This window comes from Vicugna pacos, chromosome 23 (genome assembly GCF_048564905.1).
Source record: "Vicugna pacos chromosome 23, VicPac4, whole genome shotgun sequence".
Taxonomy (NCBI): domain Eukaryota; kingdom Metazoa; phylum Chordata; class Mammalia; order Artiodactyla; family Camelidae; genus Vicugna; species Vicugna pacos.
Genome location: NC_133009.1, coordinates 9,487,460 through 9,630,914, shown reverse-complemented (window position 1 = coordinate 9,630,914; position 143,455 = coordinate 9,487,460). Strand labels below are relative to the sequence as shown.

Here is a 143,455-nt window from a genome sequence, read left to right as displayed (position 1 = left end):
TGTCTGTCTTGCCCAGAGGAGAAGAAATAGATGAAAAGATCCTGCCTACTTGAGCATTCGGCTTGCCAGGAGCCAAGGTGCCTGCGGTGGATATATGTTGATGGTGGAGCATCCCATACGAGGGGCATCAGACTCCTCTGGAGCAATGGCATTCATCTCCCTGGGCCTCCTCCAGTGGGTCTCCTGGTCCCTCAACCCAGCTTCCCTTTGATTATTTAAGAGCTATTTGCCAAGGGCATAGCATGCAAGGTACCCTCATACGTGCAGCTGGGGAAACTGTTCTTAAAAGAGTTCATAACCTAAAGGAGCGATAAGATAACCAACTGCAAAAATGACGTCAGGTCCACACGTAGAGTGTTAATAGCCACACACGGCAGAAAGAACACGCTCCCGAAAAACCGAAGTCACAGACGACACTTCTGAATGGGAAAATCAGGGAGGAAGCAGTATTCAAGCTGGTCTTAAAGGAGAGGTGGGATTTCTCTAGGCAGAAATGTGAGATTGGAGTAGGAGGAGGTGTTCCGGAAGGAAGAAACAGCATGAGCAAAGATGGCAGCGGGCACAGGTAATCAGCAGCTCCACCTCCTGCTGTCTTAGGGTACTGGCAGAGAGGGAGTTCTAAAGCTGGGGTCCATGGAGCTTTGAGAAAGTCTGAGAATTCCCCGCCATGCCAAATTATGTTTATGTATATGTATGTGCACTTTTCTGGAGCGAGGGCCCACAGCTCTCCTCCCATTCTCAAAAGAGTTCAGATCCTAGAAAAGGTTAAAAAAAACAGTAATCCAGATCTCCCGAACGACAATTTACAGGTGGGTTGAAGTAGCTGCGTGTTTTTTTTTTTAAACAAGCTCCTTCGAGAACTGTCCAGTGCACACCTCGGATCTCTAGACAGGCCCAAGGGGGCTTTGAAATGCTAGCCTCACACAGGCTTCCTTCCATTCGCCCACTCGAATTCCCCACCCCCACCCCAGTCTCTACTGCCCTAAAAGAGTTAGGGGAGGCCGGGTCAGAGGAGTAGAGAGGAAAATCAGGGACTCAAGCAAAGACTCGAATCTCCTTCAGAGATGCGGTGGGTGGGAGCCTTTCCACCCTAAGGCTGGAGAAGGTCAGAACGCCCGGTCGGGGTCCCCCCCCCCCCGCCCCACAGCAAACCTATGGTCAAATTCTGGGAAATTCCAAACCAGTCGGCAGTGCTGCGGCAGACATTCCCGGACGCCGGCGCGCGATGCCCGCCGCGGCCGCTGGGTGGCGCGTCGCCGGGCGCCGAGCGTGGGAAGCGCGGGCGCGCAGGCGGGCTGAGCTCACACACCCGGGAAGCGGCCGCGGCAGAGCTGGCGTCCGCAGCGGCTGCGCATCTCGCTCCTCCCGCTGGGCGCTTGGGGGGCGGCGAGGCGGTTGTGCGGTCCCCCGGGAGGGAGGCGGCTAAGAAAGGTAAGAGCGGGGCCCTGGCCGGGTGGGAGGGGGCGCCGCAGCTGGGCCTGCGGACGGCCTCCGAGGGCCCCGGGGCAGGGGCGGGCCCCCTGGGGGCGATACCCGGGTGCCCGCCGCGCTCGGTTCGCGCCCCACCCCCGCTGCGGCGCGGCCTCCCCGCGCTGCTGCCCGCGCCGCGTGGGTGGGAGCGGATCGGGGCCGGGAGCAGCCCTGGCCGGTCCCCGGGCTCCGGGGTCGGGGCCAGCAGGGCGGGGGAGGTGGATGAGCAGCCCCCTGGGCCCGGCCGGCGAGCCCCAGCCCACTCCTCACCTTCCGTTCCTCCGCTCCGCAGTGGGCGTGGTGCCCCTCTGCTGCAGAGGGGGCGCCTGGAGTTGAGGAAGGCAGTGGGGGAGGGAGAGCGCAGAGACAGGTGGTTGAGGGGGCGAGCGATGGTGCGCGAAGGCTCGTGATATTAATGCGGATTTCTTTCTCCCCCCTTCTTCAGGGGGCGCGGAGGTGCGCGTGGAGGAGGAGGCGGGAAGGCCAGAGGCATAGCTCGGGAGAGGCAGGCGCTGGCGGAGATGCCGCTGGGCAGTGTCTCTGTTCAGTAATTACCCCCTCCTTCCAAAATTAATAAAGGGGGTGTGGTGGTGCGAGTGGAGGAGTTTGATGAAGACCTGGCCCAGAACTGCCCTGAACTGCCCCAGGCCGGCTGCCTGGCTCCCGCGTGCATATCCGGGAGCCACAAGCATGGAGCATCTGCAGAGGCTGGGAGTGGGGGCTGGGGGTGACCATGCCCTGGATCATAGCCGCTCCAGCAACAGAGACAGCTCCAGAGAAGGGGCTGGGAGAAGGACGGTGTGGGGGGGGGGTCCGGAAGCGAAGGAGAATCTCCAGGCCTACAAACCAAGTTCATAGATGGTGGGTTGGCCAGGATGTGGCGGGAGGTGGGGGCTCCAGGGAATTAGGGTAATGTCCTGAGGACCCCCTCCTTCCAGCTTTGTAGCCGTAGACCAAAATTTGGGATTCGGCATTTGCCAAATGTGCCTAATTTTTTTTTTCTTTCCCTTTCGGTTTGTTTTGTTTTTTAGAGGAACGGCAAATGACAGAGCAGAGGAAAGGCTGGCCCAGCCAATCCTGGAGCCGCTGCAGCACTGGTTCCCCAAACAAACACATTCTGGTGCAAGGACAGAGAGGAGGGGGCTGCTGGCACACACCCCTCCCCTGCCCCTGGCCCCGTTGCTTCTCCCCTTTGGGAAGGGCAGCCTGGCCGCCTTAGGCTGCGTGGACAGAGGCTGCCTTGGGCCAGGGTGGTGATGGTGCTGCGGCCCCTCCCTGCTGCCCAGCGTGGGAAGAAGAATGCAGAGCCAGGCAAGTCTCCCTCTGTGTCCTCTGGGGTGGAAGGAGCAGGTATAGACAGGGCTGGGGCAGCCAGGGCCTGGTGTTGCTTTGGCATTGGTGGCTAGAGGGCTGTGCCTCCAGCCCCTCGGGTTTGGTTCCACTCCCGCCTGTCCCTGGCACTCGGCAGCTGCGTCTGTGTGCTTATTGGTGCCACCATGTTATATAACGCTTATATAATCTCCCAGGGCGAGCGCCGTCTCCGCTCTCAGGTCACGCAGACACTGTGTCCGTGTGGGAGTAAGGATCTGGGGAGGCTTGTGGGTGGACTTACGCCCCCATTCTCAACCTGGCTCCTTCTCCTGATCCCGGCTGTAGGAGGGGGAGATGGGAGAGGAGAGGCCCAGTCCACACCAGCTGTCTGGGGCGGAGGAAGATGGGTATCCTTCCTCATCTTCTTGCCCCTCTCGTGTCCCCCTTGCCCAGTGGACCGTCCGGTGGAGTGATGCCATTCTTGTGCCTTGAGGCCAGCTTTTTGTTCTTGGGGGTCCCCTGGCATGGCAGGTGGGTGTGGTGAGATGACTCTCAAAATGTTGTGGTGGAGGAATACCTGGTCTATAGGGTTGGATAAAGAGAGCGAGAAATTAGCTCTGCCTTTGAGGTTTTGAGCATTAGTGACTAGAAGGATGGGGTTGTGGTGGCATTCTAAGAGATTTGGAGCCGGCCCAGGGGCTAGAGGATGGTCAGGGAAGGGTGTACAGGGAAGTGGATCAGACAGCAAAGATAAACATGGTGTTCTTTTACTGTACTCTCCACTGGGCTGTCCCTGGTTACCAGGGCAACGGAAGCAGTGATGAAAATCATGCCTTTCGTTCAGTGGAAAAATCTGGCTCCTCCTCCCTCCTCTTCCTTCTCTAATCGCCTACAGCCTATTGGGAGGGTGATGACTCCAGGGATCACAGGCCCCAACGTGGCCCTTTCAGGCCCCCTGCTTCCCCATTTGTTATCCTCTCCCCTCTTCCTGCATCCCCTGTCTCCCCCAGAGCTCTGTAATTGGCAGTTGCGTAGGAGTTGGACTGGATGGAGGGGGAAGGGCATGGACGTCATTGCAGGGCAGGGTGAGCAGAGCGTGGGCAGAGCTGTGGATGTGGGAATGGCTGGCACACGAGGAGGGTCAGGCATTGATCATCTAGATGGCCCTTGTTTCTGGGATGGTGGGAAGGGTGGGTGTGATGATGGGAGGCCCACAGAGCCTGGCAGTCTGGGCTGGCGGTGGTGGGGAATAGGAAGGCCTTGAGGTTTTCTGGTGTGGTCGTGGCTCCGGGAAAAAGCTAGGATTCATTCATTCAGCACTTTTTGGGTGTCTACCGTGTTAGGTAAGGTTTGGGGAGCTAGGAAGACACAGGTTAAGTAGGGCTTGGCCTGGACCTTGAAGAGATTGTGGTAGACGGGAGGAGGATGGGCATTTGGGGGAAGATCAGCTGGCGTTACTACAAACCTCGAATCTGGGGTCTCAGACAGGAGACTGGCAGTATTCCAGACTGGAGGTGATGGATGAGGGTGGAGCCTGTGGGATGCGGGGGAAGGGGTAGTTCAGAGAGCCCCTCTGGCTTGGGGACAGGACCTGGCGGAGAGAAAGTGGTGACATTTGGAGCCTTCATGATTGACAGAAAAATCAGGGTTCAAACTTCTTTGGGGGAGTCATGTTTGATTTGCCTTTGGACATATTCCTCAAGACTATGGTAGGGTATCTAGATGGAAATGTTTATGATCAGGCCAATAAAGTTTGCAGTAGAAGTCAGTTCTGGGAAGCGATTTGGAGGAAATTGTAGTATGAAGCCTGGAAGGTGTGAGGTTGCTGAGAAGGTGTGGAGAGAGAGATCCAGGGCCTGGGGCATCGGCCTAGAACTGGGTGAGTCTGGATGCCTCGTACTTGTTTATTATCCCAGGGCCCGCCTAGACTGCTGGACCAGTTTCTACTAATGAACACCCACGTCTTCTACCAAACCACACCCCTTTTTGAAGTTCAGGTTTCTGTTTTAAGTTTTCTTCTCCCTAGTAACTATGTCGGGAAGGGTAAGTCCTGGAAAGACAGATACCTATACACTCATCTCTCCAAGCTCTCCCCTTGACCTTTGCTGTACCATTCACTTACAAGTTACTCAGGCTCTGAGGTGTGCTATGAAGATGTACCATAGGTCCTTAGCCTCCACCAGCACTGCTTTTTTTTCTGGTTCCTTTCCAGTCATCACTCGGGAGGAATAAGAGCAGTGGACAGAGCTAGGAGGCCTTTGCCAGCTACGTGATCTTGGACAAATCACTTCTTTTTCTAGGCCTCTGTGCCTAGTCTAAGGGTCTTGTTTCTTTCGGCTCTGAAGCCTTCAGATTTGATGTTGAAAGCTTTTTCCACGTTTGCCCAGGTTTCTGATGCAGGCTTTTGAAATCACCAGCCCATGTTTCTTTGGTGCCTTGTGGGAGGGAGTGGCAGGGCTCTGGGCTGCTGGTCCCTAAAGCAGGCTCCTGTGTCCAGAGGAGCCAGCCCTCCAGGCAGAGGGTGGCCCCTATTCCTCTTGGGAGCTTGGAACTGCTAGAAAAGCAGGTTTTGCCAGTGACCAGGAGTTGACCAACTACGGCCCACGGACCGGATGCCTGCTTTTGTAAATAAAGTTTTATTGGAACATAGACATGCCCGCTGTTTATGTGTTGTCTGTGGCAGCTTTCACGCTGCATTGGTGTAGCTGAGTAGTTGCAACGGAGAACTTGTAACCTACAAGCCTGAAGTCTTTACTGTCTTGCCCTTTAAGAAAAAATTTGCTAACCCCTATGCTAGACTACCAGAAAAGTGTTTGGATCTCCTCTGGGGATGCTTACTGTGGTCATTTTGGATCCCTAGGGTTCTTGAAAATTCTGCCTTGGGCCTTCCTTTGTGATCCTGTGAGAGGCTGATGTGGCAGTTGAGATGGTCAATTCTTAGAGTCAGTCCCAAGATAGTAGTCCTGTATCTGGGAAACCCCGTTCATTTTCATCCCTTTCCCTGAAGTCTGGAGGGTTTCTGTTCCCCTGACCCTCCCCTCCCCCCAACAATACTGCTTTGAGCCTGGAGGCCTGAATTCCTCATCAGGGATAAGCTACCCTCCGTCTCATTTCCCAGGCCCATGTGGAGGAGGATGGACCAGCCCAAGCCCAGTGTCTGGTGAGAAGGAGTGGCTCCCGGGTCCTGCCAAGTCCTGCACACACTTCCCTTGATAGCTTTGCTTTGTCACTTCCGGGCTCAGTGTGCCCTTTAGTTCTGAGGCCCTGGAGATGCATCTGCAGAGAGAGCTTGCACCCCAGCCTGGTTCATCTGCCTGAGCCTGGCACCCGTCCCACTCTGCCGGAACGAGGCCCTGCAGCTTGGGGTTCATGGGGTTTGTTTCTGCGTTGACTTGGGGCCAGGATCGGCACTCAGTATTCTTGTGGCCAACGTCACAGAGTCCCCATGTGTCCTGGTCCCCACCTTTTTTGACATGGTCCTCAGACTAGAGTCTTGGGGAGACCCCTGGCTGGGAACAGGATGGAGTTCATGTTCTTGCTTTTACACACCAGTAGCACAGAGCAGTGGGGTCACTTCTGCTCAGGGCTGAGATAGGAAGTGAGACACTTTGGTGGCAAGAGGAAACCGCGTGCTCGGAGCAGCACTGGGCGGGGGGAGGGCGGGGGGGATGACTGAGGTTTATTCCCATTACAGCTGGAAGGGAGGAGGCTGGCAGTGGGAGGAGGGAGCAGACGACCCAGAATAGCAAAGAAGACAGAAGCTGAGCGCACCAGAGCTGCTTTTAGCCGGTAATGGTAAGCCTGACTCTAGCAGTCTTATTTCTCACCTCCCCTACACACACGTTTTCCCCAGAGGCCGGATCTCTGACTGTTCTCATCAAAAAAGAAAAAAAGGAAGGTCTTAATCAAAAATCCTCTCTAAATACCTTTCTTTGCAGAGTGTAGGGTGACCCCACACTACACAGGTTTACAGGAATGTTCAGCCAAGTGCACTGACGTGGAGAAACATTCATCTACTACAGAATTACTAAGGATCTGTTCCTTGTGGGGCACTGTGTGAAGCTCAGAGGATACAGAGATAAGCAAAGGATTCACAGTGTGGTCTGGAAGGTATATGGGCAGTTGAACCAGTTTTAATACGATCTGCACTAGATAGTGAGCTTCAGGCCAGCACATCAGTGTCAGTCGTGTTCATGGCCATCACCTGCATGTGGGGTATCATGCTTGGCATGGGGGGGCACACACGTGTTCACCTGGCTGGCCCATCCTTATTTGATCTGTCCTGAAAATGTGCAGGAGGGCTCTGAGGAGGTGAGTGGAGAGAGGAGCTCATGGCAGCGTGTGTGACAATCTGGGCAGAGGTGGACTTAGCTGGGTGCCCTGGTAATGCGAGTGCCATTAAGGAGAAAGCAGGTGGAAGGGTTGACTGTGTGGGAATGAGGGATGCCTTTGGCATTAGGACCAGGAGAAAGCAGGAGAATGACCTGGTACAAAGAGGTGAGTTAGCGGCCCCACCTCACTGGATAAAGCTGGGGGCTGGGGAAGAAGGAAGAAGCAGCCAGTGGCAGGGAAGGTGGGATTGGGGTGAAAACCAGCATGAGAGGGAACCTGGAGGCATCTCCAGGCCCAGGGTAGATGCACAGCTGAAGCAGGTGAGTCCCAGGCGAAGATGACAGCAGTGACAGAGAGAAAGCAGGGCTCTCAGCCCTGTCCCGCAGTCTCCTTAGAAATGACCGTGTCCAGGTGTGACCCAGAGAACCACGTTTCCCCGCAGTGGGGCAGATGCAAGGAGATTTATCTGCAGTTTGAAATTATAGTTACTCTTCTTTCTGAAGTTCTTGCCTTGGACATTTTCACGCATCTGTGAAGGTAGAGAGAGTGTAAGAATCCTCAGTGTTCCCATCACCCAGGTCCCACCTGTCATCAGCACATGGCCCCTGTCATGTCATGTGTACTTTCACCCACCTTATTCCTCACTCCCTTCTTGGATTATTTCACAGCAAATCCCAGACGTCATAATTTCATCCACAAATACTCCATTATGAATCTCTAAAAAGCAATATGTTTTAAAACATAACCCCAGTAATAATATCACCCCTTGCAAAGGCACTGTCATTCTTAATAACGCTGATCATCTGTTCAGTTGTGTCCCTGGCTTGTCTTTTTTTTTTTTTTTTAATATTGGTTTTGTTTGAATCAGGCTCCAGACAAGATCCACATGTTTCATACAGTTCATGATTGGTCTCAACGTCTCTGTTCATAAAGATTATGCTCAGTCTTAAAAGAATTACAGGAGGAGGGTAATAGCTTAGTGGTAGAGTGCATGCCTAGCAGGCACGAGGTCCTGGGTTCAATCCTCAGTACCTGCATTTAAAAAAAAAAGAAAGAAAAAAAAAAGAATCATGTATTGCAATTCTGCTGTGTAGAGTTACGTAGCTGCCTCCATCCCGCCAGTCAGCCGCCCTCAGCAGCTTTCCTGAGTTTTGTTGAACCGGTTGTGATTTTTGGAGCATTCTTCGTCATTCCTCTTGTCTTGTGGCTTTCTGTAAGTAGTCATTTTCTCCTTCCTTCAGTAAGTGTTTCTTGAGAGCCTGCTCTGTTGCCAGGCACTGTACCAGGCACTGGGCATACGGCTGTGAAAATGCAGGCTGGGCCCTGGGCTCCTGGAGCTTACAGTCTGGCCACGTGGGAGCTGTTGTGGGTCTGCTTGTTGCCCACCCCCCTCCCCGTGTTCATCACAGCTGAGCTGCGTCACCACGAGTCACTTCCATGCTGACAGATCTGCCACGTCCTAGGGCTTGGTACCCATGTCCTCATGCTGTCCTTTTATGTGGTGATTGGTGGTGTTCCCTGGACTGATGAGGAAGCCAGGTGTGGCTTCTGTGGCAGGTCCCTGTTTCCTAGCCATGCCCTGGGATTCTAGCAGCGTCACCAGCTGAGTTTCCGTGTGTCCATTTGACACTCCGGGCTTGAGCGTATGCAGCTCAGCTGGTTAGCGTGGAGAGCTTGCTCAACTGGCGGATTGTGGAGAGGCTGAGTGAAAACATCTGGAAGATGCTCGAAACCATTAAAGGGCTCAGCACACGCCACGGTGCCGGCATGTTCTTTGAGCAGGTCGGCTGTTTCCATGTCTTTGTGGACTTCTGGTAGGTTTGAGGCTTTTGCTCATAACGATGAGACTGTCTGCCTAATTAGGCCTGTTTTCTCAGCTTGCCGTTCTTTGCCGAGCAGGACGGTATGGGGTGACTGTGCTGCATCAGAGGCAGAATCTGATGGAACAGATCAGGCTGGTTTGCTAATAATGGTCTGTCTGGGATTTGCGTTTGCATTTGTCTGTGAATAAATAATCAGACTTAAGTTTGGACGCTATGACTTTCGATTTTGAGAATGCTCCACGATTCCTGTTGTATTTTTCCATTTGCAGTTCAAATGCAGCTATATTGCAGTTCCTGGATTATAATGTCTGAGCCTTTAAAAAAAAAACTTAGTTAATAAAAATCTATATAGTCTCAGATACAAAGACTAGTTTTCCTTCACCTCTCCAAGATCTTCCTTTGTGGGCTTAAGAGAGTCATACAGACTATATGAATATGCTGTGATTGCCACTAAGGGCCACATCATTTAGAGTCTGATGATATGTTTTATTGTCTTCTAATTAAGTCATCTTCAATTGTTTTGATGATTACTGGTATTGGTTAAAACTTTTGAGCAGATTTCTCTGTGTGTGTGTGTGTGTTTATATATACAGCATCGATGTGCCAGTACGTTACACGCATTATGAAACACAAAATGAAAAGTCAAAAAATTGTATTCTCTGCCTCCTTCCTGCATAAACTACTTGGGTCCTGCCTGAGGGCAGCCCCTCTTCTTCGCGCTCAGTTTCAGCCCCTGAGACGTACTCAGACTTCGCTCCGGCCTTTCCCTGTCCTCGCGTGTCCAGGTGCTACTGTTCTTCTCATCTTAATAAAAGCCTCCTTTGACCCTCCTCTTATAGCTACTGCCTGTTTCTCTGGCCCCAGCCCCAAGAGTGTTCAGGCCTTGCTCCCTTCACGTCCTCTCTCGGGTCCCCTCCAGCCAGGCTTGTCCCCACCACTCCAGACAACGGTGCTCTTGTCCAGGCCAGCGGTGACCTCCGTGTTACTGAATCTTGTGGCCCCTCATCACAGTCACTTCAGCCAGACTCGGCACAGCTGGTCATGCGCTCTTCCTTGAAGCTCTTTCGTCACTTGGCTTCCAGGGCATGGATTTCTGGTTTCCCAGCCTGTCTCATTGGCCGTCCCTTCTCAGCATCTCATCTCCCCAACTCCCCAATGTTAGAAGGCCTGGGGCACCTCCTCTCCATCTTCTCTCTTTCTCTTTGTGAGCTGCTCCCACCTTATGGCTTTAAATACCATCTATGTGGATATTGTCTTAAATTTGCTTCCGAGTAATCCCAGGAGATAAGCAAGACTGACCATGAGCTGATAAAGGTTGAAGCTGGGTAACGGGTACCTGGGGGTTTATGTATACTGTTCTGTCTAGTTTTGTTTGTGTTTGAAGTTTTCCGTAATGAAAAGTTAAAAAAAAACTACACACTGATGACCCCAGTTATTTGTCTCAAGCCCAGTCTTTCTCCTGAAGTGTAGTTCTGCGTAGCTGTCCGCCTGCTTAACGTTTCAGCTTGAATGCTAATAGACGTGCCCCAAACTGAGTTGATTTTCCCACACGAATGTATTCCCCTCCTGCTCCCTGATCTTGGTTGTGAGAGTGCCATCCTTCGTGCTTCTCTTCCAAAATACCTATGGTCATGCCTCACTTTTCTTTCTTATGTCCTTCAGTCAGTCCATCAGCAAATATTGTTGACTCTACCTGCAAAATATATCTAGAGTATGACCCGTCAGAACTGCTCCCATGGCCATCACCCTGGTCCAAGCTGCCTTCATCTCTCACCTGCCCCTCCTTTGCCCCTTATGGGCTGTAGTCCTCACAGCAGCCAGAAGGATCCCGTGAGACGTAGGCCACATCATGCCTGGGCTCCAAGCCCTGCTGTGGCTTCTTTCCGCACTCAGTGGAAGCCGTGGTCCGTGGAGTGGTCCACCAGACCCTGCAGCTTACACTGTCGGGTAGAAATATAACGAGTTACACATGGGCACCATGTATGTAATTTAACATTTTCTAGTAGTTAAATTGAAAAGGAAAAGGAAAGAGGTGACGTTAATAATTTACTTAACCCTGTATGTCCAAGCTGTTTTCATTTCTGATGTGTATTTCGTTGCTGGTTTCGCACTAAGTCACGCCCGTTAGCACATCTCAGTTAGGACTCGCTGCGTTTCGTGTGCTCAGTAGCCTCGTGTGCCTGGTGGCTGCCGTGCTGGAAATGCAGGTCTGTGCATTCTGGCCCCACTTTGCTTCTGTGTCCTCCTCTCCTGTTGCTCTTCTCTTCTTTCGCTTTGCACCAGCCACACTGGCCTCCGTGCTGTTCCTCAAATAAACTAGACGTTTCCTGTCTTAGGGCCTTTATACCCGCTGTTCCCTCCCTTTGGGGTGCTTTTCCCCAGATAGCCACCTAGCTGACTCTCAGTTCCTTTGGGTCTGTGCTCAGGTCCTACCTCCCTATTGCCCCACCCTCCCCTGTGCACACACTTACTACCATTTCCTGCGTCTCTTCCCCGTGATGCTTTTTCTCCATAGCACCACCACCATTTAGCCCACTGTGAATTTCTGTTACTTCATATATTTGCTCTCGCTCTCCACTGGAGTGTGTGTGAGCTCTGTGAGGGCAGGGGTTTGTGTCTGGTTTGTTCCCTGCTGTATTTGCAGAGTGTGGAAAAGTATCTGGCACGTGGGAGAGGTGGATAGATGTTGTTGAGGAATTAAATGAAACGTACTGTTGAGAATGACTCTTTTTCAGTGAGAGCCATTGAATTGAGTATACGTTATTGTTTCAGAGTATCTGAGTGTCATATTTTGCAATATGACAGTTTGAGGGTCTGGTTCAAGTCACAGTATTTTCAGAGTCCTCTCTCTAAAGATGTTAGTATGGGTTCAACTTATAAATGTTTCAAGACCCCTGAAACAGTGTATTTCATGCATTTCATTGAGAGATTTACAAACTAGCTGGGTATTCTGTCTTAAGTGTTTGCATAGATACAAGCTTTTAGAGACAGTGTCCTTCCACCGAATTTGGTTAACATCATCACGTGACAGTGGAAATGATTTCCGAATGCCGGTTTTTGAAATGCTCCTTCTGTGACGTAAGTCTCTTTCAAAAAGTAAAGGCTTTCTTTCCCATTTTTAAAATGTTGCCTTTACCTTAAAGAGACAGGTTAAATATTTAATTTGTTTAAAAAGTATTCATTAATCAGCACTCTCCCAACAGGCACTCATTGTAGAAGAGGTCAACAAATTTTGGAACCTTGTTTCTGGCTTAAAAAGGAGTATATAATTTCTGTTTTAAGTAGAGCCACTCTTCCAGGTAGTCCACCGTGAGGTGTCTGTGACAGTGTGGTCCAGTGCTTGGCAGGTCTCATCCCTTCCCCCAGGAGGCCCCGTGCACGCGTGCTGCTCTGGAGGTGAGCACGGCAGGGATTGCTGCAAGAGATGGCCGAGGTAGCGAGAGGAGCCAGCTGTCTTCCTAAAGGGAGAGGTGCCATGTCTCTGAAGCATCGTGACTGTCTTTCGTCAGCTCACCTGTACGTGGAAGATGCTGGTGCATATGCTTCCCACCCATGTTGTTGATCTCCAGGGTGTATCAGCTGTTTACATGCCGTTGGAGTCGTTGCTCCAATTGCGGTGACCAGAAGTACCATTTAAAAGATGGACGGCTGGATTGAGAACTGTAGCTCTTGCGGGGAACAGAGGCCCTAGGTACTTTCTCCTGCAGTAGAGACCGTCTCCCACGTGTCCTGGACTCGACATCGATGAGTAAGGCTTGTCCCCAGTGGGTCAGTCTTCATTTCTTAGAACACTGGCCAACCCCTCAGCATCCGTTCTTGACACACGTTTGCACAGGGCCTCCTGTGGGAGAGGCTCCGTGTTTCTGGATGGAGTGGGTGGGCACCGGAAAGAGGGAGTGTGCCGCTGTGAATGGGACCTGGCTTCCGTCCTCAGGGAGCTGGCGGTTAGTGAGGGAGACAGACACCCGTGCTAAATACAAGACAAAGCATGAGAAGGATGTGGATGGAGTGTAGGAAAGTGTTACATTAGCTGGAAGGGGTTGGGATTTGGAGGATGTCTCTTGGAACACGAGCAAGGAGTATCTTGTTTGTGGCTGAATCCTCAGAGCCTCACACTGAGCTTCAGCCCTATCAGTAAATACAAATTTGATAATAGTTGAGTGTTGAAGGAGTGGGGCTTCCCCCGGAAGTGCAGTGCGGAAGCCCAGGGATGAAGGAAGAGAGGTCTCGCTGGGAGGTGGTGGTTGGCGTGCCCCGAGGGATGTGTGCCCCAGGAGAGGGGCTGTGTGTCACCAGGTTAGGGCCAGTCTCTTAGGGCCTTGACCAGCCTCCTAGGAATTTGATTTTGGCAATTTTCAACCTCTTTTTGTACCACTTCTCCTTGGGAATTGGGTGGAAACTATAGTCTCTTTCTCTAGGAGAAAATACATCACGACAGCACGTGATTTGACATCTACCATCAGCGAACTCACAGATCCCAAGTTATAAAACCCTGCCAGGGGCCACGGAACCGTCAGTGCTTACTGAGCTCTTTAAACGGGGATAAGACGCTTTTTTCCCCCTGGAGTCTTCAGGAACTGACTCAGATGTGTGTGTAGGCATTCTGGATTTTAAGGGCACTGGTAAGTGGCAGGCACAGTATTGGCCCTGATGAGCTTGGGGAAGCAATGGAGAATTGCCCGGGGAGGGGGGCCCTCTGTCTGCTGACATGCAGAGATCTAGTGTTTGCTCCATTGAGTAGGGGATGAAAAATTTTACCTGAGGAAAGATAGAAAAAATTAACTTTTAAAACTTACTAATTCAAAATATGAAATGCTTATGCTAATTTTTTTTCTGTGACATGGTTTCCTGCTCAGATACCCAGCCAAGCAGTAATTACAGACATAGAGAGGCAGTGTATTGCATTTCTGGAAATAGTGCATATGGAAGGGAGTCATTAGAGTTTCATATCACCAAGGTATTGAATTCAGAGAACTCCTTGGCAATCCTGACCCATCAGGGAGGGCTGCCTGGAGGAGGAGTGCAGCAAGATTTCACAGGCTGCTTAGAAAAGCAGAAAGGCTGAGCTAAGGGCTGGGCTTCTTTTAAAATTGCTTAGTTTTTGTTTGTGTTGTCATAAAAATTCCTATAAAGAGTATCTGTTAAAAAATAAATTAAAAAAGCAAACTTCCTGTCCTATAGGAAGGACTCGCGACATGCGAAAGGAGGCATACAGATAGACTTTTTGGAGATTTAAGAAAACCCGTTGTGGGCAGCACAGTGTTGCCATTTCTGCCTTTGTGTGTGGTCGGTAAGTTCATTCACAGAGGGGTGAGTTTGAGGGGCGGGGAGGCAGTGCTTTGTCCCAGGGAACAGCATTGATTGAAAATTGGCCCTGTGCCAGGCGGTGCTAGCTGCTAGCGAGCACCAGAAGGCACCACTGGAATGGAAGGGGCTGGCTCTTGCCCTCCTGCATGGGGTAGACCCTGGGGTCTTGGGAGCAGCCGTTGTCTGATGTGTATGGCGGGGCAAGGACTTGGTGGTGGCAATGCAGGCTCTGCGTCCCCTTGGCTGACGTCCTCCACTCATGGGATTTTGCTTTGTGGGGAGGTTAGTCTGTGACGGAGTTTTAAATGTTCTTTCAAGAAGAAGAGCCCCCCCCCCATTTTCTCCAGAGTGGTGTTCAGACTGCAAGTCCAGACACCTTAATGGATCGTGAAATCAATTTACTGGGTTGGGACCAACATGAAAAAAAAGAACATAATAGAAAATATTGAATTGCGTGGTGTGTAGTAAAGATGAGTATGATTTCATGAGGCTGTTTCAGTTATAAGTGTAGACGTGTCTATATTTACACAGATACATAGATATATATATGTATGTATCTACACACATGTGCGTATGTACTGGGCCACCTTGTAAACTTTTTTTATTTTTTTATAAGGGGAAAAGGTAACTAGATTTATTCACTTACTTATTTTTTAGGTGGAGGTACTGGGGATTGAACCCAGGACCTTGTGCATGCTAGGCAAGCATTCTACCACTGAGCTACCTCCTTCCCTAAACTTTCTTTCTTCCTGTGGGTTAGGGTCCAAAAAGTTTGAGAAACAGGTGCTGGAAGGATTTCTTTGCTCTTGGTGTAGACAGCGGGTTCCAGCCGCTTCCCCTCCCATGGAGGCTATCTCTGTGGAGACAGATGTGGTGACAGGGCTTTTTTTAAAGAGCAGCAGAGTCAGGCTCTCACAGCGTGATGTGAGGTTTGTCTGCGGCTGCTCGCCTGCCCCGTCCCCACTTCCCTGTGCCCGGTGTTTCCTGCCGCGGAGAGCTGGGGAGAGAGGCCAGGCGGACCTCCCCAGGGATGGGAGCAGAGGTTGCCTCCCTTCGCATGTCTCCGGGTGTGAGTCCCTGGAGGAAGAGGGCCAGCCCTGGGCCTTTCCTCTCCCTTCCACACCTGATTAACTGCTCCCATACCAAGATCAGGGTAGGGGGAGGAAGGCCGTTCTGACTTACTACTCTGCCCCACCGTGGTTCTCTGTTTCTCAGGTTCACGGGGAGGGAGGTTAGAGATCACACCATCTGGGATGGCTTGAGGGGTTCCTGGTAGGTGGGAGTGAGCCAGCTCCCCCCTCAGAATTACCACTCAGCTCCGTGGTTCTCTGGCTCCATCTTTCCCACAAAGGAGAGGAGCCTTTCTGGGATGGTAGTTGCTTCTCCTTCCGCCAGCCGTGCTGACCGGCCTGCAAAGCGCTGACCCACTTGTCATACCTCAAATAGAGGTTTAAATTAGGACCTTTAATCTGTAAGAGGCTTACAGCGTGTTGGGTGGCCAGCTGCTCCGGACTCCCCTGTGAACAGCGCAGCACTTTGCCTGGCTGTTGTTGGGTTGAGGGAATCACGGGGGTCGGTGGCTTCATTGCAGGAGCGACCGGGCATGTGGCCTCCCTCATCGAGGCCTGGGAATAGCAGGGGTCCCAGGGAGGCAGAATTGTTGGCCCGACGACATTCCTTTTGCTGTTGGCACTTAGAAGCATGGGCCCTAGGAGTGGATGGGTGCTTCTGGGGATGGAGTGGGGTGCTGGTCTGTCCTCATGATGGTGGAGTCGGGGGCCCAGAATTCCACGGGTCTTGGATGCTGGCGCTGCTTCTCCTGGGCCCTGAGCTGGCTCCTTGCTGATATGCAGTCAACTCTGCTGGCTCCACATGGGTTTCCCTTCCACTTGTCCATCAAGAGCTATGTGTCCAGCACGGTGCTGGGTGCCCTAGGGGGACACACAGAAGCCTAGGACTTGGGGCTGCCCCCAGATTGCTCATTGTCTTTTCGAAAAGGCCCAGCCAGTGCCTATCAAAGCATCCATTCATCCCACAGACATGTGCTTACTTGGCTGGGAGCTAATCGTCGTAGCCAATTATAAAGTTCCAGAGTCACGGGCATTGGGGGGAGTGCTGTGGGAGAGAGCCCCGGGGTGCTGAGAGCTGGGCCTGAGGGGTGGGATTTGGAGGAATGGGGAGAAGGGAGGATGTGGAAGGTGGGAGGAGTGGCGGGAACAGAGGTGGGGAGAGTGGTCCTCCCCTACGTGCAGGTGGCTGGGACCTCTTCCTCCCCTCCCACTTCTTGAAACAGCCCCAGTTTTAGTCCTAGAGACTCACTCCTCGGACAACATAGACATAGTTCTCAGGTTCCTTCTTATTTTCTTCCCCTGTTTATCATTATAACAACAGTAATGGCTCCTGGCTTTTATTGAGTGCTTACTGCATACCACCATTCTATGTGCTGTATGTGGATGGTCTCATTAGGTCTTCCTCTGAGACTGCTGTTAACATATTATTGCACGCATTTTGTATTTGATACAATGGAGGCACAGAAAGGTTGAATAAACTGCCCACAGTCACAGAACAAGGATGTGGTTGGGTCAGGAGTCCACCTGGGGCAGCCTGAAGGCAGAGGCTCTACTCTTAACCCACTGGTTCCCCAACTCGTCTGAATATTGGAATTACCAGGGGATCTTTTAAAATTTCCAAAGCCTGGGCCAATTACGTTACCTCCCAGACCAGTCACATCGCAGTCTCTTGTGGGTGGGACTCAGGCATGAGTAGTTTTGGAAGTTTCCCAGGTGATTTCAGTGTGCCATCTTTAGAAAACACTATCTTAATGTCTGCATTTTCAGGCTTGTGAGTATTTGATTGAATACCTTTTTATCTATAAGGCAGAGGGGCCTTCCCCCAGGCCCGTGTCACTCTCCATTCCTTGGGTAGTAACTCCAGCTTCTTGTCTGAGGGAGCAGGACCCTCTCGCCCCACATCATCTGGAGCTCCCCAAGAGTGAATCCTGGGTGGGCTGAGTGGGCATCAGTGCCCCCTTTTCCCGCCGACTGCTGCCATGGGGCAGAGACGGCTTTCAGAGGCTGGGAGACCTCCGACGGTGGTTTCTAACGTCTTCTGCTCCCCTGGGCCCCTGACTTCAGCGGGGAAGGGAGAGGGTCACACGAGGGCAGATCGCTTCTCGACAAGTCTCGCTCCTCTCTCCTGTCCCCGGGTGAACCTGAAATGGACACGAAGAGCAGCGTCCTTTGGGTGGCTGGGAACGGCACTAAATTTAGCAAAACTGTCGCTGGTGGGGGGCCACCCTGTAGTGAGCCAAAGCCAGCCCCAAGTGGACTAGATTTATAGTCAGCCACACAGCCAGCGTCCTCTGTGCTTGAGCACGTCTGCGGTTATATAGGATCTTTCCATTTCTAAAGACCGGAAGCTTGTCTGCTGTCCTGCGGGGTCCCCTGGCTCTGCCCTTGTCAGACTTGGGTCTGCCTCCACCGTCCCTCGGGTTGGTTTTCCATCTGTCCTTCCCTCCTGAGTCTGGAGTTCTCACTTCAGTACCTTTGCCTTGGCCTGCAAATTCTTCTATGCCTCTTGGCCAGTGTTGCCAGCCTTCCTTCATTCGCAAGGCTGGCCCTGGAGCGCAGGACCTGAACTTTGGTCAGTTTTTCATAGGGCATCTGGCATCTTTGGACACCTTTTGGTCAAGGTTGCTGAGTGGAGGGAAGGAAAGAGCCAGGTGATTAGTTGAACACGGCTTTAAGGGATGGAGATTTCTGTTCCTTCCTCTCAGAAGCTTAGCCAAATACTTGGTACCCAGCACCCAGAGTGAATGATGATGGGGAGTGGCTGTGGGTGGGCTTTGAGAACCCGACGCTTGGGGATTTCTGTGGTTGGCTCAGTTCTGCCGTGACGTGGACCGTATCTGGGAGGAGGTGAGCTTTGTGGAACTGAAGAGTGGAGATCTGCTGGTGATGGAACATTCACCCCTCCTGGGCCTCCTCCTCCCGCTTCTCAGATCTGAAAGCCGTCACTTGCTTGACACAGCCTCTGTTGCCTTAATGCTCTGGGAAATAATGAGCGGGTAATGTTTACTCAGCCCGTTCCAAAGTGGATGATTACACTTTGGTCAGGGCTGGGGTCTTGTCTATGTGACATGGTTTGTTAGTTCAAGGCATGTTCTCAGGCAAGGAAGTTTTGCCCCCAGGGGACATTTGACAGTGTCCAGAGACATTTTTGGTTGTCACAACTGGGGAAAAGAAGGGGTCTTATTAATTAATGTCTAGTGGGTAGAGTCTGGGGGTGCTGTTAAGTACTGTACAATGTACAGGGCATCCCTTCCCACAAAAAAGAATTATCCAGTCCAGAACGCTGATAGCACAGAGGTTAAGAAGCCCTCGGATAGGCGGACAGTCTTGTAAAAATGGCCTGGAGAGGTTGTTTCATCCAGACCCCTCCTCTGTTGGAAATGTCTTGAGCCCAGGAGCTATCTAGCCATCGCCTTCGCCCTTTTACCCCTGTTTCCCCTGTCCCCCACCGCGGCATGTGCAGTGCCCTATAATAATTGTGCTCAAGAGGATGTTTCTAGGGAGCTGCTTAAACCTCTTATGGTCCAGTTTCCCATAGAATCCCTCCTTGAGCACCTGCGTGCTCGGTGGTCATCTGGGTAGCTTGGTCAGCTGTGTTCCTGGTGAGGTTCCACGAGCTGAGGGATGAACTTTCAGCACAGCAGGGAAGCCATTCCGTGCAAACATCACAGGGGAGTGATAAGAGTCTAGCCGGGAGCTGTTTTCCTTCGCTCTCCCTGTTGTCGAGGTGTTTGCTCTGCCTTGCAGAACCCAGTTCTGCTTGCTAAAGTTCTCGTAAATGCAGGAAACACATACTCATTGCCCCAGAGAACACGATGTTGCTTCCCAGATAAAACATCCAACCTGCTGCCAGATACCTCGGCAGCCCGGTGATCTCTCCCCTGCCAACACCGGTCTCCTGCAGTCGGCAGGGCTGCTGCGAGGCCAGAGCAGGGGAATGAGACGTCTCCCAAAGTGAGGGCTTCAGCTCTCTCTCCTTGGGGTGTGGAGGGTAGCTGCGGGTGTATTCTAGAATACGCTGGCATTTCCCTTTTCAAGACCAGCTTCACGGTTCTTCCCATGTGACTTCACTGCCTGGACGCCTTAGTTGTGATATCAAATAGGGAAGGTGGAGGGGAACTTTGTGTGTGATGTGGGGGAAGAGGAGGCTGTGGGAGTGGTGGCAAAGGAGATGCGAAGGGCAGATGCCAGGGCGAGGCCAGCAGCCTGAGAAATGTACACATTCTCTCCTGAGTGCCTCTGACCGCCTTGCCCCAGGTGACTTCTCAGGGTTGTTCTCCTGCCTCCAACACAGTCACTCAATTTCCATGAGTGGGAGGGAGACCACTGTGTTTTTGGATGGGCCCAAGTCAAACAGGAAGGTAATTCTACTTAGTGGAGTAAATACAAGTGTTGTTGGGGTTATCTATTTTTTGCTCTTTTTATTTTGAGTTTTCTGTTTCCTTTTGTTGACAGAAGTCACTGAGGGATGGGTCACCTGGCAAATACCCGTCTTCTTGGAGTTCAGGGTCACTGCTTTCCTTGTTCCTAAGTAAAGGGCTAGGAAGATGACTGTGGGCTCAGGAATTGGGTTCTGGATTTCTGCTGTCTGAGCTGGCAACCAGGGCCGTCGAAACCAAGAGCCTCCGAAGTCCTGTTCAGCAATGGTGAACATTTGAGTGGACTGAACGGATGAGTGTGTGTTTATTCAAGAGCCACACCACTAGAGCAGGAGCCTCCGGGTAAGTCCGGCTTGCTCATCCCAGCCGCAGGTCTGAGCACACCCAGGGTCACATCCTCTTAGTCCAGGATCGGCTGAAGTCACTTCCTTGTGTACCCAGGGCTGCCCACACCCAACCACTGTTTCCTGCGCTGGGTCAGGGCGTGCCCTTCGTTCTCCTCATGACCTCTTGGTAGCTTATCATCATCTGCCAGCTTTCTGAGTTCTTTGGTCTTGGTCCCTGAGCCTCCTTCCAACTGAGCTACCACCTTACTCTGGGTCCTGAGGCTTCTGCTGGGACTTCCTGGCTTCTGAGTCCAGAGCCACTTCCGTGCTGCAGCTGCCACTGGACACAAAAGCCCTGGGTTGCTGATTTGGAGCTGTGTCGTCTCCTCAGTCATCTTGGTCCTCACTCCCTTCAACCCCGGCCTCCATCATTCTGTCTTATCAAACAATCTTGCTTCTTCTAAAAATTATCCTATATTTCAACATGCATCCATAAAACCCAAATACATTTTCAAACTCAGTCTCATGGAACGTGAAGCTTGACAAATTAATCTGGAGTTTTGAAAACATGTGTTTATTTAATATGGTTTTGAAGTTTTGTAGAGTAATGTTTCTGCCATTTATTAAAAGGCAATTGGAAAGCGATCAGAAATATGTATGTATCTTTTAGATTTCGTGAGCAGAGACCACAGGCACTGAAATCTGTTGGGGCAACAACCATTTGGATAAAGATTCATTTTTCTTATTAGCTATTTTTTAAGTAGTTTTTTAACTGACACATAAAACACACACAGAGCAAATCCTATATGTTGGGCACAAAGTGCACACAGCCTGTAACCAGCACCCACGTCAAGCAGAAGAACAGAATGTTACCAGACCCCATTCCAGAATATGCCTTGTGCGTCTTTCCAGTAACTGACCGCCCTTCCGAGGGTAACCGCTGTTTTGACTGCTAAAATTACAGATTGGTTTTGCCTGCTTGTCGTCTTTATATAAATGGTATCACACAGTATGTTCTCTTTTGTGTTTGGCCTCTTTCACTCGCCATGTTGTCCGTCACATTCATCTCCGCTGTGTGCCGCGGTAGTTTCCCGCTCTTGTGTCTGTGTAGTATTCCTCTTGACTCACAGAGCACAATTGATGGGCCGTTGTATGGTTGATGGACATTTGAGCTGTGTGCAGATTTTGGCCATTAAACAGCACTACTCTGAATATGTTGGGATGTGTCTTTTGACGAATGAATATGTGCACATATACACACACAGGTATGTGTGTGTAAAACATGCATATTTTATGTACGTGCGTGTTTCTGTTGGGTACACACCCAGCGGTGGGGCTGCTGGATCACAGTTGTAGTAGACAGTGCCAAAGCGGTTGGACCAGTCGTTCTTCCACTAGCTAAGCAGGAAAGTTCTGGCTGCTCCATGCCCTTGCCAGTGTTTGGTATTGTCTTCTTTCTTCATTGTACTCATTCTGGTGGCTATGAAGTAATATCGTACTGTGGTCTGAGCTTGCCTTTTCATGATGCTGACCACTTGGGTATCCTCTTCTGTGAAGTGCCTGTTCAGGTCTCTTGCTTATTTTTCTGTTGGATTGCTGGTCTTTCTCATATCGGTTTATAGGAAGCTCTTCATACTCTGTTGAGGCTATGAACTGCACATACCTTCTCCCTTCTAAAGCTTTTGGTGTCTGTATCTTGAGTGATCTCATGGAGGTTAACCCATGTGAAAGCATTAGGATTATATGTAGTACTTTGCACGGGAATCTTTCTCTTTGTTAGTGGTGTTGAAGTTGGAGCTATGTCCTGTCATTGCTCATCTACAAAGGTGCTCTCGCAGTGTTGGTTGTGTAGGGTCGACCAGGGATTCTTGAAGTTCTTGGCATATTTAGGTACTGGCGCCTTTGAGATCATGTAGAAATAAAAATTGTTAGTATCCAAGGGCTTGCTGTGTGCTATAGACTGTTCCAAACTTTCACAATGAACAGTCTCATTTATTCTGTACACGTGCTTATCTGCTAGTCACTATTATTACCCCCATTTTCAAATAAGGAAACTGAGGTTCAGAGACGTTTTGTAATTACTTAAAGGTCACATAACTAGGATTTTTTGACTGCAAAGCTCATGCTCTGTAATCAAGTATACTGCATAAAAAATTGCTGTTCCTAAAATTGATGCTTTATTAGAATGCCTGGAATAGTGCCTGGCACATAAGTACTGAATAAAACACCTGTCGAGTGAAAGGATTTGACAGTGGTGAGTTGGATGACGTCTTTGTTGAGTAGGGAGGTTTGTTCTGGCAGGAGGATGTATTGATGTGAGAAGCAGTTGTGCTCCGTCACGTTGTATCCCTGGCCTAGAGCAGTGCTGTTCACGAGGAGACATCATAGTGGACATTTGTGGAGCGAATGGCTCAGTCACAGGCAGACTGTAAACCCGGCTTAGCAGAAGGGTGCCGCAGAAGCCACTGCAGGGTCAGGGGCTAAGACAGGCACATCAGCAGGGGCCGTGGTGGTGGCCCAGGGAGAACTCAGAGTCCAGCTCGCCTCATCCTGCTTGTACGGCCACAGGGCAGCCCAGTTTGTGGAAGCAGAACAGGGTCCGGTGTCAGTGGGGGAGGCTGTCCCAGTTACGGGCAGTCAGGTCAGAAGAGGTCCCGGCAGCAGTGCAGGGCTGGCAGGCTCCAAGGTCAGGTAATCCAGAGTCACAAGGTTGCAAGCAGTAAAAGTTCAGGCAGGCAGGAGAGGGAGCCAAGGAGCGCTTGCAGGGAGCCATTGCCCCAGCCGGCCGGCTTCCCTCCTGAATGAGGCCTTTCTTCTCTGGCCACTGAGGGCCTGCGAGGAACACACCAGCCCTCGCAGGGCTGGGCTGGGTGGGGTGAACCCCACTTAGCCTGTGCTGGAGCCAGAACTGTCGCAAACGTCTCGTCAACCCCTTCATTTAACGGGCGAGGAAATTAAAGCTTAAGTGCAAGATTTCTCAAAGCCAAGGGGAAAGCCAGCCTTGGAGCCGGGCACCGCAGAGTGTTTCCTCCTTCCTCATGTTTTCCACCCAAAATTAAGAGGTGGTGAGAATTGCGGTCCTGGGAAGGAGGAAGGACCATGGTGACAGCCTTAAAGAAGAAAGATGGAGAATCCCAGGAGATGAGGAGAAGGAGGAATCTGACTACAGGGCGAGGCCCGGGAGAATGGCAGTGCCAGTGACGGGGCGTGGGAAGGACGATGCTTGGCTGATGACTGCAGTCTTGTTTAGAATGTAAGTTCCAGGAAGGTGGAGACCTTTTCATTGTTACTGAAACATAACAGGCAGAAAAGTACAGAGAGAGCAAGGAATTTTTTCCCCCGTTTCTTTTCTTTTTTTTATTGTGGTGACTATGTATAACATAAAATTTACCACTTTAACCATTTTTAAGTGTACAGTTCATTGGTATTAAGCACCTTCATATTCTTGTACAACCATCACCACCATCCATCTCCAGAATTCTCTTCATCTTGCAGAATTGAAACTGTACCCATTAAATAACTCCCCATCCCCTGCGCCCCCCACCCCCAGCCCCTGGCAAACACCCATCTACTCTCTCCTACTCTAGGCGCCTTATGGAAGTGGAATCAGACAGCATTTGCCTTCTGTGACTGAGCTTACTTCACTTAACATAGTGTCATTAGGTTTATCCGTGCTGTAGCACGTGTCGGGATTCCCTTCCTTTTAAAGGCTGGATATTATCCCATTGTATGGATGTACCACATTTCATTTATCCATTCATCTGTTGCTGGACACTTGGGACAAGAACTTTTATATGGTTTACTTTCCAATGACTGGAACAGAACCTGGCTGAACAAATAATTGTTGATGAATTTTAGTTACGTTGAACATAAACTGGCAGTGGGCAACCCAGGTGGGCTGTCCAACAGGGGTTCCAAGATGAGTCAGGACTCGAGGTGAGGTGAGGGATAAGGCCAGCAATGAGAGAGTACTCCCAGGGCACAGGGGCCGAGATAGGAGCAGGGGCCTGGGCTCAGCTCAGGTGGGAGCAGAGCCATGAAAGATGCAGGAAAGGTGGTTTCAGTAAGTGCCATGTACTTAAAGTGCCACATACTTAAAAACAGGAGAGAGGTTGTAAGAAGGGGATGCTGAGCGCCATCCAACTTAAGGAGGATGGGAGTTGGCAAATAGTGTTGGAGCCAAGTTGAACTCGACTCTGTCTCATGCCTTTGTTGACCTCAGAAAGAAATTGCTATAGCATAGTGGTGAAGGTACATGCCAGAACTTGAGATTGGGGGAAACATATCTGAAAGAGAAGCCAGAACTATTAAATGCTGGGCACTAGGAGGCACCCGGACTAACAGCAGCAGAGAAAGATACATGAATCACGGATTGTTCTAAGATTTCATGGAAGTCTTGAGCTTGAGTGTGACCTTGAAATATGGCTGGGCTCTGTACAATAAAGAGGAGAGAGGAGGATGCCCCAAGTAGATAAGCAATGAGAAAAAGAGGCTGGTGGAAGGAATGGGGGCGTGCACGAGGGCAGTGATGAAGCCAGATCGACGAGGCAGAGGATATGGGGGGTGAGTGGAAAATATGGTTGGTACGTATATTATTTCCCCCCTTTTAAAGTTGATAAATAATGGTGATTGGGAAGCTTGAGTAATCCGCATCTAAACGCTACATCTAATGTAACTTAGCAGTCACGTTTGTGATCACTGGACACCAATCTCCAGGCAGCCCCACTGCCTGTAAATATAGTAGAATATTTGACCGTGGACATTGGTAGATGGAAAGGCTCGGGTGTGTGTGACGGGCACACCAGCCCCCACTACGAGCGTGGCTGTTTCTGAGCTGTGAGCTAGAGAGTCAGAGCCCCCCCACTCAGTGTGACTGGTGTTCACTGAGCTCCAGCTGCGAGCCGTGCCTGGTGCCAGACGCTTGGCTATAAAGACAGAAAGCCTGAGATCTTTAAAGTGAGACTTGAGCCTGGACTGTTCTAGACTTTTATCTGAGTCTTACAGACTTTCCTTTCCACAGAGCCTGGGGAGATGTTGGGCTGATGACTGAGAAAGTAGATGTCACATCTGCCACCATCTCACTTTTAGCAGCTTCTACACAGACGCTGAGCAGCCGCCGCTCTGCCCTGGGTCTAGGCAAAAGTCTGCGCTCTCATACGTGGCCCCTTCTGAAAAAGCAGTTTGATAAATTCTTACGTAGACCCACAAGATTGGCCCCAGATTGTAAGGAAATATTCAGGAATGGCTTTTAAAGATGATATCCAGCTAACTCCCCCCAGTCCAGGATGCCTGGAAACTGTTTATCTGAAAGAAAATGCCCAGAGAATTCCCATAGGATGTAAATGAAGGATCCAAGTGTGTGGAATGCGAGTCCTCTGTACAGAGTACCAGTGCAGGGACCGAGGCAGGAGAGACCAGAGTCCTCACCTGCTCCTGAGTACCAGGGTTTTTCTGGCAGAGCTGGGAGGCACGAAGCATCACCCTACCTGCTTCCAGCTCTGAGCTGCCGACAGGGAAGCCAGGAGCCTGTAGGAGGCTTTGGATCTCTGCAGGCTCGGACCTGTTTTATCTCTGGCACCACTGTTTACTCCAGCCCCACAGCAGGTTACCTGAACATGCAGCCTAGTCCAGCCTGGCACTTCAGAGGCTGGGTTTTAGAGCGCCTTATATACAAACAATAAAATAATAATGACAACTAAATTCATCATGTGTTTACTGTGTTCCAGATGCTGGTCTGTTTTTATTAATTTATTTAAACCTTACAGTGAGTCTGTAGGATAATTGTTACGTGGGATAGATGAGGAAATTGAGTCACAAAGAGGTACGGTGTCTTCCCTGCAATCACTCAGCTAGTCACAGGTGGAGGTGGAAACTGAACCCGCCTGCCCCGAAAGCCTGTCCTCTTCGCGGGGGGACGGCCCCAGTGGGATGTGTAGGAGCCACCAGAGGTCAGAGCAGAGAGGTCAGCTGCTGACCAGTCAGACTCCGAGATCCAGTTTCTCCCTGCTGGAGCTGGCTGCCCCCACTGCTTGCGGCCGGGGGAGGGGGGGGACTGCCACACTGTTGTATTACCCAAGGTTGCCAGGAGGATTAGCCTCTTCCTCGTGTCAAAACAAGCCAAGCAGGAAAAATAATCAACAAACAGCTCATGACTCCCAGCAGAAAAAGCTCTGCAGCTTCTCCAGCAGGAGGGAGACGTCTGCTGCAGAGGCTCGAATGTCCCAGGTTATGTCCTGGTGGTAGGCGTGTGCTGAAGGGACCCCGAGACCCCTGGTTTTGCAGGTCAGTGCCCTGAGGCCCAGCCCACGGGGCGCCCTTTCCCTGCAGCAGCCCTCCTCCTCTGCCCCCCATCACGCCACATGAGACTTGCTGGTATCCTGTCTTGCCACAGGCTAGCTTTGGGTCCACGGTAATCCCAGTTTCCATCTGCAGGGTGATGAGATTGGCTTTGAGCAAAAAAAAAATTTTTTTATTGCAGTGGAACACTTTCTTCAAGTAAAAAGCTTTCTCAGAGGCGCACCGTATGAAACTGTTAATATCGAAGGTGTACATTTTCAAAAAAGTAAACCCAGGGAAAGAACCTTAGGCCAGTCAGAACTCCCTACGGATTGCTCCCCGAGCCTACCTGGTTCTGCTTCTGCGCTTTTCTGCACGTCACTCCTGCCCCTTGGGTTGCCTTTGCTCTTTCCATTTTTATTGAAAGTTTTGGATTCTTCAGAGCCCCCTTCAGCTTCTACCTCCTTCATGGAGCCTCTGCCTCCGGTGAATCCTGCTCCTCCAGGTCCCTTTTGCATTTATTAACTACTTTAATCATTGGACTCCCCCATACTGCCTAGTGGTGGCTTCAAAACAGTTTATGTATATAAGATATTTACACATACATGATATTATTCATAATATTGTATATCCAGATAGCATACATTTGCATATGCATTTATGTATATATGTATACATGCATGTGCATACATATGTGTAAGCACACACACAGCCTTTAAAGAAAGGCTGTCTTCATGTCCCTCAGCTCCTGATAAATAATAGGCCCACAATAAAGTTTTGATTGTGGGGATCATCTTCTGTGTCCTCTAGAGCATCTTGCCCGTGTTAGGTACTCAGTAAATACTAGCGTCAAATGAGTGCATGATATGGTGCATTGAACCTGGGAAGCCCTGCATATGAATCTTGGTTCTGCTGGGGAAATACACTCACTTTTCTCACCTGTAAGATGGAGATGATAATGCACACCTTCCATGAGTACTTACTGAGTGCCCATCACATTCCAGGCACGGTTCTAGGCTGTGGGGATTCAGCCGTTTTCAGACAGAAGTCCGTGTCCTCGTGGCGCTTACATCCCAGCCAGTTTCAGGAGGAGCCCCCCAGAGTTGCTGAGAGAAGGGTAGGAACAAAGGGTCCCCTCTTCCTCATCAGAGGTGGAGCCACAACCTGGGGCTGCGGCAGGATGGAAGCTGCCCTGGTGACCTGCTTGGGTCACAGGGAGTCCCAGGGTGGGATTTCTACTGTGGGAGAAGAGGAGGAGGAAAGGCCATCTGGGTTGCTCGGACGGGGCAGCAAGTCTCTCTCCCACTCCCCAGCCATGCTGCTGTGCCTGACCGTGAGGCTGCACATCTCCACCGCCCCTCCTGCCCTGCCCCTGACACACTTAATGCCCCCTGGGCGGGAGGAACAGCACCAGCTGGAGGTTCCCTGGTCTCAGGGCTGCAGCCCAAGAGCCCTGCCCGCCTGTGCCTCAGAGTTGCACCAGCTTCCCCGTTCCAACCCTCCCCTGTGGCAGCAAAGGCTGACCTGGTGCAGATGCAGAAGGCACGGGGAGTTCTTGGCCACACGGAGCCCACCCAAAGAAGAAGCCTTTCAATACCCCACGGAGACCCCCTCTCCAGCTTGTGCCAGAGGCAGGACACTGGAATCACTGAGCTCCCAACAGATCTGGGGTCAAGTTCTCCCCCGAGTGGCCCGGGGTAAATGTCGATGCTGAGTGGATTTGCTGTGGATTTGGGCTCCTCGTTGCCTTGTGCTGTAACCATTGGCTGATGCTCATACACATGTCCCTTCCTGCTTTCCGCTTTCTTCCTAGAATGAGGGAGGGCAGCCTTGGATTATGTGTTACCTGCCCCCTCCGTGTGTCTTTTCCGTGTGGGAAGTACCCATTTCTAGGGTGTCTCTTTGGGAAGTAGAGGCGGGGTGCCGTGGCCATAGCGACCCTTGCACTTGGCTCTGTCCATGGCTGTGGTCACCTCTGGCTGCCCTGCTGGGCCTCAGCCCATGCCAGCCTCTCTGCAGGGGGGCCCAGCGTCCATGGAAGTTTGTCCGTCCCTTGGGCTGATTTTGAGTAAGTTTCACTTTACCTTTGTAAACTTCGGTTCATTCATCTCTAAAATGCGAATGATAATAATTCCACTTACCTCACAGTTATTGAAAGGATTCCATGAGCCTGTAAAGTGCTTAAAATAATGCCTGGCTCACAGGAAGTGCCCTGTCCCTGTTGCCCCTGGATTACTCACCACATCTATGTAGCATTGGGTGGGCTTGTCTGCCTGGCCCTATGCCCGTGAGCTCACTGTGGGCAGGATATGTCTTCTTTATTCCTGTGGTCTCAGTGCCTAGCGCAGTGCCTGGTACGTGGTAGGCATTCAACAAATACGTGCTAAGAGAACAGTGACCTCTGGATTGGGGCTGCGGAGAGGGACAGACTCGGCATATGTGGAAGCATATAGGAGTGCGGCGTATGGAAGGGCAGTTAAGCGGAATCAGAGGGTCCAGAATGGGAGAAAGCGAAAACCGGTTGGTGGGGTGGATTGGGACTAGACATGTGGGGCCCTGGTGGACGCGAGGAGAAAGCCTAGGGGAGGCATCGGGGACCCATTTCAGAGCAGGAGAGGGACATGAAGGTCCAGGATTTTTAGGGAAGATCCTGGTAGAATAGTCTGGACTCGAGAGCCTGGAGCCATCAGGGTGACCAGTTAGGAGGTGCTGGGGACACACAGCTGGGAGTCACAAGCTGATGAGCTGTGTGGGCAGGCAGCATGCTATCTGCTCACCCTCCACCTCTCCCTAGTGCCATGAGGAGCCAGGCCAGCCCTTTGTGACCTTCCCTGTCCAGGTCTGACTGTTCCAGCCTCGGAGCTTGGCTCTTCACAGCCTCCTCACTCTGACACACCTTGTGCAGGTTGCCAGGTTACCGCCGAGTCCTTGCCCTGCAGCCCCCATGCCACTCGATTCCCCCTCACTCTCCAGCCTCTCTGTGTCTGTGTGTTTATTTACTATTACAAGGCCACAGGCTTGTATTTGCTCTTCTCACCAAGGACAGGCACGTTCCCGAGCTCGGGAGCAGGACCTGGAGCCCGGGAGGGAGGTGCGAGGCAGAGTGTGGAGAGTTCTCCTGAGACAGCACAGGTCCTGGGACAGTGCAGGTCCTGGACCAGACAGCGACCGTTTGGTCCTGCGGTGGGAACCTGAGTCTGCCTGCTCGCAGGTCCCCGGTCCCGGAGCACATCCATCAGGGCAAGCGCTGCTGTTCAGAGCCACTGTGGCAGGGGTTGGGTCCCAGCCTCACCCATGGGAGAGCACAGGTCTTGACCATTGAAGTCACTGGCTTATTTCTGCTGCCTGCACCCTTGTCAGATGCATGGCTGGGGTAAAGGAGTTGCTTGTTGCCAACCTGCGTTAAGCACCTGCTGCATACAGGATTGTACCTGGTCTCCACTAGACTGGCACATACAGAGCTAAGGCGACAGCACAGGTCTGCGTGGGCAGGGGGGTCTCCTCACCATCCCTGCCATTTCATGAGTGTTTACTAGGTGTTGGCCAGTGCGCTAAGCACTTCGCATACATGATCTCATTTAATCCTCAGGGTAACCGCATGTCACAGTAGTTATTAGCACTGTTTTATGGATGAAGAAACTGAGACAAGATGAAGTTACTTAACTTGCCTCAGGTCACACAGCCAGTAAATTGAGTCTTTCTGAGCTGGAGCCTCCCTGTCGGTCCCTGTGCTATGTCTCTCACACGGTGGGCGCCCAGAACTCGAGGCTGCGCCCTGGGAAGTCCCGGGGTCAGCTTATTGCTCTGCCCGCTCCTCTCCTGGCTGAACCATCTTAGCTGATCCTCCTTGCTTTTCTCATTTGCTCATCTGTAAAATGGGAATAACTGCATATGCTCCGCTAGGCTTCAGAGGGGGGATGAAATGGGATAATTTGTCATGAAACTGCTTTGTGCACTAGAAGGAGTTGTACACACATTATACCTCATTTAGATGAGCCAGTAGTAAAAGCCTATTTTAAAAATACTTAGGAAAAAGGCACATGTGCATGTGCCTTTTTCTCCCTAAGGCAATGTGGTTGGTTAGTCCCACCTTTGTGCTTGGAGTTGTCAAGTGTGAAACGGGGAGTGGCTCATCAGGGAAGGCCCGTGTTGGGAGGAAGTCTCCTAAGAGGAAGATGTTGCCGGCTTGCCTAGCGCAGTGGTTAAGAGCCTGTGCTTACGAGCCTGGTCCTGGCTGTGTATCCTCGCACTGGCTCCTTGCTCCCTAACCTGTGAAGTGGAGGTGATGGTAATCCCGGCTTCCGAGTGCTGTTGTGAGGACTGAGTGAGCTGTGATGCACGCCGAGGGCGGGCACCAGGCCTGACACGTGGTGGCGCTTAATGCATATTGAGGTCCGTGTTCGTGATGAGGAGGATGCTGTTTGGGCAGCTAAGAGGCAAGGGTCATCCTGGTTTGGGGGCTAGCCTTCTGTGAAGGCTCTGTCAGAAGGGGAGTAGGGAGCATCCACGTCTGGTGGGAATGAGGGCCACGGCCACAGGGGGAGCCTTGGGAGGAGGCCAGACCTTTGTTTAGGGCTGTCAGCCAAATGGAGGCTCTGCTTCTCCCAACCCTCCTCTCCCAAAGCTGGGGTCAGTGGGGGTCAGGGCTGCGGGAGAGGTGTGGTCCTCCCGCGGTCCCCAGGCAGAAGGCCATGTCCTGGAGGTCAGCTGGCCAGGCTCCAGCCTGGGCCTGAGCAGGTTATGAGTCAGCAGGAGGAGAGATGCTCTCCACGGCGTAGCTTGGCTTTGTCATCATGGCCAGGGAGCAAAGTTCACTCCCGAAGGGTTTCTGCCATTTTTTAACTTGTTAACTTGGTTCTGCATGTGAGAACATGAAAGGGGACAGGGAGGTAAGAGTTGGGGTCGGGGTGGGAGGGAGGTTAACGTTGGGAGTGGCTTGCTGGGGCCCATTTCTCTATTTCTTGCTCAAAGGTGATACAGTAACTGGGTACAGCGTAAAGGTAGACAGTAGTCAGTCAGCATCTGGGCATTTTATGATTCGAAAACGAGAATTAAGCATTGGTATTTTTGGGTGCTTAGAAGAAGTTGTGCTGTGTTTCCATTCCTGTGTTCATTTGTCCATTCAGCCAGCAGACGATTGCTGGAAACGGATGTACCATCCGTGGTGACGTAAAGGGCTGTGAGACGCAGTCCAGGGCCACAAGAAGCTTCCTTGCGGTTAGGCTGTTTTATAACTGTTCCCAAATCATGTTAGCTCTGGAATCTATTTTAGGAACTCCTTTGGTTATGAACCATATCTTATATTTAATTTTGATTCTCTTTCTCCTCCTGTCCTGGATTCTGTAGCCCCGTCCACAAAACGCCGTGTGCCTGGTGTTATCTTAGGTGCTGGAAATATTCAGACGAATTAGAGATACTTGGTAAGAACGTGGTAACTAACTAGAACCGGTGCCTGGAACCGGAGCTTCCCGAGGACTTGAAGCCTTTTCTGTGTAGTCACCACTTCTGTGTCTCAGAGGACCCTGAGCTGCTGTCTGGGGCCTGTCAATGTCTGAGATGCCTGGACCTGGGCATCAAGGCAGAGGGCGTTGCTCCTCTGTTTCCCTGGCTGGTGCATGTTCATAAGAACAGTAAGGATTTCAGCCCCTCCCGAGGCACCCCCAAAGGCTGGTGAGGCTCTGTCTTTCCTCCTGCCTCCTGAGGGCAGTGACACTCCTCCTTTGTTCCTTTCTCTTGGTCTGCTGCCGTCTCCAGTGAGGATGGCGGTCAGCTCTTTGCCTAGCCCACACCTATAGCTGAGTAGCCACGGGGAGCTGTTAGAATCTCTGGTCTTTGATCCTCTGGGAGAGAGTGGATTTGACAGTGCCTTCCCACCTCTGAGATGAGGACGGCTGATTTCTCTCTCCTCTGTTCTCAGCCTCGCGTGGGGCCACGTGGCAAAGGAAACCCCGTGACCCATCCCCGAGGTTCAGAGTTGACGCTGCACTGTTTTCAGTCCAGGACAAGCTGCCTTTAGCATCCTTCGGCCAGAAGGTGTTTGCGAAAGCACAGGTCGGGTGTCCCTTTGATATTTGCTTGGGGACCCTTTCCGGAAGCTGGAGTAAGAGGAGGAAATTCATGTGTGACAAGCCTAGATCAAAGGAAGGCGAGACTAGCAGGAACCTCAGAGGACCAGGGCTTCCGGGAAACCAAGTGAGCCCATTTCTGGGGTGTTTACTGGGGCCCTGGGGGGTCATGTTGGCAGGGAGGCCTGCCTAGCCGGAGCAGCCAGTCAGCAAGTACTGACTGAGTGCCACTGAGAGTTTAGCTCTGGGGAGAAGGAAAGAGAATTCTACACCTGGCCAGGCTCTGGCTTTGAAACATTGAGACTCTAGTTTGGAGGCACAGGTGAGCACTCGTTACAAGACGTGACAGTGTATTATCAGTCTCTAAACTGTAGCACAGGGTCACACGTGCTGTTGGCATTTGGAGAAGGGAGGGAAGTCACTGTGGCAAACATGGACTGCCATCTGTCCTGCTTGGGGAAGGCTGAAGAAGAACAGAGATAGACATGTTGTTCCGTCGAGCAGAGACCGAGGGTGTCAGATCCCAGTCTGGCGTCAGCCGTGTCAGCAGGCCTTCCCCTCGTAGGGGCTTGGCCAGGGGAGAGGCTCTATCCAGGGAGCACTCAGGACAGGGGCAGTGAGCTCTGGGGTCGGAGAACAGGGTTCGGTTCCCAGCTAAGGGAAATTGAGCAGATCGGTGGACATTATCAGGCTGAGTGTTTTTCACGTAGACATATTCAGCAAAGGTTCGCTTGATATATTCCTAAGATCACGACTGAGAGATGCCTAAGGAAGACACCGCAGCAGGGTTTAAATGGGATGTGAAGGGCGAGGGTGCAGATGGAGGGGCGGAGCAGCTGCACTAGGGGAGCAACAGGAGGGAGGGAGGGAGAGCTCTTGCGGGGGAAGAAGTTTCTGCTGGAGGTCAGTCCGCTGGCCCGTGGCCGGCTCAGGCCGCTTGTGGAGGGTGGTTCCTGTTCTTGATCCCAGTTAGGAGGGAGAATGTCAAACTGGAAGGAGCACAGAGGAGGGCTGCTGGCGTGGGGGGAATGGTTCGAAGCGTGGGAATGTTTACCCCCGAGAGGGGAAGATTTCAGCAGAACGGGTTTGCTGGGCAGTTTGTGCATCTAAGGGGCTGTCACGTGACGTGGGTGTCAGGCTTGCTCTGTGGCACTCCAGAGGGCACCCCTGGGGCCAGTGGGCGACAGTGGCTGGGAGGCCGACGTTGGTGTGGGGAACCGGGTCGTCGCCCCCTCGTCTGAGCTGTGGAGGACGAGAGAGGGAAGATGGGAGACCCTCCGAGGTCGTGAGCACCTTCAGCAGGGCCTCTGGTGTTTACAGGGAAGCTGAGTGGCCGCCACCCAGGGACGCCGATCACGAAAACAGTGATAATAGCTTCGGCTTCCTGAACGCCTGGCCCGCACCAGGCAGCGTCACCAAGTGCTTCGCTTGTGTGGACTCATTTAATCTCTTGCAGCCCTGGGCAGGGGTATGAGTAGCTTTTTAACCACTCAGGAAAAAATGTGTAGGTGAGAAAGTTTATGGATGAGAACATTTAGGCAGAGAATGAAGTAGCCCACCCCAGGTCCCACACCCTGGCCTCCGGCCCGAGGCCAGTCTCCTGGTCTCGGTGAAAGGTGAGGCCAGATGTCCCCCGGGGAGCCTTATAACCCCGGGTTTCTAAAGGCCACTCACTCCAGCCGTTTGGACGGGGTCGGGCAGCTCTGTCGGGTCTGGGGCAGAAATGGTGGTTCCTGCTCTCAACGGTAGCTCCACGGGGCCTAAGGTCAGTGTGGGGAGCTCTGTAGGTAGGGGCGTTCCAGCTGGTGTCAGGACCTGGCCTCTATGGGGAGGTGTCTGGGGAGGCCCCAGGCTTATCTTAGCATCTCGGCTCCTTCTGTCCGGTGTCCTCTAATCCTCTGGTGACTCTGGGCTCTCGGAAGCACCAGGGTCCTTTTCCCGTGTCAGCCTCCCCAGAAGCTTCTTGCCTGTGTCTTCAGGGCGCCCAGCCTGCAGGTGTCCCCTCAAGCCCACTTAGCTCTGTCACTCCAGAAGGGCACAGAGCGCTGTCTAGGGGTCATGACCCGGAGGGGTGGCAGGACTCGAGCTGTCTTGTTTGGGGGGCGAGGGGGGATTAGGAGCCAACTGTCTTCCTCCTGCCCTGATTTCCTGGTTCTCCAGCCTGTGGCGGCCAGCACAGCCCCTGCTGGCCAGGGGTAGGGGGTCTAAGAAGAGGGCCCAGCACCGTGCCTGACACACGGTCAGCCCATACACATTTTTTTTTTTTTTGGAATAAATAAACGGCCCCTCCTTGCTCTAGGACTCACTGCCTTCTCAGTGCTCACACTGGGCCCTGAGGATTTTGGAGATTTTGGAGGAAGGATGTTGGAAAGTGGTGGGGTGCCCCTCTCACCCCAGATTACGTGGCACTGGGAGAAACTTCTCTGCGTCATCTTTTGTGTTTTAAGGCAGAGCTGTTACTGCTGCTCTGCTTTGGGGGAAAGAACACTGACCTCAGAGGCCCGAGCCAGATCCTGTTCTGAGAGTGACGGCTGCCTGCCAGTCCCAGAGGGCTTCAGAGAGCTGAGCCACAAGTGTTGTTTGAACACCTTCCGTCTGTAAATAAAACAATCATAGGACCGCCTCTCACCCCCTGATTCTGGCCATCAGCCCCTCCTGAGTCTTGAGCTCTCTGTATGCCCGGGATGTACTCACATCGTCAAAGATTTTGTGGAACCTTACTTTCATTCAGGCTTCATATTATGAAAGCCATATAAAATGCATCCCAAATATTGCCCCGAAGTATGACATTAAATATTATGTTTTAGACTGCCTCAGCCCCTCTCCCACCCATCAGATGAGAGCCTTGTCCCTGCTCCAGCTCCTGACAAGGCCGGCACTTTGCTGAAAGTCCAGACCTGCGCCCTGGTGTGCATGGTGGCCCCTGCATCTTTCCTCTTCCTTCTTAGGCTGCAGACAAGGTCATGGGTGTGCCCCTGCCTAGGGGGAGAAGGCAGTATGGAAATTAAAGCACGAGTCAAGAGTTGTGTGGGGAACCCCCATCCTACTCGTGTTTGTGGCTCCTCTGTCCAGTTCTGACTCAGCTGAGCAAAGCAATAGCTGGTCCTGGGGCAGGAAAGAAGCTCCATCTTTGGGACTCACAGTGCTGCGCTCACGTGGTCACCCAAAGGTCAGTACAGCCCCGTGAGTCATCACTTGCCCATGTTCCGCGTACCCTCCTGCCTGAGCTTCCCTTCTCGATTGAGATGAAGAACCCCAGGGGCAGCAGTAACATCTGAGGGTCTCGGCCTGTGCCTGGAGGGCATCTGGCTGAGACCCCTCATTCCCCCCGGCCGCATCTGGCCCGTGGCACACCATGCAGGGGTGGGGTCGAGCTCTCTTTGGTCCACCTCATGTGGCCTAGCCACACTCCATCTCGCTGGAAATTATTTCCATCCGTTGACAGGGCCAGGATTTCAAGAGCAGCCAGCCAAGAGGCGCGTTGGGTTACTCCCTTAGTCCCAGGAAGGGTTTGCCCCCTGCATTCGGGGCAGCACTAGAAGCCCCTGGTCTGGGGCTTGGCCACTGGGGTGACCATGTTCACTGAGCCCCAGCCTATCATCGGAATGGCAGGTGCCCATCCCATTACCACCCTGGGTTTTGCTGGAGGCTGAGCCACGAGCCTTCTGGAGCAGTGGCTTAGATTGAACGTTCAGTGGCCTAGGACAGGACAGACATTTTGGGCTCTTTCATTTTCTCAGGAGGTGATGGGCGCCAGCTTGAGCAGGACACTTTGGAGCCTGGATTTTTGGCCTGAGAGACAGACTGACTCAGTCTTGCCCAGAAGAGAGCATCCACTTACAAACAGGGCATCTGCCATCCCAGGCCTGACCTTCCCCTCAAACAGACACGGCCGTCAACGTGCTGCCCTTGGGCGTGTTCCTTGCCGGAGTCTGTGTCAGTGCCGGGGCTCCCTTCCATTTGTTCAGGACTTCACGGGCCCTCACTCACCCTCCTTCACCCTGCAGTCAGGGGAGTCCCATGTTCGCAGGGCCAGCGCCTGCCAGGCCACTTACTGTCTGCTGCCTGGCTCCAGCTCCCCGCCTGTGGCGGCATTCGGTGTCTGCAGCTCACCTCTGCCAGGACCTGCCCTCCAGCACAGGCTGTCCCCAGCCCTTGTCTCTCGGATTTTCGCTTGGCACGTGGCGCCGCATTGTGTCCTTGGAGTGTTTGTTGTCACTGCTGGGGCCTTGTTTCGCTTCAGCTCAGCAACCTGAGGCGGAAGTGCCATGGTCCCTTGGGTTGGGAATTTGATGGGAAAGACTCCTCAGTGGTTCTGGACTAGTTGTTCCAGGGCAGTGACGGGGTGTGGTCTTTAAGGCTGTAGGACTGACCATGTCATGGTCATTAGTGTTGATGGAAGCTGTAAGGGCAGTGTGCATCCAGGAACCTCCTCCGCATAGATACCGCCAGACTTCTAATCCACGAGCACCATTTTTGACATCCCCCTCCCCACCAGCGTATTTTCAGACTTTTTCTGATTATGTATATTTATAAATTCTGTTTTTGTTCCTTCTTACAGCTCCCTGAGATTAGAATTTCCTTACCCACTATTTAATTGCTCCAGCAGCTTGGCTTTTAATTGCCACCTCAGCCCCCCCCCCTTTTTTTTCCCTCCAGTCCCCTTCTCTGTCTTGGGCCTGCCACCTGAACACACTCAATCCTATCTACTGAATCGTGTCAGTATGAAGCTAGGCGTGGTTGTGCCAGGTCAGGGCATGGTTGAAAGACGGAGACTGCCAGGTACTGTAGGTCTTTGGAGATGTTAGGGGACCTTCTCTTCCAGTGCCTGGTGTGGTACCAGGCACAAAATCATCATTGTCTGTTGACATTGTCATCATCGTCGTGATAGCTGGTATCAGCTGAATATTAACTTCTTGTTGGGCATTGTGCTGGATGCTTCTGTATCTCATACCATCCTCAGCCTCGGAAGTATGGATGAAGCTGAAACTAGAAACTTAGGAAAGTCAAGTAAGATGTTCAAGTCCGATAACTGATGAAGAGGCTATACTGGAATGCAGATTCAAGCCTGTCTCATTTCAGAGTCAGAGTTTCTCGCCGTCTGTATTACCTTTGTTTGGTAGTAGCGTGCCCACCGGATGCTCACTGAATGGCAGGAATCGCTCCGCCCTCTGGCTGGTCCCTGTGGTAGCGCTGTCCGTGGAGGGGGTAGCATCCTACATTGCTGAGTGCTTAGATTGCTAGGCTCTGTATTGATGGGGTGTAAGTGATACACAACAAATGAATCTGTTTAATCTACACAGTTTAATGAGGAAGATTTCTTCCATTTTGCAGATTAGGGAACTGAGGCTCAGAAAGGCTGAGTTAACTTGCCCAAGATCACACAGCCAAAGAGTATACAGTCCGAATTTGGGTGCCAGTTATCTCTTAAACAGTACAAGTCTGTTCTTGCTGTGTTATTGTCCATGCAAACAAGGCTCATTCCTTCCTCTGTCCTTTTCTTCTTGCTGCCCCCCTTCCTTAGCATGGGACGCTCTCTCTGGGCCTATTTCTTTTCATCCTACTCTTTCTGACAGGCCCAGGGTGGGGTCCTCTTCTCAGACAATGCCTTCCACGCTGACCTTTGCAAAGCTGGTTCTTCAATTTTAATTTCTCGAAACTTTACTTGTGAACATGTCCTCCTGTTAAAAATCACCTGATTTAAGGTTGGTGCTCCATACTCTGTAGTAGACCTATTTGTCTATCTTATTTCTGACCAAAGGAATGGAACAGAGAGCCTAGAAACAGCCTCATTTATATCTGGACACCTGATTTATGACAAAGGGGGCACTGCTGGGCAGTAGGGAATGGACGGTCATTTTAATAATAAACAGTTCTGGGTCAGTTGAATGTCCACAAGGAAAGAAATGAATCTTGACCGCTACCTCATGTAATACACAAAAATAAATTCCAGCAAGATCATTGATCTCAATGTGAAAGTTAAGACGAAATAAAACTTCGTCTGCAAGATAACATAGAATATTTTTATAACCTTTAGGTAGCCATGCATTTTTTTAAAGAAGACACCGAGAGCACTAACTGTAAAGAAAAAGATTGATAAATTGAATGACATTAAAATGAGGAACGTCTCATCATTAGACATCAATAAAAAAAAAAAAGACAAGCAGAGTGGAGAGGATGCACATAGGACCTACAACTGGCAAGTGGATTTGCATCCAGAATATATAAAGAATCCAACAGATACATAAGGAAGAGAACCCTTCCCCCAGATGGGCAAGAAATGCCCCATCCTTATAAACTGAGCGGTACACAGTTTTCATCTCCCAATTCCAGGTTTTAACCAGTTTGTCCTGGATCGTTGGCACAGCCTGGTGGCTGGCCTTGGGAACTGTCTAACCCGGCGGCTCATCTCGACCTTTTCTTCTACGTGTGGACTGTGGACCCTTCCTTCTGCATGCCTACGTCACTCAGCTGTTTATTCTGCCACAAGTGCCTCCGTTCTCGTGAATACGTAATGCGTATGTCTCTTCCTCTTTCCCTTTGCCTTGTTAACTTTTGGTCAGCTATTTTAAGACTATTTCTCTCTGGCTGCTTCTCCCCCACCATCCCTCCTGCCCCCTCCCCCTTTTTCATTTCCCTTTTTGTACCTCCTTGTTTAAACTTGTAGTCGTAAAAGTTATCCTAAAATATCCGAAAGCCTTTGGGGGAGTAGGCTCGTTCTGTGGGCTCCAGAGGCAGAGAGAAGACTTGAGGCTGGCAGCTAGCTGCCTCGAGAGAGATGGCATCTCAGCTATATTCTCATTGTCTGAGTCTCCCAGAGGTGGGATGGCAGGTGGTGAATGAAGTAGAGGCCAGGCGGGGCCTTGGTCATAGTGATGTTTATGGAGGGCCCTGTGCTTTGGATGGGCAGCTGGATTATGATAATCCTTTCCAATCTTATCAACAAAGCCCTGCGCAGACCCTCGGAGGATGTCCAGAGCAGCGGCCCTCCCCTGGGGGAGAGGGGCAGTGTATCGGAATGATTGCTTTGTCCTCCTGGTGGGCCGGGGTAGGGCACACATACTAGCACTTTAATGGTTTCATGTATAGTTAAAAATGATTCTGAAGCACCCTTAACACGGGGCCGGCTGACAACCACTGACCTCAAGGGTAACACAGCCCTCGTCGTCTTCTGTGCCCCTTTTTTCCTCCAATTGCAGCATCTGTGAGTTACATCTTTTCAGTTACATTCCTCTTTGTTTCTTTATTTTATTTAAATCCTCACTGGGGCAGGGCTTGCTCCTGTAGCGTATTTTGGACACGGTACCACAGAGAAAACACAATGGAATCTCTGTAGATGTTTTGACTTTAAAAATTTAGGGACAGTGTTTAGAAATCAGGAGTTCATTTAATGTAATAAATTTAGATTTTCTCCTTCTCCTGAAAAATTGGATGATCTCGGCCCTTGGGGGTCTCCAGCTCCAGGTGGCCCCAAGCCGGCAGGCCTGGGGAGGGGGCTGTTCCTTCCCCGGACACATTCCCTCCCAATGGCTTCCATCCTTTGTTATCTGCCGAGCACCCCTCCACCCCACACTGAGGTGTTGGAGTTTGTGACTTCCTCCAGGGGGTAAAACAGGCTTTTGTGTGTTGGCCCGAGAACCCAACCAGTATATTCAATATTGTTTCAGTAGGAGGATGAATTCCAGTTCTTAAAAGAGCAGGTTTTGGAAATATCAAAGTGCCAATTTGGGGATGCTTGTAGGGTCCTCAATTAGAATGTGTCTTGAGGTCATGGCGTGTGTCTTGTACTTCTCCTGTGTTGAATGTTGGCTTAGCACCTAGTAGGTACTTAATGATTTACCTTGTGGGGTCACTGAGTGCCTGCCCCCTCCCAGGCGGTGAACAGAAACACCTTCTCACTGTGGACCCGAACCTGTCGGTGCTGCCTGAGCCCAGCCTGCAGCCTGTGATTCATCTAGAACACCCACTCTGGCCTTTGATACTCCGGTGGCGCTTGGGACCAGTCCCCTGCCCAGCCCCGTACCCTGAGAGAAATGACTTCTTTCCTGGTGACAGGTCCAGACCGTGTTCAGGAGGCCCCTGTGAGGAGAGGGGAGGACGGAGAGGCCTGCCCTGGGCCTGCGCTCTTGGCTGATGTCCGCCAAACTGGCATTTGTGGCAATTACCGAGTGCTTGCATTCCAAACCCAGGGCAAGGGCTGGGTAAAAGTTCAGCTCATTCCCTTTAAAGAAAAAAAAAAATCTTCCTCTTTGACATTTCAAAGTTGTGACCCAGATCAGTCAGAGGCCACGGAGAGCTCGTGATGTCTGGAGAGTGTGTTTAGTTCCCGAGGCCTGAAGCTGCAGAGAGGCTGAAGAGAGCCAGTGACCTGCTGGGCTTGAGTCGAAGCCCCTGCCTTTTCAAGTTTGCCCCGGCCCAGCCTCCCAGGACCTCACAGGGTGGACGGAAGGAGCCAGCACCTTCCCCTCACTCCGGTTACCTTTACCCCCTGAAATCAAACACTGCGTGCGGCACCCTGTAAAACTGCTTCCTCGTAGGCTCGAGCATGCTCACAAAGTAAACATCCTCCCATGTTTTTGGAACGGAATCCATTTCTGCTTCCTGGTCATCCCATTTGGGTTTTCCTGTTCTGGGCGCCACGCAGAATCAGGTTAATAGAAGGAAGACCTAGAATTGGGCAGAGGCACCTCAAATGACTGTTGGAGTCCTCGTTGAAGCGTCAGGAGAGTAGTGGGGTTGTGGGAAGAAAACGAAACGACGTAGTTGAAAAGTGAAATGAAACAGAGCCTCCCGAATGTAGTGCTGTCACAATGCTTTGCAAGTCAGAGTTGGTTCCTGCCGAGCCCCTGACCCGGGGCCTGCCTTTGCATGGACCCAAGCTCAGTGATGCTGTGGTTGAACCACAGCCGGCCTCTGTCTGTAAGTTCTGCGGCTTGAGCTCTCCTGACCCTAACTTGCTCTTGCTCTGTCTCTCGTGACTTATTTGCCTCTTCTCTCTCGCTTCCACCCACCCATGACATCTCCATCGCCATGGCAGTGAGCAGCCACGTCATTCTCCAGGTTCACGGGGTGATGGGCCAACCCTGTGCTGAGCCCTACTTCCTTCTCGTTCTCCCTCCTGAAGCAGGAGGCTCCCTGGCAGTGCTCAAAGCCCTTTGTTTATTTGATCCTGGGCTCTTGGATAAATCAGGAATGTCCTGACATGAACTTAGGCATGTTTTTCTTCCATGGAAAAGGAAACTACGGCAAATGGTATTTAAGTAGGCAGAGGACCATTCCGGGGGACTTGCTTTGGTGCCATCAAGGCCACATTCCTTTGGTCATCAGACCAGTAGGTGACTTCTTTATTGGCATGCTCTACCCTGGAGCCCAGAAGGTGTGAATTTGAAGCACTTTCTCCCCTGCTGAGAGCTTGGCACAGATGCTCCGGGTTTCTTTTAAAGCCGTGGAGTGCCATGGTTGTCTTCCAAGTGGTCTTCTTTCTGCTGGGTGAAACCTTGGCCCAGAGTGGTTGCTGGAAGGAGGCTGCTTGGAAGGCGAGATACAGGATAAGGTGGCCGCCCGGCCTCTCATTCTCAAGCCATCTTGAAGTTGCAAGGATCCTGATGTGGCATACGCTGAGTCAGCTGTCCCAGGACCTGACTGTATCTCTCACTTCCCATCCGGGCTAGGCTCTTGTGGTGCAACTGGTCGTCAGAAACCTTTGCGGGTCTGTATTCTTTGGGTGTGGTGGTGTGGGGACCCAAGACTCCCTGGGTCTGGTGAGGTATGCGGGGTCCAGTGAGCTGTTCTGGAAACATTTCTGGGCCTGGGGGCAGGAAAATGTTGGGAGCTGTGTGTTCTGCTGCAGCGGAGATCTGTCAGTATCCAAAAACAACCCCACTCAGTCTCCAGAGCATTGGTGGGAACCCCCGTCCCCCTTGGAGTTTCCAGGTTTCCAGGTGTGTGAACGCCCCTGCGTGACACGGCAGTGGCGGTGGTGGGTGGGCTGGTGGACGCTCGTCTCGCTTGGCTGCCTGCCCTGGAGAAAGGAAGCTAGTCGTTGGCCACTCCAGGACCAGGCTTGGCGGCCGCTCTGTTTTGCCGCTTTTCATGTTGTTAGAGGATCTTCTTGGGAACAAATGACTCAGCAACCTGAATCTCTGGGACTGAGCAGCCTAAGTGCCTTTTGAGAAGTGACTGGACGCATCCACCTAGGCCCTAAAATTCTGATCCCGGGAGGAGTGGACATCCAGACTGCTTTCACTCTTGGTTCTCCAGGCTGCCGTTCAGTATGGTTTCTCCAGATCCTGCCCCAATGGAAGGATCTCACTCACGGGGTAAGCAGGCAATATTTTAATTACCCTTCTGGTCCTTAGGAAATTCCAGGGAGAAAAAGGTCCTGGTTTGGGGCCAAAAAAACAGACAGCAACAAAAATCAGCTACGGCTGTAATTCTGGACTTGTCTGTGGCAGAAAGAGTTAATAGGATGGTGGTCTCAGGGTGGGGACCATCTTTCTCTCATGTTCAGGAGAAGCTCATATAGTTCAAGAAAGGATGACGACAGTTAGCATGGGACAGCCCAGTCTGGGTACTGGGTGCTGTCACTCAAAGAGTTAAGCTAGTGTTGAGGCCGAGAAGCCCTCAGGGAAGGCGTGAGCCTTGGGGACCAGGCCCTGTGTGCCCCAGAGCAGGGAAGTCTGGGCTAGGAGAGAGGCTGAGAAGAGTGGCCAGGGAAGTGGAGTGTAGGCCTAACTTTTTTTTGCCTTGTTTGACCAGCCTTGGCACTGCCCTCCGGCTCTCCAGGGGAAAAGCTGCAGTTCTGCTCTTGCAACACAAGGAGCAGACTGGAGAATTTAGATCTGCGTCACAGAGCTGAGAGAGAGAGAGAGAGAGAGAGAGAGGAGAGGGGAGAGAGGGAGAGAGGGAGAGAGAGCGAGCGCTCCGTCGATACGTCTGCTAGCAACAGCCGTGCTGCAGCAGAGAGAGAGAGAGAAATCAAGAAACAAGTCATAGCAACACCGGGCACCAGGTTCTGCCAGCTTACTTGCCAAGCGTTCAGAAATCTGTCCGGGGCCGGAGGCCTCTGAGTAGCCTAGACTAAGGAGATGACACGCAAGGTGGCACGGGCGGTTCCCGCGGGGAGGAGGTGGGGTGGCTGTGGGGGGCAGGGGTGGGAGCAAGAGGTTTCGGGGCGATGGTGGAAGGTTTAATGGGACCAGTTTCTGGAACATTCGGGACTGCGGCACCTTACGGCCGACCGAGATTTGGGTCTGCGCAGGCGACGATGGGTGGTCCGATGGGCTTCAGGACTTGATGGCGTAACCCCCTTCTTCCCCCACGTACGTATTTGCTGGGATCGGGGGCGATGTCTCTGCGTATGTGGGTGCTCTGTCTTTCTCACCTTCTTTCTCGCTTTTTGCTATTTTTTTTCTCTGAGGGAGGGTTTTTTTCCACTTTAATTTCTGTTTCCTTAGTGTCAGCTGCTCAGGCCTGACCAGGGGAGAGGAGAGAGGAGCAAGCCGTCCCCGGCGTCCCGCCTGACCTCCCGGGCTCTACCCCCATTTCCTTCTGTTGGACAGACAGAAAGACAGACAGACAGACTGGTTTTCCAGGTGGTTTGGGTGTCAGCGTCTGTCTGTCTGTCTGTGCGGTTCTCAGGTGGAAGGTAGGGAGTGAGGAGGAAGGCGAGGGGGCAGTTTTCCAGGGCTTGCCTTGTTGAAACGTTTGGCCCTGGGAATCTGGGGCTGGCGGGGAGCAGGTGGGCAGGATGGGGCGTGGGCTGGGAGAAGTGGGGTAAAGCTGGTAGGTCTGTCACTGCGTAGTTGGGGAAAGTGGGGAATGGTGACGCAGTCACTGTTGGATCTTGTTAGGAGCTCTTGGGGGACAGGTAGTAAGGCTCCCAGGATCTGTAGGACCAGCCAAGAGGGGTTAAGGATGAGCTGAGAAGGGAAGCTCGCATTTAGAGATTAAATGTCATCCTTTTGGCGTTGGAAAGTTGTTTACCTTGCGCTCTCTGTGTCTCCATGTTGGCACCCTTCCAGTTCACATGTGATGGCCTTCCTTGTACTGCTGCATCATTAACTAAGTGACTGAGCTGGCCTTCCATTGGCCAGGGGAGGGCTCTCACTCCAGACACTTCCTCTGATTGGTGGGTGGGCCAGTGGCAGGTGAAAACCTTTTTTTGATTGGCTGAGGGCAGGGTATCAAATCTGAATTTGCATTTCACTTGCTTAAACGGGAGGGGGGGAGAAGCCCAGCAGCTTTCTAAAATCTGTTTAGGGGTGTGCGTATGCTCGTGTGTCTGCCTGCTTTTGACTGACCAGTTGAAGCCTCTTCCTGTGCCTTTTTTATTTCATGCACTATTAGGAAGAGGAGCTGAGGGCTCCCCAAACTTTTTCTCAAAGGGGCGAAGGTTGGGGGAGAGGGGTGCGCAGAGGGTTGACCAAACTGGAAGGAAATATTTATTCTTTAGTTTGGTGTCAGAAAAGGGAATTTTCCGATCAGCCACACCTCAGTGTTGCGGCAAAATAATTCTTGGCTCCCCTGGAAACGCATGGGCAAGGTAGGGCAGAGCTGCTGCCTCCGCCGTTGCCACCACCCTGGGCTTCCTGCTGACTCTGGGCTACTCCCCGGGGACAAGAGATTTGCATTGACGTCCCGGCTGTCCAGAGCCCATTATGGGAAGGACCTGCCTTCTGGAAGCTGCTGCTCCCTGGTGCCCGGAAAGGTGAGGATGGGGACTGGCCCGGGGACGCTGCTCAGAAACTGCGTGTTTGGTGGGGTCTCTGGGAAAGCCATGGGCCACGAGAGGTTTGGAGGTCCCAGGTTAGAAGGGCTTGTCATCCTGGGGAGTGAGGAGAGTGAGAACAAAACTAGGGCAGCAGGCTGCTCGCCTCTGGTTGGGGGAGGAGGACTTGGAAAAAATCAGGGTTCCCGCTCCCCATCCGGTCCTTGATGCAGTTCCTGCGTCCGTGGGGAGGGGGTTTCGGAGCCCTGCGCCTTGCGCAGTGGCCCCCACCCATGACTGCGCATCTGGGAGCGCAGTGCGCCCTGGGTCTCCGGCCTAGGACAGCACCGCCCTTCTTATTACATAACAGAGGGCACGCTGTGCCTTCTCGGCCCCTCCTTGCAACCCCACCTCCTGGCTCCCCAGGACCCACAGAGCTGGGGAGGGTCTGAAGGGGGAGCGGTGGAAGCCTTCACCCCTGGAGGGTGGCCCTTGTCCAGTCAGTGATAGGAACTGGGTTTGAAGATGGAAAGGGGCTGCGGCCCCCGTCTTGGGGTATGGAAGGAGAATGCCCTTCTGAATGCCCCGTGTCACCTGTGGCCCCCGGGACCTCTCGGGGGATGGGGCGATGCCCTTCTTTCTCTCTCGTGCTTTCTGCTTTTTGAGAGAAGTTTGTGAAGGGAAAGACATGACAGTTGTGAGAGTAAAGAAGTGGGGGGGCACCCAGTTGGGAGGTGGTTGATGGTTCCCTCCCCTTGTCTCTGGTTTTTCCCTTTCCCTGGGTCGGTGGAGAGTATCCTTTATCATAGGCTGCCGTTCTGGAGGCGTTTCTGCTGGCCTCCGACATGGCGGCGTTGGCTTTTCTGGTCCTGCTGTGCCAGTTCCGCAGAGTGGGCGGGGGGCGGGGGCTATGACGGGGGAGGGGAGGGGGGGCAGACGCGCAGCAGAGGCGGGCACAGCGGTGGCTGCCGCAGTGACGGTGGCCTCACGGGCAGGACCGCCCAGTCCCACCCTTGGACGCAGCCCTGGGTGGGGGTCCCACTGGCTGGGACCCTGGCTTTGCCAGAGCGTGGACATTGCTAACCGTAGGCCTGGGTCTCCCATGCCTTCCTCAGCCTGAGGCTTAGAGCAGTTCAGGGGGTGGTGGGGCGAGCTGAGTTTTGTGGAGAGGGAGTGGAGGCAGAGATACGGCAGCTCGTCTTGGACGTGTCGGACCTGTGGTTTGTGTTCCCCAAATAGGCTGTGTCCCTGGCCGTCTCCCCGTGGGGACAGGGAGTGGGATCCATGGCAGCTCTGAGGATGTGTTTGGATGGCCCTGCCTTTTTGCCGTTCTCTCTCTCCTCTGTCCCTCCCCATACCCCCTGCCAGAGCCGTGGTTCCAGCTGTAGTCCTCCAGCGAGGCTCCCTGCTGCCCGTCCGGCCCTCTGCTCTCCAGGCCCTTCTGCGTGCAGCGGCCATCTTGTCTTCCTTGCTCAGAAATTTAAAATGGTTTCTCGTCCTTTCCAGAACGAGGTCCCTTCCCTCCAGCAGGACGCTGAGGGCTGTCTGTAACTTAGTCTTGTCTTAGCTTTCCTGTGCAGTCTCTCTCGGTTTCCCTCGGTGGACCACGTATTCCAGCAGAACCAGGCGACTTACTTTCTCCTGCTTTTTCTCTCTCTGTCCTCACTAGTGAGGCTTTCCACGCCTCCTCTCCACTGCACCCACCTGCGGCAGCCCCGCCGTCTTCCGCGGACCTTTCCTGATCACCTTCGCGGGCGGCGGTTCTCGTAACCACCCCTGCCCCCTTCGCCCAGGCTCCCGTGTGCTTTACCCCTCTTTTATGCCCCTTTGGTGGTGCTGTGGCTCTTTGTGAGCAAGTCTCGTGTCCTCTGTTAGATTGTGAGCTCCAGGAGGCCAGGGAAAAGAAGAAGGGAAGCGTGTACCTATTTGGTGCTTTCTGTTTGCCAGGTATCGCATCAAGCTCGTTCTCGGCAAGAATTCCGTCTGTTCTTCACCGCAGCCCTGCGAGGCACGTCCCATGGCCGGTAAGTGTTCTGATCGTGATTCGAACCCTGGTCTCTCAAAACCTTTGCCTTTTTCTTCTCTCAGTCTTCAGTATCTGCAAAATGCCTCTTATGAGGTCGATCCTCAAAATGTGTCTATTTAAGGAGTTTCTAAGTCCCTGATGTTCCGTGGGAGTTTGGGTGGCTCATCTTCCTGCGCCCAAGGTTGGGTGGCTTAGCTCTTCTGTGCCACCCTCCCTACTGCCTTATTGATTTTCTCCTCTTCCTTTGAGGCCAGGTTCACCCAAGATGGTGGGGGGGGGGGTTTGGTAGCTAAAATTGATGGACTCACAAACTTCAGTTATCCTGGTCGCCTTCCTCTTGGAGGAGGTGGGGTGGTCTGTAGCATCTTCGGAGCAGAATGAGCTCCAGAACCTGGAGGTCAGTGGAGGCCGCAGAAGGCAGGGAGCAGAGACATTGCACTTGGGCAGACCTGCGTGTGCATCCTGACTCTGCGTCATCTTAGCTGGGTGGTTTTAGACGAGTCATTTGATTGTTTTGTCTTACTGTCCTCAGTCAGTAAGATGGAGCCACTATACCTACTACACAGAAACACCTAATATATTTCCAAGCAAATAGGTTCCCAAGAGAAAGTGATGCAGCTCCCTTCCCCTTGCCCAGTTGTCTACCGGGGACTTAAGAAAGGGACATAGCAGGTGGTTCAAGAAGAAATGGGGGAGAAGGGAGTGTGTGTGCCTTCAGCAGAGGTATCAGCAGGGGCAGGGGAGGTGGTAACTGAGCAGCATGCACCTGAGACCTGCATGGTGGTGCCTTCCCCCACCCTGGAGTAAGTACCCGCTTTTGCATCAGGAACACCTGCGTCAGGAAGACGCCATGGGCACGGAGCCGTGAGCATTGGCGATGGCAGAGTGAGGGTTAACCAGTGAACCTTCCTGGGAGCCTTCTGATGCCAGGTTAGTTTCCCTTCTTTGCAGTGACTGCCTGCTCCCTGGCACTCTTGCATCCCCGTGGGAGGGGAGTTGGATGCCCTGAAGCCCCTTGTCACTGGTTCCGGGGCTGCAGAGCAGAGAGTGACGACAGCCCGTGAGTCGTCAGCCGACGGCAGCGGGGACCCTGGTGACGGCTGCTTTGTTGTTTTTTTCCTCTTTGGATGATGACTCAGTGTGTCGGGAGCTGGGAGATGGAGCACTCAAGCCGAGTGGCCAGGACGTTCTGTCAACATGAAAGCAGCAAACACAGCTTGTCGGGGCTCAGAGCTGACCCTGGGCTGGGGTCATTTTCAGGAGGGTCTTGGCAGGGGAAGGGCCACTCCCAGGCATCGAGTTGGGGGCGACATCGGGTAACCCAGCTAGGCTTTGTGGACCCTGTGTTTTAGAATCTGAAAAGAAAATGCAGCTGTTTGCGTTATTAGATGAGTTTGGCAAACAGGATCATGGCTTGAGGTCTTCTCGCTGGTCCCCACTGAGAGGCATTTTCCCAGGACCAGAAAACTCTTCGGGGTTTCTCACTGTGGCTCATTGCCTTGGATGGAGGGCAAGTCCCTTCTTGGGGCAGGGGTGGGCCCGACAGTCCTACTGCCCGTCATGGGGATGTGGTGTCTTAGGTTTTCTCTGCTGGCGCCATGTGAAGACGGTGGATCCACATCACGGGCTTCAAGCTGAAGACCACCTCCCAGCGTCCCCTTCCCTTATCATCCCAAATCACAGCTTTTCTTCCCTGCTTCATCTTCCTCACCCCCGCCTTAGGTGAGATGGCGGACCTAGAGTTCTCGACCTTGTGTGTGTGCGTGTCATCATGGCGGCTCAGGGTTCTAGGCTTTTCTTGAATCTGCAGCATTGCGCTCCACGCGCGTGACATCCCCCCGGCCCCGCCCCGCCCGGCCCGCCCGGCCCCGCCCTGCCGTGCCTTCTCAGGAGCAAGAGAGAAGATGGGCCTCCATTGCCACTGAGCCACAGCCAAACCATTATCCCCGGCATCTGGCTTCCCGTCTCTCCTCCCGCTTCTCGGCCAGTGTCTGGGGCAGAGGAGCAAACAACTTGTGGGAAGAGATGGAGGGGCAGCCTGGCCGCAGAGCTCCCTGCCTCCTTTCCCCGTATGCCACTTCTCAGCCTCACGCTTTCCCGTGGATGATGCCAGCACTGACATTTGTCACCGAGCACCTCCTCCTCTCCTCATGGACCTCCCCGTGTGACTCATTTGGGATCCAGAAGGAGTGGCTCTGGGGCCTTGGGAGCCAAAGGGAGCAGGGAGACCTGGTCCAGGTCATAGCGGAGAGAGACAGGCAAGGGGCAGGGGCTCGCCATCCCCAGCTGAGCCTTGAGTGGGCTTTGGGTTCAGCCCCAGCCCCTGTGCGTCATCTTTTTTTCAGCCTGAGTAGAGAACAGCTTGACCTAAAAAAATTGTATATATGTGGGTGTTGGATCCTTTGTGGCTCTTTGTCCAGAAGCTGTGCATGTGATGAGAGCCCGGCTCTGTACTTCAGAGCACTCTGTTGTGGCTCAGGTTTGTTTTCGGAAAGAGGTGATGGACGGGCCGTCCTTGATGAGACCCTGTGCCCACTGGGACTGGCATGGTCTTGCCTCTGTCAACGGATGGTGAGCCGCAGTGGAGGGCCGGGTCCGGGGGCCGCATGTTAAGCCCAGAGGGGACCCTGACTGGGGCCTGCACATGCACTGCCTGGTTGGCCCTGGGAGCTGAGCCCACCTTTCACTTCTTCCTTGCAGAGAACTCAGAGAAGTTCAGCTCCACGAGTCGGTGACGGCCTTTTGGAGACTCGGGCTCAGCTGACGATGGTGCTGGTGAGCAGAAGACAGTCGTCATCCTGGGGGATAAATGTGTATCCGTTTGCGTTTATTTGGAACAAAAAAAAAAAGGAGATGCCTGGCAGCCTGGCTCTCTGCAGTAAGTATTCGTCCGCATTCTTTTATTCCCTCAAACGTCGGAAGTGGATAGATGCTTATCGAACCCAGCCAGCTCCTGTGCCTTCTCCATTCTTCCCTGCACACCCCCGCCCCTGGTCCTCCAGAAGAGAGGACTAGATCGATTTTCTTGTGCTGCTGGAGAGCTGCAGAGAGGCTAGAACTCAGTGTTCAGCCTCCACACATCCCCCTCACATTCAGGAGAAGAAGTCGATTCTCCCTAAAACGGAGCCAAAAGGCCAGGTCCCTCAGAGCAGAGCGTTCACGGGCTGAATGGAAGGGCCCTGCCTGTCCTCACTGCCCGCAGCAGGGAGGTGAGGCTCTCAGTTGGCTGGCTGGGGGAGGGTGGGCCTTGCCAGAATCTAGCATGGTTCTCTGCCAAGTTCTAGCTCCAAATCTCTAGGCCGGTAGGAACCTAGACTATATATAGCATTGTGCTAAGCAATTCTTATCGGACGTGTCTGCCCTCCCCTTCGGGAGAGGAGCGCTCTGTCAGAGAACCAGAGCCTGGAGAGTGTGAGCCAGCTCCGTGGGGCCTTTTATTCCAGGAAGGGCTGTGCGCACATGCGTGTGTGCGTGTGTGTGTGCATGTGCATACATGCACACACAGGAGGGCCAGGAGGGACTGGTGGCTCTTGATGGATACCGGGTTTGGAAGAATGGCTGGGGCACACCATGTGGCTGAAAGCACAGTGTGGTCTCCGGTGTGTCTTCCTGGTTTCCTGTTTGCCTTGCTTTGCCCAAGGATGCCTTTTGACCTCTCTCTTCCTCCTTTTGGACCTCCTGTCTTCCCTGCCTTCCTCCAGCCCTCCCTCGTCCTTCCTTTGATTTTCTATAGGCTATATGGGGCAGGCCCAGCTGTGGGCATCCGGGAGCTTGTCTGCTCTCCACCCTCACCCGCCTTTGGGCTTTCTGGGAATCTGGCTGGACTGGCAGAAGGGGGTCAGCTGCCCTCAGAGTTGCTGGGTGGTACAGGGCAGAGTGGGCTGGGGATCTGCCTCCGCCCTTTGAGAGGTGCTGTTGAGCCCCCAGTTTGCGTGATTCTGTGACCACAAATGCCAATAGATATGACCTGATAGATGTGTCTTATCAGCGTGTCATCATGAGGCTGCTTGTTGGCAACCAGATGCGGCAAGGAAGATAGGATTTAACCCCGTCCTTGCCTCCCAGGTAAGTCAGGTGTGGGCCGCCCTGTTCCCCTGCCCACCGAGGACGTTTTCCTTATTCAGTGGGGAATCCTCAGACTTCTTCATTCAGAATCTCCCAAACAATTGCTCTCTTCTTCCCATTCTCCTCCTCCTGGCTTTTCTGTGAATGGGGTTAGTAACCAGCCAGGGCTGGGGGCAGGGCGGCCAGCCTGAGTGGTCAGGCGCTGGACGTGTGGGAGATGGCGGGGTGTGGCGGTTGGCAGAACACTTGGGGCTCCCACAGTGACTGACCGACTGGGAGTTTGCTCCGGCCCCTGCGTCTGGCACGAGATTCTGGGTGCTGAGCCCTCAGAGGAGCGGGGAGCCTGCCTGGCCCCTGGGCCTTCTCTTCCCCGTGTCCTCTTGTCCTGAGACCTGAGTCCAGGGCAGTGCTTGGAGTTTATAGACTGTGGGCCTGGTAGTGGACATCTTTCCCTACTTTGATTTTTTTTTGGTTTTGGGGGGGTTTTTTTGAGTGAATCACTTTTTCTTTCTAGGCCCTCAGTGCCTTACTTTAAAAAAAATTCCCAGCGAATCGTCACAGCATCTCCAGGCAGTTGATGTAGAAATGTTTTTTTGCCTCTGCCTCGCTTGGTGCTGGTGGCGGTGGTAGCAATGGTGATTAAAAATGACGAGGCCTGAGGAACTGGGGAGGCCTGTGGCCTCACAGAGATGGGGCAGAAAGCAGACCTTAGGCGGCCGCCACACCACCGGGAAGTCTCTCTGCTGTCAAATGGTTTTCCTGCCATGTTCTGGGCCAGCAGGGCCAGTTGAAATGGGCTGACTGCAGATTTGTCTGGGGTCTAATGATAAAAGAGATGGTGCTGGTCACTTTATGATGCTCTTGGCTAGTATCAGGGGGCACCTGGGGAAGCCCAGCTCTCTGCCCATGCCCGTGGATGTGGGTGTTGTCTCACCTCCCCACCCCCACCACCCCCGCCCCTGGAAGTCTGGTGCATTCTGCCTCCCAGTGTTTCACCTTCTCCCTTCCCATCTGAGATGAGTCTCTGAGTTGGCTGCGAGCAGCCTGAGATCCTCGCTGAACGAGGAATCCAGGGCTGTTTGGAAGAGTCCGGTGTCTCTTCCTTCAAGGAATTTGACAAGCCTCAGCCCCTCCAGCAGTAACGTAGGGAGGAATGGCTAGGGGTGTTGGATCTGGAACTTGAATAAAGAGGAGAGATCAGCTTTGGTGCAGCTGGGGAGACGAAGAGGAGCGGCCAAGTCCCTCAAGATGTGTCGGCTGGAGTCTGGCCAGCGCCGGCTGTCGGGCTGGAGCCAGATGGGGCTGCCGGCCGTACCCGGGAGCCTCCACTCGCCTCTGTGCAGTGCGCCCCCGTTAACAGCCCTTCCCACCAGAGTGGGAAGCAAAGGGGAAGCTGGTTTTGCTCTTTGAGACACATTTGTCTCTGCGGCCTCTGGTGTTCCAGGAATTGCAGTTGGTGCTTCCCTGCTGATGCTTCTAGTTTTGTCCCTCATCTGGTTCTTTCCTCCCTGCTCACCAGCGGGGCTTCTCCTGACATGACGTGGAGCATTATGTGTCAGCAGTCGGGCGAGCAGAACAGTTGGCATCCCCTGAGAGGGGGGCCTCTCAGGCCAGGCGTCGCTGGCATGGCTTTCTTGACCTTTGGATCCCTGCGGTCTGGGAGCCGGGAGGCAGCGTGGGGCCTTTCCCACGTGGGGTCCAGCAGAGGTTAACAGAGCTGGTGGCACTGGAGCCCTGGTGGTGTGGCTTAGCCAGGAGGTGTTGGGGAGGGGCCCTGCCGGGGGACCTGATTGGTCGGCACCTCCCCAGTCCATTGAATCCTGGTCTGGTCGGGGCTGTGAATTGTTTAATGCATATCTTGGCTGCGTCCCCTGGCGCGAGTGCCCCCGAGGCTGCAGCCGCAGCTTTAGAGAGGATCTGTACCTCGTGCGGGTCACCGTTTTGGGCGTGTTGCCTCCCTCTGAAATATGTGAGAGCGAGCGCCTTTTGCACTAGCCGGCTGTCTGTGGGAGGCCCTCGTTTTGCGCTGCTTTTCTGGGACTTGGAGTGTCTGGGAGGAAAGCGGAGACTGGGTTGGGTTTCTTGCTAGCTCTTTCCACAGGAGCTGCTCGTGGGCTGATGAGGCCAGAGAACACCTGCAGGTCCACAGGCCGGTACGGAGCCTGAAGCAGCAGTGTGGAGCCCCGGCAGGGGAGGAGCTGGGGGTGACGAGGAGGGAGAGAGCCATGCTGGGGATGGTTGTGCAGCGTCTGACCACAGGATCAAGGCCAGGAGAGGGTCGGAGGATGTGTCCGTTGCTCAGCTGAGGCTGTCTGCTGCAGCCTGAGTGGACATGTGTGTGCGTGGAGCCCAGATCAGGGTCTGTAACGAGGCATGAAGGCCTGAGACGGGCATCAGAGTTCTGGGTCTCGGTGCAGTCCAGGGAAAGGGAAACTGACCTTTGTTAAGGGCCCCCCCCCCTTTGCTTATCTGATTTCGTCCTATGGTGTAGGTGTTACTTCCCTTTTATGGTTAAAGACACTGTGATTGTTAAGAGACTTAGCCACGGTCACACACGTGGTAGAGGTGGACTTGTTGAGATTTAAACCCAAGCCTTTCTGACTCCAACGCCTGTACTCTTTCTTCACCCTCTTGGGCTAAAGTCAGAAATTTTGAGGAGGTAAGACCCGCAGAGGATATGCCGCCAAACCAACTGATGTAACCCAGAGTGAGAGGCCAGGCACCCAGGTGACTTTGCAGTCACAGGGATGACTGCACCACGTCCCTTTTGGGGAGACAGAGCAGATGCATGTACCCTTTGGTGTCCGCGGACAGGCAGTGGAATACATTCCTTCTATGAATATGTATTCAGCCTCTGCTGTATGTGTGCGGGGGATTGTTCTAGGTGCTGGGATGCAGAACTCAGTAAAACCAAGTTTCTGCTCTCGTGGGGTATACATTCTGGTGGGCAGAGATCATTAATAATAGTGAATAGAATTTAAAAATAAAGCAGACATATGTGGAAAAGGAGGGCACCCATGCATAAGGACGGGGATCCAGCTGTTGATCGGAGAGGGAATTCTAGAGACTACAGGACCTCGGCTACGTGGGGAAGCCATATTGACTGAGCCTCCAAAGAGTTAGAGCTGGTAGGGCTGCTAAGCCCTCTCTGTGCCTATCAGCTCTGAAAATCCCTCCAGGGTGCACGGAGCTCACAGGAACTTGTGGTGAGTCAGGAATCGAGGCGGCAGTAGATGCCAAGCCCTTGGTCACCGGCAGACTCGGGTTTTTTCCATCAGCCGTGGTTGCGCCTGACCTTCCGACTCCCACCCTCCCCGGGCGCCAGCTGGCACCTCTGCTTCAGCCTGGTCACCGTGCCCCTCTCTTGTCCACGCAGCCCAGGGGAACATGCGGGTTACGTCTCTGCCAAGTCACTGGTCAAACACAGGCCTACAGGAGGCAGAACTCAGCGGAGCATCTCCTGCCAGAAGGCGTGATTCCAAGATTATGGCGATTGGGAAGGGACGGGCAGAGGGGAGGCGGGGAGAGTCACCTTGTGTCAGATGCATGGGCGAGCTTTGTGTCTGGAGAGTTGAGGCAGGCTGGAGGCTGGAGGCAGGGGGAGGGGTGTTTCCTGTGTGCGGCTCCAGGGCCCAGGACTTGTTTACCCGGCGGGAGTGGAGTGGCTGCCGCCCGGGTGAGTCAGGCCACGTGATTCTCCCTCTTTGGCACCGCAGTCCTTGACGCCTCGTCCACCCTGGCCGCGGAGGCTGCCACCTGCTGCCAGAGGGCTGATGTTGCACAAAGGTGGGGTGTAGGTTTTGGTGGCATGTGGTTGCGGGGGCACAGAGAAAGTGGGCTTGTGTCCCCTGGTGGAGACGAGTCAGCAGACACGGGTTCTGGACTTGCTCACTTTACCTCTTTGGGCTCAGTTTCATTACCTGTAAAGCGAGAGGGTTGAGCCAGAATCTTTTTGGAGGTTCCTGCCAACTTTGATCTGGGGGCGCCCTGGATGTTCATGGAGATGTTTCTTAGCCAGAAACTCAAGATGAAGAAGACTAGATCTGAGTGGCAAGAGAGGTGAGGAACCTTGAAGACACCTCTTAGAGCAGCTGGAGTCCTGTTTTCCGCAGGGAGACGGTCGGCATGATTTAGGGCAGGTGGGTGGAGTTTTCAAAGGACCCTCCCGAGAAAAATGTGAAGGTAACTGAAGGTGATGGGTGAGGAGCCTCCAGGTGACCAAGGACGTGGACCCCTGCTCCCAGCAAGAGGCTTGTCTGGAGATGGGCCGTGGAGTGGCAGGGGGTGGCTTGACATGCTGTGTTCTAGGAAAGATGTGCCATCCTTTCTGGCCCTCAATCCTGGAGAAGACAGGACTGCAGGGCCCTTGTGTCCTGTGCCTTCACTGAGACTCATCTTCAGAGCCTGTGCCCCTTTGCTGTCAGAAAGTTTTCCTTTATTTTTAGCCTTCTTTTATGATGTGGTTGTTTAAGCCCTTGTATTTAAAAAGAAAGAAAGAAAGAAGAAGACAGAAACAAAAATATCTCAGAGCCACCAGTCCCATTTTGGGTTTTTAGTCTTGAGTCACTCTTTAAAAGACAGCAGAAATGAAATGCATACAGCAAAGCCCAGGGTCGCAGACCCTTCTGGACGGTTGTGCAAGACCAGGCTGGGGCCAGGAGTGGCTGGGCCTCAGCCTTGCTTCTCCATGGCAGCCTTCGTCCCTGCCGTCCGCTGCGTCTCCTGGGCTGCGTGGGTAGGAGCCCCGAGGCTGAGGCACACATTGTGCAATCTGCTAGACGGAATGCAGAGCTTTAAAAATAGCTACACTTCTGCAAGATGCTATCTGCTTGCCACTGTACTGGACACTTACCTGGGGTTTGTAACTATGAGGCCCCCTGCCCCAGATGGTGTGGGGACCAGGGATTTGGGCTAGGATGCAAGAGGGAGAGGAATTGACTAGTCTCATGCACCATGCGATGTTTCACGGTTCTTTTCACCTTTGCTCGCTCTTCTGGCCCCCGTGCAGCCCTGTGAGGGCAGGTGGGTGATGTTACCCCTGTAGGGGATGACACCGAGCCAGAGAGAGTCCTTCCCAGATCCAGCTGCTTGAACCTGCTTCATTCGGGCCACCACGCAGGTCCCCTGACTCCACGGTTGTTACTTCCTCAGGTTCTAGTTGTGTTCTTCCAAGGGCCAGTGGGTGGGGCAGGAATGGGGGCGTGGATCTTGGACAAGTTCACTTGATCTCTTTGGGCCTGGGGTTCCTTCTCTATGTATTGAAGGGGTGGGAAACCTCAGAATATCTAACTCTTCCTGTTCTCCATTCTTTCACCTTCTTGGAACTCTTGTGAAAGCTGGCCTGGACTTCTTGGCTGGGAAGCCAGCCATTCACCATGGGTTTCTGGTGAGGTTCCCTACCCATGGAAGCTTCTGGAACATGTGGTGCTTCAGACCATTCTGACACATCTGTACGGCCTTTCCAGCATGCGCATAGAGTCATGTTTCTGCTAAGTAACATCCTTAGAAACCGAGGCCCCAGCGTGAGGTCTTTGAGGTTTTTCCATTGGATTTATAAGGCCCTCCTGGGGCTTCCCCAGCATTCACGTTGCATGTGTGTTACCTGTTCCTCAGCTGCTTGCTGTGCAGCGCCCGTTGGAAGAACTGGCTAAGGTACGATGTCAGGTAAGATACTGGAAATGCTGGCTTCAGCTCTGATGGTTTGCTGTGTGATTGACCTGGAGAGATGGCCTTTCCCATGGTGGAGAAGGCGGGCTGGAGCATTCTTGGACGTCAGTGTTCCTGAGTACTCAGCGCCACCCCGACCCTTGACAAGGGATGCCGAGGTGAAGCGCAGGCTGCGCGTCTTCCTGGCCAAGTGGCCTTCTGCGTGATCTTCATTTAAATAGACCAGAACTTGTGTGAAGGGGCGAGAGCGGCGTTTATTTTATTTATAGCACCTTTAGCCATGATGGCTTAGGCTTCATCCTGGGCTGTTCCTTGAGGAAGCATTGGGATTGGATAGGGGGCAGTGTGCTTACAGGTCTATAAGCGTCTGTCTATTTGTACCCCGAGTGCAGCCTCAGCTTGTTGAGAAGCCCTGTGATGGGGAGGCCCCAGGGAGTTGTTTTGGAGGATGCAGCCCTCAGTGACTTTATGTGTGAAGATGTGTCTTGTCGGACCCTGTCTTCCTGGAGGATGGCTGGACCTGCAGTGGGGACGCTGACTCAGGCTAGACTTGAGGGAGAACCATGGCGTTCCCTTTGCTCAGGGCTCCCAAGGAAAGACAAGGCTTCTTTATCTGAGAGGGGGAGACTGGATGTCCTGGACAGGGTCCTTCTGGGCCTGAATCTGAGGCTGCCCTGGAGTGGCTTGAGGTGGGGGTGCCAGGGTCCAGTGGGAGCTCTGTGATGGGTCCCTCCATCTTTCCTTTTCGCCTTTGAGGCAAGCCTGAGCCTGGGGTGGGGACCATGAGCATCGCGTCCGGAGCGCTGACCGCCTTCCCCTTGCAGAGAGAACATCTGGCACTGGCCCTGTAGGACTGATGTTACTTGCAAATAAAAAAGGGAGAAAATCCCCCTCAGCCCTGCCAGGAAAGAGCCCTGAGCTACTCTGATTCTGAATTTGTGTCACCACCACCCACCCCTGCCGACTCCCCCAGCCCTAGGGACCTTCAGTAGGCATCGGAGATGTGAATGAGTGTGTGTTGGCGGGGGGCAGACATGGTGTGCTGGAAAAAGACAGGAGCTGGAAGAGGACTATCTCAGGCAGGTCCACCCCTCAGGGACCACCAGCGTTGCCCACTATGCTAAAGGCGCAGATGTGTGTTGAGCTGGGCATGCTATTTAGAGGTGACCCAGAGCCTGAAATCAACCAGTTAATGGCTAAATGAAGGTTGTATTAAATCCGGAGAGGCCTGCGTTGTGTTGTCATTTCTTTGGGGTACAGTTCTTCCAATGTCTCTGACATTGTCCAGTGTATTACTTTTATTCCAAATGTAAACAAAACATAGGCTCACTGCAGAGATGAACCATCTCTGAGATGGGGCATCTCCCCACCTGGTCCTGGAGCGAGTCACCCAGACCCGTGAGGAGCTGGGAATCAAGTGTGTCCTTGCTAGGACCAGCTCAGCCCACTTCATGCCTTCATCTGGGGTGGGAGCTGCTTAGGCATGAATCCCCCCGGTCCTATGAGCTGTTTCTTCTTTTAAGCTTGAACCCTGAGTAGTGGCCTTGAAAGTCTGAGACCACGTGTCAGCCTGCCAGGGGAGGAGGGGGACAGAGAGGGAAGAGAGGGACACAGACAGAGAGGAAGAGAACACGGGCTCCTGGCCCCTGGCCTCTCTCCAAGACAGGTGAACTCTGTGTTCGAAAAGGAACTCATTTAATCTTTTGGCCCTCGTGGTGGTTATTTGTGTTTTCTCTCCCTTTCTCTTTTCCCTCCTCTCTCTCCCTCACCGCCCCCCTGAGCACCCCCCCCCCCCGCCGCCTCCAAAAGAATTTAATCTGCTGGACAACAAACAATACTGTTATAAAACTTTCAAAACAAGAGGGCGAGGCCTCCCTGACAAGGAGAAGAGCATGCCGGGTAACGGCCGAGGGAGCCTGCCAGGCCCGAGATGGAGCCAGGCGAGAGCCCTGTTGGCTGGGCACCTGGGCGCCCGCCCCCGCCCAGCCCACCAGCCGTGCCATCCCCGGTCCAGAGGGGAAGGAACTGAAACGAAAGTGGGGGCAGAGAAACACCCGAAAAGGGGAAGTTGTACGTGTTGCCCTCTCTCCCATCTGATGGGAATGCACCAGACTGTGAAACTTCCTCCTCCACCTCCCTCCTTTCCCTCCCTCCTCCTCCCTCCCTCCTCCTCCCTCCCTCCTCCCTCCTCCCTTCTCCCTCCTCCCTCCTCTTCCTGCCTCCTCCCACCACCCACTGTTCCAGGTCCTGAGACTGGCAGACAGAGGTCCTGATAACAGAAAGAGGCTGGCACAGCAGTGCAGGTCCAGCTACTGGCCAGGCCAGCTGCCGGGGAAGCAGGAGAGCAGGGTGCTCCAAGTTTGGACTCCAGACCCACCCTCTGCCTGCCTGGCCTCCCTCCTCTCACCTAGGGAAGTGGAGCCAGGTCACAGGGTGTGCCCAGTGCTTGGGCTCCGCCAGGTGGATGCCCAGGTTCTGGGTAGGTCCACCGCTCGGAGGTTAGTGGGCGCAGCCCTGCCTCCCTGGTGCCTGCCAAGGCCTTGCTCCGAGGGGGATGTCTGCCTTGGGGAGATGCTCTGTTCTCCTTCCAGGAGAAGTGGGGGCTGTGCCACAGAAGCCAGGCACACCTCTGGAAAGCCTCCTGGGGACAGAGATGTGCTCCTCCCAGCACGCAGGCGTGCGGTCCCGTGAGTGGAGCTCCTGGTCAGAGACTGCATCTGTAGTGTCTTGTGGTGGCTGAAGGAGGGGGCAGCCCAGCTCCACCTGGGGAGGTGGGGAAGCTGGGCTCTGGGCATCTCTCCCCCAACTTCTAAAGTTAGATTTCACCTAAGGCTGAAGGTTCACTTCTGAGTCCGTCTGCACTGAGTCAAGTGGATGATTTGGGAGTGAAGAGGGAGCAGCGCTGGCGCTTCTCCTTTGGATCCATGTTGGTTTGGGCCCGTGAGCTGGGGGGAGGGCACTGTGCGTGTGTAAGAGACCATCGGCACGCTCACTCTTCCTCTTGTGGAAAGCACTGGCTTCCCTGAAAGCAGTCCCGGGCTGTGCCTGTCCTCCGCCCCGGCTGAGCCACTCTCTGGGGAACGGGGAGGGATCCCCGATCCTGCCTTCACTCCACCCCCCTCCTTCCCTTCGCTGCCCACTGCCTCTGCTACCCCTCGGGCCCCATGGCATCCCCAGGGCAGGGTGGCTGTGCACATCCTTCCAGCCAGCCGGCCATCCTGAGCGACGGGGCGTCCGTGCCCTGTCCTGAGTCTGGGAGATTTCCAGACCCAAGTTTTTCCGGTGGCGTTGAGGCAGGACAGAGGCCGAGGAGCACAGGCCCCCGTACCCCTGCCCCAGGGGCAGCCGAAATTGCCGATGCTCTGCCCACGCAAGCCGGGAGGGCAGTGACTTCTTGCCTTGTCCCCTCAGGGAGTGTTTGAGGGGCTCGCTGGGTGTGGAGTGTGTCATCCCCTCTTTGGGATCCAGGCCCTGGGGAGTGTGCTGGTCCCTGGGTGCTGAGCTCTCCTTTCCAGGACTGAGCTGCCAGAAGGAGAGAGCCATCCCCGTGTTGCCCCCACCCCAGCCCCATATTCGCAGACCTGTCATCCTATCACCCTTTCCTCTGATTCATTAACCACAGCTCGTTGGCAGCAGGCCCCACCCTGACAGCTCAAGACAGAATGTCCAGGACACTGGCCCGGGGCTCGAGCCGAGAGTGACCGGAAGCTGGGCTGGGCCTCTCGGTTCCGACGTACAGTGGTCTGGGGCTCATTCAAGGGCAGAAGTTCCCCCTTTTCTAAAAGGGCCTTCTCCAGGCCCCTCTCTCACCAAGACGACCCTTCCTCGCTGCCAGGAGCCCTGAAACCAGCATTCCCAGTGGCAGGAAGATGGATGAGCTGGGCTCCACGTCCAGCGCTCCTCCCCCGCTCTGGCTGGAACTTGCGTCAGTCATGTAAGTAGCTGTGACTCAGCACCCAGCCGGGTCGGGAGGGAGGGAGAAGCCGCTGCCTCGCAGGAGCCTTCGCAGCGCTCCGGATCTGAACAGGCAGCGGGAGCGAGCGCAGAGCAGGCTGGCAGCACGGGGCTCCTGGAGGCGAATATCTGTTTGTTCCGCGGGTTTGCTTACGGATTTCATAAACAAGCCTTCCTCTCCTTCCCGTCTCCCACCCCTGTTATTTCTGGGGGCACCATGCTGGGCTTAGGGTTTCTCAGACTTCAAACGGCGCAGACAGCATCATTCATGGAACGCAGTGGACGCTCTGTCTGCAGCCTCCAGACTGTTCTTTAAGCCGAAGCCCGTGAATGGTATTTAACCCTCAGATGTTTTCGTTTGCCCTGCACGGAGTTTTTTGTTTCTTTTTTCTTTCTTTTTTTTTAATGTATCCGGTTCTGCATGCCTTTAGACAAAACATGGCCTCTCCAGATCACCGTACTTCTGCCGCCCATGGTGGCTGCTTCTCTGTCTCGAGTTTGCTGCCCAACCTCTCCATGAATTGTAAGGCGCAGTGACCAGTCTGTGCTAGCTCCTCTCTTTTTGCGGGGACCATCGGTGCCTGTTCCAGAGGAGGGCAGGCCCCAGTTCCTAGAGCCCGGGCTGAGCAGGAGTCACAGCCGCTGTGTTCTGATTCACTGTGCGGTGACCTTTCCTCCACCCTCGGGTCCCTGCCCAGGCAGAGGAGTGTCATAGGCACGAGGGGGTGGAAAACCTCCAAATCGGATGTGGGCACAGAAGTGGACTGGGGCGGCAGCAGGCTCCCCAGGCCCTCTTCCGGCACCACCAGCACCTCCTGGAGCCGACACGCCCTCGGAGTCCTTCCCCCTTGCTGGTCAGCTTGCGTGGTGGGGCCACTAGGCTGAGGGGGGAGAACCCCGCCACCCGCCTTGGACGGCAGAACGCTGAGCAGGCTGGGGCTTCTCAGGCTGCCTTCTTCCAGACCGAGGTGGCCCTCGGGCTGAGTGCCAGGAAGAGCACGCCCGTTCTGGCTACATCAAACCACCTGGCTGCGTGCAACTAGGGAGCAAAATCAGCAGCTGGCCTCAGGTAGGTGAGTCCCTGCTTGGCTGACTTGGAGAGAGAAGCCTGGTTCTGTTGGGAGGCCTGAGACCCCAACAGACCCGTGTCTGATGGACTTGGAAGGCAAAAGCTTCGGGTACTAAGATGACTTTTCCCCTCCTCTTCTTTTAGGGTGTTTATAGCAATGCATTGTTAATGATTTTTTTGTCTCTTTTTTCAGAGAACTAGGAGTATTTTAGAACTGAAGAGTTGGGAGCCCAAACGCGGGCTCATGTCCCTTAGTTCCCTTGGTGACAGTGCGTCCTCTGCTCTGTGCAGCCTCTCCTCTGAGCTCAGGGCTGATGCTTCCTGGGTAGCAGGAGAGACGTGGATTGATCCCCCCGATGACCAGGTGGCAGAAGCGTGTTCTGAAGGGAAAGAGCTTGATGGTGTGAGAGGGCGGTTTAACCGAGAGCCGGGCTAGACGAGGGAGCTTTCCTGAGCACGGAGTGGCCGAGCTGAGACCTGCAGGAGGACTTAAGACCACCCTGCTGACCTGGGTTGGGGGTTGGGGGTGGTGGGTATGGGAGGGTGGATGCAGAGCGTTCCAGAAGGCGGGAGCAGCATAGGCAGAGGCCTTCTGGTGGAGGAAGAGGCAGTCTGGGTCACTGTAGGACGCCTTAGGAGAGGATTCTGTGGATAGTGGCAGTTGGAAGTTGCTAAGGAAGAAGAATATGGCTAAAGTGAAAAGCAGGAAGGCTGAGAATTACCAAATGTTGGTCTTCTCCAACCACTCATTTCATAGGATTCAGACCACATGGTAATGACTGTCACTGATACTCACTTCTGACCTTAGAGCCTTAGTTGTGAGCTGACTCACAGCACCATCCCCCACCTGCTGTTGACTGCAATGGTCCTTATTCAGAGCCCTTGCAGGCACTGCCAAGCCCTAGCCCCAGCTCTCCCATCTGTGGCCGAGGTCTGCAGAGCCCAGTGCTGGTGTCAGATCCCGCAGGCGTCCAGCACGGGCACTGCAAGGCAGCTCATCTCCAGTGTCCCCCCAGCTCCCACAGCCAGGCCATGGAGACCCCCAAAGGCACCGGAGGTACAGGAGAAAAAGCAGGTATCAAAGCACCACGCCTCTTGCAGAACAGATGTGCTCCCATCTCCCCTCAAGTTTTACATGTTGTACAGTCAGTAACGCCCCCCACTTTCCATGCAGAAATACTGCCTGGGATTCCCACCTGCCCTCAATCTTGTTCATAATTTAAGTTCAAAACCAGAATGAGACAATGGTCCAGCTGCAGAGCAGACGGCAGTGGGCAGAGGCGCAGGAACACAGACGTCGGAGTTACACTGGGATCAGCACCGCTCACCAGTCCTGTGACTGTGGGCAAGTTTTTGAACCATTTTGAGGATCAGTTTCTTCTGCAAAAATGGGAATAACACCTGCTTCACAGGGCTGTTGTGAGAATTAAAGAGCACAGCTTGGTGTTCAAATTTTATTTCCTTCTCTTCCCTAAAGCAGCACATAATGTTATTTTCAGGAGGCATAAAAAAATATAAGCCTTTATCTCAAGACCTGAAGAGTTGGTAGGGAACCTGAGAGATCAGTCTCTGTCTCTCCTTTTTCTTGGTTAAGGAATCAGAGGAAATGCAGACATATATCCTTAACTTCAAACAGCCAAAAAAAGATGGTGCAATTAGGAGATGGGAAATCTCATTTGAACACCATTTGTGAATTTTAGTTTCAGGCAAAATTTGAAAACAACACAAAACAAAACTCCATTCTTGTATTAGAGGATTATCTTCTTAATACAACTTAGGACACTGATTTTTTGTGTCACAGTAGAGGATAAATAAGTTTGCCAGTTCATGGAGTGATACTGGAATGTCCCGACAATTACCTTGGGCTGGGAAGGAGGAGCCCACGCTCCTCCCGAACAGGGCACGTGGGAAATTTGCCCTGGTTCAGGTGCAGCCGGCCTTCGTGTAGAGGCTGGAGCCTCCTGGGCAGACGGGGAGCTTGTTTCCTGATGAAGTGAGATAATATTAGAAAATGATTTGGATACTGTGAAATACTGTACAAAGCAGGGCAACACGGATGTCAATGTTAACACAGTTTAATAATAGCTTTGATTGTTTTATTTTACTATATAATAATTTGTAGGGACTGGTTGTGGAATTGAATAAATTAACCTAGAATTTGTGAGTTTCTGTATTTCGACTGTCTATGTGAATTGTCAGCTTTGACTTTCATGTTCTTTGGAAATTACTGTGTAAGTCTCCTCCCTGCCTTTCTAATGGGTCCGTATATTATGTCCCATCACAAGTGGAACTGCAAGAAGACGTTACTGCTCGGGGCAGAGGCTGGGTCTTCTGATCGCATCTCCCTTCTTTCTTCAGTGAGATCCTCTTCTTCTGGAAGCTGGTTTCACATGGTGGCTTAGATTTTTCCATCTTTGTATCTAGCACCATTTGAAATCAGTGTTTTAGGAGTAAGAATTGCAGCATAGCCAAGGGCCGACTGCAGAGGAGCTGCCACTTGTGGGACCGGCTCTCCTCCTCCTGCCGCCTGAGCTGGCTCAAAAAAGGATGAACTTGAAAAGCAAAGTCACTCTTGAGTATGTTGGGTTGTGGAGGCAACAGTGCAGGGACTGGGTTGTGTCCAAAGTGAACTCGGTGGATTGAGCAGGGCCAGGCGTTGTTATCTTTCTGAGGACAGGTAGCAGCCGCCGCCAGCAGTAACCTGTTGGCAGGGCTTTGAGCGCGTGACTGGGCAATGCTGGGTTGGGTACTGGATTGCAGTAGGGAAGGGGGAGGTATGTGTCCCGGCAGGAGTGTCTCCCCACATCAGCGCCATCCGCCTGCTCCTAGATGCCCTGGAACGTTCAGCTGCAGGTGCCACGCAGCTGAAGTCAGACTTGCCACCTGCACTGCCAAGGTGCAGGACCCCCCGGAGCACCACTGGACCCATCTCTTACACAGGCTGACCGATTTCTCCTGGTGTTCAGAGTCTGTTTTTGTCTAGCACCATTTGAAATCGGTTATGATGTAGGGGGAAAAGCAGCAGCCTCGAGGTCTCATGCCAAGTGTGGTGAGCAACAGCCTGTGGCTTCGTGGAAGATGGATGGGCAGAGAGGGGAGGGGATCACGCTTTTCCTATGAACTTCCTTAGCTGCATTCGTGATACGTTATGCACAGGTAATAGATCATTTAATGGATTTTTCAAAACAAGTAACTGTAAGTTTCCTGATGTCCTCAGTTTGCTGAAATGTGGTAGTACTGTAAACTAGAAATTGGTTGCTGTTAAGTTACCTTTCTGTTAAAAGAAGTCTGTTCATGCATCTTCACCTTAATAAATGTTTTATTATATTCAGTTTATCATGTCTCTGTTTTTCATTTATTATTTTCTATTCATCATTCCATGATGATGAACAGTGGGGCCTGAGAATTTAATTTGCTGGGCAGACTTACCTACTTCACAGAAAATCTGAAGTAGGTTACAGCAGACAGATTTTAAAATGTAGCCCTTTAAGATGAGAAGGAATTCTCTGAGCCATGAAACAGAATGAGAAGAGATCACAGAAGAGAGCAGGGCTGCAGACCTGGGGGAAAGAGGCTACTTGCTGATGAGGAAACGGACCTGGGTGCCCAGTGGGCTGCAGCCCGGACACCTCCGTGGTCAGCGCTCCTTCAGGAAAGTGGGCTTAACTGAACCTGTGCTTGCGCTGCTCTTAGAGGGAGGAACACTGACGAATTCAGGTGCAACAGGAGATGCAGGAGCCCTACTTTGGTTCTTAGTTTCTATCAACCCTAGAAGTCAAAGCAAATCAGTTCTGTAAAGGTATTCAGAGAGTAGCCAAAGTCGACTTCACAGGGGAGTAAACTTGGGGACTCTATGTCCCCTTGACTGAGCTTTTTGCACAGGAGATGTGTGGCCACCTCTGAGCACTTGCAGGACTTTTATTTCACGCCAGTGCTTCTTCATAAGTGATGGCATCTCAGCCACCTGGGAAGCCTGTCTGAGTCCACATCCTGCCAGTCTTCCCAGATGCCTGCCCTGCCTGGTGCAGTGAGGGTGGGACAGGTGAAGCACTGTTGGTTAAGCTCCCCAGTGAATGGGACCCTCTCAACCCTGCAGCCGCAGCGCTATTTCAGGCTGTTGTCTGAATAGTCACATGTCCCCAGGATGTGGCGGTGGGAATAGTTAGGACCCTGAATTGTTTTATCACTTCTCCACTGAGGTAAATGTAGACCTGTTGGCATAACCGCTTTGGGTCAGATGTAACAAACTGATCAACTTTTGATGCATCTACGTGTCCCAGGCTCCAGCCTAGGAATTTCCAACAAAGTGAGTAAGGCACGGATTCTGCTAGCAGGTTGCTCTGACGCCAGCCCCCAAATGAGAAAGTGCTAGAAGATGGAGTTTGGTGTCAACACACAAAAACAATGACTTGGGGCCCCTTTTCCATAAAAGTAGTTTCTGGTGCTCCCATGAATGCTTAATTTTATACATGGGTACACATGGGTAGGTCATGAGGAGCAAAATGCACTCCCCAGGTAACCACTCCCACAAAACTATTTTTCTTTGTTCATCTGGAGGCTGACAGTTCTTTACCTAAAATGCCCATTCCAGCTGGTTTTCCCTAGTAACTTGTTAAGCAGAATGTTTCTCCCGGAGACATCTTGAGCCTGGCTTTCGAGGCCGTTCTCCCCACCCAGGTAGAAGATGCTTTGTCAGGCGTGGGTCCTACTTACGTAAGTTTTGCCGCTTATTTACTGTAAGCATGTAAGTGGAGAGGGAGTTGGACTGAAGGCACAGCCAGCCTCATGCATGTTGTGCCAGCAAAGAATTCCCATCCCTGGAACTAAGTGCTGGTGAGTCCTAGTAAATGTGAGTCCAGGAATCTTTCACCAACTTAGGGGAAACCATGTGCTGAATCTCAAACCTGAAAGGTCTTCATGTAAGATGTTGGCCCAGCCCTGCGTTTTGAGAAGCTGGTGTATGGTTTCGTGGGGGTACCCAGCAGACTAGTGCATCCATATTTTGGGGTAGTTTAAGAGTTTTCCATGACAACTAGGAAAGTTATGTTTTGTGTTTATTCTGCCGTGATAGGGCCCCATGCTGTGTTCTGATTACCTTCACCCAGGTGAAGAGTGATTTTCAGGTCTCACCCCTACAGTTCCTGGTTATATACCACTGAAGGAATGGGGTGTGGACACTCATTTGTTTGTTAGAACGTTTCCCCAGGTGGTTCCTCGTGCAGTCTGGGTGGAGGGCCCCTCCTCTGTGGTCTTGCTTCTACTCCAGGTGTGGCCTGAGGACCCCTGGCATCGATGCATTAGTTTGCTGTGGCTGCACTTCAACAAGACCGTCGCATGACGTCACCTGCACACTAAAATTTGAGAAGCATGGTTGTATGGGGTCCTACCTGGGGATCGTCCAGTCACTGAGTCCATGTCAAATACAGCCGAAAAGGGTATTTTCCCTTGAACCTGTTTTAGGTGGCAGTGGGTGATCGGATGACTGGTCGTTTTCCCGAACACCATGAATCGTGCTCGTCTAAAGGACGGTAATCTCCAGAATTCTCAATGAAGCTACAGCCCTCAGCATCAGGATTCCAGATCTCCTGCTTTCCTTCCCCGTGAGGCTGGCCCCTGTGAATACAATAGTTCATTTTTTAAAAAGCTACGGAAGAACGCTGAGTGTTCTGAGCCTAAGTGGTTGCCCAGCTAATACGAGTTTTACAACCCCAGACAGGTTTTCTGGACTAGGAAGTCAGGAATCAAGGCGGGAAACTTTCTCAGTTTTGGCAATTTTATCACATTCTGCTGGACTGTAAGTCAGAGGGAAGGAAAAATAGTTTATTGACCACAGACCGCGATATTATGCTTCACCCATGTGTGAGCCGTAAGTGACCAGAGTTTAGCCCTTTGACAAAAGTTAATTTCCTAGAAGGCAAGCAGAAAAGAGCTAGTTAATTAAAATGAAATTAAAAATGGCTTATGGGAATCCCAGCAATGACTGAAACCTCTAATGACAAAGTTTGATCAACTAAGGAAGGGACTGTCAAATGCCCTAACTGTCCACAGGAGGGCAGCAGTGCTACGAGGATAAAGGCTGACCACTTTGTTCTAGGGGATCCTTTTCTGGATGAGCCTAGAAATGATGAAAGCATTTAGTTTAGGAAAGAGATAGTTTAGGAAAGAGAACAGTCTGTGTACACTGTTTTTTGCATTGTTTCTGGGAGTCAATGGACTCTTTAGGTTAAACCCTGATCTTGAGTACAAATATAGAAATTTTTTAGTGTGCGAAAGTTCTTGGGTACAATATTGTCAGGAATTACTAAGTTTTAGAATACCAGAGTTGCCTATTTTTCTTTTTTTTTAATTTTTCTAATTTTTATTTTTTAACACCTTTATTGTGGTATGGTTCCTGTGCAGTAAACTACACATATTTCAGATGTACAATTTGATCAATTTTGATAGGTGTCTACGCCCACCACAATCAAGATAGCTGACATTTCCATCACTTCCCAAGAGGTGCAATTTTCAAATTCCCAATTTATCCTTTCCCATACACTTTAGCCTCTTGGAATCATAAGTTTGTTCTGTATGTCTGTTTCTGTTTTGTAGATGTTAATTTGTGAATTTTAAGATTCCACATGTAAGTGGTATCATATGGCATTTTTTTTTCTCTTTCTGGCTTACTTCACTTAGAATGATGGCCTTAAGATCGATCCATGTTGCTGCAATGGCATTATTTTATTTTTATGGCTGAGTAGTATTCCATTGTGTGTGTGTGTGTGTGTACACACCACATCTTTATCCAGTCATCTGTCAATAGGCATTTGGTTTGTTTCCGTATCTTGGCTATTGTAAATAGTGCTGCTGTGAACACTGGGGTGCATGTGTCTTTTGAATTACACTTTTCTCCAGATAAATGCCCAGGCGTGGGATTACTGGATCATATGGTAAGTCTATTTTTACTTTTTTAAGGCACCACCATACTGTCTTCCGTTGTGGTTGCACCAATTTACATTCCCACCACAAGGGTAGGAGAGTTCCTGAGAGTTACCTATTTTTCTTACACCTAGAATATTCTTTACTAATTTTAAATTCCTGCCTACTCCAGCTGTCTTCAGAATTCTTGAGAGGATTCTTATTGTTAGTTACCATAAAAGCTCTAACTATTTATTTTATGCCATTAAAAAAATATATACCATGGTCTCAAGTTAGAGACAAAATTTGATAAAATGCATCCTTTAATTATAGTCAAAGTGATGTTCATCTAGTGTTGATATTAGAAAGACTGCTTCCGGGTTTTTTTTTTTTTTTAAACACAGATAGCCTCCTTCGGTTAGCCAGACAACGAGATCTTAATTCAAGTTTTAGGAGTTTTCTGACTTCTTTAATAATCTGAATTACAAAATCGCAATTTTATTCTGTAAGTATAAGCATTCACTTTATGTCTTTATAAGCTCATATGCAGAAGTGGACTGTGGGGCTTGAGAACCAGTAATGCAGATGTTTGCAACTTTAGCTGCATATTAGAATCACCTAGGAAGCTTTAAAGAAACCCAATGCCCAGGTCACACCAGGTCATTGACAAGACACGTCTCTGGGGGGTGGGACCGAGGCATCAATAAAACTCCCCAGGGGTCCCAGTGTGCAGCAATGGTTCAGAAACACCATGAGGCCTGATCTCAGAGGTTTAGTAACCTTATTTGATACAAATCTGCAAAAAGCAGTAATTTTTTTACATAAATTAAACTCCATTATTAGTTACACACACACAAAACATTTATTCATTCATGGTTGGGACTTAGGTTTTCAATGACTCAGCCACACCCATGCATTACAGTAATGTGGAAGGTACGTCTTCTACCACACACACCTATATAGACACACGTGATTCACGCAAGGCCAGGGGATAACGAAGGCATGAGCGCTGGGCAGACATCGGGAAGTACTGCACGGAATGCACACCGTGAGCTGGGCCTTGGAAGATGCCCAGGATCAGACAGGACCAGAGGCACTTCTGGACAACAGTGAGCTAGGAGTTCAGCAGAGAGCACAGGGCGGATGGTCTGGCTTGACTGAGGGCAGGCTCTTCTGAAGTGTAGCAGAAAGAAGGCGGCTTGGGAAGAAACGGGGACAATGGTACAAAGCCTTCAAGTATCATGAAAGAAACATGGACTTCATGCTGTAGGTAACGTGGTGGACGGAACACCTTTGAGCAGGGGAGGCACAGGACGGGCTGGGAGGGGAGTTAAGGCTCAGATGTGGAGGACAGGAGTGATTGTGGGAGGGGAGTCCTTCCAGAAGAGGGACCTCAATTAGGAGCATGCTCTGATTCAAGATAAAACACATGTAAATAAACTCATCATCACGAATAAAAACTTCTCCAAACCTGCATTTTATTTTTCAGAATTCAAGTCTCAAAAAATGAACAATAAAGACGGGGGGCTTCCCATTCTACTATGAATATATTCTTGCAGTTTTAAGAAAATTGTAAATTAAAGTACATTTTTTCCTCTTATTTAAATAAATTATTTCTAGAGAAAAATGGTTTCCTCATTATGTGACAAATTATTTAACAACGTAATTTATATTTGCATACATATTTCAATTTCACATATAAATATGTTCAGTTGGAAAGACTAATTTTGAAGTGGCAATTACTATAGAAAGCAGTTTATTTTGTAAGCAGAATGATCTTTGGTTGAAAACACTTGAGGGCTTTAGCAAGGAAGTACTAGTCACCCCTTTCTTCTGAGCAGGTGCTACATTTTTGAAAACTACGTGAAAATGGGTACAGCAAAGCTTCAACTCTAATTAAGAATTCCTGTAAGTTTTGCTCAAACTTATCTTCCTAAGATGCCTCACCAGAGATTATAAAGGGAAGGGACACTTAACAGGACCTTATAAACAGGTCCTTAGGGAGTAAAATTATTTACTCTGGTTCCCTCTTGATCCACTCATATCCTTCTCAAGGCAATGTTTCTTTGCCCCAATTTGTGCTACTAACTCTAAAACTGTACATCAAAACCTGTACAAATGTTATTTGGGGCAGAGGGCAGCCCCTCCTCTTTGACCACTGGCTCCTTTGAAAGCGGCCCTGCCTGGTGTGAGGACTGAGAAGGGGCTGGGAGCTGCCCCACCTGAGATAAAGAGCTACCTGAGCTGTTCCTCTTTCCTTCCTTTTGTATGACCAACAGCAAGTCCACAAAGTTAAGTTTGCTTTTCTGAAATATGTGACTGAATCTTTACTCTGCCCTTTACAGATGAGAGGTGCCCATGGAGACAAAGATCCTGATGCAACTTGAGGTTACCTATCAATTTACTCCCCACAAAACTGCCTACCTTCAGATGATAGGTTTGACATCTCCTTACTCAAGAAGAAAGAGAAAACCTCCTAGAGCCAGAATTCAGCGTGGATTCTAATTCTCTTAAAGAGGGGATTTCTTTTTAAGAAGACTACAAGGCCACAATGTTCACGTTCTCACTGAGCTGGCCTTCCTGTTATGTGTGTGAGAGCCTCACTTTTCACAGAAGCAGGCAACTGAGGCTGAATTCTTCTTGATTTCTCAGACTGGCTTATTGTTATCAAAAGAGATGAAGTATAAGGCCGGACATAAACTTTATAGCTTCTCTAAATCATCAAGGAGTTACAAATAACTTTTAAGAATACTATTTTACCCTATTAACTTTGAGAGTATTTTCCAGTAATTCTCTTAAAGAAGTCAAACTAGTTCAAATTCCCAGCATTCATTCTTCTTGTTTTTAATGTCCAAGGCCCAAAATAGCGTACACAGATTTGTCAAGGCTTTTTATGATAAATATATAAAGCACATTTTGTGGTTGTTAAAGAATGAGTCTTCAGAGTTGGCTTTAATCTTTGAAAAGAAAAAAAATTCAAAAATGACTTTCTTTACAAATGAAATGCAATTTCATTTTGAATCGTCATGCTGACGTTGGAGATTTTATAGAGAAAATACTTTCCCACATTTAACACTACCAGGAATACTGTGTTGACCTGCCCTCTAAATAGAAGGGTTAAGGGAAAAAAGCAAGGTGTTCAAACCCAAATTCTTACACATTTCAAAGAAGCATAAAGGAGGGTGACTATTCTCAAGCCACGGTAAAATGCTAGCATTATGGCTTAACAGTTGCATTGCTGACAGTGTATGAAACCAGCTGATGATTTTTATAGATGTTTTCTTTTAGTATTGAGATACAATTTACTTCTAACATTGCGTAAATTTAAGGTGAACGGCATGATTTGATAATGTGTATGTTACAAAATGATTAACACAAGAAATTTAGCTAACATCCATCACTACATTGTGGTTTGAACTTTATAAAGATTTACTTTCTTAGCAACTTGGCAACATACAATATACAGTGTCACCACCTTAACTCCAGTCCCTGTCCTGTCCTTTACATCCCAGTCCTTGTCTGACTGATAACTGCTGGTTCCTTTTCTGAGCACTTTCACTCAATTCCTGTCCCCGCACACCCTGCCTCTGACAACCACAAATCTGATTTCTTTTCTACTGGCTTGGTTTTTTTTTTTTTTTGGACTCCACATATAAAGTGAGATCATACAAGTATATCGTCTCTCTCTGTATGATTTATTCACTTAGCATAATTTCCTCAAGGTCCATCTGTATTGATGCAAATGGCAGGATTTCCTTCATTTTCATGGCTAAACTGTAGTCCACCATACATCAACTTTTCATCCACTCATCCATCAGTGGGCACTTGGGCTGTTTCCATGTCTCAGTTCTGTAAATAAGGCCGCAGTACACGGGGAGGGGTGGGGATCTCTTCCACATGGTGACTCTGTTTCCCGACATATACACCCAGGGTGGCATTACTGTTCACATGTTGGTTCTGTTTTTGATTTTTTGAGGCCTCCGTTCCATTTTTCATCGTAGCTATACAAATTTACTGTAGGCTTAACATTTTAATAAAATAAAAACAAGATGATGCATGGTTTTGGGGAACCCATTTAGGGTGTCTGCTCTCCTGAGGTAGTTGATTTATCCCGGTAAGCGCTGTATGAAGTACTAATCTCTGTTTTCCTACGAAGCAAGGTAAGGAGACAGCATCAGAGATGAACATACTTAAGTACAGAAATTACACTCCAGAAGCCCGTTTAGAACATGGACAATTATAAAAAACTATTACTAGTAAGAGTCATTGAACTAGGAAATAAATAATTCTTTTCAACTAATTTCAAATGTTCAACTAGTTGCCCTCTAGACCCCTTTCTCTATCCCTATATTATATATATATATATATTTTTTTCTCTCCAAGACAAGAAATGGAATAGTTACATATACTTAGTAAATATTTCTTTGTTTTAATTTAGGGCCAGTGGGGAGAGACTAGAGAGAAACACACATTCTCTTAACATTGCAGTTTAAAAAGTGGCTCTGAGATGAAACCTTTAAAAAGCAATGATTCCAGCTGTGTTCAAGTTCAGTTTTGCCTTATTTACCCCTCACTGTCAAGGAAATGATGTGTTCTGGTAAGAGAATCTCCTAAGTGACTAAAACTCACAACGCACTTTTTTTGTAAAAACAGACATCTTTCCAAAAGCTATCAATCAAGTCCAACCTTGTCCAAAGAAATATAATGCAAGTCATACAGGAAATTGTGAATTTTCTAGAAGTCACATTAAAAAAAGGAAAAGAAGCAAGATTAGTTTTAATATAGCTCGCTTAACCCAGTATTCACGTACGATACATTCCTTTGCACTAAGTCTCTGAATCTGGTGTGTACTTCGCACTCAAGCTCATCTTACGTAGGGTAAGCCTCGTTTGCCGTCACAGCAGCCACTCAGGGCTACGGAGTCTGGAGCTGGAAAACGCAGTCCCAGTCCCTCCTCAGGAAACAGGGTAGACAGACCACACCAAACGTGGACCAGTCAGTTACTCAGAGTGTGCCCACCCCAGCAAACACTTCGAGATACCAACCCCACATAACAGCTAACTGTGTTAATTTTGGAGATTCTGCTATTTCTCCTGGTGGGCGAGGCTTCACTGAACCACCACTGTCACAGCACTGTGCTTGTAACAGAGCCATCTTCCTAAGGACTACTGTGGTGGGCGACTCCTCCTGAATCCTCCAAAACCACTATATTTGTCTATTTTCTGAAAGCACTTCATTTTTTTCTAGTGGTACTGGACTCTTTAAAAAAATAGAATTATAAATAGAAATTTAATATATGAGAAAAATAAATAAGCACTAATATAATTTTAAAGAAACATTAATTAGATGTAACAAAAAAAGCTATTCAAAGATGATTAAAATGTGACTGTGAATGACTAATTCCAGTTACGTTATTATCTTCAGCATTCATTAAGTTATCTTCAGATGTTTACAGACACTTTGAAGTTCATGTCTGTCTGAAAACTACCTTCCTAGTTGGCTTTAGCCTCAAAGGAACCCTAGGAGAACCACGCAGACACACAGGGCTAACCATTATAGACTGCCGTTCTAGTTGGTATGTTTTGTCTTCCCCTTTGCTCCTGTGATCAAAGACACCACTTTGCTTTTAACAAGAAATTGCTCCTCCCCTTCCTGTTGGCCTTTGTAGAATCTGCTCCCAAACTCATGACTGTAACCTAGGGTAGAGCCTCAGATTATAAGTCGTGGGAACATATCTCCTCTCTTCCCAGCTACACAGACACACGTTCTGGCACAAAAGAAGAGCTTCCAGTTCATCTCATTCAAAGACAGAAGGTGGAGGGGGTTAAATGACTTAAGGCAATGCATTTCATGATTGTTCAAAATCTGAGCATATTTTTGGTTAGTTTCTCTTTCACATGCTAAAAATATTGTGGTCAAGGGAAACACGTAAGTACCTTTACAGAGTTATTTACAAGGTGAAATTGAATAGCTTCACAAAATTAAAATGTGTTTTGGTTTCTGTCAAAGAACATTTTTCCTCCTTGCATTTAAAATGAACACATTCCATGATTTTTTCCCATTGGGCTAAAAATTCCAAGTTTTGGACTCGTAGCTGCTGGAAGGCAGAAGAAGGCAGACAGTCTGATGAAAGGATGAGGGGACACTGCTCTACTGGGGTCAAAGCCAAAGCCTGTCAGTGCACATTATTTTATATTAAATAGGGAAGGCTTGAGAAAACATCAATAATCTGGCAAAGGGAGCAGGAATCCTAGTGTCCTCTGAGGTGTTTACTGCTCACACATCTGAGCTCAGGTCATCCATATCTAAATAGTCATCGAATGTTTTTTCAGAAGAAAGGACATCTCTGAAAAGAAACGCAACAGAAAGCAAGATACCTTTTTTTTGATAAAAGCAAACCTTTCTTTCATCTCCTCTTCTCTGGGAGAAATACGATTGACTTCTCTGTGGCTCTCATCAGTTAGATACGCGCTGAACAGAGGAAGGGAAAGGGCCGAATAAAATAGTGACGTCAAACCAAAAGGAAGCAAGATTGGCTAGTAAGTGGGGTAAAATCAATGACAGCGGAAAATGGAAGTAAAGCTGACAATTAGGTTCATAAATTATGACTCTCCTGATTCTCCCTAGGAACCTGAAACAGAACTTAGTGCAAGAAGCGACTTTAACTTTGAAGGCTTATAGACCATCCAGCAGATCGAGTCTAAATGTCTGTGCAATCTGTCTGACTCTGAAACCACTTAGCCTGAAATGAATAATGTAAAACTCAACAGGATGAGATTGTATGAGGAGAAGTGGTCCTGGTCTCTAGCACCACAGAATCTAAGGCAATACACAGAGCTGGTATTAACTCCGGGTAATACTGTCTCAGAAATCAGTTTTACGATGCTGTGTATTTTCAGATGGATCTTCTGCACTGAAGACAGTTTCTTCCTGTGGCACAACTGTTTTTGCCCTAGGGAAGATTTCTGTAAAACTTCTATGACCCCTCGTTCTTCTGGAATGGTTCTAAGTTTTATAAATGTGCTCTCTCAACTAATTACAAAATCTTTGTTATTCATTAGTTTCTGTTTCAAAATTTTTGAAGTGCCTGATGAATACTCAAGAATTTGAGAACCAGGGATGTTTAAGTTAATTTGTAAGTTTTTGCCCCATGTCATTATACACCCCATCACCTCAACTGCATTTACCATTTATAATCTATCGAAAAGCTTTAATAAGATTCATTTAAGCAGACCACTTAAAAAATTATAAAGTTACTGAATCAGTCATTATTAATGTAAACATTAAAATAGTTTAAAAATTACAACAAATAATAAATATCCTGAATGGAAAAAAGAAAAAGAGTCTAGTTACAGTTACTAAAATACACACATTATGCAGTAACTCTAATGAACTTAGCGAACTCTCACTTAACCAGTGATGATTTACCGTGAGTAGAGAAAATCATGCATTTATGAAAACAGTATTCACAACAAATAATTGAAAACATTAAAGCAAACGAAAGGCATTTGTTTTTTGGAACCACACAGTTAGGACATGCAAAACAGGACTCAAGCGGTAGCAAAAGAGAGGGCAAGGGCTAGACTCCAAGTCTGCAAGGTGTGGCAGAAGAACTGCTAAGAAAGGAGACTGGAGAGAAAAGGAAGGAGGGTGTAATGATCCCATCAGACCAGCTGGGGTCCTAGTCTGTTCTTAGTTAAGAACTAACACACAGAAAACTGTAGCAGAATATTTTAACCTTGTCGCCATTTTTCATCATAATTTAAATGATGTTTAACGATCTTAAAGATGGCTACTTATACAATTTTTGTGCTTTGCTATAAAGCCTGTAGCAGGGAAATTTTGTCCCCAAATTATCCTAAATACAAATGTACATCAAATCCAGTCTGTATCAAGTTTTAACAACAATTTGGGATCATCTGTGCACGGTATCCTGCTTCCAAAGTTATCCTTAGAGAAGTAACTGCATACATTTTTCAGTCTTATAAAAGAATTTCTAACGCAACAAAAGCAATTTGGGCGGGGGTGGTGTGGAGAGAATATAGACACTGAACAGTACTAAGACTATAATAAAAATATTTACTTTTGGAAAAGAAAAGCAAACTAAAGCTAGAAATTACCCAACATCCTTTTAAAAAAGCATACACATAGATGAGGAGTCTTTAAAAAATCCAGTTACTTTAAGCAGGTGAGACATTTCCCAGTAAGCTTGCTGGTGCATCTCACATTCACATGGGCACATCGGTAACAGTCCACACCCTGGTATTCATAGCGCAGTCAGGCCAGCAGCAGCATCAAGATGCTCATGAAACATGAGGCCTCAGACCTCTACTGCTACTGAAATTGTAGCCTGGGGGTACGATGCTCAGATAACTGTTCACCTTTGAAACCGGTATTATCATTAACGAGTAGCTAGATGAGAGTTGGTTAATACTTGTTAGGGAACCTTCAAGTATTTTAGTGCAGGGATGGTTTAAACAAAGAAGGAGAGTGAGGAGCAGAAAGCTATTTTGTTTTGCTTTCTTTCGAGGTTATTTCTAAATAAGCCTTTTTGACTTCTCAAATATTTCACTGACAGTACTTCCTACTCAGACTGTTTTGTATCTGTAACTTTAAAAATGTACTGCTGATAGAGAAATCAGATATGCATACCATGTGTTCTGTAGGTATAAGATTTAAGATTCAAATTCAAATGTGGGTATTTTTAAAAGATAATTGAGAAATATAAAACAAGTTTGTGCCCTATATGAGTGAAGAATGTACTTTTATTACATGTTCCAAACCCAGTGATTAATATAAAATGAATACATATCATGAAACTATGAATACCAATAGTTTTTAATTATTAGTTTGATTCCAAAGCTATTTCCAATGCAATAGGGCAAAAAAAAAACAATCACTAAAAATCAGAAATATCAAAGTGCCTAATCTTGGTCTATGCTCCAAGTTTTATTCTAAGTATTTCATTAGATTTTAATTATTTCATTAAAATTGAAGTTTGATTTTTAAAAACTCTGTTCTCCTTAGAAGATACATATTTGTATCTGTTTTGAATTCTAAGTCCCCCCCTTTACTTCACTTTTATAAATTAAAAGACATAAAATTAGTGAGGTGCCTTGTAAATCTTACCCCTCTCAGCAACTTTTAAGTTTAACCCCATCAGTTTTACTGCAACCTAGTAAATTAAAAGAACATAAGAGGGAAATCAAACAGTGTTGCTTTTAATTCTCCAGTTTAACTTGTATAAATAACAGCTCTAAAGGGAAGGAAATCAAATCAGGTATCTGGTAGCTTCTTACAACTACCCAAGTTAAACAGACAAACAGAAGCTTTCACCATAAAAATTCCAGTGAATCCAGCTGTCAATGTCTCCACAGCAAACCAATTTAAATTTAATCTTGGCCATTAGTTCAATCTAGGAACTAGGGTACATCTAGGGCAGGGAAGGCCCCATAATGACCTATGATTTGCTGCAGAATTTAAGCCTCAAATTCCACGGAAATTTTTCTTACATCATAATAGCTCAAGTGACCTGCACGGATTACTCTTATTGCAATGATTTTAAAAGCAGCTGAAAATATTTTTAGCAAAGAAATGTTAATTTGGACAGCACACTCATGCAGGCACATTTTTAAAAAAGACAACACACAATACAGAGTACAAACAAAAACTGCACAAAAGTATGTCAACAGTAAGAAAGACCAGTAAGTTAAAAAGCATGCTTGATTTTACCTTTTGTTTTTGGAAAGACATTTGTATACGCAGGCACCAACTATTCCTCCCAAGACAGCAACTACAAGAGATTAGGAAACAAATGATACATGTAACTGAATAATCATTGCCAAGATTCAAAATCTAACAGCAGAGATAAATTTGGGTCAGATTTCCATGGTCAGAAAATGTTATTTTATTTAAGAACATATACATTTATATTCCATCTGGACTCTTCAGTATCTAAATCCAATTCCCTGGATTAAACAGTCCACAATTAAGTCCCAGAAGAGCCCTTGATTAATTTAGAAAATAACTCAGAGCATATTTGGGAGACAAACTCATATGAGTAATTATCTTGAAACAACACGCTTTATTTAGGGTTTGTTAGTACGTGGACATGTAGAATATAAAGCAGTAGACAAACGGCAATACAAGGGAGTATATTATATAAAAGTAAATAATAATTCACTTTATTTCAAGCTACAGAGCTACAGGAAGTCAGTAATCAATTAAAAATATTGCTCTTCTTTAAAGTAATGTCTTGATTTAATTGGTATCAAAGTTTGAGGTACTTACATACACCAACAACGATGCCAATGATGGGTCCTACACCTGAGAAAAAATGAAGACGGTTTGGGAGACAATTGAGCTCACAGGGTTCTCCAGACAGCAGCTGCATTGTAATTTGATCAGATCATCCCTAACTACAAAGAAAAAGGTATCAATCTAGTTTTGGCAGGACTGCTAGAGCTTCCACGTTATTTTGATCACAGAACCCTTCTAAACGGAGTCCAAGGTTAGAATCCACCTTAGCAAACTCTTAGCAGAAACCTCACTTTTCACTGTTTTGTGCTATAAATACCACAGCAGATTATTAGTAAAGGTTACTAAGGCAATCAGAATTGCCTAGATTAGAGCAAAATCTTTTAAAAAATGTACTGTCCCATTGTAGTTGGTTTAGGGAGGTGGGGTATAGCTCAGTGGTAGAGTGCCTGCCTAGCATGCACGAGGTCCTGGGTTCAATTCCCTGTACCTCCATCTAAAAAAGCCAAATAAATCTAATCACCTCTCCCTTAAAAAAAAAAAAAAAAAAGAACTCCATTATAGTTTAGTTCAACATTCAGTCTATTATTACTAATGGTTTTGTTAGAAATTTAACATGTCTTTTTCCCTAAGTGGGTCCGTTCAATAAGTCATAAATGGGTTTCTATTAATCTATCACAGAGATGCTTTTTACAGAGTTTTGACAAACAATACTTTATCACATCATCAGAGCTCCTATTCCCTCTTCCCTCCAATTAAGGTATCGTCCTAATTCCCAAGAGGACTCTCTAAGAATGTAAATGAAACACCAGGACACATGGATAGCAATTACACACAGAAATGTAAACATGCATTTCTGACTATCCAGAGAGCTATAAATAATACTACCAAGTCTTAATTCTTAGCCATGTTCATCAGTAGTACCTCTGCTTCTGACTGTCATTATTTTTATTATCTATAACTCAGAGTATAAAATGTCATGTTCAGCTCTGCCTTTTTCATTTCATAAATATCATCAAGTGAAAGCATCCTAAGATGGCACTAGATTTACTTGGCACAGTGGCAGTTTGACCACAGTGTTCAGAGGGAAAACATAACAAGCCTAAAGTGCATTTTATAAAGTAAGATTACCTTTACTAAACTAATCTAATGTAAAGAAAAGTTATAGATATTTTCTTCATTTCCTTATCAATAAATCTTTAAATTTCATTACCTATTACAACTATACTTCATCAAGCTCTTTAACACAGACTGTGTGAACTGTGTGCCTGCATAAAGTGTGCTTCCCCACCTGGTAGAACTTTAAGGCTTGTGTATACAAGGTACCAACAGAAAGAAAATGTATCTAAAAATAGCCAGTATGAAGTAACAGTGTCACATGGAAAGCAAGTTATGTTTTATATATTTTTAAACTACATAATAACCATATTATTTAAGAAAGTAAACTTATCGTGTTAGGAATCCTAAGTTGAGGAACCTCTTAAAAACTGTATTATCTATATGTGTCCACACATACTACCACTTACATTTGTCATGGTACCTGTAACTTTACAATTATTTAGAATGTACAATTTTACAATCACAAATAGGAACAATTATTCCTTCTCTAACTACAGATAGAGGTAATATGTAGAAAATTAGGGCCTCATAATTCAGAGTAATTAACAATCAGAATAATACCTAAACGCTTATTGTCTTCAGGTACTGATTCATCAGTGGGCCTGGGATGTCCTAGAAAAAAAGAAAACGGAAGTAAAAAATAGGAGAAGAGAAAAAACTATAAAGCTTAAAGTGCTCTAAATACATAGGCTTTGACTTTCTTATTTTTGTATAAAACCCTTGTAATTTCATTTTCCTTAATAAAATATATTAGTGTTTCTCACTAAAAGTAGTACCAAAATATTATATATTTATATTCAATGTCAAAGTATTATTGTTTCTGTCTAGTAACATTTCCTGGGACAATACTCTGTGGTGCAGCAAGCAAATTTATCATTAATGTGTTGTCAGAATTAGCCTATCAATTCAACGTGATTATACTTAAATTTAAAGATATAAAAAACACAAACACGTGGAGGCAAACAAGTAGCAGATAACTGATGTAATCAAGGAAGGAATTTTAAAAGACACCTGGAGACAAATGAAAACAAAATATAACAATCCAAAATCTCTGGGACACAGCAAAAGCAGTTCTAAGAAAGAAGTGTGTATCAACACAAGCCTACCTTAGGAAACAAGAAAAATCTCAAATAACCAAAACTTCAACCAAACCAACTAGAAAAAGAACAAACAAAAGCCAAAGCTAGTAGAAGGAAAGAAACTGCAAAGATCAGAATAAAAATAAGTGAAACAGAAACTAAAAAAAAAAAAAAATGAAACAAACAAAAACAGGAAAGATCAATGAAACTAAGAGCTTGTTCTTTGAAAAGATAAACAAAATTGATAAACATTTAGCCAGGCTCATTGAGGGAAAAAGAGACATGGCTTAAATAAATAAAACCAGAAATGAAAAAGAAAGTACAGCCCAAATCACAGAAACGCAAAGGATCATTAAGAGATTACTATGAATAATTATAAGCTAGTAAGATGGACAACCTAGAAGAAATGGACAAATTCCTAAAAATACACAATCTTCAAAGACTGACTCAGGAAGAAATAGAAAATATGAACAGATCAATTACCAGTAATGAAACTGAATCAGTAATTTAAAAACTCCCAAGAAACAAAAGTCCAGGACCTGATGGCTTCACAGGTAAATTCAACCAGACTTTAAAAGAAGAATTTTAACACCGCTCTTTCTCAAGATATTATAAAACACTGCAGAGGAAGTACACTTCTGATCATATTCTACAAGGCCAGCATCACCCTAATACCAAAATCAGACAAAGAAGTTACAAAAAAAAAAAAACCAGAAATTACAAGCCAATATCACTGATATAAAAGTCCTCAACAAAATATGAGCAAGCCAAATCCAACAACACATTAAAAGGATCACACACCATGATCAAGTGAGATTTATCCCAGGGATGCAAGGATGGTGCAACACCCACAAATTAATCAATGTATAACCATATTAACAAACTGAAGAATAAGAATCATTTGATCATCTCAGCAGATGCAAAAAGAGCTTCTGACAAAATTCAGCATCCAATTACGATAAAAACTCTCCACAAAGTGGATATAGAATGAACATACCTCAACATAATAAAGGCAATATATGACAAGCCCACAGCTAATACCATACTCAACAGTAAAAAGCTGAAAGTATTTCCTCTAAGATCGAGAACAAGACAAGGATGCCCACTTTTGCCACTTTTATTCAACATAGTTTTCCAAGTCCTAGCCATAAGCAATCAGACTAATCCAAATTGGAAAGGAAGAAATGAAATTGTCACTGTTTGCAAATGACATGATACTATACATAGAAAAATCATATAGATGCCACCAAAAACCTTCTAGATCTTGTCAATAAATGTGATAAAGTTGCATGATACAAAATTAATACAGAGATCTGCTGTGTTTTTATACACTAACAACAGACCATTGGAAAGAGAAATTAAGAAAACAATCCCGTTTGCAATCACATCAAAAGAATAAAATACCAAGGAATAAGGAAGTAAAAGACTTGTACTCACAAAAATGTAAGACACTGATGAAAGAAACTGAGGACTACATAAACAGATGGAAAGACATACCATGCTCATGGATTGCAAGAATTAATATTGTTAAAATGACCATATATCCCAAGGTAATCTACAGATTCAATGCAATCCCTATCAAAATACCAATGGCATTTCTCACAGAATAGAAACAATAATTCTAAGATTTATATGGAAACAAAGAAGACACCAAATAGCCAAAACAATCTTAAGAAAGAATAACAAAGCTAGAGGTATCACATGTCCTGCTTTAAAATCATACTACAAAGCTACAGTCATCAAAACAGTATGGCACTGCCACTAAAACAGACACACAGATGAGTGGAATAGAAGAGAATGTCCAGAAGTGAACCCACCCCTATATGGGAAATTATCTACAATAAACGAGGCAAGAATATACAATGGGGCAGAGATAGCCTCTTCAATAAATGGTACTGGGCAAACTGGAAAGCTACCTGAAAAAGAATCAAACTGGACTACCCACTCACAAAATATACAAAAATAAATTCAAAATGGATTAAAGACTTAAATGTAAGACCTGAAACCTTAATACTTGTAGAATAAAACATAGGGAATATACTTTTTTACTTCTGCCTTAGAAATATTTTTTTCGATATTATCTCCTCAGGAAAGGGAAACAAAAGTTAAAAAAAAGGGATTACATCAAGCTAAAAAGCTTTTGCACAGCAAAAGAAAAGTCAGTAAAAAGAAAAGGCTACATACTAAATTGGAGAAGATAATTGCAAATGATGGATCTGACAGGGGGTTAATATTCAAAATATACAAAGAACTCATACAGCTCAACATAAATAAAAAAAAATCCAATTAAAACATGGGCAGAACACCTGAATAGACATTTTTCTAAAGAACTCATACAGATGGCTAACAGGCACAAGAAAAGATGCTCAAGATCACTACTCATCAGGAAATGCAAATCACAAGAACAATGAGGTATCACCTGTCAGAATGGCTATCATCAAAAAGACAACAAATAACAAATATTGGTGGGGATGTGGAATAAAATAAGTTATTGTACACTATTGGCAGGAATGTAAATTGATGCAGCTACTATTGAAAACACTATGGAGAGTCCTCCAAAAATTAAAACTAGAACCACCATTCAATCCAGCACTGCGTATTCCACTTCTGAGTATTTCTCCTAGTGAAATAAAAACACTAATTCAAAAAGCATATGCATCCCTATGTTCTGGAGCATTATTTACAATAGCCAAGATATGGAAGCAACATTAAGTGTCCATCCATAGATGAATGGGTGTATACACATATCTCATATCTTCTTTATCCATTCATACACACACACACATATACACACACACATATTAATACACAGAATGGAATATTATAGCCATAAGAAAGGATGAAATCGTGTCACCTGCAACAACATGGATAGACCTAGAGGGGATTATGCTACGCGAAATAAGTCAGACTACACATATAAAAATGTTGATGTACAGAAATAGATAAAAAGACACCCTAAACTATTAAGTGATGATTCAGAAAATGGACTAGAGAAAGAGAAAGAGAAATACTCTTTTACTCTGTGTGCTTATATAGTGTTTGAAATTAAACAAATTTATATTCATATACTATTTATGTAATAAAAAGTTCAAAAAAGCAATATATGTCCATTCATATAAAATCTTTTTTAAATGACTAGTAAAAAATAAGCCAAAGGGGGAAAAAAAAAACCTAGGAAAAAAGTTCATTTTAAACCAGCTTTAATTTACAATGATTTCAACAAGAAAAACATTTTAGAAACCAAATAGAAAAATGAGGAAAGGACATGAATAAATAAATATAAATGAAAAGAAGTTCAGCTACATTGATAATTAAAGAAATGCAAATTATACATGGTATCATGTCTCATCCCTCACTGTATAAAGTTCTAAACAATATAAGTAGGATAAAGAACTACTGATACTCAACCTGGATGACTTGATCCTGGAGACACAGTTGGAGAAATAGGCTTGGAACCTGGAAAAATAAATTTGATTCAATTAACCAGCCTTATCAATACAAAATTATGCATTTAATTTTGATCTGTGATTTTTTTTAAAAGATTATTTCACAAAACGAGTTACTTCTCAAAATAAGAAATACATATACTTCCTAAACTTTGCTATTCTCCTTCTTGGAAGTTAACCTAAATATATATTTATATAAGTACATAAGAATGTATGCATAAGAACACTCACTATGGCTTTGAATTATATAATGGAAATCCGAGAAGTTAACTAATGATAAATCATAAAAATAATGTGTTCAGAATAAATATGAATCTTTCAAAAATACCATCCACACAATATCATATTACATAATTTGTAATATGTAACAAATTTTCCACTTAGCATTTTGCTCAGATTTTTTCATATTTGCACAATCAGATCTACCTTATCACCATTTTATGTCACCACTGACCCTTTTCATTGTCTTTCTCTAACTGATGATAAAAAATGTTTGATAGACTCATGTGGAATCTTGATTTTCAATACTTAAAAAAATATTCCTGTAGTTTATCTTCTTTACAAACTTGTCCTTACAACCAATTCTCTCTTCTTTCAAACACTGAACTGTATCAGTGTTTTTAAATCCTTTATGAAATGCTTATTATGGTCATCTCTTTCTAAAGAGGATATCAACAAACATAGTATATCAACCACAGTGCATATTCCCATGAGGACCATGTGAGAAAACATGGATGGCTCAATGAGTGTAAATTTCATATGCAATCTTTATATATCATCCACCAAAAAATCATCTCTTTTCCACCAAAACTTCACAGCACTTACCAAGGTACTCAAGGAGGCTACTGAGTATCACGTTTACAGGACTTAGAAAAAAGTGCCCTAATTACCATGTCAGCATGAATAGTTCCCATCAATCCTTTAAAATATTAGGACAATATGAAATAAACAAATTAGAAGTCAATAATGGACATGTGTTTGAGTCATTAAACAATGGGAAACTAGAGCCCACGGAAGTGATGCTAGTTGAGTAAGCAGAGCCTCCCTAGCACCCTGAGCCCCCTCTGCCCAGGCTAATGCTCTACCTACTCTTCCTCTTGCTTCTGCTGCAGCCAAAGAGAAGCCAGAGACAGCAGCCCTGAAATCAGGGAGACAATTCCTTCTACCTGAAATAGTCTCTCAAGATTTAAGCAGAGCAGCTGATCAGCAGTCCATGCCGGAAAGCACCCATTTCATTTCAGTAAGTAAGGATTTTTCCTGCCTTTTAGTTGCTATGAAATTTACTTTCTGTTGCCATATAAAAATGCTCAGTAAAGAGAAAAATAATAACTGTATGAGGTGGGGAGTGGTAGGGGTGCCAGAAATACAGGTCTTCTTCTGGAGACAACAGAAATTTCCAAGTTTGTAAAATGAACGAAACTGGTTGCGGTCCAGGAAATGAATGAAACATAGTCCCGAACCCAGAAGGTACTCTGTGAAGGTGTCAACAGATAACTTTTCATTTTAAAATAACCAAGCTGATGACATAGAAAACATACATATTAAAAAAAAAAAAGCCATGAACCTTCTTCCTCACTAATATTAATTTTAGTGATACTGTAATTCATTCAAGCTATTTTTAAGTGCTTTCCTAGATGCCAAGCACTGTGCTGTTTTAAATTTATCCCATTTTAAGTTTACTATCACTCAGTAAGGAAGGCATTACATTATTTTACATGTAAGTAAGTATGTTTAAAGTTTACTTAACTTGCCACCTGCTTATATCTGCAGACTATGGAAAATGATTTTAGAATCACTAAGTGTAACAACTAAAATAGCTGTTAATATATTCTTCCTCCTTTCATTACTAAATTGATGAACGAGTGTAAATCATAGGAATTTAAAAAATTTTTAAAAAATCACAAGGAATTCAAAGGATTTTGAAATATATAAGCAGGAAGTTACTAAACCTGGGACACTGGGAATTGGAGGTAGAGTCGACACTGGAAAAGAAAAAATGGAGATTGGATCAAATACTTGGGAGTGACTGCTGGCATTTCCACCAGGAATTTAAACGATTTTTGAAAAATACACGCAGGCAGTTACTAAACCTGAGACACTGGAAATTGGAGATTGGGTACTGGGAGTAGTCGACTCTGGAAAACAAAATAATGTAGACTAAATCAAACACTTAGGAAGTACTACTTTCTTTTCATTATTATGAATTATGCTTCTCATTCTTGACTGACTTAGCTAAAACTTCCTATGCTTCAATTTACTCTGAAAAATGGTCACTATTCATTTTTATAGAAGTGCCGAACTAGAGAAATTTATACACCTGTATATTGTACATAAAATGCTAAGACACTATAAAGACATACAAAATTACAACAGTGGACTTCTTTGTGAATGTGAAGTCATACACCTATCACAGAAATGAGTATTATACAGTTCAATACGAAAAGTGTTTCTTTTCAGTTATTCTGTATCATTGATATTTAATGTCCTTAAAATATAACAAGAAAAACAAAAAGGAAAAAGATAATATTCATACCTTTAACACATTTTGGTATTTGAGGCTCCCATGTACTGTTCGCATTACAGAAAACTGTGTTGCTGCCAATAAGAGTAAAACCTTCCTTGCATTTAAATATAACTTTCGCTTTGTAGTAAAATTTTGTTCCAAATCCTGATACGATTTCTCCATCTTGGAGTACTGGATATTCACATTTGACCACTGAAAAGTGAGGAAGTTCTAGAATTAATGGAAAGCTACTTTCACATTATGACCAGAAAAACTAGTACAAAGTTATAATTTCCAGTGGGAAGAAAGAGGCAAGGAATGAAAAGCAAGATGTTAACTGAAAAGAAAAAAAAAAAAGGCTTTATTTGTGCATTTGAATTCCAGGCAAACAGATTTAGACAAATTTAATCTTTCCAACCTGAGACAGACTATCATTACAGTTTATTGGTCTTTCTTACATTTTCTTTCCATTACTGTCAAGTTCTGAGAAAGGTCTGACTACCAGATAACAAATTCAGGGTAAGTTTAAAAGCAACTTTTATACTCTTCAGCTTTTTTTCTCTTTTAATCATGCTGACACTAATTATGTACTCTGCTTTTTTAAAAACGTAGCAAAGACTTTTCTAAGAAGGTAATACTTGAGGTCAAATTTAAAAGTTGCAAAGAAGCTACCCATGCTAAGATATGAAAAAGGAAGATTTCAGGTAGCAACAATACTTAGGAACTGGGATGTTCAAGAAATACAAAGGCCACTGGAGTTTGGGCAGTGTTTTCCAAACATTCCGGAGTGCAACCCAGACATTAAGAAACACATTAAAAGTTGTAAACTAGTATATAAGCACACAGGCCTGAGATAATGTTATGTGATAATGTTAAAAGTTGATATTTAGCCTTCACACCAGTGTACTCTGATATTTCTCACTCCTCTTTGCAGAGTAAAATACTCTAGGTTGACATCAGGATTCATTACTGGGTTTGGCAGAATTCAGAGAAAAAACAAAACTAAAAAAACACTGGGCTGGGCAGTGAGTTCCAGAGAACATCTTACAAGATTAAATCTGAGCAGTGGATGAGGGCCAGATAGCAGAAGGCCTTTTAAACCAGAAGAGTGTTCTTCCTCCTCTCCTGCGGATCTGAATTTCCAGCAGGTATCATTTCTCTTCCACCGGCAGAACTTCCTTATCAATTCTTGTGTTCAGGTCAGCTAATGACAAATTCTCTTAGCTTTTATTTATCTACAACTGGTTTTGTTTGTTTCACCTTCAGTTTTGAAAGGTTTCTCCTTGATAGACAATTCTACTTAAGTGTTTCATTCTTCTTTCAGCACGTTAGCAGAAATGATCACCCTTTAGTCTCTGTAGTTCCTTAAGAAAAGTCACTTATTGTTCTTACCTTGGGGCCAGGAGAGTGAGGATACATTTAGGTTTTGTTTTTCCCTCTCACTGGCTGCTTTTTTCTTTTGTCTTCAATAGTTTTTCAATGATGTGTTTAGTTTAGTGGGGGTTTCTTGGTAAATTTTTGAGATTTATTCTGCTAGGGTCGGTGAATTTCCTGGACCTGTAGGGTTGTTGTTTTGGACGAAATTTGGGTAATTTGGGGCCAGTATTTACTGAAATGATTTTCTACCATGTTCTCTGTCCTCTCTTCTGAAACATCAATTGCATATATGTTTGACTCCTTGCTTTCCCTCCCATAGGGCTATCTTTTTTCTGTTTTTTTTTTCCTGTTTCTTTTTTGAACCATTCTTTTCAAATCACGTTGCATTTCTACTGTCCTGTCTTCATATTCACTGATTTTTTTTCACTTTTGGGCCTATCCACTTTTTTTTTTTACTTTGCATTAGGGTTCACTCCTGATGTTGTACATTCTATGGGTTTTGACAAATGCGTGACATGTAGCCACCACTATAGTATCATACAGAGTAATTTCATTGCCCTAAAAATCCCTTGTGCTCCATCTATTCATCTGTCCTTCCCTCTCCCCAAACCACTGGAAACCACGATCTTTTTATTGCTTCTCCAGCTGTGCCTTTTCCAGAATGTCATTTGGTTGGAATCGTACAGTTTGTAGCCTTTTCAAACTGACTTCTTTCATTTAGTAATATGTCTTTTAAATTTCATTTAGTTTCATTTAGTAATATGTCTTTTAAATTTCTTCACTGTCTTTCATGGCTTGATAGATTTTTTTTTTTACTGCACATATATTTTTAAATTCAGGTATATGTATTGTTCATTGCTTCTAAGAATATTTAGAGCTTTAGCTTTTTAAACTTACAGTTAACAAAAAAATAAAGCTAACCACAAAATAAGAATGAACTCAAAAAGATACAAACACCCTATTAACAGCAACATTACTTATAATTGCCAAGATATGGAAGCATCCTAAGTGCATATCAATAGTTGAATAGATAATGAAGATGAAGCATATATATATATATATATATATATATATATATATATATATATGCACACACACACATATACACATATATATGGAATACAACTCACCCATAAAAAAGGATATTTTGCCATTTGCGTGGGCCTATCCACTCTTAACTGCAGCTAATGATTTTCTTTTAAGTTAGTTTCACTAGATATAAAGTACATACAAGAAAACTCACTCTTTTAAGTCTACAGCTGTATTAGTTTTGATAAATTTAAATAATCATGTAATTACTATAATAACAGGAGAAAATTCTGTTATCTCCAAACACTTTATGCCACTTCGTAATTAACCCTCCCAACCTCTCAACTACCTTCCCCAACTAATCAACCACTGATCCGTTTTCTATCTCTATAGTGTTGCTTTTTCAGAATGTTATGGGTTGCTCCCATGCTTGGCGATTGTAAATAGTGCTGCTATGAGCACTAGGGTTCATGTATCTTTTTGAATTAGAGTTTTCACTTTTTCTGGATATATATCCAAGGAGTGAGATTGCTGAATCAAATAGAGAGCTCTATTTTTAGTTTTTTAAAGAACTGCACACCGTTTTTCAGTGGCTGCACCAATTTGTTTATTTTTGCTTTTACTCCTTTTGGCTTGGGAGACTAACCTAAGAAAATATTGATACAACTTATGTCAGAGTGTTCTGCCTATGTTTTATAGTGTCATATCTTTTTATGTTTTATATATGTCATATCATATATTTAGATCTTTAAACACCATTTTGAGTTTACTTTTGTATACAGTTTGAGGGAATGTTCTCATTTCACTGTTTCACATGTAGCTGTCCAGCTTTCCCAAGACCACTTGTTGAAGAGACTGTCTTTTCTCCATTGTATATTCTTGCCTCCTCTGTCATAGATTAGTTGACCATAGGTGTGTGGGTTTATTTCTGGGCTCTCTATTCTGTTCCATTGATCTGTGTGTCTGTTTTTGTGTCAATACCACACTGTTTTGATGTCTATAGCTTTGTAGCATAGTCTGAAGTCTGGAAGGATTATACCTTGAGTTTTGTACTTTTTTCTCAGGACTGCTTTGGCAATTCTGGGTCTTTTATGGTTCCATATAAATTTTAGGATTATCCGTCCTACTTCTGTGGAAAATGTCATGGGTACTTTGATACAGGTGGCATTAAATGTACAGACTGCTGTAGGTAGTATGGCTATTTTAACAATGTCAATTCTTCCAATCCAAGAGCACAGAATATCTTTCCATTTCTTTGAATCATTTTCAGATTCCTTTATCAATGTTTTATACTTTTCAGTGTATAGGTCTTTCACTTTCTTGGTTAATTTTATTCCTAGGTTTTTTTTTTTGTTTTTTTTTCCAGATGTGACTTGCAAACAGGATTTTTTTTTTAACTTTCTCTTTCTAATATTACACCATTAGGGTAAAGAGTTCAACAGATTTCTATATATTAATCTTGTGTCCTGCTACCTTGCTGAATTCATACATTACTTCTAATAGCTTTTGTGTAGAGACTTTCTCTATATAGACTATCATGTTATTTTCAAATAGTGACAGCTTGACTTCTTCCCTTCTATTTTAGATAGTGTTTATTTTCTTTTCCCTGTCTGATCACTGTGGCTAGGATTTCCGGTATTATGCTGAACAGAGTTAGTGAGAGTGTGCATCCTTGTCTTCCTGAATTTCAGGAAGGCTTTCAGCTTTTCACTTTTGAGTGCTATGTTGGCTATGGGTTTGTCGTAAATGAACTTTATTATGTTGAGATATGTTCCCACTATGTGTGGCTTGGTAAGAGTTCTTATCATGAACGGATGTTGAATTTTGTCAAATGTTTTTATGCATTTGACAAAATTTCCTTCTGCACAAGCATGGTTTGATATATAGAAATCAATGCAATACACCACAGTAATAAAAAGGAAAGACAAAAATTACACACTAGAAGGTTTAAGTTGTCAAATTTACAGGCATAAAGTTGGTTATTTCCTTATTGTCCTTTAAATGTTTGCAAGATACTTAGTAATCCCTTTTCACGCTGAATATCAGTAATTTTTATCTTGTTTTCCCGTAAAACTGGCTATAGGTTTACCCATTTTATCAACCTTTTTCAAGAACCAGGTATTGATTTCTTAGATTCTTTCTATATTATTTCTATTTTCAATTTCATTCATTTACCTATATCTTTATTGTTTCCTTCTATTTCCTTATTCTGGGTTTAATTTGCACTTCTTTTTTGTATCTTATGGTGGAAGGTTAGATTATTGATTTGAGACTTCTCTTTTTCTAATATAGGTATTTCATGCCATGAATAGACTTCTAAGCAATGCCTTTGCTGAGTCCCACAGGTTTTGATATTTTGATATGTTGTGTTTTCATTTTGATTATATTCAAAGTACTTTCCAATTTGCTTTCTTACTTTGTCTTTGATTCAGGAGTTACACATGTCTTGCCTAAATATTTGGGGGTATTCTAGATTATTTCTGTTTTGATTTCTATATTCATCTCATTTTGATCAGGTAATGTACTCTGAATAATTTTCAGTTCTTTGAAATTTGGTTAAAAAATTATCTTATTGCATAGAATATGGTATTACAGAATGTTCTGTGTTCACTTGAGAATAGTAAATATTTTGCTGTTATTCAGTGGATCCTTTATTTCAAGAGTCAAAACCCCTCCAGGGCCTCCCCACTTTTGGTCATGCGCTAATGACTTAAATACTGTTTTTTAAGTAAGATTTGTCCAGAGTTTTCTAATCATTATCTGTGAGGCAATTAGACTTCTACAATTTACTCTACCATTTCCTACAGCCAAAACTCTTGTAGTAAAAACTAACACTTTCTTATGTGTGAGACAGTGTGTGTTCAGTTTTTTGATGCTTTCGTGGAAAAAATCCTACACAATAGCTCACAACGCAGAGTGAGAGGTGGCAAACTCTACTACTAGAAGTATTACTATTTGATTTGACTCATATTAAATTAAATTAGAAACTATTTAACAGAGGAGCAAGCACATATGGCTGTTTTTACTTGTAGGTAAAACTATTTAGTGTTTCCACAATATTTACAAATGAAGAAGGAAATGAATGGAAATGTCATTACCTTTACACTCAGGAGGCTCACTACTCCACTTGTCATTCCCAATGCAAACAAGCATGTTGTTTCCAACAAGTGAATACTCATCTGGTCCATTAGAAGAATCACAACTATAAGTTACTACTTCATTGTATTCAAATATTTCCTTGTGGTTATTGGTGTATTTTCCATTTAGAATTTTTCCAGGTGGTTTACAAATAATCTCTTAAAAATGGGGAAAAAAAAGAGGACATGAAAAGCAAAAGGAAAGGTAAAAGATTAAATAGCACTAGTAAAGTCCTATGAATTGCCTTCAATAAAGTCAGTAACATATGATTCCTACAAGCCAGTTGTGAATCCAATATCCGTTTAGAAGGAAGTTTCTATGAGAAAATGTATTATCCTAAATTCAAACTATTAATGTAGAAACAGACATTTAGCATATAACTTCTTAAATAACCATTTTAAATACCTATCTGAAATACATATATTTATCTGCAAGGCCACACTAAGTTCTCTTCTCATCATTAGAGATGCAGAAAATTTAATGATATAATATAATTATGATTAAGAATAGAACTCAGTGCTCGTTGAGAAATGCTTCATAATTTGTAAATATATCTATTTGCTAAAATCAGTTGTTCACATTAATACCAAGCATTACTGTTATTTTTCACTTTCGTCTTTACGGGAGTATGATGAAACTTCCCAGAGGCTTCAGACTGTGTGAATTTGCAAAAGACTGAATCCAGATGTCTTTCTTTAAGCCAGATATTGAAGAAATTTGAAAATATGCAAACCAATGCCACTATTCTCATTATTTGTTTTGGAAATGTTTGATTTTTCATGAAAATTACGTTGCATATATTAACCAGCGCTGAGTTTATTCTTCTTAAAAATGAAGTAGGAAGTAATTATTTTAAAAACTTTTCAGTTTTAATTCCAGTATAACAAATATCAATAGATACAACCCATATAAAGAAAAGCTCTTTGGTGTCAATACTAATTTAAAAGCATAAAGAGGTTCTGAGGCCAAAAGTTTGAGAACTGCCACTCAAATTCTAAAGAGGGAATATACTTACTTTCACATTTTGGGGGTCTATCACTCCAGTCCATAGAATCGTCACTAGCTTGACAATAAAGAATAGCTGACCCAATTAAGTAATAACTAAATGAGAAAAGAAAAGTTACTATACTCTTTAGCCATTACAAGATGGACATAATGAAAACAATTTTATATGGTTGTTTTTCTGAACTACAGTAATTTGAGGGAGAAGTTTCTTAAAAAAATATAATGGAAGTGCTAACTAAATCTGCAACTTAATCAAATAAAGAGTTTTCAAACATGGACACACATTGACCTACAGCAAAATGTCCAAATAATTCTGTCGTGCCTGTCAGTCTGGCCCCCTTTGCTGTCTCAGGCAAACGCATCACACATTCACTTCTATGCTTCTGCTCACATGATTCTGCTCAGTGAGGACTGAGCAGAGAGCTCAGACCCTAGAGCTTGCCTGCCTGCATTCAGGTTCCAGCTCTGAGACTGGCTTCTTAATTTGAGCTTGGACAAGCCCCTAATGTTTCTTTTGCTCAGTTTCCTCATATATAAAGAGGGGGATAATAGAACATACTTCAAGGGCTTGAGGATTGGATGAATTAGTTATCTGGCACATAGTGAGCACTAGGTAAGTTTTAGCTCTTATTAATACTCTTTACATCAGAACACAAGCATATCTCATTTCATTGTTCTTCACTTTATTGAGTTTTTAATAAATTGAAGGTGTGTGGCAACTCTGTATTGAGCAAGACTATTTGCACCATTTTCCCAACCATGTTTGCTCACTTCATATCTCTGTGTCACATTTTGGTAAATCTCACACATATCAAACATCATCATCATCATCATCATCATCATCATCATCATTCTTCTTCGTTTTGGTGATCCGTGATCTGTGATCAGTGCTCTTTAATGTTACTACTGTAACTCACTGAAGGCCCAGATTATGGCTAGCATTTTTTGGCAACACAGTATTTTTAAATTAAGGTATATACATCTTTTTGGACATAATTCTTTCGCATACTTAACAGACTACAGTCGAGTGTGAACACATGTAAAAAACTTAATTCGATTTGCTTTATGCAGTGGTCTAGAACTCAGAGTGCGCTGCACCCGAGGCATGCCTGTATCTTTTCCAGTAGTAGCTCAGGGATACTCCCACTCAGTGAAGTCTTCTCTGATGATTTAAATTCACAGGACACTCTCTCCCTTCTGGACGCTCATTGGAATCATCATGAATGACTGTATCTATTCGGTACTTTTCATTTACAATTTTGTTTGATGCCTCTCTGTATATATCATGTCTCTCAGTAAGACTACGACTTCTCTGAGAAGAGTCTATGTCTTAAACTTTTGATACCCCTAAAAGTCCCTAGCAGGCTCTCCCTATATAATTAGTCACTTAGTGTTTCACTACTTTTCCTCGGTCAAGTTAAAAATACGGAGTGTAACTGCCTGTACCTTACTTCCAGCTGACATTTTCCCAAAGGCTAATTCATTCATTCTAGATTATAACGTGTTAGGAGAGGATTCTGGGATGATAGCAGAGTAGGTGGCACCAGGAATCCGTTTCTCCACCTCGACAACAATTTTACTCGTAGACTCTGCCTGCTATCACTGTTTTGGAAGTATGAAATCTGTTTATGGCTTGCAATTTCTGGAAGACTTGGACAGGTAGGTAATTTTGGTCAATTTTAGCTCTTAGCACAGTGGCAGCTACCCATCTCCCACCCCAGCAGGCATCTGTGAATCTGTTCCACGTGGACAAAAAGGACAGTGCCCTCCAAGTATCAGGGACTTGTGCTCTGATCACTGACCGCTGCTTCTGATCACAGAGAAGCAGAAAAGGAGGTGAGAAGCCATTGTTGTCACATCTCCCCCAACTTCTGGAAGCTCCTTCAACACTGGGATTTAAATACCAGCTCCCACTGCTCCCCTGCTTCGGTTTTACTTTTTCCACTAGCAGGAGCCAGACATTAAACACTGGGACATTCAAAAACAACTGCTATGTGGGAAAAAAAATTAGGAAACAATTGCACATGCCCAGGGAAAGGCTCAGAAAAGACCTGAGATGACCTTCAGTTTATATGTCAGACTGATCCTCAGCACAGAGACATCACGCGATGATCAAAAAAACAATAGCATAAAACAACAAGCTGTAGGAAAGGGAAAGATTTCCAGAGTTACCACATTATTGGATTCAAATGTTCAGCTCAACAACAGCAAAAATCACAAGGTATACAAAGGAATAGGAAAGAAAAATATGGCTCACTCCAGGGAGAAAAATAAATCAACAGAAATTTTTTTTCTGAAGGAGACTTCATGGCAGATCTATTAGACAAAGACTTATTTTAATAAGTGTCACGGGAAGGCATTCTCAGTGGAAATTGGTGGATGCCAGCCCTGCCACGCCACTTTCCTTCAGCAAAGTGGCCCAGCAGCAGACAGAAAGATGCAGATTTTTGTGAAGACCCTGATGGGCAGGACCATCATTCTCAAGCTCAAGCTCACCATTGAGAATGTCAAAGCCAAAATCCAAGACGAGGAGGGCATCCTGTTACATCAACAGTCTGATTTCTGCAGACAAACTGATGAGGGGAACCACACTCTCTCAGACTACAATATCCAGGAAGAATCCACCCTGCACTTGGTGCTTTGCCTGTGGGGTAGCATCATCAGGCCTTCCCTCTGCCAGCTTTCCCAGAAGTACAACTCCAAGAAGATGATCTGCTGCAAGTGTTAGGATCACCTGCACCCTCGTGCTGTCCACTGCCTCAGGAAGAAGTGTGGCTAAACCAACAAACTGTGCCCCAAGAGGAAACTCAAATATGTCCTCTCCATTGGCTCCTCTTCTGCCTACAGGGTGGCCTCCTGCTTAAGCCCCATGGCCTTGGAGCCTCAATGAAGTTTGAAAGAAAAATAACTGTCAAAAGGATGCACAAAGAACTAAAGGAAGAAATGTAGAAAAGTCAGGAGAATAATATACGAATAAAACGGAAATATCAATAGGAGATAGGAAACCTAAAAAGAATCCAAGAGGGAATTCTGGAGTTGAGAAGTACAATAACGGAAATGAACAGGCACTGGAAGAATTAAAGGCATGTGTGAGAAGAAAGAATTAGTGAAACTGAAGACAGGGTAAGATAAATTTTTGCCTGAGTAACAGAAGAAAAAAAGATTGAAGATAAGTGAACAGAGCCTATGGGACCCATGGGACACCAATAAGTAGACCAACATATACACAGTAGGACTCTCAGACGGAGACTAGAGAGGGAAAGGTGCAGAAAGAATACTTGAAAGGTGCAGAAAGAATACTTGAAAAAATAATGGCTGAAAAAATTTGATAAAAGACATGAATATAAATATGCCAAAAGCTCAAAATTCTAAGTAAGGTGAATACAAAGAGACCCACACGAAGACACACAATGATAAGACTTTCAAAAGACAAAGACAAAGAGAGAATACTGAAAGCTGCAAGAAAGAAGTGAATCATCACATACAAGGGCTCCTAATGAAGATTATCAGCGGATTTGTCATCAGAAACCCAGAGGCCATAAGACAGAAGACTGATATACTCAAAGCGCTAAAAGAAAAAACAAAAAACAAAAAAACTGTCAACCCCAAATCCTCTATCCAGCAAAATGGAGCTTCGTAAGTGAGGGAGAAATTATAACATTCCCACAATTAAAAGCTGAGCAAGTGTGTGATCACTATATCCTCCAGAAGAAATGCTCACTCTATACAATAACCAAGACATAGAAACAATCTGAAGTCCAACAACAGATGACTGGATAAAGAAGCTGTGGTATATTTATAAATGGAATACTATTCAGCCATAAAAAGAATACATAATGCCATCTGTAGCAATAAGGATGGACCTAGAGATTGTCATTCTAAGTGAAGTAAGCCAGAAAGAGAAAGAAACATACCATATGATATCACTCATATATGGAATCTAAAAAAAGAAAAAAGAAGACACTAATAAACTTATCTACAAAACAGAAACAGACTCACAGACATAATAAAGAAACTTACGATTACTGGAGGAAAGGGGGTGGGAAGGGATAAATTGGGAGTTCGATATTTGCAAATATTAACTACCATATATAGAAAAGATAAACAACAAGTTTCTTCTGTATAGCATAGGGAACTATATTCAATATCTTGTAGTAACCTAAAATGGAAAAGAAGATGAAAACGAATGTATGTATTTATGTCTGACTGAGAAATTACGCTGTATATCAGAAATTGACATACTGTAAACTGACTATACTTCAATTAAAAAAAACAGTCAAACAAACAAACAAAAAAGAAATGCTCAAGAGAATACTAGAAAGGGAAATGAAGGCACTCAAAGCCCTATGTATAAATGAGTATCTCAGTAAAGGTAAATACACAGTCAGTTATAAAAGCTAGTATTGTAACCTTGGTTTGCAACTATACTTTTTGTTTTCTATGTGACTTAAAAGATGAAATATTAAAATAAATAAGCAAATTATTAGAGTAGAAGCTAGTATTACAATTATTAGTGTAGAGGGTAGTATGACAGCAGCAGCCAAAAGGGGTGGGGATGAAGCTGTAAAGGACTGGGTTTTGTAATTCACTGAAGTTAAGCTGGTATAAATTCAAACTGGAGTGTTGTAACTGTAGGATGTTAAATGTAATTCCCATGGTAACCACAAACAGTATAGCTACAGAATATACACAAAAGGAAATGAGAAAGGAATTTAAACATTTCAATACAAAAATCAATTACACACAAAAGAAAAATGTAATGCAGGAAATGAGGGACCAGAAGAAAGCTATAAGGCGTATGAAAGAACAAAGAGTACAGTGATGGAAGTAAGTCCCTCCTTATCAATAATCGTATCAAATGCAAATAGATTAAATTCTCCAATCAAAAAACAGAGATTGGCAGAATGAGTAAAAAAAACATGATCCAACTATATTTTTTCTACAAGTGACTCACTTGACATCCAAAGACACAAATAGGGTGAAAATTAAAGGCTGGAAAAAGATATTTCATGCAAACAGTAACCAAAAGAGAGTAGAGTGGCTATTCTAAAATCAGATAAAACAGACTTTGAATGAAAAAAAGGTTACAAGAGTCAAAAAAGAAATTTTATACTAATAAGGGTTCAATACTGCAAGAAGATATAATAATTATAAATATTTATGCATCTAACAACAGGCCATCAAAATATATGAAGCAAAAATGATGGAACTGAAGGGAGAAAAACAGATTTCTACATAATAAGCATTTCTGCAATAATAGTTGAAGACTTCAATACCTCACTCACAATAATGGATAAAAAAACCAGACAGAAGATAAATAAGGAAATAGACTTCAGCAAAAAAGTAAAACAACCTGATTTCACAGACAAATACAGAGCACTCTACCCAACAACAGAATACACAGTTCACTGTGTTCACTTAAGAGCACATGTGGCATTTTCCAGGAAAGACCACACGTTAGGCCATACATTAGTAATGTAAATTAATGTTATTCAAAACATAATTAATTATATAATAAGTAATACATAAGGAATAATACAATAATTTTATGCCACAAATTAATATTAATCAAGATTTTAAAAGATAGATACCATACAAAGTATCTTCTTTGACCATAACAGGATGAAGTTAAAAATCAGTATCAAAAGGAAACTAGAAAATTCATAAAACTGTGAAAATTAAACAACATGATTTTAAACAACCAATGGATCAAAGAGGAAATCAGGGCAATTAGAAAATACTTTGACATGAATGAAAATGAAAATATAACATACCAAAACTCATGAGATGCAGCAAAAGCTGTACCAAGGGGGAAATTTATAACTATAAATGCTTACGTTAAGAAGCAATAGCTCTGAAACAACAGACTAACTTTACAATTTAAGGAACCAGAAAAGGAACTAAACCCAAAGCTAGCAGATGGAAGTAAATAATACAGGTCAGAGCAGAGATAAACAAAATAGAAAAGAGCAAAACAATAGAGAAAAGTCAATGAAAAAAATGTGGGTTCTCCAAAAAGGGCAACAAAATTGACAAAGCCTTAGTTAGAGGGGCTAAAACAAAAAGAGATTAGATTCAAATTACTAAAATCAGAATGAAAGTAGAGACATTACTACTGACTTGACAGCAATAAAAAATATTATGGGAGTACTATGAATAATTTTATGCCACAAATGGGTAAGTCAGATATATTGGACTAATTTCTAGAAACACAAAACCTTCAAGATTTAATCACAAAAAACAGATAATCTGAACAGACTTATAAGTAGTAAGGAGATTGAATCAGTAATCAAACATCTCCCAATAAAGAAAAGTCCTGGATTTGATAGTTTCAGTGGTAAATTCCACCAAACATTTAAAGAAGTAATACAAACCCTCAAATTTTTACAAAAAGTTGAAAGAGAGGGACGTCTCCCAGACTCAGTCTGAGACAACCATTACTGTGATAGCAAAATTAGACAAAGTCATTTCAAGAAAAGAAAGCTAGAGACCAACATCCCTTAAGAACACTGACGCAAACATCCTCAACACAATACTAGCACACAATTCACTGGCATATTGAAAGGATTAAACACCATGACCAAGTGGGAGTTATTCGTAGAATGCAAGGGATGGCTCATGTAAAAATTAATCCATATTGAAAAGAAAAAAAGAGCATGATTACCTCAATTGATACAGAAAAAGCAGAGAAAACGTCAATATTTTTCATGACAAAAATACTCAACAAACAAGGAACAGATGGAACTGCATCAAGATAATACACTCCATACGTGAACATCTCAACAGCAAACATCATGCTCAATCATGAAAAGCTGGACTCTTTCTTCTAAGATCAGATCAGGTATGGACAACTGCTTTTACCACTTTTATTCAGCATGAAACTGAAAGTTCTAGCCAGAGCAAGTAAGCAAGAAAATGAAATAAAAGGCATCCAAATTGAAAAGTAAGAAGTAAAATAATCACTGTTTGCAGAGCATATGATCTTCTGCATAGAAAGTTCTAAAGATTACAAAAACACACAAACACACACACACGCACACGAAGTGTGAGAACAATAAACGAATTCAGCAAAGCAGCAAGATACACAGATATTTTAAAAAGTGCATTTCCATATTTCCTCTAAATTCACATTTTTAATAAATGTTCAGTATCCCCAATATATACTATCAAAAGAGCTCTGTAGAACAAAGGCTATTATCAAATGCTCAGTACCTCTTTTTGAGATGCTTCACTCCTTTGTAGCAGTCTCAAATATAAGGTTTCCAACCAAGAGATCTTGACCAACATTATTGTCTAAGCTAATCGGTCAGTTTTGGTCTGGTAACAGCTTATAGATTACCTTGCTATAAGAATATCTTTAGTTGGAAATTCTACCTCCCAGTTCCATAAACCCTATTTCAACTCTGAGAATTGGTCGCTTTAAACAGGGTGCACTGTATTGTCATAAGTCACCATGATTAATACATTTCTAATGTTTATGATAGAATTATTATTATACATTGTAGTATTATACAACTTTGCTTTCCTACAATGTAAATGTCTTTCTATTCATTACACATCTTTTCAGTCTCCATAAGAAGCCCAGAAGTTATTTGGCTATAGTATGACTTGTCAGAGAAAGCAAAATGAAATCAACTTTATGGTAGCAAAATGAAAGTGCATTTAGTAACATGTAACTGTATTCCCTCTAAAGAGCATCTTACTTACCCATCATTACAAACATAGTGAGCCTGTGAACCAAATTCAATACTTCCATTGACGTAGTTAACGATGCCATTTGTGGGATCCCCTAGATTCAGACATGATTTTTCTAAAAGAAAAATTTCAAATTTGTTGTTTTATATCAATTACAAAATAGATTTGAATCAAATTCAAAATTCTACATTGCTCATTTGCATTCATGGGAATATAATTATTTTTTAACGATTCTTTTCCTTTTTTAACTATTATAAGGCCAATCAAGATTCATATTTACCCAGGCAACCAACTGTGAAAAAAAAAGACTCCCTGGAGATTTTTCAAAGCCTGGAAAACTGCATTGCTATCTAAAAACCTACATTCACATGAGAAAACTATCATCACGTAGTAAAACATTCACCCTAAAATGTGCGAAAATCTCCAGAACAAGAAAAAAAAATTTTTTTAATTAAAAAAAAAAGTTTTACTTACTTTTACAGGATTCCTGGAGAGGTGACCAAGTATTATTTTTCCAACAAACAGTAGAGATGTTACTACCAGGAGACAGGGACTGGTAACCTGGGCGACACTCATACTGTACAGTGTCCCCAGGACTATAACTGGGTTTAAGTTCATCCTGGGGCTTCATACCTTGGAATCTAGGTGGCTCATCACAGGCATCTAGGACTAAGAGATTAAGAACATGAATATATTTTATCTCTTTTACCAGCCAAGGACCATGATCTGGCATCAGCTAGGCAGGACCGAATAAATGAAAGGTTCTTGGCAAGATTTTAAATGACTGTCCCATGCTTTTACCCAAGTGGTGGCAGCAGTGGAGTATGTACCTTGCTTGTTTTAATTAACAACTTATTAGCTTTGTTTGTTTGGGGGAATAAGGTGAATTTTCATCAACAGTAAATTGAAGAGATAGCATCACTGTTTTTGGTTTTGAAATATAAATATATTTTAGGTATGCATCCTTCTATATTTTTTTTCTAAATTCATTTCAAAACTCACCTCTCCTCTAAGAAGTTTTCTATAGTACATAGCACTCTGCTCAGATTACTCTTCCATAGTTTGAAATACAAACATATGATCACTTGTCACTTTAGGCTCAATTTCCTCTCAGGAGCAAAGTCCTAGAGGTCAGGGATCATATGCCTTCTTTTTCTACCAAACTCTATCTACTCAGTTGGCACTCAGGAAATGCTATGGTGGGGGAGGGTATAGCTCCATGGCAGAGCACATGCTTAGCATGCACAAGGTCCTGGGTTCAATCCCCAGTACCTCCATTTAAAATAAATAAATAAACCTAATTACCTCCCCACCAACCCCCTAAAAAATTCTTGAAAAAAAAGAAAAAAAGAAATGCTACGGTAAGAGGTGAGTATAAAATATGCATTGTGGGATTCATAAATCAAAATAAATATGGACCAAAATATTTCAAAATATAATGCTTATTTTTGTTTCCTATTAGTGAATTGAGCATTTTGTAAGTGATGAAGAGACACCATTTAAATATCAAAATCTACTATTTGCTTAGCATTACATGAAAAAGATTTTGCTTGCATTCCTCAGAAGCTCGCTGAGGTAGCTGTGTGGACTGTTAATCCATTATATTCCGACAGTAAAGCCACTATATTGCTATGCTTTTAGAATTTTTCACTTCTAGGGTTTTTTGAGGGAAAGGATTTTTTTCTCCCTAGAATTATGTCATTTCTACTTCAGCAAGTCCTCTTCCTTTTAATTATCTGTGTACTTGAAAACCTAACAAATCTGTTAGAAAACTTATGTAAAATAATGTGATGGAGGCACATCAAGTCCTAAAGGGTTAAGGAAAGCAGAGGCTCTTCCTATAAGGCTAAGGACCCAAGAAGAAAGGAGACAGACCTACTTTGATCCCTGAGGAATCTTTTCTTTCTATCTCCCTGGACTTCAATCTTCAAGAGACTGGTCAAGAGAACTCTATAAACAAGTGAAATGTTAGCCTCCTTTCACACCATATTCTAAACTCTAAAGTCCTCTCTCGTTACACTGTAAACCTTTCATTTACATCATGTCCTGAAATCGTTTCAACATTTAGCAAACGTCTTCAACACTTCCACTGTGCTGCTCTTGATACGTGAATGTTCCTCAAGCCACTGCCCAAATCAAAAGCAAAAACCAAACAAAAAGCCTTAGTTATTAAAAATGTTGTTTAAAAAAAAGATTAGTATAGAGTTGAATTTTATTAATGATATTAAATGTGCTGAATACCTTGAGCCAGACATTCTCATTTTACAATAGGAAAAAAAAATGAGGTAGAAATGCCAAATAATTCTATTCTAGATAAATGCACATAGCATCATTCTAGAATATCCTGGAAGCACCAAGAAAGAAATCAAGTAACAACATGCACGTGATTAAATTATACAAGTGTTCTTTGTTTTACGCCTTCAATTTCAGTAACCATCCTGAAAGTATAAAAAGAAGAGAGAATTCCTAATATGACTCTCACATACAGTGCTCTGTATGGAAAAGGAAGTGACAATTGAATAGTTTAATCCGTTCAACCAAATTGAAGTATTTCTTCCCAATAACAAGCATCATGAAAGACATGCTTTCAACGATGTGCAGTTTAGAATGTTTACTTTGGCAACCAGCTGATTACAACTTCATACGCTGTAATAACTGAGTCTAATATCACACTTAAAAAAAAATTTAAAAACCCTTTTTATTGTTTATCTTTTTTGGGGGGAGGGAAGAGATAATTAGGTTTGTTTGTTTGTTTGTTTACTTACTTACTTATTGTAGTGGGGGTACTGGGGACTGAACCCAGGACCTCATGCATGCTAAACATGCACTCTACCACTGAGTTACATATACCTGCCCCCAATATCACACTTTTTTTTAATCATCAAATTTTTTCTCTTGCTCAGAATACTGGTTTTTTTTTTTCTCTATGAGAATTTTCAAACTAAACATTCCCAGCTTCAGAAAAATAGTATCTTGACTGAGTTTCTTCTAGGTAGTTTACAATATAATCATGATTAGGCTGCAATGTTCTACTTTAACACTAGATACCATGACATAATGTGATAGGCTGCGTTCAGAAAATTCCCCAGCATTCCAGGCAGGTTTCAGGAAGGTGAAGCAGCCTTCTGCTATGGATCAAGAGAACTTACTCACTTTCCACACACTTACAAAACCTGTGCCAACACTCCCTACTTGTTTGCATAAACTAAAAATAACTCTGACACAAGCACACACCCACAACCCTGACCGGGTGGTACAAATCGTGGTCTCTACAAAACCAGAATCTCAATGAAACCTGACCATCCTGCCCCTTCTCTCACTGTCTACAAAGCCTATTTTTAAACTTTCTTTCCTTCCTCAAAATGGACACCCTAACATCTATACCTGTCGATCCCACCCAATTCTAGGCCTATAAAAATCACTTAAATCACGGTCAACGTAATTCAGTAGTAGTAATTAAGTAATCCTTCTTGCTAAATTCACTCTGACATGTTCTTCCCCAGTAATTTTAGTTACCCTGTCTATACCATCTGGAGCTATTGATCATTCTCTCTCTACTCCCTCCTACCTAAGAAGCTCTCTCTCCTTGGTTTCCAGGTAGCAAACCACCACCTGGTTTTCATCCTGTCCCCTGGCTACTCTCCCTTCTCTGCCTGATTGGATAATGTGATGTCCCTCATAGGCTGTTCAAGGAATGCTGCTGATTTCGTTCTGCAAAGTCCCCCCGGGTGAGAATATATACTCTCATGACGTCACTACTACTGAAAGGAGGGAGCTGCCTCCCAAGTCCCTCTCTCCATCCCACATCTCTAGCTGGGAGGCCTCATCTATGTACTCAGTTGCCTCCCCAGCACGGCTGCACTTGGAATGTATTACGCTCTCTCAAATAACATAATGAAGCCTCAGTGTGGTCTCTTTTGACTCTTTCGCCCAGCACATAAGAACATGGTTTCCACAACTGAAAATACCTGTTCCATCTCTGTCTCTACCCTTACTGTATTTTAAGCCACTCACATTTATTTTCTGGATTGCTACAGGAGCTCCTGAACAGGCCTCCCTAATGAGTCCTGCCACCTGTCATTCAGGTCACTGTCACAGTGCTACCCGAGTAATACTGACATGCTGCAGTGGCCAAGGCTCTTCCAAGTCAGATACTTTCAGTGGCTCCCTGTTGCCCTCATGGGAAGTCTAAGGCTCCATGCCACAGCTCGGAGAGCTTTAACATCAGCTCACTCCAGCACACTGCTCTAAGCTCAATTCAACCCACTCACAGTGCCCACTAAATAATTTACTGCAGCACGCTCGACCTCCATGCACCATGTCACCTCAGCTTGGACCACAGACTCTGTCGTTCCTCCCACCCACTCATCCTTCAGCTTCCTCTGAGATGCCATTTCTTCCTTGAGGCTCCTGACACCTCTCATTCAAAAAAACTGGGTTAAGTATCCCCATGATGCCCCGATTTACTTCTTTGACGAAACTTTTCATACTGTAATTGTTTGTTTATACTCCCTACGAGGCTGTGACCTTCTTAGGACCATGTCTCATCTGTCACTGCATTTCTAGTGCCTAGCACCAGAGCTGAAGCAGCACTGTTATCAGTTTTGCACACTCTTGGAGCAAATTCGTTACTGTTCAGCCAAACTGTTCCAGGGGTATTTTCAAATCATCACTTTTTTCACTGCTGGTTTGTGCCTTTTGTCAAACGTTTTTCATTGGTTTTGTTACAGACATTTCCCTTTATCAGAGTTTTAATTTCTTTCAGGTGAAAACATTTATGCTTTATTATTTTATTATGAACACATTCTTCATTATTGCTATGATTAGAAACTGTACTTTAACAAATTGAACTCCAAATACTGTCGGTTATATTTTTTTCCTGAAGTATGGTAATGAAAGATCCCAGAAATTGTTTCTAAGAACAGAGGTGATATTGTTCATTTTGTAAATAGCACATTTAAGTACTATCTGGACCAACTGTATTTTAGGTGCTTTTAAACTAATTTGCTCTTCGTAGTCATTCTATGGGTTAGGTACGATTTCAACCTCTTTAAAATGAGCAGTCTGAGCCATGGCAAGGTGAAGTAATTTGCCCAAGAATATATTCCCAGTAGGTAGCAGACGCAGGGTCAAGCCAGGCAACCTGGTTCCACTACCAACACTACTTTCCAACCCTGGCTGTCATCTGGAACCCTCCCATGGTTACAACAACACACCGTGTCTGCAATTTAATCCTCAACAAATGGACTTCTACTGAGCCTGGGGAAGTTAGAGCAAACTTACTTTAGATTTACATTGTGCTGAATCAAACAAAAGGTCTCAAGGTGCCCAACAAGAACAGAGAATAACATCATAGTCTGAATTTTATGATAGTCTCTCTTTGTTCTTTCCTAACTATGCTGTTTTCCACACTTATTCACTCTGTAATCTACTGCTTGGCCTTCCTCCGGCCTCCTCTGCCTACTGTTACCACACTGGGTAGCTAGGCAGTCCATGAGCCCTGCCACATCTCTCAGCCTTTGCTCACACTGCTCCCTCTGCTCTGAGCACCCTTCCTCCTGCTCAGGAGCAACTCCTGCTCAGCTCTCATCTTCCTTGACTTAATCCACTCAACATCTCCTCTAGGAAGTACCCTCTGCTTCCTGTGGGGAGGCAGTAACCAGCCCCTTCTCTTGGACTCTCCTCCGCATGGCTCTCTCAGCTCACTATCACGTGTTTTTGTGTTTAATACATAATATAGTGGACTCCATTCATCCATGTGGCCACGGCACCTAGCCCAGTATGTCCCGCATCGTAGCTATTCACAAGACTTTGGTTTTCAGGTACCACTGCTGTCAAACAGAAAACAATGGTAAAGAACAGAATATAATGAATCTAATACTGAAAGTAATCATCGTAAAGCTTTATGCACTGGAGAAAGATTTGACCATCTAATTTCTTTTGTTTCCTGTCTGCCAGTATTATGGCAACCCAGCAGTTGACCAATAAGCAGTGTTCTCCTTGTACTGTAATACGTACAGTAAGGAAACCAAGAAACTACTGTGGGAGCACTTATTGATCTTGGCTTCTTTCACCAGGAAGAAAGAAAACACCAAAAATGGGCAGATGAGATCACCCATAAAAGGAGACTGTGGGTGTTGTCCCCCAAAGCAGACCCATTCTGGAGGAATGAGACTTGTGCTGAAATTCGACAAAGGGTCCGTTTCGTGATCTCCTACCATTTGGCAACTACCTCTGAGGTGGCAGGGCTCCCGGGTACAACACTGTCTGCTTACAAAACCTCGTCGTGAGCTGCTTCAGTGAAGTGTTTATTTTATCCAATACTTTCCCTGCCCTGCGTAGTGAGTTCTCTTTGGTACTTCATCCAAGTTTCCTACCTAAACAGATTTATCTTTCAGCCTTAAACTTAACCTTGTTTTTCCTCCTCTTCATTTCTTAGTTCTATTACCTTCCATGATGCACCTTATTCATTTCATCCATTTCCTTCCATTTTAAATAGTTTTCATCATCCCCTGCAACTCCCAACCTTTAAGCCTCTTCTAAACATTATTCTTCTTTAAAAACTTCCTTTGATTTCTTGTTACCACTGTTCCATCACTCACATCACTCCTACCTAGAAATAAATGTTTAAAATGATAAGTAACAAGCAAGACTGGACAATTGTGACCCTTGAGGAGTCTACAATCAGGGGAAGATAGATTCTTTCTGACCCTCAGCTGCCCCGGCCTTAGATTTGTAGGCACCACAGAAAGGCCATCCTAAGCATGGGTCTTTAGAGAACCTTCCTGCTGGAAGGAGAAGTTTCTCCTGGGCTCTAAGCCCCAACCAAATGTTACCTTTAATTTTCTGGTACTTGACAGTGATACAAGAGTGTTGATAATGCGGCAAAAAGAAGATGGGCATGTGGAACCACCAGTGTGACAAGACAGCTAAGATCCCTGCAGTCTAGTGAGGAGGGAACAGAAAACATAGTTTGGGAGGGTGACTACCAGTTAGGGAGGATTTGAGCTAGAGTGTGTATTTCTACTGGAAATAGTGGGTCAGAGAAGGTCCCTCTGAGGAGGGGGCATCACAACCAAGTAAGAATAAGAAGGAGTCAATAACCCAAGAGGCAGGAAGAGAATGTTCCAAGGCCACAGGAACAGCAAGTGTAGAAGCACCAAAGTGGCAGAGTTTGGGCTGTTTGATGAGCAGAAAAGTCTCCCCTTGCACCAGGCATTTGTTATATGCTGTCAGAGAATCCTGCTCCCTTCCTCCAGGCCTCTCTTGGGTTATAACATATTCATTAGTATTATGTTTTGCCTCCTGTCTGCCACACCCAATACATTTTAGCAAATATTTGATTTCCTAATGTGTGCCTGGCACCGGGGATCTCACAGAGAGCAAAACACAGCCCCTGCATGTATTCGTGTGTGTGCACAGACAAATAGTGGACGAAGGCTCATGAAAATGGGAATGGTGTGTTATTGCTCACCAGTGCATCCTCATGACCAACCCACCAGGATCTCCTACATAGACGGCAAATATTTGGGGGCTGAATGCTGCTAAGGAAAAATGCAGAATACAAACTGTATATGTAATTTAGGATCCTAAAACTAACTTGGGCATGGAAAGACATCTGCATATAAAGACAGAAGGAAGTTTACTAAAGTATTGAAAATGGTTGTCCTTTCGTCTTATACAATAAGCATGCTTTCTTTAGAATATATACATTTTTAATCGAAGTATAGTCAGTTATAATATGTCTATTTCTGATGTACAGCACAATGTCCCAGTCACGCATACACATACAAATATTCGTTTTCTAGAATATATATAATATATATTTTAAAGTACTTATTCCACTCCATGAAACACAAAACAAACTTGGAGGTTTAGTTTTTGAGCTGTAAGCGATAACCAGATGAACAGCATATGTTGTTCATTTCTTATGATATTCATTATACTTGGCTACCAGTGTTTTTTAGGTTGTTCTGGATATCCCCTCAAACACGACCCAAACGTATGAAAGAAGGAAAGCAATGTCAAAAAGCCATTTGGCTACAAAACTGCCTATTGAATGAAAACAGGAAGATGACTCTTGGGGGAAAAAAAAAAAAACCCAAAGCCTGCAAATCATTGTCGATAATGATCTTGGGTATAAGGTAACCTGTTAAATTTAGTTACAAAAAGCACCTTCGCGCTTCCCAAACCCTATAAAATCTAGGATTCCAGAGCCTGCTGGAATGCTGGAGTGCTACCTGCACAACACGTGCTTCCCATTCCGGTATTAAGCAAGTAGTTGCTTCCTTGCCCCACACTCGGCAAGGCAGGGCTGGCCACTTCCCCTAAGGTCACATCCGCGTACAACTGGCCCCGGCTTCCCCAGCCTACCGAGCGGGGCACAAAGCATTACCCGGCCCAGGGAACGCAGGGCAAACACTCCCCACGGGCTCAGCACCAGCCTAGCAACAACCCCAGGCACCTGGGCACTCAAGAGCAAGGCGTCACCACCAGCGCGGGTTCCGTAAACACCTAGCAAGCTTTTGCTAGGGACCCAGCTTGGACCCGGTTAAACCCCAGACGCGGCCACCACCAAGCAAGCCTTCCTTCCCCTTGGGTACTATGTGGTACCCTCCCGCCACTACATCCCCTCAAAGCACGACCCGCGGACACTCTGGCTATGCCTCCTACCTCGACCCCGGACGAACCTAGCCCCGCGCGCCCGCCCCAGCCACCAAGCAAAGCTCCCCCCCGCCCTCGCCTTCGGTCGACCTGCCTCCCCCGTCATCCCTCCACGTCCCCCGACCGCTCCAGTTTGCCCCCAGGGCGCACAGGCTCTCCAGGCTCCTACCGGATAATATGTGTAGCAGGAGCATTAGAATCCCAACGAAGCACCTGAAAGAAAAGGGACTCGCGGGGCTGCACGGACGCGCCTTGCGAGGCCCGCAAGACGCCGTCATTTTCGGGGTGATCAGCAGGAAACCCGAGACCTGCCCAGCAGAGACCCTTCTGGAGTCTAGTTCCCAGAGATAAACGCAAAGCGTCAAGTGCGTTCATCCGGACACGCCCAAGTCGTAAATAACTGTACGAACGGGGTCTGGCGGGGCCAATGGGCGGGCTGCGAGGCGAGGACGCGGGGGCGGGGTGGGGCGGGGTGGGGCGGGGCCCGGGAGGGAGGCGGGCACTCGGGGAGTGCGGTCCGCGCCGCGCCCCCTCCCCCGCGGCCTGGCGGCCTCTGGCTCCTCCCTCTGCAGACCTACCCGGAAGCGCCGCGGCCGCTGCGGAGTAACTGCTGCTTCATGGCCGCTGAGTAAACAGGCTGTTACCACCCGACGCCGGAAGGGTGGGAAGGAAACAAGGGCTGGCGCTGTTATCATAGTCTCTTTTCCGGAACACTGACTTAATAAAGGGTATCGACTTAAAAATAGAATCCTAGCGCCCAGGCAGCGGGTCACCATGAGGCAGACACCCCTCAGGACTCCACTTTGGTCCTGGAGCGCTCCAGCCTGTCCGCATACCTGGGCCCTTGCTCAGTATTTGGCATTAAGTCAGGCGTAATTCGGGACAATAGTTGAGATTTCCGTGGTGAGCGGCTGCTCCTGAAGCCTCTCGTGGCCTGACGGATTTCAGAATCAAGGGAGTTTTGGCCGTTGCTCTCCCAGCTGCTAATGTCAACTAGTCACCCCTGTACTCCCAGGAGAGCACCCCTGGGAAGGTGAACTATTAAACAACGCTTGGCCATTAGCATATCAGGTCCCAGCTCTATGGCCTTGTCTTGAAACAAATGCTTTATTGAAGAAGAAATACACATGCATGAAAAAGGTAAGGACAGGGGTGCGTTAAGTGCCATGTTTCTATAAAAAATGAATGTCATTAGGGTTGGGGTGGGTAGGAGTGGATAAGAGTGAGAACTTTTCTGTTGAAACATCTCGCAAACAATGCTGGAAAAGTAAGAATCAGTAAGATTTATTTGCATAGTTGTGAGTAAACCTGTAATGACTACTACAAGGTAAGAAAAGTAACATGACAGGTATTAAACAGCAAATCAAAGGAGTTAACATTTTCTTCCTATTAGTTGGCAAAGAATAAAAAATGTCAACCAATATGTGAACATATTGGGGGGGACCAGCACCCTCAAACTTTTTAATTTTTAACGTAACTTTTTCATGTGTTAGAAGTTTTAAATATACATAACATTCAAACTACTAATTACATTTAGAGTTTATCCCAAAGAAATCATTAGAACTATGAGCAAAGATGTAAAATTTTGGAGAAAATATAAACTCTTAAATGTCTAGCAGAAGTATAAGGAATTTTTTACAGGCAGCTTTATGGAGTGAAATTCTGTGCAGCAAGCAGTGAAAAAATTTATTAATGTGAGAAACTACGGTATATTTGTAAGTAGAAAAAGCAAACTCCAAATCAGTATGTTCCTTTTGCCATTACTTTTATTAAAACAAAAGTAGTATTTTGATACACTTAAAAAAAGATTAGTTGGAAATAAATCAAAATTAACTAATAGTTGAAAAGCTTATGAGTATTTCATTTTTTGTGTGCTTTTTCAGTTTTCTGTACTGATCCTTTGCTACCTTTGGAATCAGGTGAAGAAAAAATTTTTTTAAAAATCCAACCTGTATGTCAACTGCTATTTTATTCATAGGATGAGAACAGAACCTGTATCACAAAGGGTTAAGGTATGAGAGGATGGTAAGAAAATGGAAGCTCTCTGAGTAAACCTTTAAATGTGTCTTCCACAATTATAGAACTTTATATATATTTGAACAATTTTATATCTGAGATATACTAAAGATTTTCTGGGTTCAACAAACTTTGGAATTCCCTCCTCCTTTCAGTCCAACACAATGCTTAGATTCTTGACCAAACATCCAAGACACTAAGTGTGGAGACGATGGATAAAACAAACACCTTACTATCTTGGATTATAAAATCTAGAGACTCCATGATGACAATTAAGGGAGATATAATTAAGGGCATAGTGAATAAGAAACTCAATGAGGGGGAAGTATTCATTTCTGTTAATTCTTATAGATGAAAAAGTGTGACATAACAGAACTGTTCTATGGCTTCATGTTGACACTTATTTACAAAAACAGAAGAATTTATTGTTCTCTGTTAACTATCTGTACATAATGTTATATGTCAGTTATATCTGAATGAAGTTGAAAAAAAATTTCCCATCTATTTCTAATCTTGGAAGTGTTTTTTTTTTTCCTTTCATGAGAAAATTTAAAAGGGAAAAAAATGGCTAGTGTTTGGTTTCCTAGTTACAGGTGCAAATTAGATTTAAGAATTGGAGTTTTACTGGCACTTTGTTTCAGTCAGTAAAATTTCTATACCTGGGGTTCATCAACCATTCTTAATACAATTGAAGGCTGTCATATGGATTTCTTTAACTTATTTTGAGGCTCCATTTGAAAGGTTCTAAGCCTTGATACCTATGTTTCTGAACAAGCTCCATGAGGCAAGAATAGCGTTTTCTTGCTGTAGCTCCAGTGCTGAGACAGTTTAGACCTCTACTAAGTGCATAGTAAATACCCATTAAATACTGAATGAAATAAATGGGTGTTGCCATCAAATGCATTTAACATGTCTCTGCCAATCCTTCCCCAGCGTGGACTTACAAATGCTGGGGAGGTTCTGAGAGATTTTGATTTTAATAATTTTAGATACTAGGAACAAAATAGGATTTGTCTCTGAAAGAAATGATCTACAACTGTCTGCACAGAAATCTTTTCTAAATCAGGCATGGCAAGCTGACCTGTGAGGGGGAGCTACTGTCTACCTATTAGCCTCGAGGTCAATTTAGTGACTGAGTTCAAAGGGAGAGTATTGACTGTAAACTTCCTAAAGTTCTGAGAGGAATAGAACTCAAGAGTTAAGGCTTTGAGTGAAGTAGGGGCTTAAACACTAGTGGTTCCTCCAACTCCCCTAAAGATCTTGTCAACTGCCAAGAGACAATGAGGAGACAATGGAGAATATGCTTGTTTGTAGACCAGGTTTGGAGCTATGTGGTCGCTCTCCTGTAGCTTTAGGAATGGTGGTAGGGTGGAGGTAGGTGTCTGGGGATGTCATTAAACAGAAGCCAACTTCGTTAAATAAAACAGAGTTAGATGGTAATTTGCTGCCTAAATTGGTATATTTACATTTTGCTTTTCAGAGGCAGGGGTAGCAGCAGGAAGGGGCTTTCCCTGTCATGGTGGTTTACAGGTTAGGTATTTGTGAAAACCTGAAAGAGAATGGCTAAACAGAGGATAGTTGAGCCATCTGTTTGATGTTGGTCCTGGGAGCTCTGCCACCTTTACTTGCATCTTGTAGGCACCTTCCAGACAGTTGACCTTCTTACTTAGCTGTTATCTCAAAGGCATTACTGTGCTATGCCACACCCACCACAGGATTCTGAACCCAGCCAAATACAGAAGGGAGGGCATTTCTCAGAAGGAAATGATATTCATTTTGTTTCCTCTTGGCTTCTGAGAGCTTTGAAAAGTAAATATATTACAAAGCCTATGCCACAAGATAAAATCTTTTATTCCTTTTTCTTTATAACGGTGGAGACAGAAAAGTGCATTTAAACGCCATAGACTTAAACTAACTTACATCTCACACTTAAGTGTACAAAAAGGCAAACAAAACAAAATAAAATTAGAATGTTAGCACTAGGAATAGCTTTGGAGATCAGCTGGTCCAGCTCTTGCTTTTCAGATGAAAAATGTAAGGCCAGAAGTGAGAATTGCTCCATGATACAAGTTAGGCAATATAGTACTTTACACAGCATTAGCAGAAACAGTATTTCCCATAAGTAACTGATATAATGGGGAAAAACTCACAGATTTCTTGCAATTAAAAAGTCACAACCATCAAATATTTGTTAATCTTATTGCTCACTGACCTATTCCATTATGGGGGGAAAAAACAACATTTTTTCTTGTGATGGAGAATTTTAATTCTAAGAAAGGCCTATTTCCAAGAATTTAATTTTTAGGTTTTTTGAAAGTTATTTCTTCAGAAACCTAAGAAATAACAGAGAGTTACTGAAGTTTCAGCTAAGCAAAACGAGCATTTTTTCATATATTCTTGGGCTACTTGCCTTTCTTTTTTTGGTGACTTGGGTGCATGTCCTTTGGGCAATACTTTGGAAGATTAGGGGAGGGTTAGTCTTTGAATTTTAAATTCTAAAGAAGCCAACTACCCTTGTTTGTGATAGAAGTTACAATTATTTGTCCCAGTTTGTCAGTTGCTTTTGTTTGTTTTCTTCCTCTTTGTTGCATGGTTTTAAATTGAAATTCAAATCGATGTCCAGCTTACTCTTCATATTTATCAGGGTAAATATGGCAGAATACAATCTAAAAACAACTATTAAAATCCAGAATTACACAGTCATCTGTGAATCTGTTGTGCAACATCCAGAAATGTCCTGTTATTTTTCTAGAGATCATGAGCAAGGCACGTAATATCATACCAAATACATTTTTGATCTACAAAGATGTGGACCCATTGAGACTCCAGGGCCACTTATTTAGAAACTATCAATATATGTTTATTAATTTGACAAATTCTTAAAAGCCGTGCTTTCTTAGTTCATTTAGTGTATTCTGAATCCATATAAAAATAAGCTAGCTACTTCTATGATAAAAATTATTCTTTTATTTACATTTTAGCGTGTTTTTTGTATAGATCATAATATAAAATTTTTTGGAAATAGAGATTAGGAAATATTAATTTCCTTAATTTTCTTCTAGACATTTCCCTTGACCCCTCTTTCTGTCGTCATTTGATGCCTTTTTAATAAACAGAAATTAATTTTTTTTCCTGGAGAAAGTAAAAACTGATATAGCATACATTTTATTCCAGTCTGTCTCTAAGGAGTGGGGTCTGTTCTATAAAAGAAGAAGGTGTTTTTAAAAGAAAGCTATCTGTGTGTATATAGAAATATATATGAAGAAAGATTAGCAGAAAAAGAATTAAAATATTAACAGTAGTTATCACTAGGCAGTATAATTATATGTGACTGATTAGTTTTTCATATCTTCCTCCTACATTTTCCAAATTCTCCTCAATGAGCCCGTTCCATATCATAAACATTTGAAAATAAGAAAGAAAAATGACAAACTTGGAAACAGAAATACTGTGTGACAACTTCCTTCTTTAAGTAATCGAGACTATTTATATATCCTAAGTGTATTTTTCCCAACTAGATAATGTGTGCTTTCAGCACAAGAGAAGAGAATGTAAGAATAACAGCAATCCAACCAAGAGAAAGGAGCTTCGCTAGATACTGGGGGAGCTTCAGCATCTTCAAGTGCACGTGTTTGAATCTCTGTGAAGTCACTTGACAGATTTTATGAGTCTCAGCTCTTATTCTGTTGAAATGAATTGGCCCTTTTCCAGACAAGATTTTAATTGAGGTGTTCTCCAGGTTTACAGTAACTTTGTCAAGGAAGGACACTGAACTAACAGGATATTTTTATTTAGATGACAGCATGGTTGATTACTGAATTCCCCGGAATTTATTTGTTGATAATCACAATGCCAGCATTTCACATAAATTACAAGTTCCAAAGAAGTGTTTATTGCCCTCTGTTGTGGTTGCTATGTTGCACACAAGAAAGTATGGCATAAATTGAGATACTGAGTAGATAAGAGTGAGAATAATGAATGACTTGACCTTTCCATGTTGCTTCTTCATCAAAGGAAGAGTGTTCTCAGAGCTGAGCAACTAAATAAAAAGAGCCTCATTTCAGAACACGTACAGGTCTCTCATAACACAGGGATTATTTCCTTGAGCCTCTTTTTCTTAATGATGGTTTTATCAGAAGAAAGTAAACAGGATCTTGGTAGTTTGGAGGTGAGTCAGCTTCAAATACCATATCCTCCTTCCCTACTCACAGTCAAGATTGAAAGAAGCTACTGTATAATCCAGGATATCAGTGTGGCTCCCTTGGCCACACTGAGGCCGCTGCTTTATTTTTAAGGATAGGAACACTGTCCTTCCACCAATGGACAAACCCTGATGAGGCTCATCTGCTCGCCTGACACCCCCACATCCCTCATCATTGTTCTCCTACCTCACAAGACTTCCCAACATCACGTGTTACCTGCATCACCTTTGAACACTCTCATGTCCTTCAGCATGGGGCTGTGTCTTCGGAGTCTGCTTCTTTACCTGTGTTGCCCTCTCTGCCCCTGCACCTGGCCTGGGTACACACCTGTTAAGCTCGGTACAGACTCTAACTGACTTCTTGTTTCTACCACATGTTGCCACAAATGATTAACTTTGCTCCTGTGGCACAGTGTGGCCAAACTTCCAATTTTAAAAGGAAAATTTGAGACAATTTCTTAAAGACTTACTACTTTTTTTATTAAAAGGGGGAAGGTAGTCAATGTGCACAATTCGAGATGCACCTTGATGTAAAATATGGTTTCCAAAAAGTTGAAAAATGAAATTCTGATAAGTTCATTCTCAAATACTTAGTGTATACTTCTCATTTGATTAAGTCTATACTCAGAAATTTGGGGAGAATTTAAAAAGTGGCCTTTACTCATAAGTGAATTTAGTATGGGAAAGAAAACACGTAAGCACAAAGTTTGGTACCTTACAAGTGACTACTCAGTGTTTGAAGAATGAATGAATGAGCAAGAGAACGAATGTAATAGAGTTAATAGATAAAAAACAAGACATGAGATGTCAAATACAATGGGATGTGTTTAGATAAAACTTGGGGGAAATGATGGGAGAAATGGTTGTCATTTGGTGAGAAAAAAATCAGAATTCAATGTTATATGGTCAATAGAATTTCAAAGTATAATCTTGCAAATGTAAAATACTAACTACTGTTGAGGCTCTTATAGGCAATTTTAATATTCTTTATATCTTTCTGTATTTCATATGTTTTCAATAATGAGCTCATGTTAGTTTTAAAGAAAACAATTTAATTTTTTTTAATGGCATAGAAAGGAAGCTGCTGTGGGTTCCAAAGAAAAACATCACTTTGGACTGAAGCTTCTTGGGTGAGTGAATTCTCAGCTGGGTGAATGCAACCTAGACCGGGAGAAAGGTGGAACCATGTTTTAGGCAGGAAACCTGGCAGGAATGAGGCCACATCAAATGATATTTTAAGCACTTTGTAGAATATTTTTTAAATGAACTCTTGTAAAGACAACCATTTGACTTCACATTCTGCCATTGTTTTGTCTGTTTATATTTGGGGGCAGCACGAATAGCTATGAATCAGTTTTGTACAACTTTTCCATCCTCGTACCCCAATAGCAAAGGAAAAGGAATGCATCACTCAGGAGCCTTGGAGGCACAACTTAAAGTATCCCTGAAAGCACAATATTCTCTGTCTTATTTATCTTAAAATATCCTGCTTCGTTTGGCTTCTGGTTCTTCACATATGTATTTGTGTTTAATACAGAAATACTGCTGTTTTCCATTTGAACTATTGAAATAACATGAGAAAAATAGTCTAGAAAGCAATGCAATTTTTACTTCATGACTTCTGTATCCTGTTGGTAATTCTGATTAGTAAATATCATTTGCCACAACCTTGAGACATTTAGGCTTCACAATGTGAGCAGCTTTGCACTGCAGCCTTACACAAGGCTTCCTTCTTCCCCTGCAGTGAAGGTATAAGTTCTGTTTTCTGTTCAGCGAATGCTCACAATTAGGAGAGCAGCAGTAGTTCCCAGGAGAGTATATGAAACCTGACAATAAGCAGAAGTATTTAATCACTTTTAAATGTCAGAAATAATAACCATGTATAAATAACAATAATTAACATTTTCTGACATTCATCATCAGGTGCTGTGTTAAGTGAGGTAGAAGCTACTATTTTCCCTATTTTACACAGAAGGAAAATAAAGTTTCGGTAGGGTAAGTATTTTGCTGAGGGTCCCATAGCTAGTAAGTGAGTGTGGACACAGGTCTTACTAATTACAAAGCCCAGGATCTTTACCTGGAGTGCGCCTCTGCCTCTTTGTGGGTTATTTAATGAGCACTTTCTTTTCCGTGAATGAGATGATCAGTCACACCATACCAGTTCCTTCAGGTTTCAAGTACAGGCTGGCGTTAGGGATTTAAGATCGGAACACAGGTTATTCACTCACTCCACACTTACCAGTACTTCCTCATTCCTCAGGTAGTCTTTACCTTCTCATGGAAGTTAGCTGATGGCCTCACTTGAGACAAAGAGGAGACTGAGTCAGAACCAAAGTTTCACAGCATGAGGAAGGGCAACATTGAGACTCATGCATGAGGAAGAGTAGAGGGTTGTACAGCCACGTGATATGGGCCTCCAAGGAGAAGTGACTAAGTGGTTCCATGACTAATGGCCTGAAAGTGGTCTTGGATGATGAGTGGTCCATGGGGTGTGAGAGGATGCAACCTTAGTGAGTATATGGGCAAGAAACGGTTGTGCTGTTGGTTGATGGTGGTTAATGTGAACATAGGGTAATGCAGGAAGCAGAGTGGCCTTAATAGCTTTGAACTCCATGCATAATTCCAATGAAGATTTAAGGTTTTATCTGACTGTGGACAAGGAGGCTTTCTGTACAGAAATGGGAACGGATTAGAAGCAGAAACAGTAGGCAAGGATTAATGGGCTCTGAAGGGAGGAGTCAGTATTATTCCTCAGTGATCACGACTTTCTTGTTTAACATTCATCACCAATTATTGATGCAGTAAATACATAGTAAAATATCAAATGTGCAGATGATATTTTTTTCACTCGTGAGTTGTCAAGCTGGGGAGGTTAAATTGGAGAAAAAACTTACAAGTCTTGTGAATGAACCAGAAAGTTTTCGTAAAACCTTAATATGGACAGATACCGTTACAGAAATATTGTCATTTTCTTATAGGCTAATAACTCAGAACAGAGTGAAAGAGGAGAGATTGCGTACTGTTCTCTAGGATACTGGCTCAATATACCAGAGGAGCTAAAACAAATCCAATAAAATAGAGAAAAAAGGAATATTGAAAGAGAAAAAGGAAATGTTTCAGCTTTGTACTATACAGTTCTGGATCCTGAATTTCAGTGATACAGGATCAGGTTCCGAAATGGGCAACTACAATTATCAATGGAATATGCAGGTGGTTTCAAAATTTTGAGTTAGATAATTGGGACTAAAGCCCTAACTCTTAATGACATCGTACTCACGTGTTTAAGCAAGTCACTGAATTTCTCTATACCTCAAATTCTTCTCGGCTTTGGGAAAACAAAACTGTTGGGCCTCTCTACTGCACAGAGTTGCTTTGGGGAACAAAGAAGACAGTAAATGGTAAAGCATTTTGCAAACAAACATGTTGACTCTTGCTCTTCTTATTATTAATCTTGACTACTGTACAAGTGGGGATCAAAAATCATTCAATGCAAATTATTTTGTGTGCCTGTAGGTGGTCCCTGCTCACAGTGGGCTCATTGTCCTGGAGGAGGGAGGTGATGAGGAAGGTAGCGGAGACTCAGAGGACAAGATGAGACAGGATTTAATGAGCGTGGGGAAAGCGCACACAATGTGGGGGGAGGGAGGAAAGGCATGTGGTAACTAGACATCCTGCACCTGGGAAAGCTGAGGATTGAGGAGGCATATGAAATCATCAGTTATGTGATAAAAGTCTAAGACAGATTTGCTCACCAAGTTCAGTGTTAGGAGGTTAAAACTGTGAAACCTGGGGTGAGTTTAGGGCAAGGTGAAGATGCACCATCTAACTTGGTAGAGAGCTGGGGCAGCATTCCCTGAGGGAGACGAGCAGCAGTTTTACCCAACAAAATCCTTCTTTTTCCTGATGCAGCAAAATCCCTGGAAGGCATCACTAACTGATCACAACGCTGCTTTCTGCTGGATACTGACCGTCACCTCAGCGCTTTCACTAGTATTTCTAGCTAGTCCTTCCCCTGCTAGTCTCACTGTCAGGCCACCCCATTCCAACTTCCCTCTCTAACCAGGGCATAAAAAAAGAATCTCCTCTTTTTTTTTGAAAAAGCATAAGCAGTTTGCAGACTTACTAGGAAATTAAAATGAGACGAAAATAGAAAGATTACACACACAGAAAAGATCTCACTTTAAAAACAGTCCTCAACGAGGCCTACTCTAACCACCGTGTTAAAGATGGTATCTCCCTCACATCCGCATGCCTGATCGCTCTTACTCTGCTCTATTTATTCATAGCCTTTATCCCCTGTGATATAATTTATTAATTATCTTATTTCTAGTCTCTTCCTTCACTAGAAAGCAAACTCCATCAAGGCAGGGATTTCTGTCCATCTTCACTGATGGACACATAGCAAGCCTTAGAACTGCCTCTGGTCCAGAGAGGTGCTCCGTAAATATTTACTAAATGAAAGGTGTGCTGAACACCACTTAAGAGTGATACCACAACGCACAGCTTCAGTAGTTTCTGAATTGTCTCCCGGATCAGAGGTTGACTCAGCCTACGCCCTTCCAGGCTTGGCTTGGTCCTGCGTCTCCCACAGAGCAGGCCACTTTGTTCCACACGATGCCATCTCTTATCAGTCTTGTTGGCTCTGAGATAAACTGCTCTTCTGGCTAAATGACCACTAAGTCTCTCACATGGCTTTTTCTTCTTTACCGTAAGGACCTTTGGGTCTTTCTGTTCTGTGAGGAAATCTTGAGCTGCAGATAAAAATAATCAGCCCGCCGTATGTAACCACACTTACTTAGCTGACTGTCAGCTTCACTCCCGTGGACAATGTGACTGAAGGATTCCTCGGCCCCATTGTTTCTAAAAGGAGGGACTCTGCATTCTGATAATTTAAACTTAGTACTTCCCTCTAATTTTAGTGACGCATTATTTCTAACATGCAAATAAATGGCATTTTGTTACCTCAAGAAGTGAATCAAGCCAAAAATAAAAATTTTTTTAATGTTTTGAAATTTTTATGAATTATACCTACATAAGAGGTTTCATTATAAGTTGCTTACCTGTTTGGAACATTTGCTCCCTGACCTTTAAAATGAAAGAGGACCGTGATCTTTTCCTTTTTCCAGCCACACCCCTGGTTGCTGTTAGTTAGAGAAAATGTTCCTGCCATGGACATTATACTTTTATAGAATGTGGAAAAAACAAGAGGCAGGTTTTAAGAGATATAACACATGAAGAAATGATGTATGATCTGAGATTGTTCAGATTAGGCAAGATAAAAATTTCTAAAGAAATTTTTTATAAAATGGTTATTGAATCCTATTTATGCTTGAGGATGACTAATGTGAGCATCCCGTGGGTGAAACAAATCAATAGTTAGACTTGGGAATTTGATCATCCAGTTGACGAGCAAAGTCTAGTCCGTAAGGATGAGGAATGAAGTAGCTGAAGGGGAGGAGTGGGAGGATCATTTGACTGTCTCTCAGACGAAGAGAGAATCATTTGCCCTGGATCATATTAACTGCAGACTAGCACAGAAATAGAAAATGAAAAGTCTCAACTAATTTAATTCAGTCTTAATTTTTCAAAAAGCCTAAAATTAAAAAAAAATAACCTACATCAATGAAGAACATTAAGGGGAACAGATTATTGACATGAGGACTTTGGCCAAATAAAGCATCAAAATACTTTTTTTTGAAATGGAAGAGGGCATAGTGTATTTATGTGTCAAGCCACAATACAGAGGACATTAATTAGGAAGGATAAAGATTTAATTTAATTTTAATTCTCTACTCATTATTTTACCTTGAAATTGAGTTCCTGACTAGATTGTGAGAAGTTCTCCTGTGATATTCTGCCTTTTTTTTTTTGAAGTTTATGTTGGCATCCTCTGTGAAAATTCAAAACTTCAATTTCCATAAAGCCTCTCTAGGAGACTGTATTTGTTGGGAATGTTTGCTCTAGAAAACTGTTCATCTGAAGTTAAAAGCTGTTTCTCATGAGTACAGAGTTTGCCCCGCAAGCTTTTTAGCATTGATCTCATTAACACCGACTTCACTGGTTTTGTTATTATTAAATCAACTGATATAGAAGCTGTGTGTGTTCTCTTCCCAGTCAAGATGTTGATTTAGTAAATGATGTTTATAAAAGATGTATTACTTTTTAAACAGCCAAAGCAAAGTCTCAGTTCTTCCACGGTGGCTGCCTGTGGTATGTGTACCAGTGGGACACACTATGTACTTTTAGTGCCCTTAGAGGATCAGTTTATAGAGGGCAGCATCTGAAGTGTCCCAGCAAAACTCTGGGATACCAGTGTTCTCATTAATAGCTTCGGAAAAATCCCTTCCTCCTCCTTTTTCTTTTGTAAAACTTGAGTCCTTAAAATTCTAAACTTCTTTAAAAACAAAGTTCTTAATGTCCTATATATTTATTTTACTGTAAATACTTTTCTATCCATAATGTATGTCAAAGCTCTTCTTTATAAAAATGACTCCATCAGTTACGGGGTTTTTTTGTTTTTTGTTTTTTGTTTTTTTTTTTGTTTTTTGGAGGCTTTCTTTTACTGATCTTTGGCTTCCAAGAAGAGGCAAGTACAGTTTTTAACATTTTCTAGGAGAATAAGGCTGTAGTTAACCCTTTTAGGGGGCTTTAGAATTATCCAACAGGGAACAGTGAGGGGTAAGATAAAGACCACAGCAAAGAACATGCCTAGGTGGTAAAACAAGGTCACTGAATGCATGAAAAATCCAACCTACAGGTTTTAAACTCTCCTCTTAATATCTAGTCCCATTAGAGGATGCCAATGAGGTTTTTTAATATAACTATAAATTCTGCTGTTAAAAACACCCCCACAGGCTTATCTTTCAATTTCCCCTCTGCTCCTGATTTAATCTATCTAGCGCAGTAGTCTTTCTACCACAGGGTTATAAATAAGCAGGGAGACAGCAGTTTGTAACCTTTGCCCAGAACAAGCCCTGGAGCCCTGGGCTCAGCCCTCCATGGTCCTGCACATGTCTCTTGTGTGAGGCACATGGCCGACTCTATTCCCCTCACACAGGTAGATCACAAAAACAGGCTTCGAAAACTGTTCTTTGTGGCTTTCAATTTCTGTAGATGGTCACAACCACCATCCTGAAGACTATTACGTTATAAACGAAAGGGGAACTTTAGTCCTCCAGCCACATTAAAACAGGAGGAATGATTCTTTTTTGTAATGGTTCAAAGTACAGAAACTTTGTACTATGGCCTGAATTCACTATTATTTTCTTTCTAATTGAAATTACAGTGTAAGATGTTTTAATCTCTCTTTTTACATTTCATTTATTATAAGTGGAGGCTTACTGTTAAGGATGCTAGGGTTCCTTCGCAAACCCTTCATAAAACTTATTAACTGTGAGACCATCACGTGTTCCCAAAAGGAAGAAAAAAGCCACAAATACATTAGTCTGTCACACAACATGATCAAACAGGAGCTCTCACGCTGTGACAGTTCATCCTGATTTTTTTCTGTATGCAATCTTAATTTTTTTCTAATATAAAAAGTCACTGGTTTTATTTATACAGTCTCATTTTGTGTATTCAGATAAGTCTGTTTTTTCTTTAAACTGTAATATTTTTGTCATAAAAATAACATAATTACAGAAGACTATAAAACAGAATAAAAGACAAATGTTATCCATAATGCTACTACTCATAAATGCTGGGTACTTTTTTGCCTTCCAGTACTTTTTTCCATGCATCTAAGGTTTACATAGTTATACAATAGAAATAAATATTATGACAGAAGCAAACTAATATAAATTATTCTAGTGGGTGTAACCTAGTGTACCCCAAGATTTCTACTGTAGAGTTAACCTGTTTCAAGTTTTATTTGTAATGAAACCCTAGGTCAAAATGCATGCAGTATTTTTGTATTTTGCATTATCTCATTCAGCTGGATTCCTAGGAGCACTAGTTGGCATGAGTATTTGTATTATTCTCTGCATACATTGCATAAATGTTTTTCAAAGGGTTTTTGCCAATTATAGTGGGTAGGACTGGGGCCCAGAGGTTTCCAGGGATGGTGCCAGCTTATTGGTGGGTAGACTGGGTCATGCCATGGTAGACTGTGGGGCTGCAGCTGTCCTGGGGCTGGTGTCCACACACTGGTGGGTGTCGCTGAGTCCTCGGGTCTCTGGCTGCATGCAAGGGCCATGTGGGTTTAGGGGATCTTCAGGCAGCCTACTGGGGGGTGGGGCTGTGTCCACACCCAGCTAGTTGCTTGGCCTCAGGCCTCCCAGCAGTAATGCCTGCAGGCCAGTGGGTGGATGCAGGGTTGGGTCCTGAGGCCAGTAAGCTAGAGTAAGGGAGTCCAGCGTGGTACCTGCCAGCACCAGTGTCCACGTGTCAGAATGAGCTCCTCAAAATGGCCACTGTCAGTGTCTGTGTCCCCAGGGTGAATCCAGTTGCTTCCTGCCTCTCCAGGAGAGTCTCCAAGATCAGCAGGTGGGTCTGACCCAAGTTCCTTTCAAACGACTGCTTCTGCCCTGGGTCCTTGGGTGTGAGATTTTATGTGCGCCCTTTGAGAGTGGAGTCTGTTTCCCACAGCCCTCTGGCTCTACCAAAAGTAAACTTCACTGGCCTTCAAAGCCAAACATTCTGGGTGCTAGTTTTCCTGGTGCAGGACCTGCAGGCTGGAGAGCCCAGTGTGGGAAGAGACCCCTCACTCCTTAGACAACCCCTGCAATTGTAGTTATTCTGGCATCTGTGGGGGTCACCACACAGGGGTGTGGGTCTTGAATTTATCACAACTCTGCCCCACCTATCCATCTTGTTGTGATTCCTTCTTTATATCTTTAGTTGTGGAAGGTCTTTTTTGGTAGGTTCTGGTCATTCTCATCAATAGTTTCTCTGTAAATAGTTGTAATTTTCATGTGCCCGTGAATGGAGATAGGCCTTGGGTCTTCCTACGCTGCCATCTCCTACACTCAATAATGTCATCAATTCTGAAGTAAATTATTGACATCAACTTGGGCTTTTTGCTCTGCACACCCATCCATCTAGTATAAAGACAACCAGGAAAGGAGATGGCACAAGCAGAGCATTTTCTGTGGCATTTGTTTTCAGTGCTTTGAAAATATGCTGTATAAAAGCTGGGCTTCACTGATTCTCCCCACTCTCTGCCCCCTCCTCTCCTCACCATCCCACACTCCTCACTCCAGAAGGAAGGGTCATCACAATATCGCCAATCTCAGGATAGTGTGGCACATTTGGAACCAGGTAGTTTTGCCTCTGACATTCATAACAAGGTCACGTTCACAAGCAAAAGTGACTGTCACTGTAGAAATATGCAGGTTTTTCACCTAGATGTGCTGATCCTTCTAGGGAGTTGGGTACACTGACCAGCAGGACCAGAATGTTTGCATTTGCAGGGCTGCTCCAAAACCAGTTCCCTTGACAGGCACTTGTGCAGCACGCACTGGGTGCTCTCCCCAGTGAGGCTGAAGGTCATCTCTCTATCTGGGTGGGGGTCACATTGGTAAGATACAGTTGCCCTCGGTATCCACATGGGATTGGTTCCTGAATCCCTGTGGATACCAAAATCCATGGATACTCAAGTCCCTTATATAAAATGGCTTATATAGCGTTTGCATGTAACCTAGCATATCTTCCTGTATACTTTAAGTTATCTCTAGATTACTTGTCATACCTAATATAATGTAAATGCTGTGTAAATAGTTGCCAGCCTGGGGTAAATTCAAGTTGTGCCTTTTGGAGCTTTCTGGAGGTTTTTTTATTTTTTAATTTTTTGATCCCTAGTTGGTTGAATCCTCAGTTGGTTGAATCCTTGGATGTGGGATCTGTAGATACAGACAGCCCGTTGTACTTTTTTCCATAGGGAAGGTCTTCAGAGAAGCTCCTGTGTGGTTCCCGATAAGAACAGTTGAGGGTTTGGACAAAAAATTTCTGAAAAGAACACAAGAAATTTAGGTTCCCTTAGAGTTTCAGTCAAAATGGTTATACAATAATTGTGCCCTGTAACTGTGTTATGAATAGTGTTTTTTTTTCTATAAGAACATAAGTAGATGGAATTTAAATATGCAAGGCTTTTTCAGGGAGGGAACTCACTTGGGTGAGACTTAAATTACAGTTTATTGCAAAAGTAAAAACTACCTTCCAGCTAGGTAAGTTTTTAATCAGTTTGGAATGCAATTAGGTTCGTTTTTCAGCAACAGTTTGATTGCCTATTTTTATGTCAGGCGTCATAAGAGTCTTGGGTTGACAGTGAGGAACAGGACAGACAGGGTTTTGGCACTCAAAGATTTGAAGTTCCAGGTAAATCTTTGTGAAGTTTATTAAACGTGAACTATCATTTTCAGCTGATATAAATGTTTCTTGATGACTCAAGATCATTACCATCAGGACCAATACAAAACATACAATAGTGTCACCAGAACACATTGATTCCCGTAGGACACTTCGTAGCCAGATTAAAAGCTCCAGGGAATGCCTTTTTTTCTTCTTCTTTTGTTTTTTAATTCTTCCAAGCTATCAGCTGTCACATCTTGCTGCTTTTAGTGTATCTCTTTCTAGCAGTTCTTTCCCTAAAACTAATCTGATGCTTGTAATCTGATAATAATTTAGGAAGATACCCAAGCTTGTCAATGTGTATATAAAAAAATGAGGACCTTAGTATGTCAAATAATGATTAAATTCTCCTACCTGGATTTTAGCGATGTGTTTATGTTTTTCCAAAGTTTACCTATATTTATTTTCAACTTTTTGTGTCTTGGGAAGGCTGAGTTTGTTGTATATATGAATTTTATATGTATTAGTGTTCTTAAAGTTCCATCTTAATTCCATAAGATGTCAAAATAGATTTCCAACAAATTAATTTAATGAAATCCAAAGTAAAATATTTTCTAATTATTAGAAAAAGGGAATTTAAAAAATCTTGCCTTGCCTTAGTAAATAGAGTAGGATACATGAGTGATGTCTTGGTATATAAAATATTTTTCTCTATTTATCAATTTCTGAATCTTTGGTGTACTTTATTTAAATGGGTAGTTTGGAAATTTATGGCACCTCACCTCATCATTTCAAATATTGACTCACCTCACTGTGCCATAATAATTTATCATAGAAATGTTTTTGTTCTCTGTAACAAATCACTTTTTAACATGCTATTTTGTATATTCTATTTTTAATTTGTTTACTGATTTATTTTCTTGTTTATTGTCTGCCTACCCAAGTACAAAATGAACTCCATGAGAGCAGAGACAAGACTTCTCTACTGAGCCCTCTCCCTGCGTGGAACGTCCTGGCACATGGGAAACCTTCCTCAGTAAATACTATGGAGTAAATAACATGCTGAATAAATAGTTCAGAAATATGAGGGAATAAAACTTTAAGAGAAATTACTCCTAAATGGTGAAATAAAAAAGTAAATAAATAAATACATTTTGGTGTAACTGTATGTCATCTACTTTCTCCCCACATCTTCCCCACAAAATTCAACACCACCATTAAACTAATTACTTATAGATTAAGTAACGTGAATGCATGATGTATAAGACCTGTTAGACCTTTAAAAAATTCTTCCAACAAAGGACCATTTACCAATAATTTAGTTAAATGACATGTGAAACACACTAGGAAAAAAAATAAGGGAAGACATCCAGGCTGCAGAGTTACTCTTTCTAGTCACCTTCACACACAGACACATTGCTTTTCCAAAGGCTTTTCACTCCAGCCAAGACACAGTGCCTAGCAGAGCTGCCTTTTAATTGGAACCTAAGTAGAAAAGGGTAACAAATGGGTGAGTGATGCCCATCTCTCCCTTTATCTTTTCATTGATACATGCTCAACTTTTTCACTTCAGCCTAAATACCATTTGGTTCTTAGGTTCAGAACAAGCTAAAAGTCTCAGTTCACTGGGGACCTGAATTCAATAACTGGAAGACACTCAGAAGCTAGATTATTCTTAAGTATTACAGTATCCCGTGGCAGACAGAGCAATCAGAACTTACATACTGCATAGTCAAGCAGCCATTATAGTGTCACCTCAGAAGTCCCTGAACACTGAGCTGGACTCTCCCCTGTGCTCTAGACTCACACCGCATCCCTCAGACAGCCCTCTGCCATCCCTCTTATCCTCCTTAGTGGGTCTCGAGGAAGAAGAGCTTCTGATCTGGGTGAGCAAAGCAGAGAACACCCGGAAAGAGACCTGGCATTGTTCTTGCCACTGCAGTTGTAATGGCCAGAAAGAGGCTCATACAAGTCTCTGCCACCCTGGAATGACCAGATTATTATTGGATCCTGTTGCCCCTTTGAAATCTGCTGATCATTTCTAGGTGGTAGACTTCGTAAGGTCAAAGATTCCTGGAAATTATTAAAAACAACTAGGAGTTTGGCTCTTTTGTGCACAAGCCACACATACTCCTTGCTTGGCCCTGCAATAAAACTTTCTCTGCTCAAAACAAAAACAAAAACAAAAACAAAACAAACAAACAAACAAAACCCTACTATATTACTCGGTTTGCCACCTCCCACAGACAGACAGTGCATACTACCGGGAGTACTAGAGCCATATGAACAGCTAATAATACAACCTGAAACAGGGACATTGGCCACTATGACCCCAATGTCAGGTACTGATGCAAAGGTGCACAACAGAATTAAAAATACTTATCCATGCACTATACTAATTCCACTGTTGATTGCTTTTTATTTCCCTGAAACAACCTATGCCTTTGTCATAATCACTCAAAGTTATGGTTTATATGAGGTTTCACTCTTGGTGTTGCAAATTTTATGGGTTTTGACAAATACATAATGACATGTATGCAATATTATGGGATCAGGAAGAATATTTTCATTTTCCTAAAATTCCTCAGTGCTCTGCCTGTTAATCCCACCTCCTACCTAACCCCTGGGCACCACTGAGGTTTTCATTATCACCATAGTTTTGCCTTTTCTATAATTAATTTTTTAAACTCTGAATTATTTTACTACGAATTTAAATAACAAATAAAAAGAATCAAATGACTTCCTACATTATCACTATAATGGTAACTGAGCGCAGTTGACATCTGGGCAAAAGGGCTAGAAGGATTCACAGAAAAACGTTAACTATCATGAGTGGTAGAATTATGGATGGTGATCATTTTAATCTTTGGGTTATGCGTGACTTCCAAATATGTCTACAATGAATATATATCAACTTTTACAATCCAATAAAATTCTATGTTTAATTTCTTTTTTTTAAAAAGTGAGGCCTGCTACAGAATCCTATCTGTGAACTGCCCTTCATAATTTGCAGCCTACCGAATATCTCTGTAGATTCCCCCTGCTGCTAGATAGTTCAAAGCACGTGAACCAATAGGAAAAGATAAAAATGACACCATATCCCAGCCCTTAATTCTCCCATCCCTGGCCTTACTTAACGGGCTCTCCAGTGCCTCAGCGTGCTTCTCCACAGTGTGCATGATGCTTATGGGGAAAGTTGTCTCATGGCTTTTCTTGAACGATGGTTTAGACTCGTGGGTAGATACTCAAATTTTTACCCAGGAGAGTGAAGTGGGTTCCAATAAAAGAACCTCACAGAGCTGGGAAATCAGGTCAGGAAAAATTACAACATAATCACTATTGCGGCATATTAGTTTCTTACAATATATTAAAAAATATTCACTTTTTTACAATCATACAGAGGCTGGAAGCTGTACATTATACACAACACAAAAATTCTCTTTACCATCTGCCACCATGCAACTTATTACAGTACTGTTGACTTATTCTCTATGCTGTACATGACATCACAGTGACATTTATTTTATTACTGAACGTTTGTACCTCCTAATCCCCTTCACCCACTTTGCTCATTCCCTCAATCCCCTGCCCGCTAGCAACCTGGAGTTTTCTCTGTATCTAGGAGTCTATTTCTGTTTTGTTTGTTCACTTATTTTGTTTTTAAGATTGCACACATAAGTGAAATCATATGCTATGTATAATCTCTGATTGACTTACTTCACTTAGCATAATCCCCTCTAGGTCCATTCATGTCATCACAAATGGCAAGATTTCATTTTTTATGACTGAGTAATATTCCATTGTACATGTATATCACATCTTTATCTGTTCATCTACGATAGACACTTAGGTTGCTTCCATATCTGGGCTAATACAGATAGTACTTCAGTAAATATAGGGTACGTTTATCTTTTCTAGTGTTCTTAGTTTCCTTTCAGAAAATACCCAGAAGTGGAATGGCTAGATCATATGGTAGTTCTATTTCAAATTTTTTGAAAAACATCCATACGGTTTTCCATGGTGGCTATGCCAATTTATACTGCCACCACCGGTGAGTGAGGCGTCCTTTTTCTCCATATCCTCACCAACTATATTTGTTGTCTTTTTGGTAACAGCCATTCTGACAAGTGTGAAGTGCTATCGCACAGTGGTTTTGATTTGCATTTCCCTGATGATTAGTGACATTGACCATCTTTCATGCTGGCTATCTGTCTTCTTTGGGAGAATGTTCAGGTTCTCTGCCCATTTTAAAAATCAGATTGTTTGTTCTTTTGATATTAAGTGGTGTGAATTCTTCATATAGTCTGGATATTAACACTTTATTGAATATATATGATTTGCAGATATTTTCTCGCTTACAGTAGGGTGCCTTTTTGTTTTGTTGCTGGTTTCCTTCACTGTGTAAAAGCTTTTTTAGTTTGGTGTAAGTCCCATTTGTTTATTTTTGTTTTTGTTGCCTTTACCTGAAGAGACATCCCCAAAATATTGCTAAGTGTATATAATTTATAAATTATAAAAATTATAAATAAAATAATAACTATATAAATAATAATTTATAAATATAAAATCATTTATAAATTATATAAAATAATTTATAACATAGAATCATAATGTTGTACACCCAAACTGTTAATATTATAAATCAATATACTTTGATTAAAAATAAAAAGATGAGAAGGACTGTCTACTAGTCAACAACAAATACAACTAAGGGCATTGAGTCCTTATGAGCCCAAATAAGAATCTGAAAAATGAAAACAGCACAGAATGATCTGAGCTTTGGGGAAATTCTTTCATTGTTTAGAGGAGAATAATAAGGAATGAAGTAATCTACTTCCTGGGATTATATGTCAAGAACTGACACATTTAATTTCCTCAGTCTTTTAAGTTTAGTCACTAAGGAGAATGATCTTTATACTGGGAAGGGTTTACAATCACAGTAGGGAAATTGGGCAGTTTTACCTAAGTTTAAGTCCCCACTTTGAGATAAATATCCTCCTAAAAATAAAGAAAAACCAGGAGGACCATCAGCACCTGACTCCAGTTTTCAAATATCTGACAGACTATTCTGTGCGAGACAGATTAGATTTTTTTTCTTTGTAGCTCCAGGAACAATCAGGATCATGTGGAAGAAATTATGGGAAAATTTTAACTGATTCACAAATAGGTATCTCCTTATCCCAAATGACATCATTGCCTGAGAGGAGACAAGCAGCAGAAGGGAGACAAATGAGTCAACACCTAGAAGCAAAGAAGGAAAAATGATTATACTCTATACATATTTCCTGCTTAAGTCATCATGAGAAAAATAATAGGAGGATGTTACAAATGACTGATTTAAACATGGGAGACCTCAAAGAAGAAAACACATCTCCCTCAGCAAATTAGTCCTTTATTTCTAAGGACAGGCTTAAATTCTCACCTCTTTTAATTCATCTTCTTTCCTGGCCTCTTAAGTGCTTAATGCAATGTTTTCCTTATTCATCACAGGACATTTTTGTACTTGTCTTTAGGCAATTTCACAGAATTATTTTACTCATGGGTACTTCCATCCAGGGAATTATAATCTCCTTGATTTAAGGGTCTTATTGAAAGATGTACACTCTCCAGCAGCTAGCCTAAAGACTGTTAAGCTTGGGATGCTCAAAAAATATTTGTTGATTGAAGGAAAGAATGATGCCTTAACCCTGAAGACTCAGTAGATGAGAACCAGAGGAAACAGCTAACCGTCTTCACACTTTGAATGTGAAAAACAGGAGTACTTACTGTGTCACAAAATCATTTAGAGTGGGTCACAAAATTTCACCATTTCATCATCATTTATTTTCCACATATTAAATCTCTCAGTGCAATTACTGTGAGAAATGTCACAAAAGATACTCAGCCAAGCTATTCATGTGTTCCAATATACAGCAAGGCTAAAGCTGATAAAGTAAAAGATAAAGGGTACAATGCAATGTTATATAACAGTGAGATAGTTACTGGAACAGCAGAGAACTTTGCCTCTTTATTACCTAAGACATGTACCCATTCATAACAGAGACTGCTGGAATCTCCAGCATCCACTTTTCTCTTCTTCGTTAGTAACAGGACCCTGTATTTTGAACTGGGCCATTGGCCACCTTCAATGAAGACTTTGTTTCTCAGCTTCCCTTACAGCCATGTGACTACCTTCTGGCTAGAGGGATGAAAGTGGAATTTCAGGAAAGTGACTTCATGGGCATATGTGTTCCTTTCCTCCATTCTTCCTCTTTGCTGAATGGAGTTTGGACCATGAGTTGAGATGGGATCTCTAACGGCAGGATCCCAGGTTTCTGTGGATCATGGAGCCACTGGACGAGTCCCGGGCTGCCCATGGTTCTTAACCTGAGAGAAAAAGTAAATTGCTATTTTGTTGAAACTCCTGTTATTCGTGGTTTTTTTTTTTTTTTGGTCTTTTACAGCTTAATCTAATCTTAATAGATAGACCAGCTCTTCCCCAAACAGTGATATGTAAACATGATGGGAATCATAGGGGTTTCGCAGTGACAGTGAATATTTTTGCAGTTAGTCACTTTTATGTTTAAGCAGTGATTGAATTTTATTTATTATTGTTGTTTTTGTTATTTTTAGTTGGCTATGTTGTAAAATCTTTTAAGTGTGCCAACAAATATTTAATCTTCGAAATTTCTGCAAACAAACATTTTGAGAGCCACTTGATTAAGGAAAGAAGATAATAATTCCTCCACTGCATGTGTTTCCTTCTGCCTGTCTCCTATAATACATTTCAAAGTTGAGTTAGGAGCATAGGGACTTTTGACCTAATAAAGGTTACTCTTAACGTGCTTGCTATGGCTAAGCTAAAGTGTTGGAGTGAAAATGTGAAGCAGGTTTCAGAATCGGTACGACTGTAAAAAAGTGATTATTTTTTAATACATTGTAAGAAACTAATATGCCGCAATAGTGATTATGTTGTAATTTTTCCTGACCTGATTTCCCAGCTCTGTGAAGTTCTTTTATTGGAACCCACTTCACTCTCCTGGGTAAAAATTTGAGTATCTACCCACGAGTCTAAACCATCGTGCAAGAAAAGCCATGAGACAACTTTCCCCATAAGCATCATGCACACTGTGGAGAAGCACGCTGAGGCACTGGAGAGCCCGTTAAGTAAGGCCAGGGACGGGAGAATTAAGGGCTGGGATATGGTGTCATTTTTATCTTTTCCTATTGGTTCATGTGCTTTGAACTATTTAGCAGCAGAGGGAATCTACAGAGATATTCGGTAGGCTGCAAATTATGAAGGGCAGTTCACAGATATGATTCTGTAGCAGACCTCTTTTTTTTAAAAAAAGAAATTAAACATAGAATTTTATTGGATTGTAAAAGTTGATATATATTCATTGTAGACATATTTGGAAGTCACGCATAACCCAAAGATTAAAATGATCACCATCCATAATTCTACCACTCATGATAGTCAACGTTTTTCTATGAATCCTTCTAGCCCTTTTGCCCAGATGTCAACTGGGCTCAGTTACCATTACAGTGAGGCTGGTTAAATTGGACGCAAACACTAACTCCACATCTATAAAGTACAGATTCCCAGGTGCCGTCACCACCCCACCCCCCTGCCCCCAGCCACGAGTTCTCAGATTTCCTAGGGCTTACTTCCTCATGGTCCTCTCTGTTTCTATGCCTCTGTGTCCATATCTGCTGACTCAGGGTCCAATGTACAATATTCACCTGCAAAGCCAAAGTCCTTTTTGAACTTTCATGAAAGAGTCACTTGCATCTAATTACTTTATAACTTTATTAACTTCACTGAGGTCTTGAAGGGGTCTCATTTTGAAGTGAGGTGGAAAGCCCCATAAAAAGACTGGCAGGACCCCGAAGCAGGGCCACTACTCTCCTGCTGGCACCGTCCAGCTCCCTGGCCCAGAAGCTCTGTCTCATTTTTTGCCTCTGAAATGGCTTACTTACCCCTAAAATTCTATTGGTTCACTGAGCTCACTTCTGATTGGTTATTTCCTTCACTCCTGATTGGCTATTACTCTCACTTCTGATTGGTCCATTTGTAGTACTTTATTTGCATGGAGCTCACTCCTATTGGCTATTTCTCTCACTCCTGATTGGTTATTTCTCTCCCTCCTGAATGGGCTATTTCTACAATGCTTGTTCCTGGTTGGTCAACTTCTGTTATACTTTATTTGCATATGATGTTGCAAAGTGTAAAACTGGCAGCCTATAAAAGCCTGTGTAAACCTCCAGGTGGGGTCCAGAGCTTGGAGTGTTAACTCCTCTGGTTCGGGTGGCATAATAAACCTTAGTTCTCCAACCCTCTGAGTGCTGCTTGGTCTCTCGCCCGGATCCAGGTTGCTGTCACAACTGAGCTTGTAACACTGAGCTTTAACACCAAGCTGTAACACATTTTTCTGCAACAGAAGAGCATCTCCAGCCATCTTTTTGGCTCTTTTAAGCCCCTCTCTCTGGAATAATACATATCTCACACCTATCTTTAACAGAGTTGACCTCCCTATGTTTAGTCTCTGCCTTTTCTTCCAGCAGTTTCTAAAACAAATTCAGTTCCATACCTAGAGATGATGGGTCAAATTTTAATCTCTTTAAACATGACTGGGACGTGCTGTACACTAGAAACTGACACATTGTAACTGACTATACTTCAGCAAAAAAATTAGCTTTTATATATCGTTATAATTTAAAGCAAATCTTTACACTCATACCTTATATGATTTTATAATCTTCATTATGAACTGTATTTTGAAAATTTTCCCCATTATTATGCACAATATCATCTAATAGTGGCTGTTGATTGGTTATTACTCGGATAAACCATAATCTAATTTCCTATTGTTGGAAATTAATTTCTCATTTCGACCTTTAGAATAAGTGCCAGGAAAAGAAATGAGATGGAAACTTAAAAGACCTCAAAGAAAGCTTGAGGACTCAGATCTTAAAGACTACCCAAGAGAGAAGAGTTATAGATTTGGGCTATGCCTAGGTTTAAAAGGGCTTTTGGTACATGTTTCCAAATTGTCCTCCACAAAACTTTGACCATGATCTACTAGTAAATCATGACAGTGCCCACTTTCCTGAGCCTATATTACTACTAGATTTTGTCAGTTTGCCAATGTAATAAGCAAGCATGCATTTCATTTTGATTTTAAAGTATATTTCTCACATTATAAGTGAAGCTAAATTTTTTTATTTTTATTATTTCCATTTTTCTTTTATAAATTATTTGTTCTTAATTATTTACCATTTTTCTACTTGTGTGTTTTTATCTTTTCTGACTTGATTATCGTTAAATTATTTCTGTATGTACAAAGGTTTTTTTTGATACTCAATTTTGTCAATCTTACAGTAGAATTTTTCTAAATATAAACCTGTAGAGGTCTCAAATCAGAAACATATTTGCCTAGATATTCATCTAGTTCTGTTATGGTCTTATTTTTAATATTTAATCTTTAATCCATATGGACTTTACTGTGGCAAATGACATGATGCAGTGATCTAACTTGTCTTTTCAGATAGCCACCTTATTAATCATTCCAGTTTTTCATGCCTTGAAATGCCATGTTTATCACTGCCAAATTCGTACAAAAACTTGTGCTATTTCTAGGACTCTGATCTGTTCTGTGGATCTATGTCTCTATTTCTGTATATCAATTATTTTATTCTTTTAAATTAATTTTAAAGTCACTTCTGTTTTATTCTGGTACTAAACACCCCTCTTTTACTATTTCAGGAATTTCTATTGGTCAGTTTCATGACATTTACAATTATCTCATCAAGTTATAAGAAAATGCTGTTGGAACTCTGATTGGAATTACATTAAATTTGCATACTAATTCAGAGATAACATCTCCATAACATTAAATCCTCTTTTAAATAAAATTCTTATTCTTTATTTCTTCAAGGATATTTTTGTCTCTCCCCAAAGTCTTCTAACTATACATACTACATCCTTCTTATTAAATTTGTTTCTAGATGACTTTGTCACTATTGTGACACTTTTTCCCCCCACTTTGTCCCACTTGGTTGTTACTTATATAAAGAAAGTAACTAACTAATAAATATTTACTTTTTACTAGACATCTTACTAATATCTCCAATCAGGTCTGATAACTGTTTAGTTAATTCCTTTAGGTTTTGGGGTAAACATTCATCAGCTAATAAGTTTTTCTTCTCTCTCTCAATATCTGTATATGGAGGAGATCAATCATTTTATTGATTTGAATTTCAACAACAACTTAACAAAATAGGAAGGATGTCAAGTGTTTTTTTCTTTCTCCTAGCTTAAATATATGCCTCAAACTTGCCTCTAGATTTTAGCCATTGATTATAATGTTGCTTTTTGGGGAGTAGTATCTTGGACTATATTTACATGACATTTAAAGAAAGATAGGGTTTTCTATACTATTATAAGATAAATTTATGGATTTCCTAGTTTTGAACTATTTCTGGAGTAGTCCTACTTACTCATTTTGCATAATTCTTTTTATATTGCATTTACTTAATATTTCATTTAAGATTTATCATTTATTTTAGGAAATGAGCCAGAAATAAATTTTCTTTTCATTTGCCATTTTTGTCAAATTTTAGAATGGGCATAATTTTATCTCTGCACTCTGTAACAGTTTAAATAATATTTTTATTATCTATTCTTGAGGTTAAAAAGAAGTTACAAAACTAGGCTATTTTCTTTATTTGGAGGCATTTGTTTGTGGTACTTTTAAATATACCCACAAATTCTTTGATGCATCTCCCTTCAAGTGGTGGAAACTGATTCCTCTCCATTTCAATACAGATTCAGCTTAGTGACTTGATTCTAATGAATAAAATAAAAGTGTAAGGGATAGTGTGGAACTTCAGAAATTAGATCAGAAAAGGCACTGTGATGTCTTCCTCTGCCTTTCTGACTGTTCATTCTAGAAGCCACCTGCCCTTAGGAGAGGTCCATGAGGTGAGGAGCTGAAGTCTCTCCCTAAAAGCCCTGTGAGTGAGCCTTCTTGAAAGTTGATCTTCCAGCCCAGTCAAACCTTTAGATGACCACAGTCCTCATCAACATGAAAGACACTATCAAGAGAGGGAAAAGACAACCCACAGACTGGGAGAAAATATTTGCATATTAAGTACCTGGTCAGTGTTTAATACATAGACTACAGAAGGAAGTCCTGCAACTCAGTAACACAAAGACAAACAACCCAATTTTTAAAAAGGCCATAGTTCTTGAATAGGCTACATTATCCAAGGAGGACATAGGAATGGCCAATAAACACATGAAAAGATCCTAAACATCACTAGTCATTAGGGAAATGCAAATCAAACCCACTTCACAACACATAGGATGGCTATAATAGTATTTCTTGAATAGAAAATAAAATGTTGGTGAGAACGTGGAGAAAATGGAACCCTTGAACATTGCTAGTGAGGCCATAAAAGCCATTGTGGAAAGCAGCTTGACAATTCCTTGAAAATTAAACATAGAATTACTGTCGTGGGGAAGAACAAGTCTGATTCTACATTAGATTTTTTTTTTTTGACCTTTGTATTCTACTCTTTTTGCTACAAGTTAAGAATGTTGCATATGGCCTGAAATGTCTAGGACAGCCCATTCTCAAGGCTTTGACCTTTAAGAGTATAATGCATTTTCACTTCCATAGAGATAAAAAGTTGCAGAACAGAGAATAACGTTTGTCTTGGAGGTTTTTAGGAACATCGTGACTTGACCCTACCTGACCTACACGGACAGCTGCAAGAACAAAAGATTCTGACGTCAAGAAGTTTGCAACAATCAACCACATACCCTCCCCTTTTTAGCATAAAAGAAGCATGTATGCTGACTTGGGTAAGAAGGTTCTTCGGGGGCAGTAGTCTACCAGTTTCTCCGTCAGCTGGCTTTCTGAATAAACTCACTTCTTTGCTTTAACAACTCTCTCGATTTATCGGCCTATCATATGACGAGCAGTGAGAGCTTGGACTCGGTAACATTACCATATCACTCAGTACTTCCATTCCTAGCTATATATTGAAAAGGATTGAAAACAGAGACTTACAGAGATGGATAAATCACCTGATTGACCTAGTTTTAAGTACAACCTGATAAATTGTATTTTTTCCTATCAAATGGTATATTTGATGGATGTTCTCAATTTCAATACAATAGAGAGGGTATACTATTTTTAAAAAGTATTGAGTCTCTTCAGTATCTATGATGAAATCTCCTTTCTAATTCATGTGTAACTGCAGATTTGTTATTTTGTGACATTACAACTGGCCAAGCTCTGCTTGTTTAATTGGCTCCTTTAAAGAAACTAATCTTAGATTTATTTATTATTTCTATTCATTTTATTTCCCTGTTATTAATTTCTCTTCTTTATTAATTCCTTGATCCAGCTTCCCTTATATGTTACCGTTTTAAGTCATTTGAACATTCTTAAGTAAAACGTTTTGTTCATGTATTTTGAAAATTTTCTTATCAAATAACCAAAGTACTGGCTATTTCTCTAAGGACAGTTTTGGCATCAGTATCCCAGAAATTTTCATGAGTAATGTTGGCATCGCATTGATAATGAGCAAGCTGAATAATGGAAGGTTAACCAACACAGGCTGTTGAGGCAGACTGGCCTCCAGTTAAATTCTAACCTCAGCCTTTGGCCTGGGCATTCCGGCAAATTGGTTCTTCTCTGTCTTGATTTCTTTCTTCTGTAAAATAAGGCTACTTGTAATTTTCACTTCAAAGAGTGACTTTTTAAGGTTAAGTAAGTTAATTCATGTAAAGCATGAGAAGAGTGCTTGGGGCGCCTGCACTCAACAGTCATTCCTTGTTGTCATTCGATAGGTCATCTGCAGTGGTGGTTTTCATTTTCTCTTTGACCAGTATCCAAAACTTTGAATTTTTATGTATTCTTCTGTTAGTAATTCCTAGTAATATTGGATTATAATGAGAGTATGTCGCTCTTTTGTTTTCTTCTATGTTCAGATTTATTGAGGTACACGCTGCGGAGTGGTATGATATCAACTCTTATAAATGGTTCTGAGAGAGAGAATTTACATTCTCTCTAAGGTACAAAGTTCAAAACACATGTCCCAAAGTGTCCTTATCCATCCACATCTTACATTTGATACCTTTGCTTATCCAATCTGGTGTTTTCAACTATTATTATTATTTTATTAATTTATCTTTGTAGTTCTTGCTAAAACTTCTCTGATTTGATTAACAACAGGAATCGAGGACAAAGAATGCTCATAATCCCTTCACCTCTCCAGGGTTGGCACAGTACATTCCCTAAGTTCCGCAGGCCCCACATATCCCACAACGTGCATTTGTAAATGAGGTCTTATAGGAAATTAGCCACTGGGGGATTGATCCCACGACCTCATACATGCTAAGCACGCACTCTTACCACTGAGCTCTACGTTCCCCCTAACACTTTTATTCTTTTTGATAGTGTTATAAATGGAATTTTTCTGTGTCATTTTTAAAGAAATGTGTCTTCAAATATGACGTGGTTTGAAGTTTTTATTGACTGTATTCAGAAAGCATTGTCCTTCAAAAGGGGAATTTAAGCCATTCACGTGTGCTGTTGTAACTGACGAATTTGATCTTGCTCGTAGTGTCCTTTCCCTTTTATTTATTGAACAATACCAGGGGCTGGGACCCAGCACTGAACCAGACCAGTTCCGTTCTTGCTATGCTACTGCTGCTTCCAGCAAGAGAGGAGGAAGTTTCCTTGCTCTTCCTTCTCTCACTTCTCTTCTGTTGTAGGAACCAGGTGATTTTGCTTTTTTGATTGCCCTTGGGGTTTTAAAGTTACATTTTTCAATTTTATACTAGTATGGAACACTGTTTCTTGTTATTTATTATGTCAATAATATATATTAATCTACTTATCCCCTGTGTATTACAGGTTGAGCCTAGTTTTTTTCTTTACTTCATTCCCAACTTCCTACGTGTAGTGACAAAATCTATTATTTTACATCAAGTTTATTATTCTTCTTTCCACAGTCCATGGGTTCTCTTTTCTAAGAATTATTCCTGCCATTATATTTAGTTTCAGATCTATATTAAAATATAGTTTTGGTGACACTATTTAACTAATTTTGTGCCCCATTACTATTTTATCCATTTCTTCTTTAAAAATTTACTCACAGGTTTGTAAGAATTATTCTTTTTCTAGGAAGTATATCTAATTGGTGTATGTTTTGGGTTTTTGCTCATGTAGGACTTTATATCTGTGCCTTGTATGAATATAGAAATTGTATGGCGTAATCTTTTTTTTCAAAACACTAATCTCTGCTATTTAATGTTTAGAAGAGACACTTGTGGCAAATATGAATTCTTTTCTTTTTCTGTTTATTTTATCTCTGGATAGCTACAGTATTTTTTCAGTATCTGAATTTCATAAGTTTCCTCCATGTACGGCCAGGGCCTCTTATCATTAACCTTGCGTTTGTTTGGTAAACCTTCAAGATTCTAACAACCTAGTTTTTTCTCTCTGGCCTGGGAAACTGTCTTCATTATATGCTAATTAATGCTTTATCTCTTCCTTCTTTCTTTTATTTTTATCATGTCTAGACGTGTGTACACATGTGAGTGCATGTGTGTGCGTGTGTGTGCATGTGTACAATTTACAATTTTGTCTTTGGTTAATTCTGGAGAATTTAATCCTATTTTCTCACGATCTCTTTGAGGGTTTTTTCTAGATTTATTTTTTTCTGGATTATTAATGCTTTTTAGACTCCCCTATGTACATATTCATATGTAAAATGTATTGATATCAGGTCATTAAATCTTACAAGTGCCTCTTATTGCTTCATAGATTCTATGTTAAAAAAACAAGAGATTTTTAACATCCTGTTTTGGACTTGTTATTCCTTTGTTTGTAGGAGAACACTGATTTGTAGAGGAATATTGTCTCTGATTTCTTAGATTTGTCTTTTTAAGTTTTCAGTTGCTATATCTTCCCTTGTGGTTGGCAATGTTTTGTTTGCTCACCACAGGGAGAGCTTTAGGCTTATTCACAATGAGAGGTGAGAAGGGATTGTGGAAAACTTTAAAATCTCCTAATCTCAGACAAAGAGAGGAGGGGCAAATAATGATTTATCTTAGTTTAAACTTGCTGAATCATAGGTACAAGAGCTTGGTAGAATAGGATGGGGCCAATGATCAGGATGTAACTTTTGCAGGAAGATTTAATATAGATGTCTTTTTTTCCCCCCTGAATTTATTGCAGCAATAACTGAAAATTAGTATGCATTCTTTAACTGCTCACCAAGTTGAGGCAATGGCTTCCAGCATGGTTCCCTGACCCAGGGAAGAGTCAAGAGCAAGAACTTCATTAAAGTCCCCACTCTGTGTACATTTTAATCCATTTCCTAGAGCTGCTGTTACATTTAGGGTTTACCCTCCCAAGCCCTGCCCCGGATGTACACACATTAATCTCAGTTAAGGATGTTTGCTGGTTCAACCAGCATTTTTCCTTTTACTGATTTGGCGGGCTGGTCCTTTTTATCCAATGAATATCTGTTTTTAGGTTTTACATGTACCGTATTCAGCAGAAGCATGGTGCCCTCCCCTAGTTTATAATACAGATACAGATTGCTCCTTTTCTAGATTCCTTGGTCATAAGCTTATGTTAAAGCTACCATCCCTGCCCAGAACTCCTATTGCTTACTTTTTGAAGTACAGACATTGATAGCCTGGTTTGCCTATCTAAGATTGAGTGGGAGGTTGGCACTGCTGTTCTGGAACTCACATTCCAGAGATAGCGCTCCCAATTCACCATTCATAATAAGCATAATTAACTGTTGATCCAAACTGGGTATCTGTGTTTACATGCACCATGCCACTGAAGAGTTTTGGAGGTTTCCACATGATTTTCTCATGAAAGATGCAGACTGGGTGTAGAGTTCAAACGGGTTTGTTTCTAAGATTCGGACTGGAGTGTAGCATACTGAACAGCCTGGATACTTCTGATTGTTCCACATAATTGACCCCTTTGAGGAGATGCCATACAACCTCAGAATCAAGCAGAAATGGAGCACCACTTAGTAAAAGACTACCCTGCATCTCCAAATAAAGGTCATTCACGGCTAAAGAGTTGTTTTCTCATTCCATGGGCTGCAGAGCATGGTGCTGGTGTCAGAATCACTCAGATGATCAGCACATGCATTGCAGAGTCGTTCATCCCCAGCTTCCCCCCACCCCACTCCCACTCCATGGAGACCCTGAAAGCACCGGAGGTGCAGGAGAACAAAGCATGTACCAAAGCACCCATCCTCTTGCAGAGCAGGTGTGCTCTCATCTCCACCCAAGTTTTACATGTTGTACAGTCAGTAACGGCCCCCTTCCATGCAGAAATACTGCCTGGGATTCCCACCTGCCCTCATTCTTGCTCATAATTAAGTTCAAAAACAAAATGAGACGATGGTCCAGCTGCAGAGCAAATGGCAGTGGGCAGAGGGGCAGGAACACGGACGTCAGAGTTACACTGGGATCAGCACCGCTCACCAGTCCTGTGACTGTGGGCAAGTTTTTGAACCACACTAGAGATCAGTTTCCTCTTCTTCAAAAGTGAAAATAACACCTGCTTCACAGGGCTGTTGTGAGAATTAAAGAGCACAGCTTGGTATTCAAATTTTATTTCCTTCTCTTCCGTAGAGCAGCAAGTAATGTTATTTCCAGGAGGCATAAAAAATACAGGACTTAATCTAGAGGCCTGAAGAATTGGTAGGGAATCTTCTTTCTCTTGGTTAGGGAATCAGAGGAAATGCAGACATGTCTTCTTAGCTTCAAACAGCCAGAAGAAATGGTGCAATTAGGAGACGGGAAATCTCATTTGAGCACTCTTTGCCAATCTCAGTTTCAGGCAAAACTTGAACACAGAACAA

The 143,455-nt window shown here is 44.6% G+C and overlaps 2 protein-coding genes, 1 long non-coding RNA gene and 1 pseudogene across 10 annotated transcripts; 3 read left to right on the top strand and 1 right to left on the bottom strand.

The window, feature by feature from the left end:
- The first annotated feature begins 42,692 nt into the window (after positions 1-42,692).
- Positions 42,693-65,185, top strand: LOC140688725 (uncharacterized). 3 transcript variants are annotated; one of them, XM_072948475.1, is made up of 7 exons: positions 42,693-43,458; positions 43,561-43,680; positions 45,011-45,068; positions 47,016-47,092; positions 49,795-49,972; positions 51,083-51,159; positions 60,662-65,185. In XM_072948475.1, exons 1-7 carry the CDS (start codon positions 43,447-43,449, stop codon positions 60,668-60,670), a joined length of 531 nt encoding a protein of 176 aa, XP_072804576.1. In that variant the 5' UTR covers positions 42,693-43,446; the 3' UTR covers positions 60,671-65,185. The 3 variants fall into 3 exon arrangements, 2 of the variants coding, with proteins under 2 accessions (XP_072804576.1, XP_072804577.1); XR_012063478.1 differs by lacking the exons at positions 45,011-45,068; positions 51,083-51,159 and having other exon boundaries at positions 60,449-65,185; XM_072948476.1 differs by lacking the exons at positions 45,011-45,068; positions 51,083-51,159; positions 60,662-65,185 and having other exon boundaries at positions 49,795-49,979.
- Positions 65,186-70,204: 5,019 nt separating this feature from the next.
- LOC102538201 (membrane cofactor protein) lies at positions 70,205-110,458 on the bottom strand. 5 transcript variants are annotated; one of them, XM_072948473.1, is made up of 14 exons: positions 110,228-110,458; positions 101,869-102,063; positions 101,407-101,509; positions 93,710-93,795; positions 92,655-92,852; positions 87,181-87,363; positions 86,738-86,782; positions 86,597-86,629; positions 84,610-84,657; positions 80,684-80,734; positions 79,037-79,072; positions 78,479-78,539; positions 77,876-77,921; positions 70,205-72,894 (listed from the first exon to the last, which is right to left on the bottom strand). In XM_072948473.1, the coding sequence occupies exons 1-13, from the start codon at positions 110,334-110,336 to the stop codon at positions 77,912-77,914; spliced, it is 1,158 nt and encodes a 385-aa protein (XP_072804574.1). In that variant the 5' UTR covers positions 110,337-110,458; the 3' UTR covers positions 70,205-72,894; positions 77,876-77,911. The 5 variants fall into 5 exon arrangements, with proteins under 5 accessions (XP_072804574.1, XP_072804571.1, XP_072804572.1 ...); XM_072948470.1 differs by lacking the exon at positions 77,876-77,921 and adding an exon at positions 75,124-75,217; XM_072948474.1 differs by lacking the exon at positions 70,205-72,894 and adding an exon at positions 75,151-75,217.
- Positions 96,107-96,589, top strand: LOC102537683 (ubiquitin-ribosomal protein eL40 fusion protein-like; annotated as a pseudogene).
- A 146-nt stretch (positions 110,459-110,604) lies between the features above and the next one.
- Positions 110,605-127,725, top strand: LOC140688719 (uncharacterized). Of its 2 annotated transcripts, none has more exons than XR_012063469.1 (5): positions 110,605-111,198; positions 111,942-112,070; positions 117,349-117,405; positions 118,199-118,270; positions 127,507-127,725. It is a non-coding gene; the product is annotated as an uncharacterized lncRNA (long non-coding RNA). The 2 variants fall into 2 exon arrangements; XR_012063470.1 differs by having other exon boundaries at positions 111,942-112,083.
- The last annotated feature ends 15,730 nt before the right edge of the window (positions 127,726-143,455 follow it).

What these genes read in the sequence shown, in the direction of transcription:
- LOC140688725 (XM_072948475.1), top strand. An exon ending in TAACCCCCTTCTTCCCCCAC is followed by an intron (nt 43,681 to 45,010) that starts GTACGTATTTGC and finishes CCGGCTGTCCAG; the next exon opens with AGCCCATTATGGGAAGGACC. An exon ending in TGGCAGCCTGGCTCTCTGCA is followed by an intron (nt 49,973 to 51,082) that starts GTAAGTATTCGT and finishes GTGTCTTATCAG; the next exon opens with CGTGTCATCATGAGGCTGCT.
- LOC102538201 (XM_072948470.1), bottom strand. Translation starts at nt 110,336, where the DNA reads ATGACGGCGTCTTGCGGGCCTCGCAAGGCGCGTCCGTGCAGCCCCGCG. An exon ending in TGAGCCTCCTGAGTGTAAAG is followed by an intron (nt 87,364 to 92,654) that starts GTAATGACATTT and finishes CTCACTTTTCAG; the next exon opens with TGGTCAAATGTGAATATCCA. An exon ending in AATACCAAAATGTGTTAAAG is followed by an intron (nt 86,783 to 87,180) that starts GTATGAATATTA and finishes TTTGTTTTCCAG; the next exon opens with AGTCGACTACTCCCAGTACC.